The 121,896-nt window shown below is 37.8% G+C and overlaps 7 protein-coding genes across 11 annotated transcripts in view; 1 reads left to right on the forward strand and 6 right to left on the reverse strand.

The window, feature by feature from the left end:
• zgc:174863 (uncharacterized protein LOC100136852 homolog) overlaps positions 1-2,156 on the reverse strand; it is a 5,435-nt gene extending 3,279 nt beyond the window's left edge. Inside the window, exons 1-3 of the mRNA XM_067459510.1 lie at positions 2,000-2,156; positions 935-1,011; positions 1-256 (exon numbers count right to left, since the gene is read on the reverse strand). The exon at positions 1-256 is cut by the window's left edge and continues 59 nt beyond it. Of these exons, the coding sequence (XP_067315611.1) occupies positions 1-256; positions 935-1,004 (326 nt within the window). The 5' untranslated portion in view covers positions 1,005-1,011; positions 2,000-2,156. The remainder of the gene's footprint in view (positions 257-934; positions 1,012-1,999) is intronic.
• A 32,892-nt stretch (positions 2,157-35,048) lies between these two features.
• Positions 35,049-47,327, reverse strand: jpt1a (Jupiter microtubule associated homolog 1a). The gene is made up of 5 exons (XM_067458375.1): positions 47,125-47,327; positions 45,535-45,674; positions 44,759-44,868; positions 44,604-44,631; positions 35,049-36,229 (listed from the first exon to the last, which is right to left on the reverse strand). Exons 1-5 carry the CDS (start codon positions 47,178-47,180, stop codon positions 36,084-36,086), a joined length of 480 nt encoding a protein of 159 aa, XP_067314476.1. The 5' UTR covers positions 47,181-47,327; the 3' UTR covers positions 35,049-36,083.
• Positions 47,328-48,054: 727 nt separating this feature from the next.
• sumo2a (small ubiquitin like modifier 2a) lies at positions 48,055-51,091 on the reverse strand. The gene is made up of 4 exons (XM_067459513.1): positions 50,995-51,091; positions 50,216-50,344; positions 48,647-48,718; positions 48,055-48,557 (listed from the first exon to the last, which is right to left on the reverse strand). Exons 1-4 carry the CDS (start codon positions 51,064-51,066, stop codon positions 48,495-48,497), a joined length of 336 nt encoding a protein of 111 aa, XP_067315614.1. The 5' UTR covers positions 51,067-51,091; the 3' UTR covers positions 48,055-48,494.
• Positions 51,092-51,181: 90 nt separating this feature from the next.
• gga3a (golgi associated, gamma adaptin ear containing, ARF binding protein 3a) lies at positions 51,182-66,234 on the reverse strand. 2 transcript variants are annotated; one of them, XM_067459512.1, is made up of 17 exons: positions 66,107-66,234; positions 64,666-64,750; positions 63,723-63,798; positions 63,523-63,621; positions 63,262-63,385; positions 63,050-63,147; positions 62,778-62,858; positions 60,473-60,610; positions 60,312-60,393; positions 60,095-60,205; positions 59,693-59,956; positions 57,283-57,368; positions 56,986-57,149; positions 56,339-56,598; positions 56,051-56,220; positions 55,028-55,138; positions 51,182-52,291 (listed from the first exon to the last, which is right to left on the reverse strand). In XM_067459512.1, exons 1-17 carry the CDS (start codon positions 66,150-66,152, stop codon positions 52,181-52,183), a joined length of 2,106 nt encoding a protein of 701 aa, XP_067315613.1. In that variant the 5' UTR covers positions 66,153-66,234; the 3' UTR covers positions 51,182-52,180. The 2 variants fall into 2 exon arrangements, with proteins under 2 accessions (XP_067315613.1, XP_067315612.1); XM_067459511.1 differs by having other exon boundaries at positions 56,339-56,601; positions 66,107-66,233.
• Positions 66,235-71,370: 5,136 nt separating this feature from the next.
• mif4gda (MIF4G domain containing a) lies at positions 71,371-84,252 on the reverse strand. Of its 3 annotated transcripts, none has more exons than XM_067458378.1 (6): positions 84,078-84,252; positions 82,985-83,058; positions 82,741-82,850; positions 82,431-82,586; positions 82,253-82,345; positions 71,371-72,265 (listed from the first exon to the last, which is right to left on the reverse strand). In XM_067458378.1, the coding sequence occupies exons 2-6, from the start codon at positions 83,046-83,048 to the stop codon at positions 72,038-72,040; spliced, it is 651 nt and encodes a 216-aa protein (XP_067314479.1). In that variant the 5' UTR covers positions 83,049-83,058; positions 84,078-84,252; the 3' UTR covers positions 71,371-72,037. The 3 variants fall into 3 exon arrangements, with proteins under 3 accessions (XP_067314479.1, XP_067314477.1, XP_067314478.1); XM_067458376.1 differs by lacking the exon at positions 84,078-84,252 and adding an exon at positions 83,310-84,053; XM_067458377.1 differs by lacking the exon at positions 84,078-84,252 and having other exon boundaries at positions 82,985-83,298.
• A 2,049-nt stretch (positions 84,253-86,301) lies between these two features.
• On the reverse strand, positions 86,302-118,464 carry grb2a (growth factor receptor-bound protein 2a). 2 transcript variants are annotated; one of them, XM_067459515.1, is made up of 6 exons: positions 118,042-118,464; positions 116,281-116,518; positions 103,372-103,469; positions 99,531-99,653; positions 98,893-99,061; positions 86,302-87,423 (listed from the first exon to the last, which is right to left on the reverse strand). In XM_067459515.1, the coding sequence occupies exons 2-6, from the start codon at positions 116,356-116,358 to the stop codon at positions 87,238-87,240; spliced, it is 654 nt and encodes a 217-aa protein (XP_067315616.1). In that variant the 5' UTR covers positions 116,359-116,518; positions 118,042-118,464; the 3' UTR covers positions 86,302-87,237. The 2 variants fall into 2 exon arrangements, with proteins under 2 accessions (XP_067315616.1, XP_067315617.1); XM_067459516.1 differs by lacking the exon at positions 118,042-118,464 and adding an exon at positions 116,598-116,696.
• Positions 116,729-121,242, forward strand: mchr1a (melanin-concentrating hormone receptor 1a). Its single transcript, XM_067459514.1, has 3 exons — positions 116,729-116,811; positions 119,264-119,362; positions 119,785-121,242. Exons 2-3 carry the CDS (start codon positions 119,302-119,304, stop codon positions 120,777-120,779), a joined length of 1,056 nt encoding a protein of 351 aa, XP_067315615.1. The 5' UTR covers positions 116,729-116,811; positions 119,264-119,301; the 3' UTR covers positions 120,780-121,242.
• Positions 121,243-121,896: the final 654 nt, after the last annotated feature.

Genomic DNA, 121,896 nt, shown 5'->3' on the forward strand with positions numbered 1-121,896 from the left:
AGATATTTACCCTCATCAGAAAAATGTGTGTCAAATATTTTCAGCGACAGACCCATTTCTTTGGTTTCAAGACTAAAGCGTGGATCTTCTGTTTTTTTTCCATTTTTCCATATTTCCAAAAATGGCTTGTCCTCTGTGACTCTTCTTAAAGTAACACCAACTATTTCAATATCATCGAAACCTTTGAAAGAACAGCTGACAACTGTGGTCTGCCCAACAATTCCTAATGTAGGGAGGCATTTCAAATCCCACAAATCTGTTGAACACAGAGTACAAACATATAAAAATGCATTATGGTATTTTAGTGAACGCATATATATTTAGTTAAAGGAATGTTCAGAGTTTGATACAAGTATCTACTGACATAATTTGTGGCATGCTAACCATAATACAGTTTTTCTCAATTGCTAAAACACTAAAACCCATTGGCTGAAGAAAGTTCTCAGTTGCCTGAACTCATTTTACTTATTGTGCAGTCTGTTGCCAATACCTTAAACCATTTAACATGGTAAAACACAATTTACAGATCTCACTTAGACTTTATATGCGTTTATGCATTTTATGAGAATGAGTTGGTAAAAATAGGGCTACAAGCAGGAGGAAGAACAAAAATTGTTAAGCAAAGCAGAGTAATTTCTGATCAAATTTGAGCTATGATGAACATATTTTCATTTATCAAAAGACGTTGACAGAAAAATAAGACATTTGTTTTGAGATTTCTCCCTGAGAACTGTTTTGTGTTCAATGGTTTCAGAAAATGGAGCAAGGTTTCAGAAATAGTGTTTTAGCAATTGAGATAAACTGTAATAACCATAATAACCTTAATGCTAAAATAATTTAAGCACAACAAACAATATTAATCTCTACTGGATACAAACATTATTGTGACAATAATGCTGTGCATATCCATTATATGAATATTAAAGCATTGTACCTCCACTTGGCCTCACAGCATGGATGAAGAGAGGACATATTGCAAGTACCATAACCATTACTGAAGACATGTTTACTCTGAAAGGAAAGGGGAAAAAATCGGTATCTTTATTATTGCAAAAGCTCAGGCTGGGTTTTGGCAAGCAATACTAAGTAGCCTACAATTTTAATGTTATTCAAATAATTAAAGCTTAAACAGAATATGGTCAGAAAAATATATATGCATGTCAATGATACATACATGATACATACATTGTACATGGTGGATAAGAATTGATGAGCAGGTAATTAATTGTAATAGAGAGATTACATATTCTTAATGCTGACAATGATTTAAGAAGAAAATATGTAACAGTGCGAAATAATTAATTATAATAACAGCCTAATAAGAGTGCTAAATCATTACGTTTATTTATTAATTTACATCCATATTATTTAGATTAAGACAAAACGTCTTCAAAAGATTGTTTTGCATCTCCATAAACTAACAGTCTCCTCTTTGCGCTTCTCTCTATAAAGTCTTAGGCATGTTCTTCGCATTTTCCGAATACATTAGGCTATTTTATACAAGTGGCCTATTTTATATATCTAATAACGTGCTTGCAAATAAGACTCGCAACAAGCCTTCACTTGATCATCCTGTTGTTAATTTAGCGCTATTATCCTTTAATGACTCACTTTATACACTTAAAGAAAAGGGGTGGGTATGTAGGCTAGCATGTAAAAAATATAACACGGTAGTCAACGTAAAGCACGAGGTAGGCTATTTCAGTTATTGACGCATGCGCAGCTTTTATAACTTAGGCTAATTTACATATTTCCGTGTATGAAACGCATTAATAGAAACTTACCAAAAAGATGTTAAGAGCCACTAGATTACTCATGATTAATAAACATAAGAGTGGGATCCACTTCCCATTAATGTTCCCGAATGTGCCTGTTTTTAGCGTGGTAGGCTATTTGACCGCATTGTTTACGATAATAAACCGTTTAACACAGTTGCTCAACATTACGGTTATTCAAAATGACCCCATCGAATATAGGCGAAAAAATCAACAAAACTTACAGTGCAAATGCTCTTCAACTGGACAAGGAAACGAGAATACAACCGCTCGAAGCATGAAGGACAGGCGCAGGCTTTGTGGATCTGCTTTCACTTTCTCTATGATTATGAGACACACCTACAGAGCGGGGCACAACATAACGCTACCAGTTGCTACGTAGTAACAGGGCCGGCGTTTGCTATAGGCGAGCTAGGCGGTTGCCTAGGGCGACAATTGTGTTAGGGGCGCGAGCGCGCTCCAGTGCCGCCCATTACTACGAATCGGAACAAGCGAAATACAACATAATGTTCATTAAACATGATCATCATAGGGCGCCCCCTCAGCCACACGTTTTATTACTTATCAACCTGATTATTAGATTGAATTGATGGTGATTATTGATTATTAGTTCAGGCGTTAGGTCAGGCAAGTGCTCATCTTGCGCGTTCATCAAAAATGAGGCGTCTAAACCCCGCGGATGCACAGGGACGGAAAAAGAGAAAAAGAGAAAGGAAGAAAATCGAAAGAAAGCCCAGTATAGAGGTTAGTCTTCTTATCGCAGCCAATAAGTTGTCAAACAAAATAAAATTACTTAGTATCAATCTTATCAACTAATATTTATTTTATAAATATTATTAATATTGTCACTAAGTTATCACTTGCTAGTTTTCTACATAATTACTATACGTATTGCAAACATAACTTCACTGACAATAATCTACAATAACCTACATGGATGTCATTTAAATATCAAAAGTCCAGTTCGTTATGAATATGGATAACGTATGCATGTTATTTATGAAAAGTACAAACGCTCTCTACGTGGGCGTCGGAAGGAAATGAATACGGCCTCTCGTTTTTTTTTTTTTTTTTTTTTTTTTTACTGGAGCAGCCTAATGAAAGATGCCATATTATTTACATCAAACACAAATATGCTGTGTTCACCTAATTCTTTACAGTGGCTGTAGTGTAGTGGTAAGACGCATGGTATTAAGATTTGATGCAGACAGATCAGTGGTTCAATCCTGCCTTTTGCCACACTCGCTCTATTCCCTTTTCCCATCACATATCAAATTGGAAAGTCATATATTTTTAATAAAAAGTGAGAAAATGTTTGAAAAGTGGAAATAAAGCGTCGAACGTGTTTAAAAATAAGTGCTTCTCGGTTAGCGGTAGGCCTAGGAAAACAGACATGTGCTGAATTAGAGACGATAAAAGTGAGTGGAGTGGGGTGGGGGGCGCAAAACTCCATCTCGCCTAGGGCAACCAAAGAGCTAGAGCCGGCCCTGCGTAGTAACATAATTTGGGGGGGCTTTCTCTTTCTCTCTCTCTGTGCGTGTGTGTGTGTGTGTGTGTGTGTGTGTGTGTGTGTGTGTGTGTGTGTGTGTGTGTGTGTGTGTGTGTGTGTGTGTGTTTAAAATAAGACAAATCTAATATTGTTGTAATATAGGCTATCTGTTATTTAACAGTTGATATCGTTCTTTATTGCTGATCTAACCAGCAACTGACACGAGGAATATTTTACATCACAGTTGCAGATAGGGTGTGTTGTAACACTGCAGATGCATGTTTGTCATATTTTACTTCCATTCTTTCGGGGTAAATCAAGAAAAAAAAAGTATACACTGTAGGCTATTAATGAAACAAAACCACATACTTGTACTAGACATGTGGGAAATGAATGTGGTGGAAAAATAAATACTCTTAACTACACAAACTGAGAATCCCAACTCTGCCCTAATAGCCAAATCGTTTTACAAACGCTCAGGGCCTGCAGAGACTGTTGGAGGGGCAGGTGCTTAAAGTATAAGGGCACATGGAACAATAAGGCTTTTAATCGGGCTGTGCTCAAAATATCAATAGGCCTACGTGACACATTCCTTTCTGATACGTGTTTCAATACGGATGTTTCTGTATTGATATGGCAGCAAATGCTGTGATGCAGTTTTGAAAAAAGAAACCTTTAAAAGGTCAAAAGATACAAAAATATTTTAAAAGTTAAAAAATATATATATATATTTCCACCTGAAACTGTTATACTCATGATTCTGTTATACAGAATAGTAATGAACAGCTGTTATAGTAAACTGTGTAGGTAGGACATGGTCATTATTCAACATCAACGTGACCGTTACGTACTGTACAGAATAGTTTTATTTAACGTCATGTCAGTATCTGTGGCTATTTTCATGGCAAAAACTGTATACAAGAGTTACATTTATGCAATAAAAATAAAAACCAAGCAAAAAAAAAAAAGCAATATTATGCAAGATTTTACAATATTATACAAGATTTTTAACATTAACTTCTAAAACCTTTTCTGGTCAAATCTTTTAATCTTAAATTCCTAAATAAATCCTTTAGTGGATTTGCTGTTGTTGCTGCTGATACTGCTGGAGACTATAGACATTAAAACAAGTGGTAACACTTTATTTATAGGGGTGTGCATAAGACTAACATGACATATTCATAATAATGACATGACACGTCATGAATATGAAGTGGAGTTTTTATGTATGTTTATAACAACTGTCATTAAGTGTCATTCGCTCAATTATGTAATTTTTAATGCAAAGATGGCATTATGTGAAATGTCTTTGTAAGTGATAGTGAAAAACTTTAACATTTAAAGTTGTCATAAAGACATCTCACATAATATCATCTGCTGAGTTCTAATCACCAACAGAACTCAACTACTGCACTGTGTTGCCAAGTCTGCTGCTTTTCATAGGTTTGTTTTCCATGTCCGCGGGTTGAAGCGACCTCAATTATGTGATATATAGACCCAGGAATGTGAATTTTACCAGGCAACCTTGCCAAAATAACATTTTTACCCTCAAAAGCCATTTTCTTTCCAGAGAACCTATAGGGGGTTGTTTTGGGCTAGAGGTTGGCAGGTTTTGTTGTAACGTTAAAAACCTGGCAACCCTGTCTGCACGCATGCTGGAATAAGTAACGTTAGAATAATATGAGTGAAAACGATCTTTGCCGGTGTTGTAAAAAAGAATTTAAGGATACACAGAGTGCTTACCAACTTGATCATTTTTTCTGAGAGAAATAAGGTCAATGCATATACGAACAAGTTTGTAATTTGAACAAAATCAACAAGCAACTTTGATGACATGGATGATTACATTACTGTTTATCATCTGCCCATCATCGTCTAAAGCCCGCCCTGATTATTTCATTGGTCCGAACAATTTCTGTTCGGGCATAATTACTCCTCTATGGATCAAGTCCAGACCGAACTGCCCAAGCTCAAATGTATACGTGACTGAATTCGGCTAGCAACCAGGCTACAAATCCATGTGAATGAGGATCGTTTTGACAATGTGTCATCTGATCTGTATTTAATACATTGAGGATAGCTAAAATATGGAATATATTTCATGAGTTCACGCTTACAAATAAGTTGGATAGATTAAGTTGGTTAACGTATTTGGTGTGCTGTCCGGAAAGAGGGCTCTGAGCTTGGTAATTTGGCCCGAACTCAGAGTATTCCCCCCTTTAGGTATAGGAAGTAACCTGATGAGTGAGAGGAGACAGGGTGGTGGAGGGATTCTGAAGACTGTAGAGAATCCTTAGGTGAGTTTGACTGTGGTTATATATGGCTTGCCGTCATTCTGATTGGTAGATGTGTTGATTACTGATTGTAGACAGCTGCTGATACTAGAGAATTGTTGATTGCTGATTGTGGACAGCTGGTGACACTTGAATAGCTTATTTGACGAACTACGTTAATAAAACTTAATTTTGAGATAAGGGACTTCTTAATAATTAATGAAGCAACAGTACTAAAGGCACAACAATTAACATGATAACCAGCTGGCTGACTTTTCCATTTTTTGACATGACATGGTTAGATTTAGGTAGTAAATATCCTATATTAAATTGGGTGTCCACCATAGAGATAATCACAATATTTATAATGAAACCCTAATATAAAAAAATACATTATTCATATCATATAATAAAATATTATTTATTTTGCTACTGTATACAATATGCTATCTATATACAATTATTATGGGATATCCTTAAATGCTTTTCGATTCTTTTTTGTTTTTAACTTTGTTTCTGTATTTTAAAAAAAAATCAGTTTCTCCATCAATGTTCAATAAATATGTATATATTCTGCAATTAGTAGTGAAAAGCTAATTTTTCTTAAGGACTTAAAGGGGGGGTGAAATGCTGTTCCATGCATACTGAGCTTTTTACACTGTTAAAGACTTGGATTCCCATCCTAAACATAGACAAAGTTTCAAACATTAAGTTGGACGTTTGATGGAGTATTTCTGTGTCAAAAATACTCCTTCCGGTTTCTCACAAGTTTCGGAGAGTTTTTTTCAAGTATGACAGGGTTGCCAACTCTCACGCATCTGGCGTGAGACTCACGCTTTCAGGCTCTGTGTCACGCTCTCACTCCGCCCAACTCAATCTCTTGCCAAACCTGCTTTTGATATTAAACAAAGCTAAGCTTTAACATTTTTTTAATGTGTTTTAATGAAATTCAAACAATAAATAGGGTTTTGGCGCTAATGTGGCATAATGTTAAAGCCAGAGTCGTTGAAAAGCAGAGTTGCATGCTCTCGTCTCCCTGCGGTGCGCGCTGGTCACGTGGCCCATGAGCGCTCAATACTTCTAGCGCTGTGCCAATGCATTTAAATTGCTTAAGCGGATACACAACAGTTTCACTATATAGATGTTTGCTGCAAGTTTTGGTAAACAGTACAGCATAGTGTTTAGTGTGTATTGATTATTAAGTCAGCCATATTTACAGGATCGTTTTATTATGGAAAGTGATAGAGATGCAACATTGTTAACATTAATGTTATTCCCTCAGGTATTAGCCCTCAGGTATTCCTTACTAATTAGTCACACTCATACTCATTAAATTATGTATTTTATGAATATTTTAAATTAAATTTTAAATTAAATTAAATTAAATTTTATGAATATAATAAATTATGAATATTTTTTTAATATTTTGAGGAGATCTTTTGGTACTAAATACTATTTGTGCAATAATTATTGTCAATAAATAACCACTTAAAATATTTTTCTTCTAATATTTGTATATATTTCTTCTAATATTTATATTACAATTAGTGTAGTAATTAAGGTTAAAATAGAGAATTCCAATTCAAAGAGGCAAATTAGAGTCATTTTGTGGCTAAACAATATTAATGTTTATTTTTAATGCCATTAGGTGCCTTATGGCTCTTTAATAAATATACATGTATCTAATCAGCCCCAAAAAAATCTCACTCCAACCTGAACTTAAAAGTTGGCAACCCTGAGTATGGGTCGGCTTGACGTCGACAGAGCGGAAGGTCCTTGTATGGGCCGTACAGGCTCTTCTCCCGGAAGGGTGCGCGCGCCTGACTAGAGCGAGAGAGCAAATGCACGCCCCATAAACACTCTCAGCTGCAGATCCACTCGTCCGTGAACACTTGTGTCGTTATTGTCTGCACCGCGCTCCACTTTATTCCTATGGGTGACATCAAGCGACTTCAACGCTTCAGCACAGCATTCCGGGAAGGCAGCGCTGCATTTGAACCGATTTGAACGCAGAAATGACGAGAAGCATCACAACATCGCTTCAGTCGTGTCGCAAAGTGGATCTCCACGGTCACTGCTGTCATAGGACTTCACCAAATCAACAAGAAGTGTGTTTTTGACGGAGCGGTCCCAGTGATAAAGGTTCACGGTCCTGCTTTGGAAGCAGGCGGTGAGTAAAACTGCTTCAAATGTCTATGTTGTTGGCTATCATCGCGTAAGTAAACATCATTAAACAACACGATAGTGTATAGTTAATTTATCAATGGAGCATGCGATGCATGGTGTGTGTTTAAATACATTTGTTTAGCTGACTAATATGTCAGTTTGTTTATTGTAAAACCACCCAAACATAAACCTAGGCTAGAGGAGGTTCTCACAAAGCGTGCTTCTTCATTCAAATGCGCTAACGTTACTCCATTGTTTTTTTATACACTATATCCAACCCGTTCTCACTCCCAAGGCGTCAAAATCCGAAGCATGGTCAAGTGCCTTCCGCGTCACAATTAACACGCTAAAGGTGCCCCTGGGCGTCATTTTGCGACGCGCTGGGTGCTCCATTCATTACAATGATAAACCTTTGGCGTCATAAACAGACGCATTTAATTCTTTGCGTTTATAAGAGCAGACATGATTTTATTAATATTTAAAGGCTACTTTCATATTTTGGAGCAACTAACTCCACTCCTACCCTAAACCTACCCATATCTAAACAATATAAAACACATAACAGGCAAATAAATGTACAGTCACAGGTATTTATTGCAAAAACTGACCAAAGCAGTATAAAAGTATTAACTCATGTTGCATTCCAAGTCTTCTGAAGTCATACGATATCTTCATGTGAAGAACAGAGTCGACCTTGATGTTTTAATCGCTGAAATGATGATCCCGCTGCCCCGTGAACGAACTCATTCATATCTCATTCAAATAATTCAAAAGACTCCTGAGCATGACGCAATCGGTCACAAGACACACGAGAGCCAATGACATTTTACAATCAATGCTGACGTAATGACGCAATTGGTCACAAGACATACGAGAGCCAATGCAATTTCACTATGAAATCTCACGTAACGGGCGCCAATATTTGAAATTTGATTGTGTTTGTTGATGATCTTCTGCGGATGGAGATGCTGATCGCTTTTGGGGATTTTCTTCATACAAATCAATCGTTTGGCCTCGGAAAACTTGGATTATTTAACTTTTTTGAATAACTCGTGGATGCAGTCGTATGTTATATATCCTGTGTTTTATATCATGTTCAGACAAATGGGTAGGTTTAGGGATGGGATGGGGTTGGGTTACATGTTAAGCATGTCTAAATAGCGTAAATAAAATAAATGTAAATAAAATTATGCTTGCTGATTAAATTGAAAAACACACTCCAACATGTCATAATGGCAAAATTATAAACTAATACAATTTCACCATGACGATAACATACCCAGCGCGTCTGTGTATGACGCCAAAGGTTTCTCACTGAAATGAATGGAACACCCAGCGCGTCGAAACATGACGCCTTGGGGCACCTTTAGCGTCTTTATTGTGACGCGGAAGGCACTTGACCATGCTTCGGTTTTTGACGCCTTGGGAGTGAGAATGGGTTGCTATATCTGACATGCAAAACCGTTTTGCTTGCTACTGCTAAGGTTTAGTCGCATACAATAGTCCATAAACCAAATCATGTCATCATAAACCACGAGTAAACAAACACAAATGTTGACAGGCCACTAAATACAGTACATACCACTGAGACGGACGTCCTGCTGCTGCTGTTTCTCCTGTTCAATTTATTTCATCCTCCGGATCTGATTCTGGATCATATATGTATTAGTTGAATCTGATTGATAGCCACGCATCTTTCCACGCATGAAGATGTCAGCTTTCAGAAGCTCTTGTGCTGCTTTAGCTCCGCCCACACGATACGACTCCAGCCGCTCGGTTCCGGAAAGAAATTTTTTCAAGCTATTTCCAAATCATTTTGGAAAATATATATTCGGTAACACTTCACAATAAGGCTTCATTAGTTAACATTGTATGTATTAATTAACAGAAACTAACCATTAGCAATACATGGTCTAGTTAATCAAAATCCATCTGTTTTAACAACAGTGCATTCACTAATGTTGACAAATACAACTTTTGATTTTAAAAGTGTATTAGGGAAATGGTGAAATTAACAAATTGTAAAGAACTAATAAATCCTTATTGAAAGGTTTTACCATTTTGAATCAAATAAAATGTTTAGGTATTCAGTACATTTGCAGTAAACTTAAACTTCTAACTTTAAAAAAAATAAAATATTTTTTTTTATTTATTTATTTTTTATTTTTTAAATACCAACTAGGCATGTATTCAACATATTCATGAATGGCAACCATTTAAATTCAGGTGTTTGGGCTGAAAATGGCAATGACTAAATTAAAACACACAGTCAGTCGTATATTGGAGCAGAAAGCACCTAGTTAAACTGGACTGAGTGTGTAGCCTAATAATTTCAAGTCTTTGTGCTCAAGCGGCATGTGTCATTAGACAGGACTGTTGCTGTATCAACTCCAGTTTGGTTCATGCTGTTGGTGACATAAACCTCAGACATAAAATATTTTTTTTATGCTATGACATTGTCATATTTTTCAGTCCCCCTGAAATATTTGTTTATGTAAGAGTATAATCTGCTGGAAGTGGTAAAATATTTGCAGTGATGGATTCAACTGTTACGGGTGTTGAGTGCAGCAAGGAAGAGGAGATGCAGGACTTCCTCAAAGACAGGCTTTATAACCGTAGAACTGAACATCAAACAGTTTACATCATGTAGTAACATGAAAGAATGAACAAGGGAACTTAAATACAAACACAGATGACTGACTAAGGGAAGGGCACAGGTGATACAGATGATGATTAAACACAGCTGAACCAAACTAGATAATGAGGGTAAATGTGGGGACAAACAAGTGGTGGGAAACAGATACAAAAGAACATGTAACAAGAGCAACAAAAAAAACAACCGAGACAGACAGACATGTGACATCAACAAGGTACATGAATATCTGGTGTGTGATTTAAGCCTACGTTTAAAACAAATGTAATGTATTTCACTCTTGTCAAAGAAACTCTTCTCCTCTTAAGATGAACACAAATATAAAGGTATTATAATGGGGATTGGTTGTTTTTCAAATGACAGCATTTTTAAAAGCACAGCACAGCACAAATGCACAAAGAAACTACAGATAAAAGTTTCAGTAATTAACATTTCTAATGTTCAATAAATGTAGCATTTTTACACAGAACATTCATGGCCTTTGTATTTCATCATTCTTTTGACAACCTACAATGTATTTATTTGTTTCTTTGGATTATTTCCTTAATAGGTCATGAGAATCTCACATCTGCAGTATTGGGGTGGACTGAGTAAAGGGTTCATTTTCTTCAGGAATTCTGAAGGCAAATTTTCCTCTGGGACTTGACATTTTTGAAACTGCAGCTGTTCTTTCACTATATAGTCCCTTGTCGGCTTTCACATGCCTTCAATCTGCCTACACAGATGAATGCTCTTGTTTGCTCACTTTGCTATTGATCAATGCTCTCTTTTGTATTTTCCTTATTGTTTCATTGCATTCATCATAACAAATCCCTGACAGAAGACTAGACCAATTAAATTAACCCATAGAGGGTATGCATCAACACAGGGCTCTCAAGTTTTGAACTGAGTTCAGAGTGAGATTTCGGCCGGGGGTTTGGCTGGGTACGGGGGTCTGATATGAAAAATGACAAATTCGTACAAATAAAATAAATATGTATTTAATTAGTGTGTGTGTTTGTGAGAGAGAGAGAATGGTTAGTGTTGTTTATTGGTGTTGGTAGCAGGTTTTTGAGGCCTTCAGCCCAGAGGTTGGTGGCACCTTAACATGAGCACGGTCGCGCTGAAGTGAACTGTGGTTTACAACAGAGATTATTTTACTCTCAAATAATCTTAAACAAGCTGCCTATGATTATTGTTTGCTATATCAGTATGGTTGTATTTTTTCCTCTCTTTATGACAGCGGAAACAACTCCCATACCAATACCCCATCATTTTTTAGCCATACAGATAGGCTAAGTACAAGACATAATTATAAACTGTCTACTTTTATTTGTGTTCACACTCAAAATAACAACAAAGGCTGTGGCTTCAGGGAACGGAGCACCCAACTCCAAACAGTCTTTATTTCAAATATGTATTTTGTTTATTAAAAGCAAAGTTTTTAATTTCAAAAGCATTTCTGAATTCAGTTAAAATAACAAAATGTAAAAAAAAAAATGTTTTGCCACCATGCAAAATGTAATTAATGCTTGAATAACACCTATGTCTCCTTTCCATTAAAAATAATGGCTAGTGCGGTGATGTGGCATAATTTTTGGAATTGCTTGAACATGTTAAACACATCTAATTATTTCTGTAACTTATATAAAGTATTAGCCTACAATATACAATTTATGTTTAAATTTTATGTTAAAACTAGTGTAGGAAATAGCAAATGTAAATTATATTATTCAATTTGAATTATTATTTTGCTCCAAATGTTGCACACATGGTATGGAAAATGTAAATTTTGAAATGCATTGCCATTTTACATATTGCATTGCAAATTTTATATCGCTACACTTCAGCTTCCATAAATAGGGGTGAGCACGAATATATTTGATCTGTAATTAATGTTAGTAAAATTTCAATATTATTTTTATTTTTCGATATTGCTTCGCAGGCCTAAATGCAGTGAATCCATTATACATCCCTCTAAATCTCGCAGTTTTAACTAAATCCACTGGGTGGTGCTGTGGAGCGGGTTAATAACTCGACTGTATTTGATCACTAATGTCGTCTGCCTCGTGATGTTTGGAATTACTTAAATGAAAATGATCTTACAAAATGGAGTTACTTTTAATAAATTAATTAATGAAAGTGAGTTTAAAAAAAATCACATCCAAACAGCAGTGGAATGAGGACAGCTGTCCATCACCGCATTCACGAGTGCAAGTGAGCACAGATGTTCACTGAGTGAGAGCGCAATAACGTACAATAGCAAAATGCATTTCATGCAAATCATGATTGAGACAAGGCTTCCTTTAAGTTTTGTTGAGGGATTAAGAACAGAAAACAAAGTGCTGTCAGAAACTTAACTTGACACCGTTATCTTTGTGTCTCTGCGTCGGTCATCGGGGTTTGTAGTTGCCAGGTACTTCAGCGAGCATTTGATTCAGTGAGCGAGGCCGTGGCGTGAATCACAGAATGTGACGTTGGAATCAGAACGTAAACGTTATTGGGTGGAGGGAATATCGGTATCTTACCCAGATACAGCAAATCTATTTTATGATTGGCTGTTCGGTCTCTATTGTTATTAGATCAACTGGTGCGTGGCAGGGCCGTCAGAACTCTATGGGGAACTCGCTTGATTCCTCTAATAGCGCGCATTACCCTGGCGATTTCTCTGCGTGAGAAATACAAGGTGTGGCGTGTGAGCGTGTGAATGGGTTGAAATGCGTGTGTCTCACGCCCAATGCGTGAGACTTGAGAGCCCTGTCAACATCACTTTCCCACCGGAACACTTAGCCAGACTGAGTGGCAGAAGAGCTGCTGCGTGACTGGATTTAATAGGGGAAAACAAAAGTGTAATACATCTGCATATATTATAGGCCTATTAATTATTATCGTATTGCCTATACAGCACGCAAGGTGCTCCCTTTATACTGAAAGCTCTCTCTCTCATTCAATGAAAGTGATTTAACAATCAGTGACACTGACGACACAATGAATCTCTCATTTACGTAATGTGTACACTTAGAGAGGACTAGCGCACATGCAGAACTCAGCACTGGACAAAAAAACTACAGCGCTGAGTGGATTCTGACTTCAACACCTGTGATTGGCAGCAGCTTTTCTTTCTTAAATCAATCAATCAAGTAGCAGAAGCAGCAGATGGCAGTTTTTGAGTGAGAAAATAACTATTATCAAGTCTGTTTCCCTCAGTCCGGAGGGTGGGATAAGAATGTCAATGGGATCGGCAGACAAGCCTCCACCGACACCCATCCCAGGAGGCTTTTGCATCAATTGCCAAAATTTCTTGATTCTTGAGAGAAAATGGAAGTGAAGTGAATTCTTATAAATCCAATTTAAGACACTATTTAGATCATAAGTCGCACGGGTATATTTGTGTATTACAACAATACATTGTACAATACAACATATATTACAACAATACATTGTGTGGGTCAAAATTATAAATTTTTCTTTTATGCCAAAAGTAGGATATTGTCAGAAAACAGGAAAAAAGCAGGCAGAGATGCAGGATCCAAATGTATGGGGATTTTTATGTAAATGAACAATCAAAAAAAGGACTCAAACCAGAAAAAGAAAACAAACACAGGGAAAAGGATAACTTACATGACATGAAACAACGAGTGACAGAGAACAACTGAAGCACTGGAGTACAAGGTTAACAAGATAACAAGGGGGAATGGCTAATAGACAACACCTGGGTGAAACTAATCATGAAGAAAACTACAAATAACTACGGAATACCACAGGAGCAGGACACAGCAACAATGCACAGATAAACTTCAACATAAAAGTCCCACAGAGCAGATGTGACATTAACCCACTAAGGAGCGGCTTCCAGATGCTCCAGAAATAGTCATTGAGGGAGGTGAAGCGCCGGCGGAACAGTGGGAGGGATGGAGGTTCAGGAGCGGACACTGGAAGCGGGATGGGACCTGAGGAGGACTGGTTGTCGTGGGTGGAACAGGCTGTTTAGTTGGTTTGGGTTGCACAGGCAGGTCAGGTGGCGAGTCTGACACAGACGGTGGCCTGGGTGGAACAAGCTGGTCACGGGTCTGTGCAGACAACAGGACACTGGACTGGGACACAGACTGGTAGTTGGCTTGTGCTGACAGCAGTTCACAAAGCTTGGATGCAGACTGGTAGCTGGCTTGTGCTAACTGCAGAGAGCTGGGTTGGGATACAGTCTGGACTGTTGACTAAAACGGGGTTGTACAACGGGGCTAAAGGCACAACTTATGTACTTAAAATCCTGCACCTTCTTTACCTCTTATCCCTGTAACCTCACTGTTCCACTTGGTTCGCTCTCATTCACACGTGTGTATTCTGTCTTGCTGCGATTAACCTTCCTTCCTCTTCTCTCCAGAGCAAACCTCCACCTCTCTAGACTTTCCTCCACCTGCTCCCTGCTCTCACTACAGATCACAATGTCATCCGCAAACATCATAGTCCATGGAGATTCCTGTCTGACCTCATCTGTCAGCCTGTCCATCACCACCGCAAACAAGAAGGAGCTCAGAGCCGATCCTTGATGCAGTCCCACCTTCACGTGAAGTCCTCTGTCTCACCTACGGCACACCTTACCATTGTCCTACTGCTCTCATACATATCCTGCACCACTCTAAAGGCGGGTGCACACTGTGTGATTTTGCCCACAATTTGGCTGTCTGAGACAAATTTTGCACATCCTAAAAGATTCCTCTGATCCTAGGCTAAAATCTGAAGTCTTTGACCGTTAGTTTGACATATTCATCGGCAGCCGATTAATGACCGCGGCGATCAAATTTTACCTCAGACAAAATTCTGGAAGTTTGCTGCACAATCCTGCACTGACTTCTCCTACAACGATCGTCAAATATCTTGGTTTTTCAAGACAAACTATGAACAAAACAAGAGCTAGCGATTACTTTACAGCTCAGTCATCGAATGAGTCATCCATTGATGATAAACTCCGGACGAGTTTTCTTGTGTGTGTCCGTCTTTAGCGCGCCTTGACTATCGTACAGTCTGACATTAATAACTACTGAGATCTTACAGTGTGACATGGCTTACATCGGCGATCATGTTTGTACAGTCTGAAAAGCAAAATTCGCAAAGGATTTTGAAAAATCGCACGGTGTGCAGGACCCTTATCATACTTCTCTGCCACTCCAGACCTCCTTATACACTACCAAAGCTCCTCTCTCGGCACTCTGTCATATGCTTTCTCTAAATCTACAAAGGCACAATGCAGCTCTTTCTGACCCTCTCAGTACGAAATAGTGCTCTTTCTTGGCAGGAAAGTATGGACTGCTGCTCACAAATGTTCACTTCTCCCCTTAGCCTTGCTTCCACTACTCTTTCCCACAACTTCATATATACATCCTCACAATATCTTAATATATTGAGGATGTATATTTGTGCTAATAATAATATATTGCCGTATATGAAACATATATAACTTTACTACTTTGGAACAGTCTTCCTAGCATTGTTCAGGAAGCAGACACACTCTTGACAGCTATGACTTCAAGGGTGCATTCCCTTTTAGTCTAGATTTAAACTGACAGAGTGTGTCTGCTTCCTGAACAATGCTAGGAAGTCTGTTGCAATAGGAAAAGGATCGACCGCCTGCAGTTGATTTTGATATTCTAGGTATATATATCAACTGGCCAGAGTTTTGAGACTGCAATAGACGTGATGGATTATAATGTGTTAAGTTCGCTAAAGTACTGGGGAGATAAACCATTTAGTGCTTTGTAAGTAATAAGCAAAATTTTAAAGTTTATATGATGCTTAATAGGGAACCAGTGCAGTGTTGACCGACCTAGCTGGGCTGATACTTTCTGGTTCTAGTAAGAACTCGAGCTGCTGCGTATTGGACCACCTGGATTTTGTTTATTATTTAGTAACGTTCAAGTGATCAATCTTCCCTTGCATCTTACGGAAAGGAAGCAAGGAAAGGAAATGAGGATGCACAAATGAGAACTGAAAAAACCATACACTTGCAATTTGGACTTGAACTTCCCTAAGCACAGTGCTTTCAACTTTGTCAAGAGGGTGAGGGAAGTTTATTTAGACAGACCCTCAACCTTTCGATTTTGACAGAGGGAGCAAGTCACCTAAATATGTACACTTAAGGGAGGTCCATAGATACAATGCAGCATTGGGACATCACAGCATCCATTAAACACATTGCAACACATTGGGTTGTGCCAGCAGTGGTCACTCAACTGTATAAGCAATGACTTACATCAAAATTAATGAGATTGAGGGAAGTTAGTGAGAGAAGGGCATAAAAAAACGGACCTCAACGCTGCCCAGGGCCTACAAGTTATCAGCCGGGACTGAGCCACATTAATGCGTGTGACCAACAGCTACTGTACCACACAAACTGCAAATGTTATACCCCCCATGAGTAAATGTACAAAATGAATGTACATGATGGGGCAAAAACCCTTACATACCTATTTACTTGCATAATTCCAATTTATTTACAAAACTTTCCTATGCGAAAGGGTACAATGGGGCTAAAGGCACAACTTAAGAAAATTTGGCTTTTCACTACTCTTATAATGTGTAATATACAGAAAAATATAGATGTTTGTATTGAACATTAATGGAGCAACAGATTTTGTGTGAAAATGTATGAGGTGATGAGGGGCCACACATGGGGTAAAAGGCTCACCAGCATGCGGCAAAAGGCACACAGTATTGATACAAATACTTTCGCTAAAATAATGTTTTTAATGTTTAATAAGTTAATACTTGTTCAAAACAATCACTTTAGCAAAGTTTGAACTATTTTCTGTTTATTTTTGATGAATAAAATAATACATTTTTGATCAATACATATGCTGTCATTAAAATATGTTAATATAAAAAATGTTTTTGGGAAATATAGAAACAAAATCATTTTAAAAAGAAAAGATTCTGAAAGAATTGAAGGAGATAATTTAATATAAATGTACAGTAGTAACAATAACACATTTTCTTTTATGATATGATTAATATCACATTTTTAAATATGATGGCTTCATTATAAATGGTGACTGTCTCTAAGGTGGACACCCAACTTAATATATGAAACTTACCATCTGAATCTAACCGTCATGTCAACAAATGCAAAAGTCAGCCGGCTGTTTATTATCATGTTAAATATGGTGCCTTTTGCCCCAACAGCAGGGGGGCCTTTTACACCAAATACCATACTTTTACATATTTTTCTGTTATTGAAAAACTGTTGCTTTAATTACTTTGAACAAAACTGACAAACGTTAGTGATTTGTATTTGCAACTTAAATCTACAAATGTTTTAAAAACATCAAATATTAGATAAAATGAGCAAAGGAGCCCAAACCCACCCTCAGCCTAAATTAGTAGGCTCTCTCTCTCTCTCTCTCTCTCTCTCTCTCTCTCTCTCTCTCTCTCTCTCTCTCTCTCTCTCTCTCTCTCTCTCTCTCTCTCTCTCTCTCTCTCTCTCTCTCTCTCTCTCTCTCTCTCTCTCTCTCTCTCTCTCTCTCTCATAATTATTTGTGCCCTGTTAGCATGTTTGACATATTCCAGTAACGCCTGAATTCACAGTCAAGGTTTCGTTAAACTCTGCACTCCATTTACCCGTTAGTGATTAAAGTTAATTTGGTGGTTGAGGAGATTCTCCCCTTCCATGTAAAGTGCTTTGAGTACCCAGAAAAGCACTATATAAATGTAACAAATTATTATTATTTAAGCCATGTCAAAAAAAAAAAAAAAAAAAAAAACGTATGAGTGCCTGTGCATTATACATAATCAAAATAAAGTGACATTTATTTAATAAATACAGTACACACATTCTTTTCCAACAAAGCATTGTACAAACAATTATGTTCTGTGAAATGATAAACTTATATTAACAGATATTGCTCAACAAGTCCCCTGTTTATCACATATTCAGTCTGTGATATTGTTGAGATTTTGTCTTTAATGAGGGAGAGAAGGCATTAAATACTGATGTAACAAAAAAGAAAATACAATATTACATGACAAAAATCATAAAGCCCTTTTTCAGTCTGATGGAAACTAAAATGGAGCCTTAATGATGGAGGTTATTTAAAGCAATGTGAAGATGTAACAAATAAAACAGGTCCGGAATCTTGTAAAGCTGGAGTAGCTTATCTTGTTTATACTATCATGTATGCTGACTCTATGCAAAATATGTTTTTAGTAAGCTATCTGATAAACTTGTCTGAACAGGAATTTCAACTGGCATTACATCTCCAAAATGTTTGTTGAATAGGTCTATAATACAAAAATAGAACCATTCAAAAGTGTCTTTTGTTCTTTAGTAAAGAAAGAACATAGGGTAAAGTTAAATCTTGAAAGTATTAAACTGCTCTTAGATCAACAAACTAATGTTTTACATTATAAAAACATAAAGTTGCTTTCATGGGAGCCTGTTTCTGTTCATTAGCCCAAATAAAATAACTAAAAAGACTGTGTATTAAAACAGAGATATGCAGATTTAAACACTTGACACTAAAGAGTTCACCTTTGTTTGTAAAAGATTTTTTAAAAATACATTTTAACTTCAATCTGAGCTAAAGTGAATAATATAAAGTGTAGTTTAATGTTTCATTTCTGGTTCTGCATTTTAAATTTTAGTTTCATTATTACTCTGGTCTTTGTTGATTGTGTTTACATTTGTTCTTGTTTTCCCAGTCTTGTCACGTCATGACTCCTGTGACATGTCATGACTCGAGGCATGAATCATAAGCGAAAGAACTGCTGGCCTTTGTGTATATCTGGGTTCAAACCTTACCTGACCAAAATAAGCCTGTTACATTATTATTATTATTATTATTATTATTATTATTATTATTATTATTATTATTATTATTATGTCCTCCCTGAAAAAATAAATACACTAAAATATATTTGAAATACATTTATTTTATAAAACCAATAGAAATGTGAGATACAAACTGAAAAATATAGTTTGTTCTGTTAACAGAACAACTTCTGCTACAGTGCATATGTTACTGAGCAATTTATGGTACCCATTATGGTACTCTAATGGCCCCTTGCATTACGTCTATAATGTATCCTGACCAGTCCCCCAAATTTACATGGAAATCTAAAAAAGTTAAAATTTCAAATCAATCCAGAAACGTTAACAGCATAAAAAGTAAATAATTTCAATTCCTGCATCACATTTAAAGCGTTTTCCATCAGGAGCAGTTGTGCTGTTGAAAGTTGAAGTGCACAGAGACGATATAGACAGAGAAATGTTACAATTTTTATTCCATCCGCAGCACTGAAACACAAGCTGTTCTGCACATTTACATTCTTTCACCAATGAACAAAACAATCTGTGTTTTAGTGTGTGCACAAGAATAAAACTAATGTTACATGCCAGTTCATGTCAGGTAAAGGGAAGTAAAACATTCTACAGAAGATAATGTTGTACTGCGCCTATATTGAGACTTTTCTCTTAGATTTATTGTATTTCAATCAATCAATCAATCCATTAATCAACTTTACTTATATAACGCTTTTACAATGACGATTGTTTCAAAGCAGCTTCACAGTGTTAAACAGGACAATATTGCAACAAAATTTGATTTGGCTTTACAGATGTTTTGGAGAAAACGGTGATGTTATCAATTTTATCATATAAATGTATCATACAGAGACAAAAAATGTATCATGTAGTGCTATACATTTATCATATGTTGGCAGATCAGTATTATAGTAGTTTATAGAATTAAATAAGACCTAATGAATTGATTTTATTTATATATTTAGTTGAATAACTTAGATCTAAATTGTATTGTCCCCAACTGAGCAAGCCAAGGCGACAGACAGTGGCAGGGAACTCCACCAGGGCATGATGGAGAAAAATTAACCTTGGGAAAACCAGGCTCATTCGGGATGGCAGTTCTCCTCTGGCCTATTAACGCACCGTTTATTATTATTATTCAGGCAACTTTACAGGGTAGAATTCATGTTAGATCGGAATATTCAAAATTTCTGGGTATCACGCAAGAGATGGGTTTATTGAGGATAGCGCATCGATTACACAAGAATATGAATATTTGAAGGATCGATTGAAGTTATTTTTTGCTTCGGAAACGGGTTAATTGAGGATGACGTGCCGGTGAGGCAAATACAGAGGAGACACCGATTGACACGGGCTCAGCAGACACTCCAGGATAAGCTGCCATTCTGGGCGCAGTTCCAGCACCTGATCCAGACACGGCCTGGATCCGACCGACTGCAGTAAACCTCGGGATAAACAGAGAGACTAACATTAGCGTAGATGCCACTCTTTTTATTATGTAACAATTACATCAGGTGTTATGGAAAGTGTTCCCAGTTCCGGCTGACCTAGTTAATGCAGCCTAACAATCAGTCAATTGATTTGAATAATGTAAGTTAAAAATGTTCTAAGTGTATACTAAAGAGATGCGTTTTTAGTCTAGATTTAAACTGGCAGCAAGTGTCTGCTTCCCAAACAATAGGAAGTCTGACCGCCTGCAGTTGATCTAGATATTCTAGGTATTATCAACTGGCCAGAGTTTTGAGACCGCAATAGACATGATGAAGTATAATGTGTTAAGAGCTCGCTTAAGTATTGGGGAGCTAAACCATTTAGTGTTGTACTAGTGTTTTGTAAGTAATAAGTAAGATTTTAAAATGTATACAATGTTTAATATGATCGTACTTTCTGGTTCTAGTAAGAACTCGAGCTGCTGCATTTTGGACCAGTTGGAGTTTGTTTATTAAGTGAGCAGGGCAACCACCCAGTAGAGCATTACAATAATCTAGCCTTGAGCTCATGAACGCATGTACTAACTGTTCAGCATTTTGCAGTGAAAGCATGTGCCGTAATTTACATATATTTTTAAGATAGTAGAATGCAGTTTTACAGATGCTAGAAACATGGCTTTCAAATGAAAGATTGATCTCAAAGAGCACACCCAGGTTCCTCACTGACGACGAGGGCTTGACTGAGCAGTCATCAAGTGTTAGACAGTATTCTATGTTACTACTTGTGGAGCTTTTCTATCCAATCATTAAAAATTCAGTTTTATCTGAATTAAGTTTTAGGGAATTACTATTCATATTTTTATATCAGCTATGCATTCCTTTAATCTTATGAATTGGTAAGTTTTGTCAGGGTATGAAGAAATATAGAGCTGAGTATCGTCAGCATAACAATGAAAACTAACGCCATGCTCCTTAATGATATTTCCCAGTGGTAGCATATACAGGGTGAAAAGCGACGGTCCTAACACTGAGCCTTGCGGTACTCCATACTGAACTTGTGATCGGTGTGACATCTCTTCATTTACTGCTACAAACTGATAACGATCAGATAAGTACGATTTAAATCATGCCAATGCACTATTGCCAACATAATTTTCGAGTCTATTTAAAAGAATGTTGTGATCGATAGTATAGAATGCAGTGCAAAGATCGAGTAACACTAATAGAGAGATACAACCACGATCAGATGATAAGAGTAAATCATTTGTAACTCTGATGAGAGCAGTCTCAGTACTATGATACGGTCTAAATCCTGACTGGAAATCCTCACATATAACATTTCTTTCTAAAAATTAACATAATTGTTAAGACACTGCCTTTTCTAGTATTTGCTCGTTGTACCATGGTGTTGGAGCAACTGTGTCTAAAGTGCTGGTAAAAAGAGATTCAATAGTTTCTGTTGCAACATCGAGTTCCTCTAGGCTATCTGTAATGCTGAGGAGATGGAACTGATGAGGAAGATTATGTACAAAGCAATCTTTAGTCGCAACGGTTATAGTCCTGCCATATTTGAAGCGAGGGGACGCTTTGCAGCCTTCGCTATTTGCATATTTTTTGCAAGTATGCATGATACTAGATAATGATCTGATATGTATTGTATTTAAATCCATATATTTTTCTTGTTATTGTCAAAGATCTGTTTGCTTATAGCAGTACTTGTAATAGTATAAAAGAACACAAAGTAACACCAGTGGGTGTGGGTAGCCCATAAAGTGGGCCAAAAAAGTATTTAGTCAGCCACCAATTGTGCAAGTTCTCCCATTTAAAATAATGAGAGAGGCCTGTAATTTTCATCATAGGTATACTTCAACTAAGAGAGACAGAATAAGAACAAAAATCTAGATTTCTGGCTCTCACAGACCTGTAACTTCTTCTTTAAGAGGCTCCTCTGTCCTCCACCAATTACCTGTATTAATGGCACATGTTTGAACTTGTTATTAGTATAAAATACACCTGTCCACAACCTCAAACAGTCAGACTCCAAACTTCACTATGGCCAAGACCAAAGAGCTGCCAAAAGACACCAGAAACAATATTATAGACCTGCACGCTCGATCTGGGGCTCCATGCAAGATTTCACCCCGTGGGGTCAAAATGATCACAAGAACAGAAAGCAAAAATCCCAGAACCACACCGGGGGACCTACTGACTGAGCTGCAGAGAGTTGGGACCAAAGTAACAAAGGCTGACATCAGCACACTCACCCCACCAGTTTGGGTTGGCTCTCATCCTCACATCCTCCGGCTGTTGAGCAATCGCAACCTCATCCTCCTGTTGTTCTATTTCCAAAGCACACAGGTGTAGCTCCTCTTCTGAAAACTCTGGTTCATAGAGGTATGGTTCTGGATCTTGACTGTCTAAAGCCCTATTCAGACAGGATTAGATTAACATGGGTATGTGGGGGTAATAATAAAGTAATTATTACCAGAGGTTCTTTATGATTTTTCGGAGATTGTGAGGTTCTCTCACACTCTCTGAATGTGCCATCTCTGTAATCATTACGGGACTATATTATGGGGAAGCACAGGCGAAGCACTGCTATTTGGGTGCAGAGATATCCAGCAACACATGAAATCCCACAACTTCCGTCAACATAACGGCTTGAATAGTAGCTGTCTATTTTTCATACAGTACATGAATGGCGATGAACATGGCTGATTTTGTGAGAGATGAAGAGGGTTACGTCTTAAACCCTATTCGGATGGGATTAAATTAACATGGGGACGTGGGGGTAAAGTAATTTTACCTCAGGATGTCTGTAATATTATTGGACAATTCGCACGGGATAAGACATCTCAGTACATCTAGCAGAAGTGTGAGGAGTACCTAGAACGCAAACAAAATGGCGCTGCCCATGATCCAAATATAAAATCGATTTTTTTAAATAATGTAGATCTTTCATGGGTTTTCTACTACATATTTTAGTAAGAGACATAATTTATGTTATATTAAGCCATACAAGTCTCAACACCAAGGGATCCCTTTAATAATTAATTAACCATGATGTGCCTCCTCAAGTAAAGTCATGACATAGTCATACATTAACAACCCATGAGTTGATGTTAGTGTATGGTTAGTTAGTCATGAGTTTAGATACTATGATGCACTAACAATGCATTAATTACAAAATGAATTAACATATACACAAAGAATCCTTATTCCTTTTCACCCCTGGTACAAAAAAACAAAAATATACAAAGTATTTGTAGGCTAGTTACTTTTTTAGTTATATAATTAAACTTATATGGACTTAAAATAAAGCCCAAACATAACTGTAAAGACATACACAAGGCACGTTTACATGTAAAGCAGAGCACATCCACCGGCTAATGCTAATCGAATCATATTCATTTAAACAATTAAAAAATACAGTTAAATACTGTACACACCTCCATAAATATCCCAATAAAACAATCATACAAACATTTCTTAAATTATTATTTCGCTTAACCAAAGCAGTCGACATTATTATTTGATAAAATGCCAGCATTACAGAACAAGCTAGGAGCACAGAGAGCGCCACGAATGAATGTCCCACCAGAAATAAACCAAACATACTGTAGTTCCGGAAAGAAAACCATAGCTATGACTAAATGTAATTGAACTATAAAAATCAGAAAACGGTTTATATCAAATGAAAATTATTAGTGGTAGTTATTAGTCTATTTTCCACGTTTGATTAGACAAATCTGTGAAATTGATGGCTAAATAATCATGTTATTTGTCACAAAGCTGCAGATGGCAGATTTTAATACAGTTTACAGTTTAAATTTTGACATTATTAGAATCACATGTTTAATTAAAAGTCAGAAGCCCCGTTTTCACCAAAATTACCCGGAACAATTTGTACCAGGAACTTTTTTACAGGAACGTTTCTCCCCCCTAAACCTGCAACTGTCTGCGTTTCCACCGTGATCTAAAGTTCCGTGAAGGTTAGGCAAATTAGTCTGGTGATGTAGGACTGCGCGCGACTGCTCCTCCAAGTCAGTGACGGACAGTAATCATTTTTGTGCGACCGCAAAAATGAACAAAAAATGATGAAATTTTTTGTCATTCCAATTGAAAGATTTAGTGGACTGTTTACATGAGACGTTATCTAAACCGATCTGGTGTTTACATGTGATGACTTTCAATCGCAATCATTTTGTCACATGCAGTTTGTCTGCCGCATCAAAAATGTCAACTCTGTTTTCTCCAGCAGCTGGAATGTGTTAACTGTAGCCATAGCAACTCTTAACGGCCACCAGGACTAAAACAGTATTATATAAGCTATTTATCTGTTGTAAAGTGTAATAATCATCTCAGGGAAAAAAATTCTTCTGTCAGGCGCAGTGAAAATAAAAACTGCCTGGGACAATATACGCTGTGTCATTATTCCATTATGTCCATTATTGTCATTATTGTAAGGACGCACTCTTAAAAGTAATCGGTCAGGTCGTTTACATGGTGAAAAATAGACTGTAAAAAAATTAATAACGATTATGGAAGAGATTCAAGCTGTGCTGCTTTTGCTGGTTATGTATAGGTTTACTAAGAGGTAATTAACAACGACAGAACAGAGCACTAATATGCAGATTCGGCAGCATGCAGCATATTCAGAAAGCTTGTAAAGCTAGATTTAAAATGACAATGTACATTATTATCAGCTATTACGGACATTGCACGTGAGATGGCTGAGACGAACGCGCGCCATCAGACTGTCAGCAAGACTGATATTTACTGAACGTAGACCGAACCTCGCAAAAGACTTTTAAAAATGCCGGTTGAAATTAAATGCTAAACCAATCAGCATGTTCAACACCCAAGTCCCGCCCTCGAAAGTTCCTGAACTTTGAAAAAGTACTACCTCGCGAGCAGGGCCGTTTGGAGGGGGAAATATTTACCCGGAACTTCATTTAGACCCTGGTTTCTGCTGTCTAAACACACCGAGTACCACCCAAAGTTCCTGGTTCCTGGGTAAAGTTCCTGCGGTGGAAATGCGGCAAGAGTACTTCTTATTTATTTTAAGGAACCTGTTTGATTTAGTTTTCCCATACATGTTAATTAATGCATTAATTACCAAACATGTACTAACATGTATTAATGCTGCTGTATTCATGCATGAATCATTATGACTGGTGTCCTAATTAAGGATAGCTCCACATTTGTTCATGATTAGTTCATATAGTTCATAAATGTTCATGAGTTCATCAGTGCGTTTTGTGGTGTTAGGAATTGTTTTTCTGCGCATTATCGCACTTACTCAAAACATGCGTACACCACCTCCTGAGCTGGCGTAGGATTTGAGTGTGCCGTACGCCAACGTCCATATTGATAAATCTCAAAGTCATCATGGTTTTGGGTGCACGCAAGGTGTACGCTGGAAATTTGGTGTACGCTCTTTTGATAAATGAGGGCCATTGTTCGTAATGATAACCGAGATGGCACATTCGGACGTGACTAAAGTCACTCAGTACCTCTGGAAATAATTACTTTAATCCCACGTCCCCATGTTAAACCAATCCTGTCCAAATAGGGCTAATGTCAGTGAATGTCCGTGGTAATACTAATCCCGTTCGAATAGACCCGCTGTAAAAATGTTTGGTAAAATTCTGTCATTTCCTGTTTAAAAGTTAAAAAAAGCTTTTTTAACTTTTTTTAAAAGCTAGCATGGATGCGCTTGAAGCATTCGGTTGCATTGTAGGTGGTGGGACAACTCTGTGGTAAACCTCCAGTATTTTCTGCATATCATTTAAAGCAAAAAGAAGATCAAAAGCACTTATTAGAGGCGCATCACTTATTTTGGGTATAGGAAAAAAAGTGTTTATTACCAACACAATCCAATCAGAATCGTTAGATTGGACGTAACAGCTTTATAAAACATATAGGAGACAGAGTTCAGACTAGCATTCATGTTGTGTGTTTGGTCACTTGATAACAGCAATATCATATGCACAATGACGACAAGGAGGTTACTGTGGTGTGTAAAGCGAGTTACTCCTCACACTTCTGCCACTTCTTACTGAGATGTCTTATCCAGTGCGAATTGGCCATTAATATTACAGACGTCCTGAGGTAAAATTACTTTTCCCCCCAGCTCCCGATGTTCATCTAATCCTGTCCGAATAGGGCTTAAGAAGTAACCCTCTTCATCTCTCACAAAATCAGCCATGTTCATCGCCAAAGAAAAATAGCCAGCTACTATTCACGCCGTTATGTTGACGGAAGTTGTTTGATTTCATGTGTTGCTGGATATCTCTGCACCCAAATAGCAGTGCTTCGCCTGTGCTTCCCCATAATATAGACCCAAATCAATATCTGCCTAGGAAATCGCCTAGTCTTTATCTGCATCGCTATTTGTACTCGTAGTGAATACGCAGGCCACAAGAAGTAATTTTAGTAATACAAACTGTAAAGGTGTTGTTCCCTTTCGAAAGGGAACTCGAGCTGCGTCAGCTTGACGCTATGGGGAATACCTCCAGCGTGACAAGTGTCTGAGCTACTATCGAATCACAGCAATCCTATTGACCGGTGACAGCCTATGATGTCATCAAGGTGCGAGCAGGAAGTATATAAGGGCGCCTTGCAAACATGACACCAGCTTCTTCGTCTTCAGGGACTGTTTTGTCTGAATGCTTCAAATCAAAGGTAATCCAAATTCATTTATTTTCTTTTTTCGATTAAGAGCATGCACAATAAAGCTTTTGTGGAGTCATTTGTTCAATTGTGTGTAATGTGAGCGAGGTTTTCAATCCGAGATTGCTCCGTTCTCGCATCTGAGAGTAGTGATGTGGTCTCCGCTCATGCCGAGGCTGAGCGCGGATGCGCATCACAGTTCCTCGGATAGGGTCGCCGATCGCCGCGAGAGGACGTTTCCCTTCGGCGATCTAGCGACTGACGAGATTAATCACGAGTGCTCTTAGGGATGGCTGGTGAGAAGGGAAATAAATTTCTCGGCCATCCTGACCGTGTATGCTGAGCCGATGGCTGTTTTGAGCGCGCTGCATGCAGGCTGCGGCCGTCATGCGGGCGTATTAAAGGAGAGATCGCTCGTTTAAATGGAACGATCGATTTCTCCCCAGCCATAAAACCATCGGCTCAGTTGAGCTTTCCATTCCTTCCCGATCTCCCGACTGAGATCGTGAGGGTATGGAAGAACCCATATTCAGTGTATTCACGGACATCAGCGGGTGGTAAACGCTGATGTTTGGAGGATGGGTGGATATGGGTATGTGTTCTCGCCCCGGATTTTCGTTAAGAATAATTTTGACATAATTTTGAATAATACTTGTCTGCTCATTCCACACTCATTGTTACAGAACGACTGATCAAAGATGGATCTAGCAGGATCATACCGGGACCACTTGAGTGCACTTTGTGCTATTTTTCAGAACGGGCGGTCAATAGAATGTTTTGTGGAGGAATTTCTGGCTATCTGCCATCTCACTCACTTGGATGAATCCTCTCTGATAGACTGTTTCTGGAGCGGGTTGGACAATGACATCGCCCAGCTGATGCCATGGGAAACCATCGGATGGACCCTGGCCCAGTACATCGAGCAGGCTTTGCAGCTGTGTGGGTCGTCTTTTACTTTTACTCACCACAGCCCGCAGCACCAGTCAGCGACACGTTGGCCATGGTGGCCATCCGGGAGTGGAGAGGATTGGTGTCCAGTGTGGACGATCCACCGCTGACTTCAGCGCGAGTAGCTGGAGGCCTACCCGAAGCCCGCCGCTTGCTACGCACCCAAGCCCGCCGCTTCCGGTGTCCTCTAGCTCTTTAGTCGCAGTGCCACTTGACTCTGAGGTAGACTTTTTGATTATTGGTGTACCTGTAATGGCTACAGCCATTTTGTGTGTTTGGGCTGCACACACTTCACCTATATTCCCAGATGCAGCGGTGGCAGGTATTTCTGAACTCTCTTTGTTCCCAGATGTTTCTGCTGTGAGCACTATTTTGGAAAGTCATGTGATCTCTGATGCCTCACTTATGGCCACTGACCTTGTTGCTGAACTCTCCCCGTTTCTTGGTGCCTCGGTTTTGTATGGTGACAATGTTTTGGAATTCTCTGAGTTCCCAGTTGCCTCTGTTTCGGTAACGGGTGCCGTTTCCGAACTTTCTGTGCTACCTGACAGCTCTGTGTCCCCTGATGGCTCCATTTTGACTAATGAGGCTGTTTTGGGCTCTATCACATTCCCTGTGTGTTTTTGTGGACTTTTATGTTATTTCCTGTTGTGTGTTTAGTTTTGTAGTCCTTAATAGTTTTTCATGCTGATTTAGTTCTTCAGGTGTTTTCTATCCTTTACGCCCGCCCCCTTGTTTCCTTGTTAAGCTTGTGTATTTATAGTACTTGTGTTTCACCCGTGGTTTATCAGTCGTTATACATATGTATTGTTGTGGTGTCATGAGCTCCTTGTTTATCTTAGTTTTCCTCAGTAAATGTTCCTGCACGTAGATCTGCTTCCTTGTCTGCTCATTCCACACTCATCGTTACACTAATGCACAGAAACACAAACCTATACAACATGATCGGTTCATTTTTAATTGCATTTTTTTGTTTAATGAAATACTTTTATGGTGCTTTTGTGGCACACTAAGGACAGTAGTGTCACTTTACTGTTAAAAATAAAATTATTTCAGCCAAAATTATTTATGATTTTCTCTTTTTATATTGGCTGATTTAACCTGAACAACTGGCCCATTTTACCTGAATGTTATGCCGTTGCCGTGGCTTGAGAAGGTACCTGCTTATACTCTAACTCTCATAATTTTAAAACAATTATACTTTTTCACATTTAAAATGTATATACATATTTGAGACCCATACTAATTTATATTCAGTAGATATCATGCATAGCTTATTTGATGGTGTTATAAGTCATTTACCAAAATGTGGCCCATTTTAGCGGACTTCACCTGCTTATTATTTGTTGTATAGAATCTTTCACTTTCTTGTGCTTAATTCTGCAACTGTCAGTTGTTGTTATTTGACAAACATGTGTGTCTTGTACATATAAAGATAATAAAAATAATTAATAAACTGTGGCAAGAAGGGGGGAGGAGAAGGGGCGTGTCACATTTAGGCGATAAAACACTCTCTGTGTAAATAAAAACACCACATAAAACACCTGTGTATCCCCGCTCACGACTGCGCAGGAAGCCTCCTCCCTCCTCAATCCTCACCTCCTTGCTAGAGAGTTGAGATGTCCTACAAGATGGCTGAACTCCATCGGTTTCTGGGTCATAGGATGGAGGAAGAAGGAGCAAGTAAATGAGGAGGGATATTGAGAAGCTCCCATTGCTGTTCTCCCTGGTGATTCGACCCAAGCCTGTTTGTACTTTGATACTGTTTTAGCTGCATATGGATCTCAACCTGCCTGAGTTTGTTACATGTATTTGAAGTTTATTTCTGCATTTATACAAGAGTATGTTTAAATTGTCCTCAAGTATATTTGGAATATTTCCAATTTAGCACAATAATATTTAATACAACTTTAGTTTAGCTTTAGCACTGTTTTATAGAACTAAAATGCTTTTAGTTGCTCCAATTTAACAGATTTAAAAAATGTATAGTGTGTCACAAATAAATATTGTGCTTAAATATTTTTTAAAAATTCACTAGGGCTCCCATATTCTAATATATGAAATTAAATGTAAATGAACAAGTATGACTTAATAATGTATACATAATAATAGCCTAGTACTTTAATAATGATAAAATACTAGTGATGTTGCAATTGAATACATTTTAAATCCCTGTGTTTAAGATTCAAGCCTACCCGGACCTCGCAGAAAAGATGAATTGGACAGATAACACAGAGATGGAAAAACATAAAGACCATAAAGCATTACCAGAACAGACATTTTTCTGCCATTAAATACCCTAAAATGAAAGTAACTATAACCTCTTTTGGGAAAAGTGCGCTTGCACCCCAATGTAGCCAAAGTCATATAAAATTATAAGCACACTGTCACATGCTTACACAAGTAGCCTATAAATTCAATCAAGATAAAAAAAATAAGTAATCAGACAAGTTCACATGAAACAACCCCCTGACCAACTCTCGGAAGACAGCGTTCACATCATTCAAACGAACCGAACTCTGACGTCAATTGAACCCAGGTGCACACCAAAAGTGCTAGTGTGAAAGCACCCTTACTCTCATTGTGGCTCTCATATCATATAAATCCACTGACATGCATTATACAGCAATGGTTGGAGTTAAAATTCTTAATTTGCGTTCTACTGAAGAAACAAAGACACCTACATGTTGGATGCACTGGGATCCAGATAAACATCACTTTTTCCTTTTTGGGTGAACTAACCCTTTAACATTAAGCTATTATTTTCGTAACAAGTGCTCTTTTTAAACATCCAAATTGATATAGGCTGTGAAGTCTGCCCTACTATATTTTATATGCTAATTCCAAAATCGTTTTAGTTCAGATTTGTCCATGTGGCGAGGTTAAGGGAATCAAGGCCAATGACAATGTCTCTTGTTTCAATTATTGGCAATGTAGAGACAGGATAAGCCATCAGGAAATGAGGTTCAGTTCAGTTCAGTTTCAGTTTATTGTCCCCTAAGGGAAACTTGTCTTACAGCCAGGTAAACACAGAGGTAGCACAACAGGTAAACACCACATACACATACAAATAACAATACAAACTATTTAATTAAAAACACTGTTACATACACTACTACTCGTCTAATTCAAGAACTATGCAAGTTTAACAACCGAATTGCACTTGGTATAAAAGAGTTCTTTGTCCTATTGGATTTAAAACGAGGGACTCTGAATCTCCGGCCTAAGGGGAGGACCTCAAAAGAACAATGAAGGGGGTGATTTACACAGTCCAATATGGCATCTGCTTTCCTCATAACCTGCCTCTCATAAATATTTGTCAAGGAAACCTGTGGGCAGCCTATTAACTTACCAGCCACTTTTACAATATAGCTGAGGTTATTTTTCTCCCTCAGGCTGATACCAGGCAATAAAAGCAAAAGTAAGAACAGATTCAATAAAAGATTTATAAAATAAAGACAGGAATACCTTATCAACATTAAAAGAGGTAAGCTTCCTTAGGAAGTACAATCGTTGTTGTCCCTTTTTACAGATCATCTCTGCATTTATGTTAAATTTAAGTTTATTGTCTAACACAGTGCCCAGATATTTGTACTGCTCTACCACTTCTATGCTGATTCCTTTTATATAGGTGGGTGGAGGACAACCATATTGTTTTCTCCTAAAATCTATGAGCATATCCTTGGTTTTAGAGGTGTTAAGATGGAGAAAAGACCTGTCACACCAACTTACAAACTCATCGACCACTGGCCCATGCTGAGATTCATGTTTCTGCAGTAAACTAACAATAACTGTATCAACCGCATATTTCAGAATGTGTCTATTACTATAATGACTCCTACAATCGTTAGTGTAGAGGATGTATAGTAAAGGTGAAAGTACACAACCCTGCGGGGAGCCAGTGGAAGAGACACGCCTTCGAGAGAGACAACCATTCACCTTAACTCGCTGTGTTCTGTTAGTTAAAAAGTCCATAATACAGCACACAAGATTACTCTCAATGTTAAATTCTGATAATAATTTACTGACTAAAACGTGTGGCTGGATAGTATTAAAAGCAGAAGAAAAATCCAAAAACAAGAGCCTGGCATGTGTACCAGGACCCTCTAAATGTCTATAGAGGAGATCTAAGAGTGCAATCTGGGCATCCTCTACCCCTCTGCTAGCCTTATATGCAAATTGCAAAGGGTCCAGGGCCCCACCCACACTGAACTGCAAAAGCCGCTTAACAATCCTTTCAAATGACTTCATGACCAGTGAGGTCAATGCCACTGGTCTGAAGTCATTTAGTGTGCTCAGATGTCAGCAAACACCCCACAGAGCTGCTCTGAACAGCACTTCAACAAGGTGTGGGGAAAGAGAGGCCCTCTGGGACTCGTGAAACAATGCAGCTGCAGCACACCCCTGAGGGTGGTGAACCGGAACCGAACCGTGAGCGGCGCTTTCGTACAGTCTTTGCGAGACTGTACTTCCTTCGTCAGCTGAGGAAGTTCAACCTGCCACAGGACCTGCTGATTCAGTTCTACTCAGCTGTCATTGAGTCTGTTATATGCACCTCCATCACTGTCTGGTTTGGTTCAGCTACCAAATCAGACATCAGGAGACTGCAACGTACCATCCGGACTGCAGAGAGGATTATTGGTGCCAAACTGCCAACCCTCCAGGACCTGTACTCTTCCAGAGTGAGGAAGAGAGCGGGTAAAATCATCACAGACTCCACTCACCCCGGACACCTCCTGTTTGAACTGTTACCGTCAGGACGGCGACTCCGATCACTGGCCACTAGAACATCTAGGCATAGGAACAGTTTCTTCCCACAGGCCATTTCCCTCTTGAACAGTTAACCCCCCCCCCCCCCCCCCAAGGCAAATGCCTGTAAGTGCAATTATTCCCACTTTTTAGTGCAATATCTCCTAAACTCAGGTGATTACTTATATTACATATATTATTTATTATTTATATTTATTCTCTCCACCCAAATACTGTAAATGCTCATAATCTACGTCTTCTGACTAAACGTAACCGTGACCTTATACTGTTCATATTTTTCTTCATATTTTTATTCTTAGAATTTTTTTATTACCGTGTTGTATTGTATTGTTTATGTGCACTGGAAGCTTCAGCACCAAAAAAAATTCCTTGTGTGTGAAAGCACACTTGGCAATAAAGCTCTTTCTGATTCTGATTCTGATTCTGATATCAAGGGTAATCTAGAGGTTGGAAAGCGTTCCACCCATAGGGGCGGCCATTGCTAACCAAGCCATCACCTGCTGTTAGCATTCCATTGACTCCAATTCATTTTTGAGTCACTTTGACAGTGAATAACTTTACATCAGAGGCGTTTAAAGACTCCATTTGTCTATTGTTTATTTCTAAAGAAACACGACAATGCATAAAAGGCTCCATTACCTTGTATCTTACACTATCACCCCGCAGAAGCTGTTTTTGTAAAAATAGGCTAACTATTGCGTCATAACCAACGCGACTCTGTCGCACAGTTGAGAAATTACCGTATAGACCAGAGGAGACACTCGCAGGCAATCTTTTACTGTCTATGAGGCAGTCGGGGGACGTGGAGACATAAAGTCTGATAAAGTCAAGGAGGAAAAATGGGGAGAAGCCGATAGTGAGCCAAAAGCAACGGGAGAAAATATTTAAACAACGTGATTCAGATTTTACTTTCCACAACTACTAGAAGACCTACAGCTGTCAGACAGGAGGCTCACGTCACATCTACGTCGTCAAGCTCAGTCTGAGCCTGCGCAGTTCGCTCAGCCATCAGGAAGTGAGTGCTCCTTTACTGACATCACTTTCCGCCGTAGAAGTCAATGGGATAGCTCTGTCCATTTCTTTTACTGTCTATGTTTCATATAGAGGGAATGCACATCACGTCACCGTCAGCCGGCTGACCAGCAAAAAGACAGAAAGGCAGCGGTTTACAGCATGAGCAGTTCAGTTCAGAGCAAGGCAGACTGCCCTCGGACACATTTCTAACTGGCATGCATCTTGCGCTGATCACCATGTGATTGGTTCTGCAAATTTGGCTCATCTCAAACAAGCCTATTGTTACAGTCCACAAATAACAAATAATACCACATGCTAAAACTAGAGCAAATATCAGGGAGAGAGCTTTAATATAGACCAAAAGAAGCATATTCTTAGTCAAATGTTAAATGTTTACATTTGTACAGTATGGTAATAGCATACGACCATTAGTTTCATAATGCATAGTTCAACTTTACAGATGGCAATGTGAAAGTAGGCTACAGACTAGAGTAAAAACGAAACTTCCTTCAAAAATAAACAGGACATTGCCGCCACCTATAGGCGTGAAGGATTTGTGTAGGCTTCCCTAAATTACTCCACCAATTTAGTTCAGTTAAGGAAGTGAATAAAAAACAAAAAAAAATATCTCATTTATAGATCAGTGTTGTACAGACTCGTTATTGCAGTGCATTGTGGGATTGAATGAGTAAACTCAACAACATCCACTATGGTTTCGGAATTCTGTACCCCCTATTTAAGGGTTAGAGGGGGCAATTTCAGAACCAGCCATTGTGACCACTGATCTCATAAATTACTGTATTGCTTGTGTCATAAAAGGTGAAGCCAACTGCACTGCCATATTCCCTAGCATTCCCTCACATTTGATTGAATTAATAGGAAATCATAGTTGTGTCCCAAGTGACACATATGCACTTATACTCTATGTACTTATGCACTGTGTATTCATCTGTGTAGTGTGTGAATTGTATATGGTTATTTTGTCATTCACATGCATCTATGGAGAACTAGAAGACAGGTGTTTAGACGGCAGTGACATTATTATCTATTCTCAGGACAACACAGACAAAGATGTTTTTTTTTAATTTGAGAAAAGCTCATGTACATAAAAAAATGAACAGACTCAATTACACACTTCCTCCAAGAAGTCAAAGAACAATACAGCACCTTTTTGGCATACGTCAAAAATAACAAGGCAATAAGAACTTTCAATCTTTTTGGTGAATATGGAATATTTGATGAATGATTCAATAAATGTCTTTACACTGTGGCTGTTTGTATTTTCGTACATGTTTTATAACTACTTTTTAACGAACACAAATAAATAATAAAGAGCTCGCTCACATGCACCTTTTCTGGCACAGAAAAGTCACTAGTGACTAGAAGGTAACATTTCATTACACTCTGATGTTGTTGCTCTGTTCTTTTACCACGCACCTTAATGTTCAGGCAATGATTCAATGTGTTAAACTGTTAAACCTCATTGCGTTTTTGTTCTTTTGTAATAAATATCTCTTCAGTGATCAGTATATCAGTGTAAATACTTTTTTTCTTTACATCTACAAATGTTTTAGCCTTTTTTTATGAGCAATGATGGGTGTGAAAATGTGTGTCTTTAACCAGCAGGTCTGAGGCACCACAAATTGGGCACCACAGTTCATAAAGTGCTGACAAAAACTTAATACATAAAAAGGGAGACAAACACTGAATCAGGGAGATGTTTCTTAGGCTGATGTGAATGCAGTTTAACCTTCTAAATGTTGAATATTAATGGCAACTTTTGGCCTATGGTTGTAGTATCTGAGAGTAGCAGTGCTTTCACAGGATTTCTTTTTCCTAAGAGGTCTTAAGTCAACAAAAGACTGAGAGACCAACACTCAACACATTCAAAGGCATTCTTTGAATGAATCACAGCTCAGAGATTTGTGGCACATTTCTCTGACTAAATTGCCCTGATCTGAATCAGTTCTTTGTGGCTTATGTCATTTTTATTAATACAGTTATGCAGAGGATGAGCGCACTGACTACAGAACAGCACATTTACTCTGAGATGCTCGTTTCACATAGGCCCAGATCTTATCCTTAAGTGTGGCAAATGTTTAGCCTAAGATTAGAGAGGATTTGCCCCCTGGTGGGTTTCTACGGCCAGAAGGAAGCCCAGCTGCAGGCTGCTCTGTTTCAGAGAGGCAAGGAGGACCTGGTGTGTCATGCAGCTCCGGAACAGGTTTAGGTTCTTCTGTGCTATCTGGAAACATAGAAATGAAAAGACATACCAATTCATTATCATATAATTTTGCACCATTTCAATAAAAATATATGGGATAAAAAATGTTCTTATTCTTTTTTCTTTTATATATTTGCCACCTTTTTACTTGCTCTCACGCTTTTGAATGTCAACAATGTCAATGACCAATAAATAAAATAAAAATATTTTTTTTAATAGTTTAATTAAATCAATTAAATGACCCAGAAAAATGTTGTAAACAAACAAAAAAAGGTTTCTACATATTTTATTTAAACCTTGAATACGCAGATATGTAATTTTAATCATTATTTTCAACAAAAAAAATCAACATTTAAATATGTAATATAATAAGACATTCTTTTTTGTGTGCAAATATTATGAAATATTTCTTCATAAATATTATGTTGTTTTTTTCAGGGATTGCACCATATGAGATACTACATCCTAAACGTCTCGGTTACGTATTTAACCCTCGTTCCCTGAGAAGGGAACATAGACATTTTGTCAGTGACTGACGAATGGGCAAAGAAGCCAATCATCTAGAAAACACTCAGTGGCAGTGAAAATGCCATGGGCATGCAGAATTTGGATCCCGTAACTCCACCCCAGCACGTGGGCATATAAGGAAGTATTATCCTTATACACCATCACATTATATTTTCCTGCTGAGGAACCAAGACTGAACTCCCGGACGTTCCAGCGGTACAGCGGATGTGGCAGAGGGACGTTGCGTTGCCGTTCCCTCCTCAGAGAACAAGGGTTACATACGTAAACCGAGATGTTCCCTTTTGTTTAGTCACTCCGAGTAACGTCAGTGACTGACGAATGGGGGTCCCAATTTAATCACGCCACTTGGCTGTCTTCCAGTGCCCTGTCGTAAGATTAGTACGGACGAAGGACTCCAACCTATCACAGGAATTACCAAGGTACACTGGGAAGCATATTTCAGGTGGAGATATGCTAAGACGCCTACCCATAGGGAGGACTTAGAGAGTACAGACTTAGAGACTTGCTAAGGGGCTGCATATGGAAAACTCTGGGGAACCAGCCGAAGATGGATTTTTAACCCCAGGGGCGACACGCATGCCAAGGGAAGACACAAGGTCAAGGAGGCTTACGTTTTGATTCGGCATGTATATACGGATGGGTCAATGTATTGAAGTGTGTATGTGGCTCCTTGTCACGAATGGAAAACAAAAGTTTTATTCAAATTCTGAATATATTATAGACCTATTAATAAAAAATAAACAATAACTATATTGCCCAGACAGAGCGCAAAGAGTGCTCCCTTTATAATCACTAAAAGCTGTCACTCATTCAATAAACGCAATCTCACAGATTTCCACAGTGAAGCTGGTATACAACGAATCTCTTCACAATGTCTGCACTTACAGACGCACTTATTAACTGAACTCAGCAGCTGGACAAACACTCGAGCTGTGGGTGAATTCCAAGTTCAACACCTGTGATTGGCCAACTGCGTTGTAGATATCTACAAACATGTCTGTGATTGGCTACATTACTCACCGACGCAAAAACACGTTGGAAATGTAATCATATGACGAGTGCAAATACAGATACACACTGGATCATTTGCTAGCTCCTTTTCGCTAATAATATGCTATTATTACGAATTCTTATGGAGGATTACATATCCTAGACAAGCAGTTATTGGCAGCGTTTCCCTCTTAAAGCAGAAGCAGCAGCAGGTTGGCTGTGGTTTGAGTGAGAAAATGACAAGCTATTATCCAGTCTGTCTCAAGCTCAGAACAGTGATGTCCATTGGGTCCGTGGACAAGCCTCCCCCTAATTATATTAACCTTTGTAATTAGACACACTATTTAGTTTTGTATGGTACTTGGAGTTTCCTGTTGTTACTGTACTAGCATCTTGCGTTATCTAGACAATGTTGTCTCTAAGAAACTTTCAATTTAATCAGAAATTGTTTAAACAGTCAATAAGTGGATAAATTACTGCTTGCAGGAATATAGTTGGAATTCAGTTGCCCCTTTCTTCAGTTTAAGGCGCTGAGCGAAGCTTGCTTGAAATGGGCCGAACACACGAACGATTTTCAATTAAATTGTTGTGGTATCCGATTATAATAAACATCAACCATGACTGTTGACATTTTTTATCTGTGGGAAGGGTATGAAAAGTCCTCCCGTCTCCTGCACAGCCAGGAACATGACATTTGTGTCCATGAGAGCTGCAGTTTTTGCTATCCTCGAGTGTCGCTTGTGTACCTGCAGTCCCGATGATTCGGCTCCGTCAGTTCCGCCTGACAATGAACATGTTCAGACATATGCAAATGTTGGGGGCGTACATAATAATGATACCCAATGACTGCGTCACGAGCACGGAAAAATAATCACTTATTTTTCCGTGGTGTTTTTCATGCACGAGATTTACATAAGAAGTAGGAGGCAATGGTGTTTGAGACTCACAGTATGGGATGTCCATGTACTGAACTCTTATTATTTCACTATGGCAAGGTTAATTCAATTTTTCATTCTAGGCCACCTTTAATAAAGCTTGTGCACAATATATGTTTGGATCTGAATCCCTGCCTCCAAACAAATTGTCACTTAAATGATTAATTTTGTTACATACACTAAATGCTGTAAATGCTAAGGAAGAATATTTTTTATGTGGCCATGAAAATTATCCTTCTCTAAGAATTAGGATAAACATACCTATTAAGCTCACCAACGTCTGCATTGAGACATTTTAGTGAACAGGGTATTGGTTTCAGTACAAGAAGTTATGTTAAAATAAAATATTAATCTCTCACACAATAATATTTTATTTTAAATTGCAAAAGCATTTGAATTAACATGACATCATCATCATCATCAAGTCTGGCTGTGCTTAATGGGTAAATGTTTGAAAACTTTTCAATGCACGGATACTTTTGTTTGAAAGGTTGGAAGACTACAGGTGTGTTGTGTGGAATAATTATAATATTATTCTTTTAAAATGTTGTTTAAAATAAACAAGAATTTTTCAAACACACAAAAAAGCTTAATGGCATTAAGCTAACAATGTTTTTTTTTTTTAAGTTCTGGTTTATTTTAAACAACATTTTTAAAGAATAATTTTATAAAGATTAACTTCAAGTGACAACCATCAGTTAATATTTAAAGTTTGTTTATGAAGTATTTACAAGTATTCATTAAAGGGATACTCCACCTCTTTTTCATAGTAAACTGTTATTCCTTCCACTAAGACGAGTTGATACATACCTCTCTCTGCTCAGTGCATGCACTTAAAGGGTTACTTCAGCGATTAGCATATGGCCTTGTATCAGTAGAAACCCTGGAGTATATTCAAATGATTGTGCTTTCCCCCCTCATATCCCCCTGAGATGAGATTTACAGTGCCTTGCGACAGTATTCCCCCCCTTGAACTTTGCGACCTTTTGCCACATTTCAGGCTTCAAACATAAAAATATAAAACTGTAATTTTTTTGTGAAGAATCAACAACAAGTGGGACACAATCATGAAGTGGAATGAAATTTATTGGATATTTCAAACTTTTTTAACAAATCAAAAACGGAAAAATTGGGCGTGCAAAATTATTCGGCCCCCTTTGGGTTAATACTTTGTAGCGCCACCTTTTGCTGCGATTACAGCTGTAAGTCGCTTGGGGTGTGTCTCTATCAGTTTTGCACATCGAGAGACTGAAATTTTTGCCCATTCTTCCTTGCAGAACAGCTCGAGCTCAGTGAGGTTGGATGGAGAGCGTTTGTGAACAGCAGTTTTCAGTTCTTTCCACAGATTCTCGATTGGATTCAGGTCTGGACTTTGACCGTCCCAGTCTCAGGTCTTTTGCAGACTCCATCAGGTTTTCTTCCAGAATGGTCCTGTATTTGGCTCCATCCATCTTCCCATCAATTTTAACCATCTTCCCTGTCCCTGCTGAAGAAAAGCAGGCCCAAACCATGATGCTGCCACCACCATGTTTGACAGTGGGGATGGTGTGTTCAGGGGGATGAGCTGTGTTGCTTTTATGCCAAACATAACGTTTTGCATTGTTGCCAAAAAGTTCAATTTTGGTTTCATCTGACCAGAGCACCTTCTTCCACATGTTTGGTGTGTCTCCCAGGTGGCTTGTGGCAAACTTTAAACAACACTTTTTATGGATATCTTTAAGAAATGGCTTTCTTCTTGCTACTCTTCCATAAAGGCCAGATTTGTGCAGTATACGACTGATTGTCTCCCACCTCAGCTGTGGATCTCTGCAGTTCATCCAGAGTGATCATGGGCCTCTTAGCTGAATCTCTGATCAGTCTTCTCCTTGTATGAGCTGAAAGTTTAGAGGGACGGCCAGGTCTTGGTAGATTTGCAGTGGTCCGATACTCCTTCCATTTCAATATTATCGCTTGCACAGTGCTCATTGGGATGTTTAAAGCTTGGGAAATCTTTTTGTATCCAAATCCAGCTTTAAACTTCTCCACAACAGTATCTCGGACCTGCTTGTTGTGTTCCTTGTTCTTCTTGATGCTCTCTGCGCTTTAAACGGACCTCCTGAGACTATCACAGTGCAGGTGCATTTATACGGAGACTTGATTACACACAGGTGGATTCTATTTATCATCATTAGTCATTTAGTTCAACATTAGATCATTCAGAGATCCTCACTGAACTTCTGGAGAGAGTTCGCTGCACTGAAAGTAAAGGGGGCGAATAATTTTGCATGCCCAATTTTTCAGTTTTTGATTTGTTAAAAAAGTTTGAAATATCCAATAAATTTCATTCTACTTCATGATTGTGTCCCACCTGTTGTTGATTCTTCACAAAATACAGTTTTATATCTTTATGTTTGAAGCCTGAAATTTGGCAAAAGGTTGCAAAGTTCAATGGCGCCAAATAATTTTGCAAGGCACTGTGTGCATTTTATTTCTGGAAAAATTCCTCCTATGATGCAAATTGACGATTTTTGCATCATACAACCCCACATCAGAAAAAGTTGGGACAGTATGGAATGTGCAAATAAAATAAAAAAGAAGTGATTTCTAAAATTACTTTGACTTGTATTTCATTGCAGACAATATGAACACAAAATATTTTATGTTTTGTCTGGTCAACTTCATGTCATTTGTAAATATGCATCCTTTCCTGTCATTCAGACCTGCAACACATTTAAAAAAAAGTTGGGACAGTAAAGCATTTACCACTTTGTAATGTTGCCATTCCTTTTCACAACACTTAAAAGAAGTTTAGGGACTGAAGACACCAAGTGATGAAGTGTTTCAGGTGTAATTTTGTCCCATTCCTGCAAACAAGTCTTAAGGTGGGCAACAGTACGGGGTCTTCGTTGTCGCATTTTGTGCCTCAAAATGCGCCACACATTCTCTATTGGAGACAGGTCGGGACTGCAGGCAGGCCAGTCAAGTACCCGTACCCTCCTTCTCCGCAGCCAGGACTTTGTAATGTGTGCAGAATGTGGTTTTGCATTGTCTTGTTGAAATATGCATGGACGTCCCTGGAAAAGATATCTTCTTGAAGGCAGCATATTATGCTCCAAAATCTCTATGTACTTTTCAGCATTAATGGTGCCTTCACAGAAGTGCAAGTTACCTTTGCCAAGGGCACTGACACAACCCCATACCATGACAGACCCTGGCTTTTGGACTTGTTGCTGGTAACAGTCTGGATGATCCTTTTCTTCGTTGGTCCGGAGCACACGGCGTCCATTCCTCCCAAAAAATACCTGAAATACTGATTCATCTGACCACAGTACACATTTCCACTGTGTGATGGTCCATCCCAGATGCCTCTGAGCCCAGAGAAGTCGACGGCGCTTCTGGACACTGTTAACATAAGGCTTCCTTTTGGCACAGTACAGTTTTAACTGGCATTTGTGGATGTAACTACGTACAGTATTGTGGTACTTGACAAAGGTTTGCCAAAGTAGTCCTGAGCCCATGTGGTGATATCGCTTATAGATGAATGATGATTCTTGATGCAGTGCCGCCTGAGGGATCGGAGATCACGGTTGTTCAGCTTAGGCTTGTGGCCTTGTCCTTTACGCACTGAAATTCCTCCAGATTCCTTGAATCTTGTAATTATGTTATGCACTGTTGAATGTGAAATATCCAAATCTCTTCCTATCTTTCTTTGAGGAACATTGTTTTTAAACATTTCAATAATTTTCTCACGTATTTGTTGGCAAACTGGCGATCCTCGGCCCATCTTTGCTCCTAAAGGATTAGATCTTTCTTGGATGCTGCTTTTGTACCAAATCATAATTTCAATCACCTGTTGACATCACCTGTTTCAAATCACATCATTATTTAACCCTTTTACCTCATTACTAGCCCTAAATTGCTCCTGTCCCAACTTTTTTTTAAATGTGTTGCAGGTCTGAATGACAGGAAAGGATGCATATTTACAAATGACATGAAGTTGGCCAGACAAAACATGAAATATTTTGTGTTCATATTGTCTGCAATGAAATACAAGTCAAAGTAAATTTAGAAATCACTACTTTCTTTTTTTATTTGCGTTTTCCAAACTGTCCCAACTTTTTCTGATTTGGGGTTGTAGTAGGAATGTTTGGCCACAGCCAGCAGAGGGAGCCATTTCCGCATGTTTTGAACCCGTGCATGGGGGATGGAGATCACACTCAGAGCTCAGCTCGCAGCTACAGGCACTCATTTAAACAGAGCTATGGTGAGCAATGTAAGTCTTTTAACTTCTCAAATTAATTTATATGAAAGTTAAGCTTGCAAAGGCATGAACTGAAAAGCGCCAGACTGAACTCGCGTTGTGAATGTATGCCGCGAGTGTAGTTGCGATTACCTCAGCTCTCATCACGAGAGCTCATCAGCTCATTTATCTGATCCTGCAGTAAGTGCTCAGTGCTGTGATACTCTCGCGGTGACTCACTCATTATATTGAACAGACACGTTCAGTTTTTAATTGTAGTGTCTTCTCCAACTCAGTCACAGTAATCCAGTAGGTGGCTTTGGGAATGGCCTCACAGGGCAGCGAAGTATTCCGAGAATTGTAGTCTTTCATCCCCATGAGACAAAAATAAATTTACTGTCTTTTCTCAGTCTAGAAGGCACCAAATTAAAAAAATGATTTCACATTTCTACTACATTGATGACCAAGTTTAAATAGAGATTCATCTTCCCAGCGCTGAAGTACCCCTTTAATCACTCTGACGCGCGGCGCAGTAAAAAGTCATGGTGGAAAAATCCTCTCTCACATATCCCCCTCACTCTCTCATTTCCATCAATAGGTGGTGATGATTTTTCAGCCGGGACTTTTTACTGCGCCGAGTCGAAGCACTCTCAGAAGTGCTATTCCGCCATACATTATAGTTATCATTTTAGAAAAGCGCCATGTTTTATTTTTTGGCACCATTCTTGGTTGTTCAGCTTTTCTTGTAACTGTATTTAAATAGGGGATAAGTGGAGGTGTTTGGTCGAGTCTAACTTGATCTCTGTTTGTTACCTAATGAATGAACTGGGCTTAGTGGGCTAAGCTAAATGCAATCAAAATGTCACCGTGCGTCAGAGAGATTAAGTGCACGCACTGAGACACGAGAGGTATGTATCAACTTAAGGGAATAACATAGTTTAATATGAAAAAGCAGTGGAGTATCCCTTTAAGTATTTGCGTTCAATGTGGATGAGCTTATTGGAACAGCAACATTTTCATTTTTTTCATTAATAAATATTATTAAAGTTAAATTTAAAAGGACAATTTTGCTAAATAAATTATCTGGATCATGTATTAAGTTAATACATATTTTAATATGAACAGCTATGATTGAAAATATCTATGATTTTAACTTTTTTCCCCTAAAAATTCACATTTAAGGTGCTCCTCTTCTGGTGAAAGTTTTCAGACAGCTTTTAAAATGGCCACCAGACAGTGTGAACACAAGGATACCCATATCTCAGTGAAATGGTCTGATTAACTTTAATTTACAGAAGGTATATAGTAACAAACACATCAAATGGTTAAGACATTAAGTAGAATGATAAATTATTTTCTATATATTCTTTTTATAATCTGAGCTTAACAATACCAGTGTGCTTAATGGGTACATTTACCCTACTTAATAATCGTTCACAGAATAAACCGGAATGAACTGGTCGATTGATTGTAATGTTTATGTAGTTACATCAAGTTCATCTCATTAACTAGTTCAGATGTTCATAATTGATCATAATGAATAATCATAATGAGTGCTAATTCACTGTGTGATTGGCAGCATATAAATGTTTCATGATGAATCACGTGAATCATATGATGATTGCTGCACTTGAATCTGTTACACTGATAAATGATGCCCAATTCATTCTATTTTTTGTGTGTGTCATTGATGCAAAATTATATGAAGAGTTAGAACACTCACCAACATTGACTGAGTCTTCATCACCATTCTGTGCAAAAATAAAGCATATTTTCATTAAGAACATTATGCAATCACTTTAAAGTCAGTCTGAACTTTGTCAAAGGTCACAAGTTTGTTTTCACTCATTAATGACTTAACTTGTCTCTATATCTTACCACAGGTATATTATTGTCGAGTGTGGCGTTACTTTGGTGGACTGGTTGAGCAGTACATCTTCTGAGCGGGGCAGATGGCTCTCCACACAACACACCTGTAGGCTTCCCACCTTTCAAACAAATAAGAACTGTAAAAGTATCTGTGCATTGATCTTAAAAACAATAGAAAATACTTACAGCCCAGATATACAGTCAGTAAGTTGTATTTTATTATTTTTTATTAATTAAAATACATTTAAGAGCATATTACGTATTTTGAGAGATTAAAGAACAGAATATTTTAATATGCTCCCATTCATAGAGATTTTTAGAGGGATGCCGAGGCTTTTTAGGTTGGGCAAAATCTGCGATCTCTGACCCAGTTTGTTTGATGGCTTCCATGGCTGCAAAATGTTGTAGTTTTAGCACCAACTGACAACCCGTAGGTCAAAATGCTAGAATAACTGTCTGTAGCATTGTTTTTAAGAGAATCAAGTATGTGAACAGAGTTATTATAGTATTTGTATTCTTAGGTACAGTAAAATATGGTTTAAATGTGGATCTGAAACACATTGCTCAATATCACACATGCTAAAGTGAGTCACATTCAGTTATAGTAGCTTAAACAAGATGTATATGTCTGGGGAGGGAAAAATCACATTTAAAGTTTAAAACACATAATTTCAATATTTCTTATCATTTTCTCTAAGGTTTAGCAAACTTAAAGGCAATTAAAGAGAATAAAAGAATGCTATTAAAAAGTAAAATATGAGACGTGAATCAATAAAAATCAGCACCTGGTGGATTGTTCCTCCGATGGGCATGAGGGTCCTCAGGTTCAGCAAATATACTAGATGCCATTTTGTTTTTTTTCACAGGTTTCTCTTCATCCGTGCCAAAGCAGATGTTTGAACCTCCACCTGGCGGACGCAGCACTCTGGGATGGAAAGCAAAGAAATATTAAAAATGTGAAGTAATAAATGCAACTTTTATTACCATTCACTAATTTGTTTGTCTTTATTTGAGCCATGGACATTGTTAGTTTATATTTTAAAAGTTCATTGTTTTTTTTGTTTTGTGTTTTACAGTTTATTCCCTGTCAGCTTTCATTTTTGACTTTTGAAGTGTTTATGTTGTCACATGCATACTACAACACACACACACACACACACACACACACACACACACACACACACACACACACACACACACACACACACACACACACACACACACACATACAAAAAGACTGACCAATGAGGGACAAATAAAATATGTTGAATGTTAACTTAGAATGTTGGGTAACATTACAGTGTGCCTTTAAGAAGAACAAGAAAAAATATTGTAGCTTTATAAATATGTTTAATGAAAATGTATTTCTGGAGATGTCAGATGTTCAGTTCCTCAAGTGAATGTATTATTTGATTGAATTATATGTATACTTATTTTATTTCTGTAAATCAACATTTCTTTACTGTTTTTATTAATGCAAGAAAGCTTCAGTGAGCTGAGCTGAAACTGTCGTCTGACAGCGAGCATGCTGAAATAAAGCTCACTCAAAATCACTCTACCAGTCCGACTGATAGAAAAAAAAAACGATGGATAAACGTGATTACTGATAAACGGCATAGTGCATTCAGTTAATGAAACGATAACGGTTACAACAGGGAGTGTAATATAATTCTTTACTACACCAGCTGAACCGCACCCAACCTACACACACATGCGCTCAAGCATTCTCTCGTACTCAGAACGCGTGGAGAGGGACTCGTTTCAAACGAAACACTATACATTGCAGTAAAGATGTTTTAATTACTAGGCAATTATGTCGTTAATTGCGTAGCTGTCCTTTTGAAGATGCTGCAGTCGGAGGCCGTGTCACAAAGCCAGCCAGTTGCCTACCTAGACAGCGTTTTGGAGCATTAATAAATAAGACTTGGAAAGCACCCGCTGTGCCTCAAAATGCTGCACGCGCCTCTGCTGTCTACCCCCCAAAAAACTGTCTAGATAAGCAGCTAACAAGATTCAAACACTGCCAGAAGGATGCACATATTAGTACAATAAAACAGACATCCATACATCAAAATCCTGCCTTGAAGGGATTTTAAAATCCGATATACTTTGCCTTTGATCTACGGCGTCCCATTTTATCCCCAAAACGCAGTATTTGTACCGAAGATGGTGCTCATTTCTCATCAGCATCACCACCCATTTGTACGATAATATCGTTCAGCTGGAGAATTTTTAGTTTGTCAGTGATATTACATGTCATATAACGTCCTAAAATACCATTTGCCATTATTAAGATTAAATAATAACCAGTTTGCCACAACCTAAACCGCCTGAGCATTATTATCTTTTTAGTTCGTATAGACATCTGTCAGCACCTGGAGCTGCTCCTCCCGGTCGGATCCATGCCTTGATAAGTAGTGGTGGTCGTCATCTTCAACACTCAGTTTCTGTTCACGGCGTTTCCCAAACTATATTCGACAGATTATTGTCATCAAGCCACAAAGAGCGTCTCCAGCTCAGGGCATCAGTCTCCTAGTGCTGAATCTGCGCTCCTGTACACGCCCATTAGACGCGATTAGTGCTGCACTTCTGCAGGTCCGCCAGTGGAGCGGCGCCAGCGAGCAACGTTTGCACAAATAAAGACAGTTGTGGTCATAAATTCAGAATAAGTCTCTCGCAAACATTCACTGATTCTCGAACATAATTTTAACGGCAGTCATAGTAAATTGTACTTGCTCTACTTATTTGTCTGGGAATGGGAAATATTTAAGCATCTAAGCTTCTAAAGGACGGTAGGCTACTAAACGAGACACCCTATTCAAAAGTTTACACCCCTATTTGGGTCTCTTTCTTGAGGATCTGGTTGCACCTTTTAGAACAGTTACCTGTCCCTCAGTTGTCTGCTAGTTTCTGCTGGAGAGGGTTTATGCAGAAAAAGCTAGAAACCAAAGTATTATTATCTTCTGAAAAACAGTGGACAGTTTAACTGCTCAGGACAATTGAAAAGCCACTATCACACACAAAAAGTTGTGGATCATCCAGGTAACAATAAAATATTCAGAATTGCTTGAGCACTTTTGAAGTCTTTTATTTTGCAGTTGTTTTGTCTTGACTACACGATAACATTAGTTTGTTGAAAATGTATTCAGTGAGCACTAACAAAATTAAACAATTGTATGTTTTTTTGTAGCTTCTACAAGGTGTATGTAAACCACAATTGTATTGACATAATAGAATAGTGGAAACACAATGTCCCATTTAACTATGTTGGTTAGTTCTTTTAAAAGGTAGACAAGCCTCAAGTCGTTTTGTAAAACTGTTTTATTCCAACACAAATTCTTATCAACATTTCAATTCACAACACAAGTCACTGAATAAAATTAGCCTGAGTACAAAAGAGAAATACATCAACATATATAAAATATATATAAAAAGTCCAACGGCTCTGATCAAACAAAACAGTACTTTAGAACTGACACAGACCAAAATTCTATATACCAGATCTTATGACTGATCAAAAGCAGTTTGGCCTTGATGCTCTTAGGTCCACATCTGATGAAATATATCAATGCTTTTACACAATATATTTTAAAAATGCCATTCATCTGATTTAGGAGAGCTGATGGGCATTTTAGTGGGCACATTTTGGCAAGGTGGAGGGAGGTCAGCCTATATATAAAAAAAAAAAAAAAAAAAGCAGGGGACAGAGAGGAGGACAATGGTGATAGAGGGATAGGGTAGTTATTTACATCAGGCCCCCAGTCTGTTGCTGAAATACATCAATTGTATCCTCATCCTCCATTTCCAACTGCAAAGAGAAAAAAAAGGCATAATATAAATCATTTGCATGCTTTAAGCATGGTGACATCCAGAACTGGTCATATCAGTGAACTGTACCTGAGCTGGTGTGTCAGTCTCATTAATTGGCTGCCCATCAAACCGGAACCGTATCTGACGCATTGACAGCCCCTGTGAACAGATCCAATGATGACTTGATAAGCATACTTTAGACATAACAACAACCAAGTGGAATATTGTGGAGGAAAGGCCCTGTCAAATGTTGAATGATGTATCACTAGGGATGTGTGATACCACTTATTTTGTTAGATACAATTCCAATATTTATAAAGCCAGTATCACTGTTACGATACTTCTAAACTGAACTTTTAAATGACTACATTTATTAAATAATTAAAATTACTAAAAAGTAAAATGGGTAAAGAAACCCACTTAACATTATATTTTAAAAGGCATTTTATCATTCACTAAGCCTTAAATTGCAACATATTAGATCATATTTTTGTTTACACATGGTTAAAATGTTTACTTGCAGAGGTAACCATGGAAATCTACAAATACTAGTTGAACTTATGTCATTGTAGTAAAAAAAATGGTTGCTTTTCAAAAGGGCCGGTCAATAACCGTTACACCCATAAAATACAACCTTTTTATGCTGATAGTGTATGATTGATATTAACATTATTACACAAATAGAACATAATCAATATCAACTTTTAACATTACATTTAAAGTGTGCAATTACACTATGTAAGCTACAATTAATATTGTAAAATAACTCAAACATGTTTTTTGTCTTCTAACGAGCAATGTTGTGAGCTGCGTTTTCAAAAAGCATCAATGGTTTCTTATGATACTTTTGGGAAACAGCCCTGTTTGAACAGTGTCATCAGTGAACAAATGCGGTCTGTGATTGATTGGTTCTGTCTCGCAGCATTTGCGTGCGTCCAGATCATGGCTCAGATGAGCAGGATAATAGTTATATACTGCACAACTATTCGGTAACATGGGATATTTGTATATGCATTAAATAATCTTTTTTAATGAACAAAATTACTGGTTAAATAAAAATACCATAGTATCAATATTTTTATTTGAAAACATTACTTTTTGATGCTCAAAACAGTAGATGCTTTATATTGATACGCCCATCCCCAAGTATCACTTTCAGCACAGAATTGCATGTCTTCCGAAACCAAGCTAATGATTCCTCAATTCATGTGATATTGAATATAATAGCTTTGGGATGATAGGCCCAGTTGTTCATGTTTGTGACTTTCACAAAGGGTTTTGCATCACTATCGATGGCTTATCAAAAGTAGAAAATTTGCAGAAAATGGTGGTTACTGTGATACCAATAATTCCTTAAAAAAAATAAAGTTGGACTACTTGAGATGAGTTAACCACCTTACGTTAAAGCCCTAATGGTAGTTATGTGAAAGGGCCTTCTGTTGTATAGGTTGTCTATTAACTTTGTAGGAGTTTTATAAATTAGAATTTTCTATAACCAAAGATCAGCAATGATAATGCAACACTGGACTAACTTTTAGCAAATATTGAAACAGACTACAAACACTGTATGACAACCTGTGCAGTTAAAAGGAAGGATTACTGTTTTTGTAATGGAAGGTAAATGATGCGGTTGAATGTGCATGAAATGCCTTTTACCTGTCTCTCACAATATGCTTTCATCAGTTTGTTGAGGGGTGTGTGCCTCTTGATTTTGAACTGAACCACTGAGCCATCCTGCCCAGCAACTTTCAGATTTATGTGGTCATTTTCAGTTTTTACACCCTCCTGTAATTAAAAGTGAAAGAGTTATCGTACATACTTAAACAAATGATCAAAATAAAAGTTGTGCAGTCTCTACTCTGTACTAATGAGCTGATTCAGGCGTGTGGGCGACATGGAAAATGTGCAGTGGTTGGGGCCTTGGGGGTCCGAGGACAGGTTTGAGAAGCACTGTTGTAGAGTAAGTTTATCAGTATTGTAAAGCACATAAACACAAGCGCAACTCATACATTTTTAAAGGTTGTTTTCACACACACAAAATCTGTCGAAACACGATTAAAAACAAATAAATGAACTCCCACAACACGTCCGTTACAAATCAACGCAGCAGCTGCACTCTCTTTAAAAAAAGCGGCACAAACCCAGAGCTTTACGTGAAAACAGTGTAGTGACCACACACACTTCCAAAATAACGTTAGCGTTTTGGTTACTCTGCAAGTTGTCTTATTACTTGCCGTATGCATGAAGTGCGGGGCACATTAGCGCCCATGACAATTAGCGCGTTAGCTTTATGAAAGGCCAGCACCATTTCACAAAGACATTAAATCAATTAACAATAAGTGAGAGGGGGAAACCTCTAAAAATAGCCCCATTGATCATATAACAAAGATTTGTCGCGCTTATTATAACATTTATAGCGAGCCATACTAACACACCTTTGGCTTCTCGTCTGCCATGACTGCCGCTGTCTCACACGAAGGCGCGTAATGCCGCCGGACGTGACGCATTTAAAAGGGCCCACTTCCGGAAACACATTACTGACCATCTTCCCCTTGATTTTGTTGCTTGACAAAATCAAAAATATCCCCAGCTGCATGAATAATTTGACAAACTTCCAACAGCAACATATGCCACATTGTTCAAAACAATAGATTTATTTGTTTTTAAAACCGTATACATAATGTTCAATTGTACATTTTACTTAAAATCTAAAAAGAACAGCATCATATTTGTAAATCTCTTTAAAATAATTTACCCTGTAAAATTAATAATATTTGAATTTCATTAAAATAGGCTGCTGGACAACAGCATAACAAAATAATACTGAGGCATCTTCTGTAAAACAAACCAGAACAAAAGCCATACAAAAAGGCTCCCATTATTTTCATACTGCAAACAAATCTTTTAAAAGTCAAATTTTATAATATAAATAATGGCATCTGTAATAACCCCAAAATGTAAATTTTGCCTCCAAAACCAGCCTCCTGACGAATTAGGTACCAAAATGAAACAAGTAATTCCTTCCAGTTCAAAAAATCAGAAGAAAGAAAACAAAGTGAAACTTTACATCCAAAAACACAGAAGTCAAAGTATGCTTTGCAACATCTTTTTTTCCCACACTCTTCCCTGTGTGAATTACTGTTATCTGCTGAGTTTCTGCTAAATGACGTAAAACAAACAAACCTTGGCTTTAAACCAGTGAGGCCAGCCTTGTCAAACTCCAAGAATCTGATAAATAGTAATGAAATAAATATGTAAAACTTAGAAATAACATCATAAAAATCACAAGCACTAACACAACTGGTGCATCACATCACAGAACATAGACTAAAAGATAGAAAAATTGTAACACGTCCAGTGAGCTGTATGGGCTGAATTGTCAACATTAAAATGACCCATTACTATAAGCAACACGCTTATGTTAATGACAACAGTACCTAATGACCAAGATAGCACATCAAGACATCTGTGGGATTACTCAGAGATCGGGATTTATAAATGTAACACACAGTGTGTCAAAGGTAACATCCTGGACATAACATATCTTTGAGACACTGTCGAAAGCTCATTGATGCACATCATGTTTTCTATTCCTCTTTGTGAGTAATTATGCTTACACAACTATAAATGACCCCATCTTTCCACTGGAGGGAACTTGTCTATCTCTCCAGACTCAGTGACCTGTCGATCTCCAAGGATGAATGTCAACTTGTATCTCATTCTCACTTTCTCCTGCAAAAACACACACATACAATTATGCAGTCATTGAGTTTATTATAGAAATTGTATCATGTTAAAACACATTTAGATTTAATTTTTTATGCCCACAAGTATAAACCCATCTAATAACTAATCTTGTTGGTATTAGCAATGTAATCACTCTTGAAATATGGTAACATGTTTATCGACTTTTCAGTGATTTCGAAACACATTTCAAATATTCAAGAAATCCCATATAAAAGCATTCTATAACCTGTTTTCGGTAATACAAAATATAATGTTTTGAACGATATGTATACCAGGCTATTCTCACAAAAATGCGTATAAATAGTACGAGTGTGCAATGTCATGGAATGTATACGCCAAAAGTCATTTTGGTGTGTCTATGGCACGCTGTTTTTCGCGTGCATTTGACACGCATTTTATGGCGTATTATACATACGAACATTAAGCACATAAATAGATAATACCAATTTAGGTTAGCCAATTGCCAAGTAATGCTTCATTTTGTTCAGTCTGTGATGTAAAAGGATGCATTAGCCATTGAAGAAAAAACACTTAAGCAAAACATGGTCAGGTCAAAGTGTCTGATAGACTGGGTCCCAGCCTGATCTGCCAGCAATTTGATTTTGCCCTGCAACTCAGTCTGGAAACCTGTACATTCTTTTCTACTGCTTCTGTTACACTTTTGCAGGAACCAATTACAGACTGGCTTATCCACCTGCCGGGCTATTGGCGGGTTTCACACAATGACGGATAGAGAAGCGAGGGGTTATTGCGTGTTGATTACACCTCTTATGGTCTGATTGGTAGAAGGACTATCTTTTTTTATCATGTTAAAGGAGTCATTTCAATAACGCTCGTTGATTACGCCTCTTGTGCAGTAGAAAATACAGAGCAGACTCCCCACAAATACAGTGATAGCCAGACAAAGTGTCTGAATAATTTTGTTCCCAAATCTTTATCACTGTATGAAGAATTTGGGGGTATAATATATCACAGTTTGCTTCATTTTGCTATACTCACTTACATAAATTAACTATAGTGCCATCTTATAAAAGTTTTATGACAACCTTTCCTTACTATATTTTATTTATTTATATCACAAATTAAAGAGAGAAGTCAATTTTTTCTTTATGATTAAAACTGAATCTTGCCAGGTCAGAAAGGCAATATTTTGTGAATAACCCATTTTATTTCTACAGCAGGCAACAGAAATAAAAAAAAAAGTGACATTAAGTTTGTCTGACTATCACCAGACCAAGCTCAATTGAACGGCCGTTTCACAACGCAAGCGAGAGCGGCGTGTGAGCAGTGCGTATTTTTTTCGGCGCCCATGTTAATCAATGAGTGCATTCACACCGGGAGCAGGAGCAGCACGTGAGCGTCAAAGCAGGAGCGTCACGTGAGCAGCAGTGAAGCGGGGGTTTCGGCTGCGAGCCTATTTTTGCTGCACTGCTGACGCTCCTGACGCTCAATTAAAGTGAAAGCACACTTTTAAAGGACAAAATATATGTGATTTCACACAAAAAGTGCCTAAAATGCACACAGGAAGCATGTGTAGTGTATTTGAACAATAACTGGAGTATGTCATAAAAGAAAACGAAGAATAAAAAATATCTGTGGAAGATTTTAGCTATTTAAACTTGTTCTGATTATTCAGTTTGGGTGAAAGTATGGTTATGATTATAAAAAATAAACTAGCCAGAAAATGTAATAAACTTTCGTTTAGTTTAGTATTTAATACTCAGACAGGTATAGGCTCTCGGTCTGCAGCTGCAGTCACGGTGTAAAGCGAAAGCACACTTTTGATGGACAAAATAAATATAATATCACAAAAGCGCTCAAAATGCACACAAGAAGCACATGTGGTGCGTTTTAACAATAACTGGAGTATGTAATTAAAGAAAACGAAGAATAAAAATCATCTGTAGAAGATTTACCCATTTAAACTTGTTTTAATTATTCAGTTTGGTTGAAAGTATTATAAAAAGTAAAGTAAACCAGCCAGAAAATATAATAATTTATTTTAGTTTAGTATTTAATACTCAGACAGGTATAGGCTCTATCATTGTGGGAGCCGCTGCTGTGACGCTGCACCAACGCTTCCAGTGTGAATACTCTCGCCCGTCTGCAGCTGCAGTCAAGGTGTAGTTACGCTTAAGTGTTGCTCACGCGCTGCTCAAGCTTGTGGTGTGAAACAGGCGTAAGATTGAACATTGGTCTGGGGAGTCTGCTCTGTATTTTCTACTGCACAAGAGGCGTAATCAAGGAGCATAATTCAAATGACTCTGTATGCAACTGGATAGTCCTTCAACCAATCAGACCACAAGAGGCATGATCAACAGGCAACGACCCATCACTTCTCTATCCATCATTGTGTGAAACCCGCTAATAGCGCGGCAGGTGGATTGGTCTGTGATTGTTCCCGCAAAAGTGTAACAGAAGCAATAGAAATGAATGTACAGGTTTCCAGACTGAGCTGCAGGGTGAAATTAAATCACCGGCCGATCAGGCTGGGTTTACCCAGTCTAACATTAATTTGCTTCTCTTGAAAATGTGACATTAACAGTGAGACATTTGAGATAAAACTAACTTTTGAGGATGTCTATTTATAAAAAAATAAAAAACAACGTTTTCTTTCAAGGTAAGGGTTAAGTTAATTAAAGCTGTATTTAAAATAATAGAAGTTTATGGATTTATCTTTTAGATCACCAAGTAAACATGCATGTGTGTGTCTTTCTTCACCTTTTGTGGGTTAGCCAGCAGCATGATCTGAGTAATAGAACTGGGGGGCATGAAGGGGTTAAAGGGGACCATTTCTGTTCCAGAAGGGGGCTGCAGCTTCACTCTCATAGACTGTCAATTACAAATCACAGAGGTAAAAGTCAAACAATCATTAATCAAAACCATCTGAAACCAAAAGCAATTCAGAACTGCAAATAAAAATAGAGTAAAAATGCTAGTCTATCACAAAACCATACCTGTCCTCTTTTATCATCCATTTAATTATATATATATATATATATATATATATATATATATATATATATATATATATATATATACTATTATACTATCGATCAGGCATAACATTATGACCATAATATTCCTAATATTGTGTTGGTCCCTGTTTTGCTGCCAAAACAGGCCTGAACCATTGATGCATGCACTCTACTAGACCCCTAAAGGAGTGCTGTGGTATCTGGCCCCAAGATGTTAGCAGCCGATCCTTTAAGTCCAGTAAGTTGCTAGGTGGGGTCTCCATGGATCGGAGCTGTTTGTTCAGCACATCCCACAGATGCTTGATTGGATTCAAATATGGGAAATTTGGAGGCCAAGTCCACCCCTCAAACTTGTTGTTGTGCTCCTCAAACCATTCCTGCACCATTTTTCCTTTGTGGCCAGATGCTACTAAGAGCTGCAGTTTTGGAGTTGTTTAGCCATCACAATTTGGCCCTTGTCAAACCTTCTCAAATCCTTACACTTGTCCATTTGTCCTGCTTTTAACACATCAACTTTGAGGACAAATTGTTCACTTGCTGCCTAATATATCCCACGCACTAACAGGTACTGTGATGAAGAGATAATCAGTGTTATTCACTACATAATGTTATGCTTGATCGAGATATGTATATATATATATATATATATATATATATATATATATATATATATATATATATATATATATATATATATATATATATATATATATATATATATATATATATATATATATACATATATATATATACATGTGCCTCTCACCTTTGGCACAGCTGCCTGAAGCACTACATTCCTCACTAACAGTGGTGCTGTGTTCAACATGGACACCACAATCACAAGAACATCAGAGCGACCAGGTGGTTGGTCAGTAGCAAAGTGCAACAACACACGAACACCATCCTTATCGTAGGCTGTTACTGGACACTCCTTACCTGTGAAAACAAAAGGAGAAACATACCACTCTAAGCCTTACCTACACAGGCAAGTAATTAAGTCTAGAATAACTGCTACAGATCGCACACAGCATTCATATTCATTTACTGGCCTTACTTGGTTTAATGGCCTCCAGTGGAACAAAGACTGTGTTTAGGGAGATGTCTGAGCCTGAGGGGGACTGACTGGCAGGTAGTGTTGGAGAGAGTGATCTGAAGAGAGGGCTGTCTGGGGCAAAGCTCTGAGGTTTGGCAGAGGGTACAGTAGCAGGCACAGGTGCTATTCCAGCGGGAAAGCTGAACGTGGTTAATGCAGGATGGATGTTCTCTTCCAAAACTCGAAGTTCTCTGCTGCCCGAGCTTGAATATTTCGACTGGCTGCTTCAAATAGAAAGAACAATTAGTTGTATTTAAAAGGAATGAGACACCACACTAGTAGTTATCTGATCATAATAAAAGGCTCTAATAATAGTGCGCACATTATGTCCCTTTTCCTTCATTCCTTCATTCCTTCCCTCTTTTTTTAATGCTATTATTAAACTGCTCCATCTGTGAACAACTCACATTTACCAATGGAACCAATCCTCTAGAATCTATTTAGGGGGAAAAATCTCTTCTTTTATTTTTTTCTTCCTATAATTTACAAAATTTCATTAAAGCAGCCATTACTTTATTGACAAATAATCTGTCAGAGATAATTCTAATATGTAATAAATACTATTTGTTTTATTTATTTAAAGAAATTGCTACTTATTCTCTCACTACCTATTAGCCTTTTCCAGGTCCAGCATGGCAAAATCTTGACTGTTCTGCTGGAGGGATTTTTCAAAGCTTGTGACTGAGGTAGCTTCATAGGTAGGTGGCGCTGTTGAGATTAGAGGATTTAATGGAGCAGAGCTGAGGAGATGGTCAATCTCTGGTTTAGAAGTCTGTCATTACAAAAAAAAAAAAAAAAAAGTTTTATGGGTAGACATCAAACATCATTAAACATAAAGTTTCAAAGCAAGCATTTTACGTGAATTAAACATTTAATTTAAAAATAAAGCACTCTAAAAAACTTACTTGAGAAGAAATCCACTGATGGCTTTGAGCTTCTTTTGTATTCTTTTCTGCAGGCTTTGATTTTTTTAAGTCCAGACTGCCAAGGCCTGAAAAAAAGTCAATTAACACTAAAAGTGCTTTTCAACACTGAGATTGCCTTACAATGGATGACTCGTACTTACTGAATTTAAACCCATTCTAGTTATTATATAATACATATTACGAACACTCCTGTACAAAGATTTGAGGTCAGTATGATATTTGTTTTTAAAATTTTAGAGCTGTATTTGTTTTATAAAAAACTAAAAATAATAATTTTGTGAAATATTATTATCATTTATATATCTCTGGAAAAAAAGAGAGACCACTTAACATTGATTTCTCAATGTAAGGTGGTCTCTTAATTTTTTCCAGAGCTGTGTAGTTAAAAAAAAAAATAATAATAATAATTATATATTTATAATTATATATTATATATATATAAATTTTAAAAAATATATTTATATTTAAAAAAATCCTGTAAAAATGCAAATTTCCATTTTCAGGTCAGGCCATCCTTAAAAATATTCTTGTTTGCCGTAACCCGACAGACCCTGTCAATTTAGGGCCGACTCAAATTATTTTATTTTTTTCCTTTTAGTCCGACCGACTTGCCGGTTGTAAATTTGCATTAAGACCGACCAATTTCTTTTTTTACTCTTCAAACATCTAATACAAAAGTAATAAAATAATATGAATATATTTTAGTAAATATTATAAATATATAAATTGCCTGGGTCTACACATACGAAGGCTACGTTCTTTATTTTATAGAAAAACCCGTGACGTCATCTATGTTTACACTAAGGTTAACGGATGTCTATGGCCTGCACGTGCGTTCGTTTCGGCTCATTCTCGCATTCACTGTAACGTTAGACTATTAAAGCCCTGTCGGAGATTTCGCCGCATTGTGTGACAGGAGTCAGGACCATGGACACGTTACACACAGGCAAGTGCACTGCAGAGGGGAGCTCGAGGGCTTTGGGGGTTTGAGCCCGCGCCGTCATCACCCATGGGTATATTCGCCAGAAGAGGCGAATGATAACCCTCTGCAGTGTGAGAACGAAGCTGTCTCTCTGCGCTGGTACAAAAGCGCGCGCACGTCTCACAGCGCGCAAATATTGAGTTCTTCAAGTCTTGCGCTTCAACGGACAAACTCACACAAAAAGTATGTCAACATGTCGATCTTGATGAGTATCCAAGCAGACATAGTCTGATGCCTTAAGTGAACTGTATACAGTCGAGAAAGACGAGCATATCCCTGTATTAGGTCTTAAAGGGGCAGTAGCCTTTACTGCTGTCTGTCAAACAAAAGATAAGGACATCACTCACAACTCTTGATTGAATAGCTTTTGTAATTTTAAAAAGGATTGATCTTTGACTGGAAAAAGGTTGGGAAACACTGATTTAGTGAATGGCTGTGGCTCGACGGCAGGAAAAACAATCCAAACAATCACGATTTTTAAACCTTTTTCATCATTATTGTTAATCAAAGCTATTATTCTAAATATAGGCTGTCAAGAAGGAGGAAAGAGGGGCAGTGTCTCTTCAAAAAAAACAGAGACAATACATAATATTACAAAAATAAAATAACGTCTGAAAAAAATGCTCTGCCATTTTCTGTGATGTTTGTTTACTGTAATATTTACCAGTAAAGAGTAGGTTATAGCTGCTTAATTAATTGAATTCATAAAAAAATATATATATTTTTAATATTCAAATACACTAGTCTATATCACCAAATGCGTTGGTTTAGCAACAAGTGCAAGCCGCTTCAGAGACACAGATAGTAGCGTGTTCTGAGTTAACACAATCGAGCGTAAAAATACGAATACATATACATATCATATACAATACATATCACTGGAAAATACTAAAACGGGAAAAGAGCTAAAATACGTGAGAAACCCGGAAAAAAGGGAGGGTTGACAGCTATGAGTAAATGACAGCTAGCGGTGGTTGGAACCTTTTCTTAATGAATGCACCTGAAATTTATGCAATAAACATGTTTTTGACAAATATTTCAATTTGTCTGTGGTCTATATAGCCTGCAATTAGCCTATGCGCCCGAAGGCACGGCTTGAAGACCCAGTCAGTTTAAATTCATACCTACGTAATCATCATCACCAAAAATGTACTTTTTTTTTACATTAAAATTTGAAGAAAAAAAATTGACCTACCTACCGACCCTTTTTTTTTTAAAATTTTACTGTTACTGCAAACCAAAATATTTTTAAGGATGGCCTCATATGATCCTCATTCTAATATGTTGATTTGGTGTTCAAGAAACTTTTCTCTTTTTCTTCTTTCTCTTATTATGAAGTGTTTTTTTAATTTTATATTAAATACATTCCCAAATTAAATACCCATCATACGTTGCAAAATACTTTACCTAATGAACCAAGTTCTTCATCCAGAAGTGAAAAAGTGCTGGGAAGCTGGCTTGATGGAGGACTGATATGGAAACTGGACGATCCAGAGGACGTGTTGGTAGAGGAAGGCCGAACTCCAATTAAAGATGTAAGAGTAAGAAGGTCAGCAGGAAGGGAATCGGAGTGCTGAGGTGGAGTCGAAACATGTTTGAGGGGTGAAGGGGACCCCGAGTCCAAATCCCCCAAATCAATCAAAATCTCAGAAGAGCTTTCGTCATTGATGTCTAAGCAAAAAGAAAACAAATTCATAATGAATTGCAGACTTGTAGTTTCATAAACCATGCAAACTCCTGGATGATTCAGATACACTAAGCTAAAACATTTGAATGTGTAGTGTAACAATTCTGATCAATTATACAAACGTTTTGAGGCTGTTGACCCTGGTATGTCAATCACAATGGTTTGTCCTTCAACAATCTTTTTATAGGAGTTGATTACCCGTGAGAGATCATCACTAGCGTGCAAAATATCACCTGCACCAAAGACCAAAAGTTGCATGTGAAGGAGAGAAGGTTTTTCAGTTCTAATATATTATTGTCTCAAGACCAAAATGAGTTTTTATTTACTAATGTGTATTACTTAAGGCACTGTCATCATCCTCTGTCTCGGTGGCAAGTCTGAAGACAGCAGTTCGAAGTTTGTCACAGTCATTATAAAGATCCTATGAACAAAGTTGCACATGGTCAATTGCATAAAAATGGAAGTTAAGTCTAGCACTAACCGGATATAAAAGGCCTCACCGTTAGAAGTTCTTTGTCCGCTTGTGTCGACTCATCTCTTTTGAAATGACTTAGCATCTCATTAAGGAGCTTCACACTGTTGTTCACCTCCTCTAGGGTGCTGGCACGATGGGAAGCTTTCTGCTGTATAGCCTCATCCTGAAAGCAAAGTATGAATTCTTGCAAGCACAACCATCAAGGGAGTAAACAAAAGGGTAATGATGCACATGTTAATGACTTGAATACACCACTTCTAACATTAGCATGCTTTTCATTTCTGAACTAAGAATAATTTTGATACCTTTTGCTATAATATTTGACTATTTCTTACAAAAATATATTCTAACAAAAATGCTTTAAATAATCATGCAAAATAGGAATTATATTACATCACTTTATATAACATTATGGCTGTGTGTGAAGGTCAACAAATAAAATAAGATTAATATTAAATTATTAAATAACAGAATACCCTCAAAATATCAGATCATTTCACCTTTTTATGGTAATATTTTATGAACATGTTATGTGGTCCATCTCCAAAAACACAATAATATATGTTAACAAATACTTTTACATTGAATTAAATGACGGAAAGAAAGTTATTGAAGCTTTTTAGTTTACATGACTGACATATAAAACAAACACTAAAGGTGCCCTAGAATGAAAAATTTTATTAACCTTGCCATAGTTAAATAACAAGAATTCAGTACATGGACATCACATACAGTGAGTCTCTAACACCATTGACTCCTCCTTCATATGTAAATCTTGTTTGTGAAAAACACCACGGAAAAACAGGCTGTTTTCAACATAACACCAACTGTGACGCAATCGCGGAGATCCTTAATATGTACGCCCCAACATTTGCATGTCAGCCCATATTCATTTTCAGGCGGAAATGTGCAGTGCGCAGCCGTCGGGAGTTCAGCAGATAAACAAGCGTCATGCGAGGATAGCGAAAACAGCAGCTCTCATGGACATAAATGTTATGTTCCAGGCTGTGCAGGGGACGTGAGGACTTTTCATAGCCTTCCCACAGATAAACAATGTCAACAGCCAATGTTGATGTTTATTTACATTTGGATATCGCAACAAAGTAATTCAAAGCTGTGTTTCCTCTGCCCATTTCACTACTGAGAGTTTCTCTAAGCTGGGGCAATATAGCAGGATTCGCTCAGCGTCTGATATTGAAGAGCCGATATCCAACCGTATTCCTGCAAGCATTAAGCAGTGATTTTATCCACTTCTTGACTGTCGAACCCATTTCTGATTAAATTTAAAGTTTCTTAGTAAGATAACATTATGATAATATCCCCTGTGTTGTCTAGATCTAACGCAAGATGCTAAAGTAACAATTGGAAACTCCAAGTAGCTCACAGTTTGTCAAATGGCAAAGGTTAATATTATTTCCTGCCAGTGTTGTCATAAAATACAACAGTAGATACGCATGTCGATCACTTTTGACAGATTGGAATCTAAATTAGCCAATATTTCATCATTAACACATAACTCAGAAACTAACTACGTTTACTACTACTACTGTTTATTTGTTTACAGATCGCTCAGTCGATCCTTGTAGCTAACGTCACCTTCTTCACAATCTAAGTTGAAATGATAGTCATTTGACAAGGCTTCTAGTCAATTTGTTAAATAAATATACATTTTTGAGAACGGAAGTATGATTATTTTGCAGTGGATGAGTAGTACATGACACTGACTGTTTTGAGTGGCTTTTACATTACTTTGTTTGGCTAAATAAATCGACTTTTAAATCAGTACTCTACTGTCAAACTGTAACGTTACTGTACAAACAACATATTTACGCGCAAGCCAGTTCAGTTCGTGATTCAAACGAGAAGCTATCATTGTAAAATCATTGCCGTGACAGATGGTAGATGTGTTAGCTGTCATTGAGCAGCAGTGCAGTGAAAGCCAATCAGAGCAGAACTCTGCATTAATATTCATGACTCTTCCAAATAAGGCAAAAACAGAGCATTACATCCTAGGAACAATTTCTAGGGTTGTAAATGGACATGTAAAACTGTATCTGGGCAATTTTTGACCTTAAATAAGCCACATACCCTCTATTTAGATATTAGAGAACAATTTAACATATTGTTTCAAATCATTCTAGGGCACCTTTAATGTTTTTTTTCAGTACCATATGAAGCCAACAACATGAATACAAATTGTACATTGGTTTAAAAACTGGCACCTGTGTTTTTTTCCCCCGTAGATATTTGAGGGATTTATATATTTGCTAGTAAAGAGCAAAATATGTGTTTGGCTTTTTTAAATAGCATAAGATTATTCAAGCACTTACTTCTTTGACCATGTTCTTGATAATGCGGTTGGCTTCTTGAAGATCTTCAGGCTTTTTACTCTTAAGAAGTTCCGCAAGACGCTGCAAGGAAATGTTTGTAGGTGGGCAGTGCTTTACAATTTTACAAAACAATTACCCTTTAAAGAATTACCCCAATTTTAAGATTTTTTTCTGATAATCAACATTATACAATAAATACTGTCAATTGAGCCTAAATTTCACTGCACCAGGAATATTTCTTTTAGCTTTAATAATGTAATGCATTTCTTCACCTTACTCTTTTCCTCATTGTCAAAAACTGGATTCTTGAGCTTTGGCGAGGGAACAAGGGTCTTGTCCGCAGGAACCTCTGGGTCTTCTGTTACAATACCTAAGAAAGAATGTTGCAAAGACTAAACAAGACAGTCTAGCAAAATTGGAACAGAAAATAAAGTAGGTGAGTTTTTTTTATAAATGCAAATATGTATATTTGTGACAAAAGAACCTTGCTTCTTAAGCATCTGATAGGCCTCTGTGATCTTTGCCTCATCTGGTAAAGCAACTGACCAGCTGTAGAGCAACTCTATTACTTTAATCTTCACTTGTTCAGATACTCTGTCTCCCAAATACTGCAGGATAAAAAAAAGTATAAACGTATAAAGTATAAATTATGGAGGTATTGTGTCTGTAATGGATACATAAGAATTTGGACAACACTCATAATAACTTGAAGATCATTTTTGGTGGAAAAAATCCTTTAACTTACCTTAGGCGAAACTACTTTAATGAGTTCATTTAAAAATCGAAATTTTCCAACTTCATTGTGAAACCTTCTCCCACAATTCTTCATGCAGGCTTCTAAAACCTGTAAGAACAATCTGAATTTAGATTGTTATGTTATGTTTAATCACTACATTAAACATAACATTTTTGGTCAATTTTAGAGACTGAAGGAAATTAACTCACAGTTAGTGCTTGTAATGACTCCCAGTCTTGTGGTGACTGGATTTTATGTGCTAATAATCTGACCGATATCTGTGGGCTGCAAGTTACAAATACAATTCTCAAATCAGTAATTCATGAGAACTAACACAAACTCTTATCTGCTTAATGCTGGAATAAAGTAGCCAACTTCTAAAATCAGTGACTAGTGTCAGCTCCTCTCTAGACTGTAAATACCCGACTGTTGGGGCAAAAGTCATGTAATGTATAGAGTGGTGCAGGTATGACATTACTTTGCAGGCCAAAATGTAGAAGCGAGTTAGAATTTTAGCAGTTTTGTTTCCTTCACCCCGAAGTCAATGTTTTTTTTTTGATGGGCTTTTGTTTAAATGGCTGAAATAAAGCATGCTGTGAACACACATCACTCAAGACACTTTCATGTTTTATTCTACGACAAAAAATACATCATTACCACACCGTAACATTTTTTTAAGCTGTTATGTGTATTGAAAAACGTGGTTGCTAACAAGTGGCTGAATAGGAATACTGAGGCAGTCGGGGTCGGGGGTCATCATCACGCTGAAAAGGTAAACTCAGTACACTTTTACAGCCTTTTTATGCTCATAATTGTGCTGTTATAAACTTGTCTAACTCAAACGTTCTGGGAAAATGTTTTGATGGTAAGTAACGTTGAAGTTCATAGGCTCCCCTTAGCTTTTTACTTCTTTAACCGCATTTAGTCTTCAAAATTAATAAAACTTGTGATTATCTGTGATTATCTTGATGGACAAAACGTGCAAGTATCATAACCTTTTGTTGATCTCAGAGCTTGTTTTTAGCGATAATCTGAAAGCCTACAAAGTGATGTCTTACCTGCAACACTCTATTTACAACCATGGCAATTTTTATTCGCCAATTGAACTTTTTCAAATCGCTGGTCAAGAATTATAAGAAAAGGTGAACATACCCTTCAAGTTCCTTATTGATTTGGTCGCAGAACCCAATGATGTACTCCCACTCCTCCTGTCTGTTGGAAGGATTGGTGGCTTTGTCTAACAAAAAAATCAAAATAATTTCAATATTTTTTAATTGAAATCAATTATCTTTTATGCTTTACTCTTGTTCTGCTGAACATTAATTGAAGGTGCAGTGTGTGTATCTTTAGACTCCAGGTAGTCCTGATGGTTTCACACTAAATACTTCACCTTCATTTTAAATTATTTAGCAGTTAACATGTGTCTTTACTTCACCCCCTGTTTTTGTCTGACCCTGCTGACACAATGAGTATTTCACTGTCCAATGGTCATGTCTTAACTGCAATTTCTAATACTGCATTAATATTATTATAACTGATAAAATGAGCCGAAAAAGAGACTGAACTCAGACTTAAAAGTAAAAGATGAATAAAAAGATGAATAAATGCACATGAGAAGGATATAATAGTATTATTCATCTTTTACTTTTAAGTCTGAGTTCAATCTCTTTTTCGGCTCATTTTATCAGTAAAATAAAGCGTGCCTAATAATTCTGCACACCTGAACATAAGGTTTTTAATTTCCAGCCTTCATGAACATTTATATGTCTTTTAAAAATGATTAAATACAAAATTAAGAGTAGTTATTAAGATTAACGTGGTTTGGAATTGGTCAAATGTGCCTAGGAAAAAAAAATATGACCAGAAAATCTACGTGCCCAATAATTCCACATGCAGTGTGCTATACACTGACACTGAGTCACATTTATTTCATATGATCCAGTCTCCTAATAATAAAGACGAGAACTTAATTAAGCAAAATTACTCAACCATTAACAACTCCAATTTTGGCTGTAACGTTACAAAATGTAAGTGTCGTTGTTCAGCGCAATTCAGTTTGATTTTAATTCAGTTCAGCTCAATATGTCATTGTTGCTAAGATAATTGATTATGAAACTACTTCGAAGGCAGCTCTACGTCAGTAGTGTAAACTGCAACTTATTAAGTTTAATAAAAAAATATGGTTGATTTTCTCCTTAAAACAGAAGCAACTGTTTCAGAGCAAAATAAAGTTACAGCTGTTTAGACAACAGACTATTAAAAGGAGATTGTTTAGAAGATGACAAAAGAGTTTGCTAATTACAACAGGCTAACGTTACATGTCTCAAAGCCTGGGCATTTAGGGACATAATAGCTAAGAAGGATAACTAAATATTGTGCCGACATTGGCATCTACGATACCCCAAATACTGGCTAGGATGGGTCAGTCCATCCGAAACCCCATGACTTCAACATGTCAGTATAATAACACAGACACGCCAACACAACAACTGGTAAAAAACAGCATCAGGACACGACTGTTCTCTGCATCTTAAATACGCTACAGAGTTACATTAAAGCATATTTTGGTAATGTATTTAGCATGACAACTCACTTAGCCATGACTCCAGTGACTCTCCTTCCGGATCCGCCATCATCATCAAACAATTGCATAGCTGACGAGAGCGAGCGAACTACACATACCCGTCATGTGACATCCTCGTGCCTCTCTGTGTGAATCAGACGGCCTGTGGTCGTCCGAGAGAAGGCGATCGAAGTTCTTTAATGTAAATAATTACTGATAACATATTCTGTTAACAATTATATTTATCTTTAGGTATATTTACACCACCCATCCCAGCCCACACATTTGGTGCACTGTTTGTATAAGAATATTGTTCATAGAATAAATAAAACAAACCACAATTGTTGTCTAGGCAGATACAATATAATGATAAATTACATTTGAACGTGTTCATATAATAATTCATATTTTTATTAACTGAAAGACGGAGTTATTTCCTACATACGTTTTTTTTGCCGCTTCAGTAGACTAAATAAACTTTGCTCTCTCTGCTAAAATGTAAAAAGAGAGTATGCTTTTTTTTTACGTAACCGAGTGACCTTTTTTATTCAATGAACAGCACAGTGAATAGGTAACAACCATGATACGTAGCCAGGGTGATTAACTGAAATAAATACCTTGTTTCACTCAATAAGTGAAAGTTCTATTAATTTCCTGTGTAAATATTGATTTATATATTTATACTTCACAATTATAATTAATTTAAAAAGTTGTCTCCCTTAAAATAATATTTTATTATTATTATGATGATGATGATGATTATTATTATTATTATTATTATTATTATTATTATTATTATTATTATTATTATTATTATTATTGCAGCATATGCAATGTGTAAAGAATTGACTGTAGCGCTCAAATCTTTGTTAGCTCTAGTTCTCAAATCTGATTGGCTGAAAGGAGCTTTATGCATTTGATTTTGTATTTCATTATAACAATCCCAAATGTATTCACCACGTACTCTCGGCTGATTTAGGTATCAAGGCTTATGTCTATAATAAAATAAAAAAATAAAATAAAATAAATAAATAAATAAATAAACCATGCTTTTAGATACATTTTTATGTAATAAAAAGTTTTAAAACTATTATTCCATTGTATATTGCATCATTTGCGGTGAAAAACAATAAGAGGTATAAAAAAATGTATTAGTTAGATTATTCATGTTATTAAGTAAGCTTATCAGGTCTTGAGGTGTGTGTGTGTGTGTGTGTGTGTGTGTGTGTGTGTGTGTGTGTGTGTGTGTGTGTGTGTGTGTGTGTGTGTGTGTGTGTGTGTGTGTGTGTGTGTGTGTGTGTGTGTGTGTGTGTGTGTGTGTGTGTGTGTGTGTGTGTGTGTGTGTGTGTGTGTGTGTGTGTGTGTGTGTGTGTGTGTGTGTGTGTGTGTGTGTGTGTGTGTGCATTGGTTCAGGCTTGTGGTGAGAGACGGAATGAGGGGAAACAAAATTGTAGACCTGCACCAGGCTGGGAAGACTGAATCTGCAATAGGTCAGCAGCTTGTTTGAAGAAAACAACTGTGGGAGCAATTATTAGAAAATGGAAGACATACAAGACCAATGAAGATCTCCCTTTATCTGAGGCTCCACACAAGAGCTCACCCCGTGGGGTCAAAATTATCACAAGAACAGTGAGCAAAAATCCCAGAACCACACTGGGGGACCTAGTTAATGACCTGCAGAGAGCTGGGACCAAAGTTAAAAAAGGCTACCATCAGTAACAAACTACGCCGCCTTGGACTCAAATCCTGCAGTGCCAGAAATCTTCCCCTGCTTAAGCCATGTACATGTCTGAGCCCATCTGAAGTTTGCTAAAGAGCATTTGGATGATCCAGAAGAGGATTTGGAGATCATGCTCAGATGAAACTAAAATAGAACTTTTTGGTAAAACCCAACTTGTCGTGTTTGGAGGAGAAAGTATGCTAAGTTGCACCACACCTACTGTGAAGCATGGGATTGGGATGTCATCATGCTTTGGGCTGTTTTTCTTCAAAGGGACCAGGACAACCGATCCGTGTAAAGGAAAGAATGAATGGGGCCATGTATCGTGAAAAATTTGAGTAAAAACCTCCTTTCATCAGCAAGGGCATTGAAACTGAAACGTGGCTGGGTCTTTCAGCATGACAATGATCCCAAACACACCACCCGGGCAAGACTGGCTTCGTAATAAGCATTTCTAGGTCCTGGAGTGACCTAGCCATTCTCCAGATCTCCAACCCATAGAAAATATTTGGAGGGAGTTAAAAATCAGTGTTTCCAGCTACAAAACATCACTGCTCTAGAGGAGATCTGCATGGAGGAATGGGCCAAACTACCAGCAACAATGTGTAAGAACCTTGTGGCAACTTACAGAAAATATGTGACCTCTGTCATTGCCAACAAAGGGTATATAACAAAGAATTACGATTAACTTTTGTTATTGATCAAATACTTATTTTCCACCATAATTTATAAATTCTTTAAAGATCAGACAATGTGATTTTCAGGATTTTTTTTTCTCATTCTGTCTCTCATAGTTAGAGTGTACCTATGATAAAAATGACAGCCCTCTCTCATGACTAAATACTTTTTTTGCCCCATATACAGGTCCTTCTCAAAAAATTAGCATATGTGATAAAAGTTCATTATTTTCCATAATGTAATGATAAAAATTAAACTTTCATATATTTTAGATTCATTGCACTCCAACTGAAATATTTCAGGTCTTTTATTGTTTTAATACTGTTGATTTTGGCATACAGCTCATGAAAACCCAAAATCTAAAAAAATTAGCATATTTCATCCGACCAATAAAAGAAAAGTGTTTTTAATACAAAAAAAGTCAACCTTCAAATAATTATGTTCAGTTATGCACTCAATACTTGGTCGGGAATCCTTTTGCAGAAATGACTGCTTCAATGCGGCGTGGCATGGAGGCAATCAGCCTGTGGCACTGCTGAGGTGTTATGGAGGCCCAGGATGCTTCGATAGTGGCCTTAAGCTCATCCAGAGTGTTGGGTCTTGCGTCCCTCAACTTTCTCTTCAAAATATCCCACAGATTCTCTATGGGGTTCAGGTCAGGAGAGTTGGCAGGCCAATTGAGCACAGTAATACCATGATCAGTAAACCATTTACCAGTGGTTTTGGCACTGTGAGCAGGTGCCAGGTCGTGCTGAAAAACGAAATCTTCATCTCCATAAAGCTTTTCAGCAGATGGAAGCATGAAGTGCTCCAAAATCTCCTGATAGCTATCTGCATTGACCCTGCCCTTGATAAAACACAGTGGACCAACACCAGCAGCTGACATGGCACCTCAGACCATCACTGACTGTGGGTACTTGACACTGGACTTCAGGCATTTTGGCTTTTCCTTCTCCCCAGTCTTCCTCCAGACTCTGGCACCTTGATTTCCGAATGACATGCAAAATTTGCTTTCATCCGAAAAAAGTACTTTGGACCACTTAGCAACAGTCCATTGCTGCTTCTCTGTAGCCCAAAGTGGCTTGACCTGGGGAATGCGGCACCTGTAGCCCATTTCCTGCACATGCCTGTGCACGGTGGTTCTGGATGTTTCTACTCCAGACTCAGTCCACTGCTTCCGCAGGTCCCCCAAGGTCTGGAATCGGTCCTTCTCCTCAATCTTCCTCAGGGTCTGGCCACCTCTTCTCGTTGTGCAGCGTTTTTTGCCACACTTTTTCCTTCCCACAGACTTCCCACTGAGGTGCCTTGATACAGCACTCTGGGAACAGCCTATTCGTTCAGAAACTTCTTTCTGTGTCTTACCCTCTCGCTTGAGGGTGTCAATGATGGCCTTCTGGACAGGGTCGGGTCGGCAGTCTTACCCATGATTGCGGTTTTGAGTAATGAATCAGGCTGGGAGTTTTTAAAAGCCTCAGGAATCTTTTGCAGGTGTTTAGAGTTAATTAGCTGATTCAGATTATTAGTTTAATAGCTCGTTTAGAGAACATTTTCATGATATGCTAATTTTTTGAGATAGGAATTTTGGGTTTTCATGAGCTGTATGCCAAAATCATCAGTATTAAAACAATAAAAGACCTGAAATATTTCAGTTGGTGTGCAATGAATCTAAAATATATGAAAGTTTAATTTTTATCATTACATTATGGAAAATAATGAACTTTTATCACATATGCTAATTTTTTGAGAAGGATTTGTATATATGATGTTGACAGGTTTGAAAGGCTGATGTGATACTAATTCTTTGATTTTAAATAAATCAAAGACTGTTGAAATGATTCTCGATCCTAGATCTGTGGGGGACCACAGTCCTGTACATGTTAATATGATTGAACCGGTTTCTTCCTTTTTTAAGCTACACTGTGTAACTTTTTTAGTTTATTCTTAGCTAAAAACAGTTCTTTCAAAAATATATGTGCTCATTAATGTATATTTATTTATTTCAAGTAATAAAGTATTCTCGTAAGTTTATAATATGCCATTGAAAATACATACGGGCGAGGGGTTCGAATGCCGGTCGCCATGCTGCTCCTCCATCTTGAAAGTACATTAGCCAAAGAGGGACATACCCATAAATTCAGGCTTCGCCTTTTGCGTTTTAACACTTGATGGCACCGTGTCGAATGTGAAGAGGGGGATTGCCATGTTAATCTTGGACTAAATCGGCCACCGAGTTTTAGGAGTTAAAACGAAATCAGAATTGAGAGGAACAGAAACTGATATTCACTGGATGGTCATATACCTTTTCAACGCTAGATGGGGGAAAATATCACACAGTGTAGCTTTAAGTACTTGGGTGTTTACGTGAACAATTTATTATGCTGGTCTTCTCACATCCGCAGTGTTTTAGATCTCCTACGAAGGTTAAGTGTTTGGGGTGAACCAGAATATATTTTAAAAAAAATATCAGTCTGTATTTGAGAGTTTAATAAGATGTGGTAACACTGCATGGTATGGTACATTCTGCTAAAAAAATATAGGGTTGGAGAAAAAACAAACCTAAAAATCTATTTTTAAGCAAGCTGAAAAAATTGTTGCTGATGATACACACATTTTACATGTGAATTTGTTACCATCAGGGAGACTATTTAGAAGTCTGATGTGTCAAATAGTTACAAAAATTATTTTGTGCCAACTGTGGTTAACATTTTAAACAGAATCTCATGACTTAAGATATGATGCTGTATTTTTTTATACATTGTAATTTTTTTTTTATGTATTAAAATTTATTTAATGCATAGTATTTGTGTACTGGCCGTGTCATGATGACCAAGACAAAATTCCCAGGAATGGGACAAAGTATATTCGATTCTAGTTTAGAAAATGCTTAGAGTGAGAGTGAGAGAGATAAACTTATTTATTAAACTCAAAACAGCAGACTTTATAGTTTATAAACAAGACAATGAAAATGCTCTCAAATTTTGTAAAATAAACTTACAGCAGCCAACATGACTGAACATTTTTTTCATACATATTAGCCCAAACAGAAACTTTAATGTAGGCCGTTTTATAAACTAATATAAAATTCAGAACCTTTTACAAGATAGCATGTACTAACAACACAGGAACAAGTTAGAGCATCTTCGAATGATATTGCAATAACCCTTCACTATAAAAAATAAATATACAACTGTACAAACAAATTTTACAATGTATCAAATTAAAAAATAAAAATAACAATAAAAAAGACACCTGCCATTCATGTACACTGCTGGTGACTCAGTTTTGGGGCTGGCAGTGATTGCTTTTCTTATTGCAGCGAATCACCAGTGCAGATTCAAGACACTGACCTCAAAAGAGAAAACCAAACCTGAACATTCTGAGGAGCTAAACTCAAACGCAGAACACTACACATGCAAATGCATGAACAACAAGCTCTGCCAATCTGCTCCACGGTACTATTACATGGGGTTTCCACTTCTTTCTCCCATGCAGTACCTTTTAGGCCTTTGGTGAACACTGATCGCTTGAAACCCTAATGCTAAACAAGGAACCTCATTCTCTCCTCAGTCAGCTACTTCACTGTAGTAGTACTTGTGTGCAGTTTCAGTGAGGGTCCAGCCACTGGCCCTGAACTCTAAGATCTCCAGGAGCAAGAGCCTTGTCATGGAGCTGAGGTCTTCCTGAAGGAGAAAACCATCCCGCAGCAAGTAAAAGAGCTGATTCATGCGCTGGCAGTTTGTTTGCTCCAGCTGCTCACCCACACGATGGAGCTGTAAGACTAGACAGTCCACCTGTTAGAAACACAAAATAAATTCCATGGATTAAAATAAGTCAAAGCTGAAATTTGTTACAAATGGCCAAAGAAATCATGTACTGTCTGTGACAGTAGGTAGGTACACACAAAAAAAGTGGTAAGTTGTGTAAAATGCAAGCGTGTAGTATAAAAACAATCTGGACATGCGACATTCAGCATAGGGATGTCACCTGGATCACCTTTAAAAATCGTATCGATAAATCAATAAAGCAAGCACAAATGCATTTAGTAATAACTTGTGAAAACACTGCCTATAACAATCAACTGACACTAAAGTACACATTACAACTTGACTACTATATATATCAATTCTGGAAAACTTTGCTCAGGCTTACAGTGCCTTGCGACAGTATTCGGCCCCCTTGAACTTTGTGACTTTTAGCCACATTTAAGGCTTCAAACAAAGATATAAAACTGTATTTTTTTGTGAAGAATCAACAACAGGTGGGACACAATCATGAAGTGGAATGAAATTTATGGGATATTTCAAACTTTTTTAACAAATCAAAAACAAAAAATTGGGCGTGCAAAATTATTCAGCCCCTTTACTTTCAGTGCAGCAAACTCTCTCCAAAGTTCAGTGAGGATCTCTGAGGGTGCTTTCACACCTACCTTGTTTGGTCCGGATTTTCAGACTTTTCAGTTTGGTACGAACCAAAATTACAGGTGTGAAACCTCCGGTGAAACCGGACCATGGTCCGGACTAAACAGACGAAATTTGGTCCGACGAAAAGAGGTAGTCTCGGTCCGGACCAAACAGAACAAAGGTTCGGTTCGTTTCTTGTGTGAAAGCATTTTCTGTATAGTTCGGACTTTCAGACCATTTACAGGAAGTTCTGGTGTAGGATTAGTGAAAAAACACAGATTAAACTCACTGCACATGTGAGCAGCAGTGATGGAGCGCGCAGCATTTTAACCAGAACCGCTTGTGTACTCATGTCAGCTCGCGTGAACAGCGTGCTCTGCTTGACTATATGAGTTTCTTTTTATTTATGAGACCGCTCCAGTTCATGTGCAACGCAAATGATCACTCCGTCACGGGATGTCTGCTATATTATTTATTTAAGCTTATTTATTAAATTTAGGCAAACGATGAAACATTTATTAAAATTAAAGCAGCACTAGGTAACTTTTCAACCTTCATAATATATTTTTTAAGACTCTTGTGATGATAAATCGACTTACAATAGGTTGAATGACACGTCTGCCATAGCCTGATGGGGTCTGTATCGTTTTTAATCGTACTTTTAAACTTCGGGTTTCGGGTAGTAACCCGAGAAAAAAAAAAGAACTACAAAATTCGACTGCTTTACGGCATATACGTCACTTCCACCAACACACACACTTCCTTAAATTCGGACGTGCGAGCCCAACTTTGTTCGTCGGATAATATAGTCATGTCCGAAGCAGCAGAGACAAATAAGAAAGAAAAGGTTTTGTTGGAGGAAAGCAATAAGAGGAAATGAAAAAGTGATGGGATTAAAGGCAGGACGAGGATCAAAATGTGACCAGCATTTGCTCGTCGGCGTGAGCTGAAGGAGGCATGCCCGACCGATGCTGTCATGCTTGTTACGGTGAGCTACCACTGAAACATTGAACTGAAGTATCATATAGATTCTGTAAAACGGTAACCAATAGACTACTATAATGACGCTGGCTTGTAAACGTGAGCATCATGATTATTTGGCGTTTGAAAAAAATAAAACCCATGAAATTATATTCATATGACATGCTGAAACATATGCCACTGACTGTAACGTTACCTTGGATGAAGACATTTCACACGCGACGCCAGAAGAACTCATCTTGCAGTGTTCAGGGGAACTGTTAGTGCTGCACCGACCCGCGGGACGCTTTTATGAAGTTATTTGGCCCGCACCGCACCACTGTATATATTTTTACAACCCGCCGCGCACCCGCGACCATTAAATAGACATACGGGGTCCGCGGGTTATGAGACGAGCCACGCATCACTAGTTCAGGGCTATCAGGGTTGTCATGTCAACAAATGCACGCGCGATGGCATCCCCTGTTGTAGGATGACAGCTCTTACGACAGTAGTTGAGGACATTATTTTTTCCAAACTGTAGGGGGACCCCGAGAGCAAAAGTAGCCAAGTGGGGCTTTAAGATACAAAATAAAGCTTTCTACAAAACAAATCTTAATGTCTTTGACATATATTGCACATTTCATAATCAATTTAGCCTAGATGAAATTTAAAAATAACATTATAATATTTAAACATAACTATAAAATAAAATACATTGTTTGGCTAAAAAGCCTATCTTTTAGGAGCTCCTCCTTTCCTGTCGGCGCCGATAAAATGTTTGCACAACGAGGACGTTCATTTGGTGAATTTGTCTAGAGTATAGTTGGTGCTGCAGATAGTAATGCCATAATATTAACAGTATTGGCAACGATGCGTCTGCTGTTCATTCTTGTCAAAAGTTAGCCGCTGAATTGACAACACACTGACGTCAGACGCACGTCCGCTAACAAACCAATCAATGTTAAGATGCAGCCCACATAGACGATGACGACAGGACGGCAGTGCGTCATGTAAAGTTCTTTGGTGCGCTGACATAACTGCAATGTGAAAGCAAACCAAAACGAACCAAATGTCCAAACACGAACTTTGGTTCGGATCTTAGTGCGGACTTTCAGGTGTGAAAACGCCCTGAATGATCCAATGTTGACCTAAATGACTAATGATGATAAATAGAATCCACCTGTGTGTAATCAAGTCTCTGTATAAATGCACCTTCACTGTGATAGTCTCAGAGGTCCGTTTAAAGCACAGAGAGCATCATAAAGAGTAAGGAACACAACAGGCAGGTCCGAGATACTGTTGTGGAGAAGTTTAAAGCCGGATTTGGATACAAAAAGATTTCCCAAGCTTTAAACATCCCAATGAGCACTGTGCAAGAGATAATATTGAAATGGAAGGAGTATCAGACCACTGCAAATCTATCAAGACCTGGCCGTCCCTCTAAACTTTCAGCTCATACAAGGAGGAGACTGATCAGAGATTCAGCCAAGAGGCCCATGATCACTCTGGATGAACTGCAGAGATCTACAGCTGAGGTGGGAGACTCTGTCCATAGGACAACAATCAGTCGTATACTGCACAAATCTTGCCTTTCTGGAAGAGTGCCAAGAAGAAAGCCATTTCTTAAAGGGGGGTGAAACACTCAGTTTCAGTCAATTTCATGTCAATCTTGGGGCGGTAGTGGCTCAGTGGTTCATGTAGGTTGGCCACAAACCGGAAGGTTGGTGGTCTCTGACCTGAAGCGCGCGCACACGCCTTTCAGACAACAAATATGCGATCGCCAATCAGTTCTTTCGCGGATTATTATTGGGGTTAGAATGGTCAAACATAAGTAAAAATGCATGGTCTGGGGAGTATTCAGGTAAACAGTCGGATATTTCTTTAGTGAGCTTATACAGCTGAGGTAATTAGATCAGTGCAGGTCTTAAGCCAGACCTAATACCTAATACTACATGCTTGGCTAAATAACTAAAATATATTTACTAAGAATCAGTGTATAGTTAAATTATAGAGTGAAGACTAAGTAAGCAGTTTTATCTTTGATTATTTAATTTCTTTCTTGACTTGGTACTGTTAAATAGACCTAATGAAGCTGAAAAATAAAGCACTGTTTTTGTCATATTGTTTGTAATTTGCATTTTTTTTTGTGCTTATTTTTAAAAACAGATACAACTAAAAATCTATATTATAATTATAAGATTACATTTAAAAAATATAAAATTACTCGTATAATAAAATTAGATTTTGGTCATCCCAACCTGTTGAGAAGTGAAAGGTTAGTGAATGATAACATGATTGATAATGATGATCTTTGTAAAGATCTTCACACTGGCATGCAGTTATTATAGCAAAAAGAGAAGGGAATGGGCAAAAACCAGGGCAGGAACATGCTGACCAAGTGAATTTTTAGTTAAAAAAAATAAAACAATGAATAATAAGTTATGTTGTCACATTATTCATATTACCTGTTTTTTTTTTTTTTTTTACTGTGGTATCGATTTAGTATCGGTATCGAGGTATTTTAGTCTGGTATCGTATCGAAGTCAAAAATTTTGGTATCGTGACAACACTATTGGCAACAATGCAAAACGTTATGTTTGGCATAAAAGCAACACAGCTCATCCCCCTGAACACACCATCCCCACTGTATAAGACCACTGCAAACCTACCAAGACCTGGCCATCCTTCTAAACTTTCAGCTTATACAAGGAGAAGACTGATCAGAGATTCAGCCAAGAGACCCATGATCACTCTGGATGAACTGCAGAGATCTACAGCTGAGGTGGGAGATTCTGTCCATAGGACAACAATCAGTCGTATACTGCTGCACAAATCTGCCCTTTATGGAAGAGTGGCAAGAAGAAAAAAGTGTTGTTTAAAGTTTGCCACAAGCCACCTGGGAGACACACCAAACATGTGGAAGAAGGTGCTCTGGTCAGATAAAACCAAAATTGAACTTTTTGGCAACAATGCAAAACATTATGTTTGGTGTAAAAGCAACACAGCTCATCCCCCTGAACACACCATCCCCACTGTCAAACATGGTGGTGGCAGCATCATGGTTTGGGCCTGCTTTTCTTCAGCAGGGACAGGGAAGATGGTTAAAATTGATGGGAAGATGGATGGAGCCAAATACAGGACCATTCTGGAAGAAAACCTGATGGAGTCTGCAAAACACCTGAGACTGGGACGGAGATTTGTCTTCCAACAAGAATATGATCCAAAAAATAAAGCAAAATCTACAATGGAACTGTTCAAAAATAAACATATCCAGGTGTTAGAATGGCCAAGTCAAAGTCCAGACCTGAATCCAATCGAGAATCTGTGGAAAGAACTGAAAACTGCTGTTCACAAACAATCTCCATCCAACCTCACTGAGCTCGAGCTGTTCTGCAAGGAGGAATGGGCAAAAATTTCAGTCTCTCGATGTGCAAAACTGATAGAGACATACCCCAAGCGACTTACAGCTGTAATCGCAGCAAAAGGTGGTGCTACAAAGTATTAACTTAAGCGGGCCGAATAATTTTGCACGCCCAATTTTTCAGTTTTTGATTTGTTAAAAAAGTTTGAAATATCCAATAAATTTCATTCCACTTCATGATTGTATCCCACTTGTTGTTGATTCTTCACAAAAATTACAGTTTTATATCTTTATGTTTGAAGCCTGAAATGTGGCAAAAGGTCGCAAAGTTCAAAGGGGCCGAATACTTTCGCAAGGCACTGTATAAACACCTTTGAGCTACTTTTGGTCCGTAACAATTGTGTTATAGCTGGATGAGCTCTGAGGCACAACCTTCTCATTCATTTCTTCACCAAGTGGCTCACTCGGAAGACAGTAAAAACATGAACAATATGAAAAGCTGCTTTATAGTTTTAACCGTCATTGTAATTTATTACAACAGAAATTCAGACTCCTGAATTTAGGAGATCATAGATATATTTACGTAGATGCCTCGTTCGACCAATCCGTGCAAGCACTAATGAGGATTCTATACATATATCTATGATCGCGCCGGTATTTTGACCTTATTCAGCGGAAGTAATGGCGCTGGGGAATACTAGATGAGATTCGTCTGATATGAGGTAAAAAATAAATACTGTTGGGTTTCTCGCAGAAACCGATCATTTCGTGTCTTAAAATATCAATGTGTCGCTACAAGCCTAAGGGTTTATTATGGATTAATGTGTCTATGTTTTTTACTCTCATAGAATTACACCCCATTGACATGCATTATATGACTGGCACACAGCAACGGTTGGTGTTAAAAATCTTCATTTGTGTTCTACCAACGAAACAAACACACATCATGGATGCCCTGGTAATAAGCAGATTAAAGGTAGCGTTACATAGATGTAGGAACTCTAAGACCCATTTAAAATTGTTTAAGACCTAAAACCGAATTTAAGACTTTTTAAGGCCCTACATTTTAATTTTGAATTTTTTTTATTTAAGACCCCACAGAACCCCTGTTTGAAGCATCCTGTATTTTATAAAGCAGTGTTTAAATGAACATCATGTAACTGGACTAGCTGTGACTGAAGTGCTGAATTGCTGATCTGAATTGCAGATCTTTTGCACAGCAAACATTTAGTGTTTTTTTTTTGTCTTATTGAGAGGATAGCACACAGCACATATTTAAATATTAATCTAAACACTGCTTGCAGCGTGGGTGACATCTGAATGTTTGAAAACAGTATATCATTACTCAGGTTTTTTGGTTTATCAGTTTTTGGATATTCTACCTTTTTTTTTTGCAAGTACAAAGCTTCTTTATCCTCTGACATTACTACAACCTGTAATCTATCAAGCATTTGACAACATTAATTTAAAACAAGGTTACAATATTCCAATGCAACAGACATTCAAAAAATTATCATGCTGAAGGAAAGTTACAGTGCATCCGGAAAGTATTCACAGTGCTTCACTTTTCACAAATTTTGTTATGTTACAATCTTATTTCAAAATGGATTAAATATTTGCTAATTACAGTGGTGATCAAAATTGTTGGTACCCCTGATAAATATGATCAAACATGGCTGTAAAAAAAATATATCTGCATTGTTTATCATTTTGATCTTTTATAAAAAATAAAATAAATACATTAATATTTACATTTTTTAGCACATCAGGGTGACGAGGAACATGAAATTGCCCAGCTATGATTCACAGGAGTATAAATATAAGGAGGCACAAAAGCCAAATTTCCTTTATCATTCATCACAATGAGTAAAACCACAGAATATAGTTCTGATGTGCAGCAAAAGATTGCTGAACTTCACAAAATATAAAGTGGCTGTAGGAAAATAGCTAAAGCATTGAAAATCCCCATTTCCATCAGGGCAATAATTAAGAAGCTCTAATCAACTAAAGATGTTACAAATCTGCCTGAAAGAGGAAATGCTTTATATTGTCCTAATGCACGGGAGAAACGTTTGGGTGCACAAAGACTCTCCAAGGATCACAGATGGAGAATCGCAGAGATTAGTTAAGTCTTGGGGTCAGAAAGCCTAAAAAATAAAAAATAAATAAAAAAAATCTAACAACCCCTACATCACCACATGTTGTTTGGGAAGGTTTCAAGAATCTTATAATGGGCCATGGTTAAAGCTTCCATCATAACAACAATCCAAAACAAACATCAAAATCAATAGGGCTGGGTTTCGATTCAAATTTCAAGAATCGATTCGATTCCGATTCTCAAATTAATGGCGTATTGATGTTTGTAAAGAACAATCCCCCTTCCAGGCTGCTCTAGTCAGCGAACGCGCACTGTGGAGCTGTGCTGTCGCGCCGTCATGACAACGCAGCCATTACAACTTCCTTGGCAGTAAGAGCGCGCTGCAGTGAAAACGGCTGTGTTCTTCAGCACGGTGACGGCGGTATAACGTTAGGCTGTGTGTCCACCAAAGCGTTTTTAGCCAGCTGAAAACGCTAGGCGCTCAGCTGAAAACTCCCCGCTGTGAGCGCTTGAGAAAGTTTTTTCTCCTCAGTTGAGACTTGCTTGTTGTCATGATACGGAAAATCCTACTCGCTCAGCGCCTCGGTGCGCTCCAGGCGTTCTAAAAACGTGGCGCTCTCATTGAAAATAATTGAAAATGCCAGCCAGTATTCTCTGTCCGCTGCGTTTCTGGAGTTTTCAAAGCTGCCATGTTTGTTGTGTAAATGTCCTTCCACCTCGCGCGCATGCGTGAATTCAATGACACGGCAAATTTAAAATTCAATGTAGGCCTATTATTAAATCGATCCTCTGAGTTACGGATTGATCTATAGAAATTAATATGAAAATCGATTCAGAATTGGTGAATCGATTTTTTCAACACAGCACTAAAAATCAACAGACAAATGTGTCACTAAACACAAAATGAAGCTTCTGCCATGACCGTCCCAGTTCCCTGACCTGAACCCTATAGAAAATTAGTAAATGGACTGGACTAGATTTATATAGCGCTTTTAACAGACTCTATGGCCATCCAAAGCGCTTTACATTTTGCCTCACATTCACCCATTCATAGACCGACGGTGATGTCAGCCATGTAAGGCACCATTCAGCTCGTCGGGAGCAGCTGGGGTTAGGGTTAGGGTGTCTTACTCATGGACACTTTGACACTTGGTCAGGTGGAACATTGAACCACCAACCTTTCAGTTTGTAGACCGAAGACCCCACAGATCTGGGGAAGGGTACAGAACAATTTTTGCAGCATTGAAGGTCTTAATGAGCAAAGTGGCCTCCATGCATCAACCGTAAATGAAACCACCAGGAATCTTTCTAGAGCTGACCGCCCGGCCAAACTGAGTGATCAGGGGAGAAGAGCTTTAGTCAGGGAGGTGACCAAAAACCCAATGGTCTCTTTGACATACCTCCAGCATTTCTCTGTGGAGAGAGGACAACCTTCCAGAAGAAAAACCATCTATGCAGCACTCCACCAATAAAGCCTGTATGGTAGAGTGGCCAGACGGATGCCACTTCTCAGTAAAACTCTGACCATGAGAAACAAAATTCTCTGGTCTGATGAAATCTAGATTAAACTCTTTTGCCTGAATGGCAAGCGTCATGTCTGGAAGTGTAAATATATTGTAAATATATTGTCATACGGAGGCAGTAGAAGCAGCATTATAGTCACACACAGCACAAGTCAAAGTAAAGTAGCCTTGGGGCTAGTTATAAAACTATATCAAAACATTTTATTTTATATATATATATATATATATATATATATATATATATATATATATATATATATATATATATATATATATATATATATGTATGCCATGGTCTGTCTGAATATTCTGGTTGGCTGGAAGGTGTGCAATAAAACCATTTGAGGCACATGCACTTTCAAGTCAGATGAATTATCGTTGTACATGTGCTCTCTTCATTATGAAACACACACACGTCACTCGCATACAGAGAGCAGAGATAAAATAGATAATAAAATAGCTAAGCTGGTTCACTACATTAAATTTCTCAGCAACGACGGGGTCACATCACTATTTTTAAGTAATAAACACACATCTTCATTGTTAAGAGAAATGCTGAACAGACGCAGGCATGAATCGCTCTCTCTCGGTAATTAACTCAAATAAATTCTATAATCCATTCTTTATTCACTACTTTATATCTGTCTGATTTAAAGGAGACAGAATGCTGGATCTAACGAGCCATAACTGACGAAAATAACCGTCATTTTTAAACTTCCGGTGAAAAATTTAGCGCTGCAAACATCAATAATAGCATTAAGTTGTCAATGTTATGTCAGTTGTCAAGGGCTGACATCTTGTAACTAAGTAGCTGCTTTTTAGGTACTAAATCGTCCTCGGAGGCTGACATGCTGCTCTTTGTGATTAGTCACAGACAGGTGTTGTTGTGCCCACTAGAGAATGTAAATGTGCCATACATAATCGCATCACTATATCATTGATATCGCAATATGACACTTTTATCATGTAAAAATGTATACCGATATTATCGTGGGCGGTATGCCATGGCACACCCCTAATCTGAAGAGAACTGAAAATGGCTGTGCACCGATGCTCCCCGTCCAACCTTGATAGAGCTTGAGAGGTCATGCAAAGAATGGGAAAAACTGCCCAAAAATAGGTGTGCCAAGCTTGTAGCATCCTATTCAAAAAGACTTGAGGCTGTAATTGGTACTAAAGGTGCTTCAACAAAGTATTTACCAAATGCAGCGAATACTTGTGTACATGTTTTTTATCATAAATTTGCAAAGATTGCAAACAAACTTCTTTCACATTGTCATTATGGGGTATTGTTTTTAGAATTTGAAGGATAATAATGAATTTAATCCACTGGAAAAAGTGAAGCATTGTGAATACTTTCCAGATGCACTGTATATATTCCTTCCCAAAATGAAATTTACTTCCGAATGTTTATGTGCCAAAATGCCCCTTACCTCTTCCTCATTCATCAAGGAATCTGGCTGAGCCAACCTAAAGAGGCAGTCATATATTGGATCCACAAGGGCCACAACAGGAGCATTGTTTACCTAAAAACAAGCAAGTCAGTCAAACCTGGTGGAGAAAAAACAGACTATTCTATAAAAATTGACTAGTTGCAACTGAGAATTTTACCTTAATGTAATTAAATACGCTGCAGATAAACGTGACCACACACACCCACTCCTGCACGGAGCGATTTCGAATCTCCTCTCTGGCAGTGAACTCTTGCTGTAGTCGATTCAACAGCTTTCTCCTAAACACACTGGTTGCAGCCTTCTGAGCCTCTGCCTATTTAATATACAAGTATTTTCAATGAAATAAAACAATAAACAGGGTTTCAATGGAGGCTCATTTCATAATGTGTTGTTGGTTCATGAAAGCAGCTTTGTGTTTCGGCTAGATTAAAGGTCACAAGTTGATGAGCAACATAAGAGAGACATACCTGAACCACAGCATAACAAATGCGGCCAGCATCTTTACAGAATGAGAGGTCTTTCAATGACTGCTCTACAATGGCGTTAGAAAGCCTGTCAAAATCAACTTTCTTTGGATCTGTTAAGGAAGGGTTGTAAAAAAAATTAAATAATTCTTAACCTGCAAGGGTAAGCTTGGCATGCCACTTTAAAAGCCCGAGAAAGCATTTTAATGGATGATCAGAGAAGTTAGGTAACTTAAAGTTTACATACCCTTAATAGCAGTTTGAAGCATGGTCTGAGTTTCCGTATCAAACGCCGTCCATGCGGAATCCATGCTGCTCGAACTTAGCAATAGAGGCAACCAGAAACGACCACAGACAAGCAATACACAAATACATTAATTTATCAAATTACATGACAACAATACAGAACATGACAGGGATCGCTCGCATGCATTGGTTATCTCGTTGACATCGCCGTGCCGAATAACTTGATATTTACACCAAAGTTAGCACAAAATCAAGCTCCATTAAGAAATTAATTTATGTCAAAAACAATTGCGAAATCACACATTTTCAATATCTCTCTCTCTTACTTCAAACGAGGAATCCTCGCGCGTGTTTATTTCCTGATTGCGTGGACTGGTAAGTGCGCATGCGTTTTTGGACATACCTACGGGTTCACCGAGAGGCGGCTCACTGCAGAGCCAATGGGTGGAGCGTAACATCCAGCTCCCCCCTTTTCGAATGAAATATGTGCGTATTGGGTGGAGCTAGAACGTCGAACCACACCCCAAACGGTTACATCCTCCACTCCACCCATTATATCAACAGAGGTGGAGCTGGATTAGGACAAGCTCCACTATGATGTCCGGAGAGGGGGAGCTAGACGTCATTCGGCTCTGCGGTGAGCAACGCTTGGCTTCAACATTCGAGTGACCACCATGGCATCTTATCAAGCACTTAAAATAAACCAATGTATTTGCGTATTATGAATTGTTTATACCGTTTCTGAATTATTTACATAATTATCATAATATTACTCGCATTGATCTGTGTGCAGTTCTGAAAAATTACTTTATTTTTGCAAGATGTCACTAGGTGGAGACAAATAACTAGAAACAGATAGGTTGTTTCATTACAGTTATATGCATTATTCCGACCTAAAACGGGGGGGAAAAAGAAACGAAAAAAGTGATAAACACAGTTGAAACAATTTCTTCACCACAGGTAAACGTGAAAGAATCTGACCTCTCTAAAGTCTGAACTCTTACAATGGAATGTTATGGCAATGTTTACACGTCGCTCGTATAGCCTACTTATTTTATGTAGACACAGTTGTTGTCAGATAGTAAAAGATTTACCTGAAAATATATCGAGTCCTGTAGGTCTAGTGTGTGTCCCAAGATTTGGCTAGTTAGCTGTTCTTTTCATTGTCTACCCAAAATAAATCCAGTAGCAGATATTCTGACAAAATCACCCAATCAACTTTGTCGCAATTTTCCAGCAGCTCCACTTAGTCGCATGCCATGGCTCAGGTGACAGGCTTAAAAACCTATGTGCATGGTAGCATGGTAAGTGGGTAAAATACACATTCAAAGTCTCAATTGTTGCGCAACCATAACATGCTTTTTAAATAATGTAGATAAGCAGTGAATAGACTTTAGAGTTCCCTTCACCTATTTTATGGTATAGAGGACAGATATGGTTGAGGTTTACTGCAGCTGATGGAATAGTTGAATATAAAATTTTTATATTTATTTCATATTTTTCATATTTCATCATGACAGGAAAACAAACTCAGCAAAAATATAAAAATCCCCTTTTCGGTATACTGTATAGTGTAGCTAAGATAATTTTGTAAAATACAAATAAGCTTTACAGATCTGTATTGGAAAGGGTTTAAGTGTTTGTCAACAATTATTGGACATGCACCTGTTTACAGATGGTAGGCAATTAAGGTCACAGTTACAATAACTTAGGACACTAAAGAGACCTTTCTGAGTCTGAAAAACACCAAAGCCCCAAAACGCTCATGGTTCTTGATCACTTGCGTGAACATGCCACAGACCTGCTGCTGGGAGGCAAGAACTGCAGATGTGGCCAGAGCAATAAACCTAAAACCACCTGTCACCAGACATATTCAAGAATTTGCAAGTGCCTTGGTGGAATTAGTGGAGTAACATCTAACAGCAAGAACTGGCAAATCTGGCTTACTCCATAAGGATGAGATGCACTGCAGTGCTGGTGTTAATTTGAAGTTTCCAACTGACCACTATAAAAATAATTGTTGCTGCCAAGAGAACAAATTACCTTAACAAATGAAGAACTACTGATTGACTAAATGTCTCTTCTAAAATGTACACTGATAAGGGATACAATTATGACTACTGACAAATGAATAACACTGATTATATCTTTATCACAGCACCTGTTACAGGATGGGATATATTAGGCAGCAAGTGAACATTTTGTCCTCAAAGTTGATATGTTGGAAACAGGAAAAATGGGCAAGTGTAAGGATTTTAATGAGTTTGACAAGGGCCAAATTGTGATTGTGACTGGGTCAGAGCATCTTCAAAACTGCAGCTTTTGTGGGGATAAGTGGTCCAAGAAAGGAAAAGTGGTGAACCGGCAACATGGTCATGGGTGGCCAAGGCTCATTGATGCACATGGGAAGTGAAGGCTGGCCCATGTGGTCCAATCAACAGACAAACTACTGTAGCTTAAATTGCTCAAGAAGTGTGTTAGACAAGCCATGGTGCCCATGCTGACCACTGTCAAAAGCGCCAACAATGGGCACATGAGCATTAGAACTGGACCATGGAGCAATGGAAGTGACCTCGTCTGATGAATCATGTTTTCTTTTACATCACGTGGTTGGCTGTGGTGCGTGCGTCGCTTACCTGGGGAACACATGGCACCATGATGCACTATGGGAAGAAGGCAAGCCGGCGGAGGCAGTGTAATGCTCTGGGCAATGTTCTGCTGGGAAACCTTGGGTCCTGCCATCCATGTGGATGTTACTTTGACACGTACCACCTTTCATGGAAACAGTATTCCCTGGTGGCTGTGGCCTCTTTCAGCAGGATAATGCCCCCATAAAGCAACAATGGTTCAGGAATGGTTTTGGAGGAGCACGAGTTTGAGGTGTTTGAGGATTTGCCTCCAAATTCCCCAGATCTCAATCCAATCACGCATTAGTGGGATGTGCTGAACAATCCATGGAGGCACCACCTTGCAACTTACAGGACTTAAAGGATATGCCGCTAACATCTTGGTGACAGATACCACAGCACACCTTCAAGAGTCTAGTTGGAGTCCATGCCTCGATGGGTCAAAAACAAAAATAAAGTATCAAATTACATCATACACTGTGTACAGCCTGCATCTTGAGGTAAAACAGGGTAATAAAATTATTAGTAATCAAGCAAGTTCAGCCCTGTCATCACAGTTATGGCATCATTCATCTAGACAGCATAGTCTAGATAATTTATTTAAAAATGTTTTTTTTTCGCTACTAAGCAGATATATCAAACATTTTTCCACAAAAAAATTGAAAGTAAAAAACAAATGTGCACAAGTGCATTGGCAAGTTTCACTGGAAATATCTTTATTCTGTGTGATTTATACAGGAATCATCCAGAGTATCTAACATACTCTATGAAGATCCCAAATGTCACATCCAGTGCCATTTTAAAGGGATTCATGAAATGCTCCAAATTTGTTACATTTGATCATTGATCTGCTACAGACGCTTTGGCACCATTGCATTATTTTCAAGCTATTCTGATTTAAAGGAATAGTCAAAACAAAAATAACAATTCTGGCATCACCTTAATGTTGATCCAAACCTCTATGACTTTCTATTGTAGAACGCAAATTAGGATATTTCTTCCTCAGAAGAAAGTTGTACACATTTGGAATGACCTGAGGGTCGGTAAATAATGACAGAATGTTAATTTTTGGGTGAACGGTACCTTTAAGAGAAAAAGACAGTTAATTTGACTATAGCATGAAATGAGTTCATGCTTGATCATCCCACACTAAATAACATGGCAACACTACATATAGAAACATGACAAAAGATGGAAAACAAAAATTGAACATGAAAAACGCTATGCATTTTAACAATACAAATCAGACATAATGTGGTGCTTTAAAATGTATCCTGGTGCAAAACTGTAACATAGTGGCGTGCTGAATGATATCAACCTCTTCTTTGTGGCATTAGACTTTCCTTCACATAAAATACTTTTTTTTAGAACAGCAGATGTCATATAGTTGCAAAGCTGATGTGATACACAGTACAAGAATATCAGTCCGGAACATTCTTCTCACATAGCCAATAGTGCTTCATAAAATGTCAACCACTTCAAACAGCACAGTCTATCTTTTATTTTGGCCAATCGACATCCACGTCACCAACTGAGCCTTCTCTCTCCACTCTGTGGTCTCCGTTTCCGTGGCAACCCAGCTGGAAGTCCACAAGTGCTTTAAGCAAGCAAACATTTTCTCTGAAAGTTACATGTTTTGATTGACAGGTGTGACATAATTGCGAGGAAACATTCCGGTCTGTCCGTAACAAGCCCCCTTCCACCAATTAGGATCAGAGTTGTCCAGGACCTGGATGAAATCCCCACGCCTGAAACCCAGCTCTCCATCCTCTTGAGGGTCGAAGTCAAACAATGCTTGAACATATGTGGAATGCTGTGGAACAGAAGGAAAAATGTTGAGAATTATTACAATGACATTGCTTTAAAGGTCACATGGTGTGGATTTTGTAAAATATTTAATGTTTCCTGAGGTGTATGATTTTTACATCATAAAATGTCCTAATTTAGAAATAAAAGTCATATTTATTTCCTTATATTAGCCATCTGGCTTGAATGCTGTTTCTGGCTTGAATGCTCTGGGGTGTGTTTGGTGTGAGACTTCAGTAAAAACTCCCACTGTTGTGATTGGCTGACATCTTTGCATTGTAAATGAGTATTAGTTTACCGTATGTCTGCATGCAAGCGCTGCCAGCCACTGAGCACTCGTGGACCAGAGAGACGATAAAGAATGCTGAGAAAGTTATATTCTACTGAGTTGTTGAGCACGAGTTTATTTTGTTTGTATATGAGAGTTCAGAATAAACACGAGGCCCAGTCACAACCACCCTGTATTCTTCCTCCATTGAGCATTGAGTACACAGGCAGTCTGTTGGTCGCGTGAATGCAGTGATCTCGTCATTGCAACGCTATTTCTAACACAAAATGCTTTGACCACAACTAACAGCAAACACGACATAGATATGAATACAGTAAGAGCTTCTGTTGAGCATAACGGCGTCATTCATTATAACGGCAGTTTGGACAAGTGTGTAGATACACTCGCGAGTCGCGACGTGTGATTGACAGCTTCAGAGCATTATAAAGAGTGTTCTTTGATCGCTTTCTGTAGTTTAATCATTTAAATAACTTTTTTGATTTGTTTCATGCTACTAACAGAAACGATGTGATGTTGTTCGTTTGGTCACTGGCTTGATTGACTGATGCATAAACAGCATTAAACAATTTAGAAAAAAACTCTTTGTGGACTTGAATGATTAGCTACACATCAGAAATCTCTGATCACAGATCAGGAAAATTCCAGAGAAAATAAAATTAACCCACTGGTTCTTCTGAGGCTCAGATGAAGGAACTGAAAAAAAGACTTCTGTTTTCATCTGTACATCCAAACATTGAGCAACTAATCCAAACAAGCCATGATCTCTCGAGGAAAAACAAATATAGCGCTGGCATGGGGGTGACAAATTCTCTGGACAGAGGAAAGAGAGGTAACCGTTCCTGGTATGACATCATAACAGGAAAATTCAAGATCAGCTCGTCTGAACTCTCATTTTCTCAAAGGCAGAGAAAGACAGCCAGAACTCGGTTTTAGAGATGCACCGATTGATCGGCCAGGGATCGGAATTGGCCGATTTTCTGCATGATCGGCCCTGATCAGTGTTCGGCCGATCAGTCACACGTGTCACCGATTTTGAGCCGATCCCTCTACATGCGGCTGTGATGTTGACGTCACACTCACAGCCGTGCTGCGCTCACGCGCACAGCTGCATGCAAACATGTCGTTGGCATAGAAGTTTTTACTGTGAGCGCTGAAGAAGACACTAATTATGCCATTTGTGAAACTTGACAAACCTAAAAACCTAATTAGACACTTAACTCCATTAATACCACATGGAACATGCCCAGTTTGAAGAAGGTAAGTTAGTAAATGTAAAACTGCCTAAGCGAGCCAGAGCTCAGAGCCAGACACAGGTCAGCAGCCTCTCCTATCTTTCCTTGGTAAAAGCAGCGAAAAGATACTAAATCGATACCACAGTAAAAAAAAAAAAAAAAAGATAAGATAAGATGCTTAATATGACAACAGAACTTGTTATTATTCATTGTTATTTTTTACAAAAAATGTATGTGGCCAGCATGTTCCTTAGGGTTGGGCATCGTTTTGATTTGAACAATTATTGATCAATCGATCAATTACTATTAAAATGATCTCACAAATTTTTGCTATCTCAATGTATTTTTTACAATGGTGTAATTGTGTTGCAATAGCTTACACACAGCACAAGAAAGCTTGATTTCGAATGGTAAATTGAATTTAAAAAGACGAGTAAACAGTAATGAACAAATAAACAGATTACAAACAATAGCACAAATAAATGCAATAGAATAGAAGATACAAATTAAATAGACTGCTTTATTTTTTCAGGTAGGTCTAACATTCAGATAAGTAACTGAATAAAAAAAATGCATAGTAATTACATTTAAAACAACATTGGATAATGTTCTTTGTAAAAAATTCAATAGCGTACAGATAAAACTATTAAAATTACACAAGTTGATCAGTGAAGAGCAGTGTGATCGTTTGTCTTTTTGTAGTTTGAATAACAAATGACTGCGGTCCCTTTAAGACTAACGGACGCATGGCTATGTGTGTGTGCGCTTCAGATGTGAGCACGAAATCTGCGGGGATTAGTAGAATTAATTTATGTGCAATCCCGCGCGAAATTCAGACCGATCACTCACTAACACTAACACACTGTCATGAGGAAAAAGTCCAGCAGAACGCGCGTTCGCCGTGCTCAGAGGTTAACTGGGCTGAGTGAGAATATGCCGGTGTGTGTCAACTCGCTGACGGTCAGAGAGAGCGCAGCTGATATCGATACTGTAAAAACTGAGAATCGTATCTTTCAGATATTCCAGTATCGATACATATCGAAATATCGATATTTTTGACAACACTAGTACGGACTACTGGAATTTTGGTACCATGACATCCCTAGCTGGCAACATTTATTACCCAATTACTAAACTATTTTTGGAGGAGTATTGTACACTTCAGTTTTGTTCATTAATAGGATCTTTTGACTTTTGTAAGACAACTAAAAAAAAGAAAAAAGGTCCATTTTTTAATATTTAAAAAAAAAAGCAACTAATTTTCACTGATTACCTGATTATCCTGGCATAGAACAGGTATTTTTTGAGAGTTGTTTAATTGAGAGAAGATCCTATTGTAATGTTAACTAATTTATTTTATTATAAAAATAAAAAAAATCTTTGAAGAAAAAGTGGATTTTTGTTTGCATATGCTGTCAATTATAGTTCTTAGAAAGAAAATCGGAATCAGCAAAAAATCGGTATTGGCCAATCTCACTAACAAAAAAATCGGAATCGGCCAAGAAAATTGCAATCGGTGCATCTCTACTCGGTTTACAACTATCTAAATTTCTAGCCACTTAGAGACTATATTCAGGCAAGGGGAACTCATTTTAATGTTAAAAAACCTCATGAAATGAAAATTACATGCCATGGGACCTTTAAACTCAATCTGGCCTATTCAATGCCTGTTTATAACTGCAATCATAACTGTGTGAGTAACACTCCACCAATACATCATACAAAAACCCCAAGACACAATTAAGCAATTAAAAGATAAAAGATAGCAGATGTATCTTTTTCTTTCGGCTGTTCCCTTCAGGGGTCGCCACAGTGAATCATCTGCCTCCATCTAGTCCTATCCTCTGTATCCTCTTCTCTCAGACCAACTACCTTCATGTCCTCCTTCACTACATCCATAAACCTCCTCTTTGGTCTTCCTCTTGACCTCCTGCCTGGCAGCTCTAACCTCAGCATTCTTTTACCAATATATTCACTCTCCCTCCTCTGAACATGTCCAAACCATCTCAACCTGAACTCTCTAACTTTGTCTCCAAAACATCTCACGTGTGCTGTCCCTCTGATGTACTCATTCCTGATCCTATACATCCTCGTCACTCCCAAAGAGAACCTCAACATCTTCAGCTCTGCTACCTCTAGCTCTTCCTCCTGTCTTTTCCTCAGTGCAACTGTCTACAAACCATACAACATCGCTGGTCTCACTACTGTCCTGTTACACCTTTCCTTTCATTCTTGCTGGTACACTTTTATCACACAAAAGACCTGACACATTTCTCCACCCATTCCAACCTGGCTGCACACGCTTCTTCACCTCTTTTCCACACTCCCCATTGCTCTGGACTGTTGACCCTAAGTACTTAAAATCCTGAACCTTCTTTACCCCTTCCTTTCCTCTCTTCATCCTCTTCAAAATTCTCCAAACTTCACCCTTGCTAATACTTTCTACTTCCTGTTCTTCCTCCCTGTCGTTTTCCTCATTCATCAGTTCCTCAAAGTACTCCTTCCATCTTTCCCTCACCCTCCTGTCACCTGTCAAAATATTTCTATCTCTATCTTTAATCACTCTAACCTGCTGCACATCTTTTCCATCTCTATCCCTGTGCCTCGCCAACCGATACACATCCCTCTCCCCTTCCTTACTATCTAACATTGAATACATGTCCTCATACGCTTTCTGTTTGGCATTTGCAGCCTATATCTTAACCTCAGGCTGCATCACCCTATATTTCTGTCTACTTTCCTCCGTCCTCTCATTGTCCCACTTCTTCCTAGCTAACCTCTTCCTCTGGATACTCTCCTGGACTTCCTCAGTCCACCACCAAGTCTCCTTGTCTTCTTATCTCCTTCTAGATGACACACCTAGCACTTTTCTACCCGTCTCCCTGATCACTTTGGCTGTAGTAGTCCAGTCTTCTGGAAGTACTTCTTGACCACCTAAAGCTCGTCTCAACTCCTCCCTGAAAACCACACAGCACTCTTCCTTTTCCAACTTTCACCACTTTGTCTTCTGCTCTGCCTTTACTCTCTATATCTTCCTCACCACCAGAGTCATCTTACACACCACCATCCTATGCTGTCTAACTACACTCCCACCTACCAGTACTTCACAATCGCTAATTTCCATCAGATTGCAGCGTCTACATAAGATATAGTCCACTTGTGTGCTCCTGCCACCACTCTTAATTGTCACCCTGTGTTCCTGCCTCTTCTGAAAGTACGTGTTCACCACAGCCATCTCCATACTTTTAGCAAAGTCTACCAACCTCTGTCCTTCTGGGTTCCTTTCCTGAAGACCAAACCTGCCCATCACTTCCTTGTCCACACTATACCTTCCCCAACATGTCCATTCAAATCTGCCCCTAGGAACACCTCTGGGAACAGTCTGCATCACTTCCTCCAACTCGCTCCATAATCTTCCAGTCTTTCTCATCTTGCTTACAACCTACTTGTGGAGCATAGGCACTAACACTATTCATCACACCTTCAATATCCAGCTTTAGACTCATCAACCTATCTGACACTTTCTTTACCTCCAGAACATTCTTCACAAACTCCTCCTTTAGGATCACTCCAACTCCCTTTTTCTTCATGTCCACACCATTATAAAACAGTTTAAACCCTGCTCCAATGCTTCTAGCCTTGTTCCCTTTCCACCTGGTCTCTTGGACACACAGAATGTCAATTTTCCTCCTCTGCATCATATCTACCAGTTCTCTGCCTTTACCTGTCATTGTACCAACATTCAAAGTCCCTACTATCAGTCCTAATAGCAGAGAACAGATCTGTACTTTCACTCCTAATAGCAGATAGCAGATGTATATACTCTGTATAATATGTTTACATATACATTTACTATACATATAAATATATTGTTTTAGCGCTGGTCATTCACATTTTAGATTTGAAAAAAAAAGGCTCAAGAAATGGACGTGTAAAGATTTTGAAAAGACAACAACCAATAAAAAACAGCCCTGCAACACTCATTATACAGACAAATAAATATTAAAATATGAGCGGAGGAAAAACAAACACACAAACAGAGTTGGGGGTACCTTGATGTATTTAAAAAAAATAACCCTGTCACAGCACTCTCACAATTAATTCTCATTAGAGACTACTAGCAACTATCATGAATAAAATCAAATACATTCTGATAAATTGTTCTTAGAAATATCAGCAAATCAGAATTAGACTTGGCAGAGCAATTGGTCTATATGAAAAATGAGGAATAATAATAAAAATATTTTTATTACGTTTACGAGCACTACAATCTCTGTACAAATGACACATCCGTTTATAGGGTTAGTTCACCCAAAAATGAAATTCTGTTGTAATTTACTTCTTATGTTGTTCAAAATCCGTTAGATCTTTGTTCATCTTTGGAACACAAATTATGGTATTTTTTATGAAATCCGTGATGAAATACAGAGCTGGCGTTCTGACATAGAACCGAGTAGCAGACTGTCACGGAAGAGAAGATACTGTTAAACAAAGTTGTTATTTTTGTTTATGAACACAAAATGTATTTGCAATCTCGTTGCCTCATAACATTAAAGTTGAATCACTGTAAGCACATGGACGATGTTTTTACTACCTCTCTGGGCATCGAAAGTGGTAAAAACGTTGCAGTCTATAGAAGGGTCAGAAAGCTCATGGATTTTATCAAAAATGTCTCAATTTGTGTTATCAAGATGAACGGTCTTACAGGTCTGAAACGGGTGAAATATTTCATAAGACATGCTTTGCTGATTCATGTTTGGACGCAAAGGTGTCAAGTAACGAAGAACAAATACTTTGTTACCTTACTTAAGTAGAAATTTGGGTATCTATACCTTACTGGAGTAATTATTTTTCTGCCTACTTTTTACTTCTACTCCTTACATTTTCACGCAATTATCTGTATTTTCTACTCCTTACTTTTTAAAAATAGCCTCGTTACTCCTCTTTCATTTCATCTTGTTAAAAAAAAAATGCAGATAAATCGCGTCATCCTGATAGTGTGAATTTGATTGTGTGTTTGGATGAGAAGTGTAAACATATACAATTCCAACACCCTATTGGCTACTACAAGATCCATCACGCTTGCACATGATTGAAAGCATGAATCACATACGGTGTTGCAAGATTGGGCGGGTTCCAGTGGACAAGCACGCACTTTCAATCAATCAGGGATAAGCAGGCAGACGCGCTCATTCATGACAGCCAGGTTTTTAGCGTGATAACTCGTCGTAGCTGTCTATTCAAGTGATCGCTATGCTGATGTGGCATATATACATATATATATATATATAAAGAGCCGTTTCCACAGTAAGGGGTGGAAGAGTGAACAAACTCTCACACATGGATTACACCTGTGACTCGAAGACTCTTTATAAATATAATCCTGATTCCTGTCCATTATAATATACACACTCAGGACATCTCCAACTAGCAACCCCAACAACTGCTGAAGAAGGTTTGAATCAATGATAAATCAGTTTTGACTGGGCTAAGTGTGTGTTCTATGGACTTCACAAGCATACTGTAGTTTTGTCAGAGCAAAGCTAAGTTGTTGTTGTTGTTTTTTATTGGCGGATTATTGTACAGTATCAATGAATTGCGCATTTTGGCAGTGGTGTTTTATTGTGTGAAATACCTTAATAGTTAATTATGTGCTTTTTCTGATCTCTTATATTGGGCACTGTTTGCACTTAAAGTGGCTTATTCAATAAAATATCATCACATTATTTTGGCAGTTAAAGTTTTGGCCGTGTTTTTTTTTTTTTTTTTTTGTGTGGAGTGGGCGGGTGTTGGGTAGTGTAGAGCTTTAAGCCCTGCATAGGCCTCAATTCTAGGCCCTAGCCCGGTTATTTTTTATTTATTTTTTGAATCCTCCTTATGACACTCCTGCAGTCATTAAAATAGTTCAGCTTTGTTTTTAATGTCCAATTAGTTATATTTTGTTTAGTTTCTTTATTAAGTTAATTTAGAAAAAATGTTTGGATTTTTTTTGTTTGTTAAATTAAAGTTTTTATTTTTTTAAAGTGACAATCAAGCAGTCAGTGGCCGACAGTGGGTATGAGGCTAAAATGGACCTGAAGCCTGGTCCTAGTAAAAAAGTCAGGGTCCGTCGGGTTCGGGCAGAAATGTAGGACTCTACTCAATCTGGCAACACTGTAGCCTACATTTACATTCCAATAAAGGTTATTGATAACATGCCTCTGAAGTTTGAATTTTTGTACCATTACATTACTTTATGTATCTATATGTAAAATATAGGTACAAGAATTCAATAGGCAACTAGTCATCATATCTTCCGCTTCAGGAAACATGTTAATGCTCAGCAGTATACATATGGTATATTTTCATTGTACTAAAATGCATTCATTTTCAATGGGTATATATGCGGCTGAAACAGGTAGCCTAGTGCATCCCAAATTTTTCAACATTAACATTTTAATATAACATTATAGTCATTATGGCCTTTAGAAAATTTTTTTTTGATGACTATAGGCCCTTGTGGTGTGGCTTAAGCTTGTCTCTTGGCTTTTTTTTTTGCCTTACATTACTTTTACTTTTATACTTTAAGTAGTTTTGAAACCAGTACTTTTACACTTTGACTTAAGTAAAAAGCTTGAGTTGATACTTCAACTTCTACAGAAGTATTTTTAAACCCTAGTATCTATACTTCTACTTGAGTAATGAATGTGAATACTTTTGACACCAAGAGTATATTAAATATGTTCATAAAAACTTTAAATAAGCTTGCCCCGGTCCGCTTGAATATATATATATATTAGTTAATCTTAGTTAATATTTATCTTCCTATATTGTTATAATGATTCTTTCCAGTTTATTTTTTTTCAATGATTTTGCTTTATGTTTCTTGTTTTCTAAAGTGTATATTTGGTCTCTGAGGAGTGACTCAGGGTCTGACCAAGATATGTGTGATGTGTCACCAACAAGGTGTCGTGTGTTTGGATTTTGGAAACAGAAACAGTGTTTGCTCACTTAGCCCAACTTCCAGATATGAAATATGGATTTGTCTTTAATTTAATTTATTATATTTAATTTATTTTATATTTCCTTTATGTTACCTTTTTAAATGTCATGGATTTTGAGTATTATATATATGCCTGATGAAGGTCATGAGACCGAAACATTGCTAATAAAAAGGTTTAGATTTTTTGCAAGTATTGATAGTGTGCGGGATTTCCCTTTGTTTGCTTGTCGAGATTTTTGGATGTGTTATCCTTCGTCCTACGCACCTGTCTATTATGTACAGGTGTGCGATGGTAATTGTGCACTAATATATTCCCTTTTACTGAAACACTAGAGTCAAGATAAATATTGCCTGTACTATTGTCTGTACACTGAGAGAAAGCACATGTTATCAGTACGTTTTGGTTAGAACATGTTAGAACTGGAGCTTAATCAGCTCCAACCTTGGAGAGACTGTGTATCTGTGAGCAATATTCTGTGTTACAGATCATTGTTGGGAATGGTGTACAATGGGCATCCTAAGAGATGGGTGGCCTTGTTATTCTAGGCAAGTTGGCGCCTGCTCCAGACCTGGAAGGTCACTATGGGCCTAATTCTGGGGTAAAAGCGTCAACAAGTGACACGTCTATGGAAACGTGCATCAGATTAACTGACGTGTGGAAATTTACAATGACTGTGCATTTTCTCTGAGCTAATCAGAACCATCCACATTGCAGTAAAGATGTGGGTAGACCTTGAAAACAGTATAACTGTTGGGACAATTGTATGTACGATAGGGTGTGGCAACGAGACTGTGAGAAGCCCCGTTTCCACCACAGGAACTTTACCCAGGAACCAGGAACTTTGGGTGGTACTCGGTGTGTTTAGACCGCAGGAACCAGGGTCTAAATGAAGTTCCGGGTAAATATTTCCCCCTCCAAACGGCCCTGCTCGCGAGGTACATGCTGATTGGTTGAGCTCAGGCAGCATTATATTTCAACTCGGCATTTTTAAAAGTCTTTTGCGAGGTTCGCTCTACATTCAGTAATAATCAGTCTTACACGCCGCGCTCATGTTGACAAGAGAGGAAAGATAATTTTTCTGAGGGGTTAACTTTTTATTTCGTAAGTTATGAAGATAATGTTGGAGTAATGACACAGTGTATATTGCCCCAGGCAGTTTTTACTTTAACTGCGCCTGACAGAAGAATTTGTTTTTTCTCAGATGATTATTTAAACAAATAAATAGCTTATAATATAATACTGTATTAGTCCTGGTGGCCGTTAAGAGTTGCTATGGCTGCAGTTAACATATAGCTGCTGGAGAAAACAGCGTTGACATTTTTGATGTGGCAGACAAACTGCTTATGTGACAAAATGATTGCGATTGAAAGTCATCACATGTAAACACCAGATCGGTTTAGATAACGTCTCATGTAAACAGTCCACTAAATCTTTCAATCGGTACTCACAAAAATGATTACTGTCCGGGCTGTCATTTAAAAAAAAAAATCTAATTCGAACGGAATTAAAATATCAAGCAATGCATTCGAATATATTCAATTATCTACAACGCCGTCATCTCTAGAAGCTGGAATGTGTTTACGGATTCCATAGCAACTCTCAACGGCCACCAGGACTTATACGGTTTTATAAAAGCTATTAATTTGTTTTAAAGTGTAATAATCATCTCAGAAAAAATAAATTCTAATGTCAGGCGCAGTTGAAGTAATTAATGATTGTTTGCTTACATAGGCGTAGGGACAGTGTCATTATGCCAACATTATCTTCATAACTTCTTATGAAATAAAAAGTTTATCCCTCAGAAAAATGTATTTTCCTCTCGTCATGCTTGGTGCATGAGCGCGACGTGTGCTCTTCAGTGGCGAAGGCGCGCACTGTGTACGTCACATAAGGACGCACACTCAAAAGTAATCCGGTCAGGTCGTTTACATGGTGAAATGTTTAGTTTGATCGATTCATGAAAAGGTTTATCCACCCATCTCAAAACAATTTCATTCAGTTTGGGCATTTTTATTACGATTGAGGTGTTTATATGGAGCATTTTCCTTCAGATTGGACTTTTAAACTGATTACAGTGCTCCATGTAAACGCACCGACAGTAAAAAAAATTGCGCTACATGGCACTTTAAAAACCAGATAGTTTATTTATAGTTCGATTACGGATTTCACGTCATCTTCGAATGCATATTCGAATATCGAATAAAAAGTGACAGCCCTTGTCCGTCACTGGCTTGGAGGAGCAGTCGCGTGCAGTCCTACATCACCAGACTAATTTGCCTAATCTTTATCGCGGTCGAAACGCAGACAGCTGCAGGTCTGGGGGGGAGAAAAGTTCCTGTAAAAAAGTTCCTGGTACAAATTGTTCCGGGTAATTTTGGTGGAAACGGGACTAGAGAGAGAGCGCGGCCTACAAACTTCTTGTGAGACTTGAAGCTGCCTTCTGCTGTTGAAACTGCAAACTATTCTTAAAGGGTTAGTTCACTCAAAAATGTAAATTATGTCATTAATAACTCACCCTAATGTCGTTCCACACCTGTAAGACCTCAGTTCATCTTCGGAGCAAAGTTTAAGATATTTTATATTTAGTCTGAGAGCTTTTCTGTTCCTCCAATGAAAGTGTATGCACACTATACTGTCCATGTCCAGAAAGATAATAAAAACATCATCAAAGTAGTCCATATGTGACATCAGTTAGTTAATTAGAATCTCTTGAAGCAACAAAAATACATTTTGGTCAAAAAATAACAAAAACTACAACTTTTTTCAGCATTGTCTTCTCTTCCGTGTTTGTTTTCAATTTGTAAACAAAGATTCGAATGGTTATGAATCAGGGTATTGATTCAGAATTCAGATCACCAATGTCATGTGATTTCAGCAGTTTGACACACGATCCGAATCATGAATGTGAAATAATGAAACACCAATGTTTACATACAGTTCTGTGCAATGTTCCAGCAATGATTCAGTCTTACCTGTGGTACTTGTTCAATGTCCCTGAGGAAAATGGGCTGATTCCTGGACACAGAAGTGGACCGATGATAATCTACTAAAGAGTTTAACGAGTTAAATTTGACCACCCACAAGAAGTATTTGCCTGCTCCATCCCGTAAGACTTTGAAGTGCTGGACATCATTCCCAAATCTATGAGAAAGGAGAGAAAAAAAGATTTACACCATAAACGGCTGCATTTATAGCACTTGGATATTGCAAACTTATTTATAAAAAAAACTACACTGTTCAGTTTATCATGAACCCTGATGTCTGCAGCTATCTGTGGAGAACTGTTTAAATGATTTAAACAGTGTTGGCCTATTTTAGAAACCACACAAAATAATTCAGAATAACACAAAAATAAAGTGCTGAAATGGCCATATTTCGTGCTGCACGGCATCAATTATTCATTGACATGCCCCTTTTTTCAAGAACAGATTCAATTACTGCATCAAAATTTTGAAATCAGCAGCCTTTGTTTCTAAGTGTTTATTACTAAGACTTCAGACAATAAATAGAATAGAATAGAATAGAATAGAATAGAATAGAATAGAATAGAATAGAATAGAATAGAATAGAATAGAATAGAATAGAATAGAATAGAATGACAAATACATACTTGACAGAGAGTGAGAAGTCTCCAGGTGCACTCTCACTCTCCCTAATGAGAAACGCTCCATCGTGTTTCTGTTTATTTAACATTTCTTCTGCTTTCGCACGGGGAATCTTCCCATAAAACCAGCTGTGTGTTCAGAACAAATACAAAAGCAATGGTTAAGACGTTGTAGAATGTACTGGGACATCCCATAATACAAGAAGAGTTTTTAACAATTTGAGATTTTGCTATGATTTCAGCTATGATGAATAATAAAAAAATAAAAAACCTGTCCAGGTTTACTGGACAGACAGGAAAAAAAAAATGTTTTACTTGTGTATTAATTAGAGATGTGTGTGTATATTTAGATGAGAAGTACTTTTCTAAGAGAGGCTATGGATTCATATTTGTGGCGAGGTGAACGAGCGAGAGACATGGGAGAAGTGAGTGAGACCGGGACGTGATTGCGATTGTTTCCGTCATGCACCTGCGAGCCACACCGGTCTCAAATCCTCTCATGAGGGAGCTCGGAGGCATTTAAGGACGAGCGACACCAGTCAAGGACGAGAGAGGACCAGGCCTGGACTTTACGTTGAGTTTTGGTAATGTTTTGTTATGTGTGTGCGGGCAGTCGTCCGTGAGGGGCTGCCCACGGTTTACTTTCGTTTTGTTTGTTTATTTAATAAAAGTTGTTGAATGTTCGCCGGTTCCCGCTTCCTTCCTTCCCATCTAAGAGTTTTATTACAATATTATAGGGTACTAAATTAGACATTACATTGACACTATGTAATAAGAGTGCCAATAATGTGCCAATTCAAAATTGAGCAAGTCAACACTGTAATTTTAAATATTTATTGCGTTATTTTCTTACATATAGCAATGTGTCTTTATTTGTATAAATAATGAATTAAAGGGATAGTTCACCCAAAAATGAAAATTACTGTCAATTACTCACCCTCATGTTTTTCCAAACCCAAAAAGCTTACATACATCTTTGAAACACAATTGAAACAAGAAACCCAAGAGAATTCTGACCCTACATACAAAGTCCATTCAAACAAACCTTTGACACTTGAAGGGATCCACATGAAAACATATCTCATTGGATCTCGCAGAAGCTTAGAACAAACCTCATTGGCTAAGAAAGTAATGAGCATTGATCAGTTAAATCTTTATTAAATTTGTTCATCATATAAAATGTATTTTCAGAAGCCTTTAATTAAGCGTTCAAGTCAAAGTGTCTAATATGATTACAGAATTGCATTTTATGTAGTGCATAACATAGCTCTAAGTGAAAGAAAACATCCTGCAAAGTTTTAAATCTGAAAGTACACCGTATATAAAGATATTGTCTCTCAAATGGAAGAGTCGACTCAGAGTCAATTAAATTAATCGTTTTTTTAACGAATCCCCAGCCGTTTTCGTTGTAACGTCAAGACGAAACCGCATATTGCCTGCATTTTCAGCCTCGCTTGGCATTTTGATACAGTTCCCACATGTGCACTCCAATAAATTAGCCAATTCATTTGTCTGTGACGCATTATACTGAGCTAACAAATGGCAGCAGACAGCAAGATTAATCAGATTACAGCTCGTCACTTCTCAGACATTCTTACTACGATTCTGCATGTTCAATAAACTACATTGACACATACCGTTGAGAAAGCTCATGCTCCAGTTTGCGATTGAATTTCTGGTTCATCAGAAACTCTGGTCATTTCCTCGTCAGACTCTAGCTCGAATTGGTAATACATTAAAATAAAATAAAAAATAAAAATTTTGACAAAAAACACTTGACAAGCTGCAATTCAGTAATGGTCATAGGCATTGTTTCCGTCATGCACTGCCCGCAGTTTACCAATCACAGCTGACTGGGTCATCTGACCAATCATCGCAGATTAGGAGCAAAGGAGGGGTTTGTAAAAATGAATCGTTGAGCAAATCCTTTGGGTTTTGCAAATAAGGTCAAAATAAATGCGTATTATAAGACAATGAAAGTGTTTTTTTTAAACTATGCATGCATGTAAACCTGTTGTTGGTGACTCCCAAAACAAAAATAGTAACCTTTCAAATGCCATAATGGGGGCAATTTAAACTACTCGATTCATATAGATTACTTTTACAATGTCTTCATTAAGTTTTTTAAGCATTTGTTACAGTCGGTGGCATGGTCTGTGTCCGTGTCTTCTTTGTTTGGTCCCTCCCTTGTTTTTTGGCGTTTCTACTGTTGGTGCATGCGTGGTTATCTCTTGGGTGGACGCACTTGTTCATGATTTGAGATTGATAGACGGAGCTGACCGATAAAGACGCCAATGAGGAGGAGAAAGAAGAGGGGCTGCAGATCTTGTGCTTCTTGCCAGCAAACAAAGTTTCTTTTTATATTTTTGTCTATTTTTCGTTGTTTTATTTTTGTTAATGCTGTTCCTTTCATTACATCTTTTACTTGGTTGATGTTTGTTCTTACCATAATGTTTGTTATGAGTGCGTGAATAAATCGATTTGCTTAATTTCACCGTCTTAAGTACTCTTGTTCATGTTATGTAACCTCTCTTTTGTTTGTGACGATATTTTTCATGAGAGGTTGTAACAGCATCAATAATTTTAGTTTCTTGGACATTCGCTGGAAACATCCGTTTATCCTTTTGAACTTTTATTTAAAAAAAATACCCAAATCTAAGCTTTCATTGAAGTAAAAGAATTGAAAATGGGTGGTAAAACACATTATGAAATAAATGCTTTTCTCCAAAACACGTTGGCCACAATTGTTGGTACCCTTTTATTAAATACTTTTTGAAACCTCTTTTTCACAAGATAGCAGCTCTGAGTCTTCTTCTATAATGCCTGATGAGTTTGGAGAAGACCTGAATAGAGATCAGAGACCATTCCTCCATACTGAACCTTTCCAGATCCTTCAGATTCACAGATCCATGCTGGTGCTTCTTCTCTTCAGTTCAGCCACACATCTTCTATAGGGTTCAGGTCACAGGCTGAGATGGTTATAGCAAAAGCTTCAGTTTGTGCTCAGTGACACATTTGTGTGTTGATTTTGATGTTTGTTTTGGATCGTTGTTCTGATTAGAGATACAACCATGGCCCATTATAAGATTTCTAGCAGAATCCATCAGGTTTAGATTTTTTATCTTTTGGTATTTGCTAGAATCCATGATACCATGTATCTGAACAAGATGTCCAGGACCTCCAGCAAAAGAAAGGCCCACAACATTAAAGATCCAGCTATATTTTTAGCCGTGGGCATGGGGTACTTTTTATCCTTGTTTGCACCAAACCCATCTCGTAGATTTGCTGCCAAAAACTATTTTATAGTTTCCTCTGACCACAGAACCAGGTCCCTTTTGACTTTCCAGTCGTGTCTGACAACTGAATATGCTGGAGTTTGTTTATGGATGAGCGATGAGGATTTTTCTTGAATCCCTCCCAAACAACATGTGGTGATGTATATTCTTTAGTTTCACTCATTGTGATGAATGATTAAGGGAATTTTGCTTTTATGCCTCCTTATATTTTTACTCCAGTGAAACAAGACATCATAGCTGGACAATTTCATGTTTCTGGTCATCCTGGTGTGCTTAATAAATTAAATATTAGTGTAAATATACTTCAGAAATATTTTACTCATTTTAAAATTCTAGGGGTACCAACAATTGTGGCCAACGTGTTTTAGAGAAAAGCATTTATTTCATAATGTGACTTAAATGAAAGGTTGGATTTTTGTGATTTTTTTTTTAAAATAAAAGATCAAAAGGATAAACAATGCAGATTATTTTATCATATTTACCAGGGGTACCAACAATTTTGACCACGACTGTACTTAGTCTTTTGGTGACTAAAAAGAGCAAATACTTACGTGTGTGGCTTCATTTCTATGTAATTTTTGGGGATGAATCCTTCTTTTCCATTGAGTTCTGCCTTGTACCAGTTCTGATCACATTCCTCATTTAAAACCTGATGGCAAAACAAAAGACACTTCAAAACATGACCAGCGTGTTGACATTACACAGTGTGCACACAGTTAACCTCCAATGAGCCAACAGGAGACACTTCCCTCAGAAAGCAAAGAGCTAAAGAGCCAATCATATTACTGGCCATGGTGTTTAAAACCCAAGGCTATGCTCTATAAATAGCATACAGGAAATATCCATCATTTCAAGTTTAAGCCACACATAACATCCTGTATACATAAGACTTCTCTGGCACTAATGAGAAATACATCGCACACTCCCTGTTTTGTAGAATTGCAAAACTGAACCAGATGGATTGCGCAAAAAGATGTGGACCATTACCATCAGTTCAGTCCTGAAGGCTGGGATTTCATGTCTCTTCCATATCTGATGTACCTGTGGTAATGGCCATCACCTTCCAATTTGAAATAAAGAGTCGTTCATTACTGACCTGTGGATAATCTCAGGGGTGGAGGGCTTTTTTAGTTGAAACAGATGAATATAAAAAAGCATCACTTAATGTGATTACTTTAGGCTCAAAGACACTCTCTCAGTCTTGTTTATGTCAAGTATGTTATGACACATCCATCTAAGATAAATGGGAATCTTATCCTATAGCCTGGAACGTTTTCACAACTCAGAAAGATGGTCTCCCCATCCCTTCTCTCTCTGTAAACAACCATTAATCTGCTCTCACACCCACTGCGCAATGGCGCCTCTTTTCTCTGCCTTAAAGAAAAATAGTCACATTATAAACAAGTCAAGATGTCACATTTTTGTCAAAAAAAGAAGAAAAAAAAGAAAAAAAGAAAAGAAATTAAAGTAGGTCTTGGTGGGAAAAATTACCAGTCTCAGACAGCTATAAATACATCCTTTAATTTTGCACTTTTAAAATCTACTCTCACTAAACACTAACAAAGAGAGAGCAGAAAATATTCTTTATTGTCCTTTTTTTTTACTCCTGTAATCTTGGTGAAAGAAAGTAACCAAAATTTTAGGAAATCTCTGAATGGGTGCAGAGCAGAATTTGCATATGCAAAATTTGCCCCAATTTTGTCTCTTTCCAGTAAAACCCCTGACAGTGGCTGAGTGAAAACTGGCTTTTAGACATACAACACAGAATCAGAGAACGGTTTGTTGAAGACAAAAAGTAATACAGCGGACAGATAGCTGAATGTGATGCCCAAATCAAGTCCAAATGCTAAAACACAGGTTTGTGGTTCAGAGATGTCAGCCGGTCCTATACACAACCACTAAATCCCTATACAGAGCAAATCATACTACCAGCAGCATACGTGCTCGCAGCTAAGCACTGTTGCTAGGCAGAAAGAGCCTAGCAACAGAAAGAGAGTGGGAAAGAGGTTCAAACTGTAATAGAATACAGGAACAGTTTAAACATCGATGGTGAATTTGCGCTGATATGGAGACTGTGTCTAACACGTGACCTTAGGTACGACAATACAAAAATAAATAGCATTCTTAATTTATTAAAAGCTATTTATTCCATGTTTATATATATAATAATAGTTCACCGAAAAAAAGCCATCATTTACATTCCGAAACAGTGCGACTTTATTCTGTGGAACACATAAGAGAAGATATTTTGAAGCATGTTGGTAACCAAACAGTTTCAGTTAACATTGACTTCTATATTATGGGAATAAAAATGGAATCTCAAAATAGTTTTTTTTTCTATGTTCCACAGAGGAAAGAAAGTCAGATGGAAAGGTTTGAACAACATGAACATGAGTAAACATAATTTTAATTTGTGTATATAAGCCCTATTCACACTTTTAGAGTATTGTTGGCCACTAGTAAGGACAGGCAAAAGTATCTGAGTACTCTGAATGTCAACAGAGAAAAACCATATGGAACTGGTTAATCGCTCACAGTAACAGTAAAGGGGTCATGAACTTTTACATACAAGTCATCATACTAAGAATATCCTATATGTTTCAGAACAGAAAAGTTCCTTGTTAGTCCAAAAAATGAATGCCTATGCCGATATGCCTAGCTTGGGAAAACCCCGACAACTTCAGGAAAATTTAGATTTGCTCTGCAAATAGTCTGGCAAAGAGCCCATTCAAACCTATTTCTAATCCCTTGAAATTGCAGCACCAATCAGAAACGTTGGGGCGGTGAAGCAGATTTGTCGGCTACATTACAAAGATGGATTCCGTACATAAACAGGTGAGTAATAATTGGATAAGTGTCCGAATATTACATCGATGCATTCAGCAGCCCAATTACCTGTCTGTCATTAATGTTAATCAAACAACTGCAGGTGTTAAATAAATGTATACATATTAAATACACTTTTAAAATAAGATTATTTGTTCTTTTATATAGCCTAGCAAAAATAACTTTTTGATATATTGCATTACCGAAAATCGGCACATGCCTAGTTGTGACACATGGATGCGCTGTGCAATATGTTGCAATTGACGTCATTATAAAGAAGAAAATGCCACAGAATAGAATCTCGCTTAAAAAGTGCATACAGGTCCTTCTAAAAAAATTAGCATATTGTGATAAAGTTCATTATTTTCGATAATGTAATGATAAAAATTAAACTTTCATATATTTTAGATTCATTGCACATCAACTGAAATATTTCAGGTCTTTTATTGTTTTAATACTGATGAATTTGGTATACAGCTCATGAAAACCCAAAATTCCTATCTCAAAAGCATATCATAAAAAGGTTCTCTAAACGAGCTATTAACCTAATCATCTGAATCAACTAATTAACTCTAAACACCTGCAAAAGATTCCTGAGGCTATTAAAAACTCCCAGCCTGGTTCATTACTCAAAACCGCAATCATGGGTAAGACTGCCGACCCGACCCTGTCCAGAAGGCCATCGTTGACACCCTCAAGTGAGAGGGTAAGACACAGAAAGACATTTCTGAACGAATAGGCTGTTTCCAGAGTGCTGTATCAAGGCACCTCAGTGGGAAGTCTTGTGGGAAGGAAAAAGTGTGACAAAAAACGCTGCACGACGAGAAGAGGTGACCGGACCCTGAGGAAGATTGTGGAGAAGGACCGAATTCCAGACCTTGGGGGACTTGCGGAAGCAGTGGACTGAGTCTGGAGTAGAAACATCCAGAGCCACCGTGCACAGGCTTGTGCAGGAAATGGGCTACAGGTGCCGCATTCCCCAGGTCAAGCCACTTTTGGGCTACAGAGAAGCAGCACTGGACTGTTGCTCAGTGGTCCAAAGTACTTTTTTCAGATGAAAGCAAATTTTGCATGTCATTCGGAAATCAAGGTGCCAGAGTCTGGAGGAAGACTGGGGAGAAGGAAATGCCAAAATGCCTGAAGTCCAGTGTCAAGTACTCACAGTCAGTGATGGTCTGGGGTGCCATGTCAGCTGCTGGTGTTGGTCCACTGTGTTTTATCAAGGGCAGGGTCAGTGCAGCTAGCTATCAGGAGATTTTGGAGCACTTCATGCTTCCATCTGCTGAAAAGCTTTATGGAGATGAAGATTTCGTTTTACAACACGACCTGGCACCTGCTCACAGTGCCAAAACCACTGGTAAATGGTTTACTGATCATGGTATTACTGTGCTCAATTGGCCTGCCAACTCTCCTGACTTGAACCCCATAGAGAATCTGTGGGATATTGTGAAGAGAAAGTTGAGGGACGCAAGACCCAACACTCTGGATGAGCTTAAGGCTGCTATCGAAGCATCCTGGGCCTCCATAACACCTCAGCAGTGCCACAGGCTGATTGCTTCCATGCCACGCCGCATTGAAGCAGTCATTTCTGCAAAAGGATTCCCGACCAAGTATTGAGTGCACAACTGAACATAATTATTTGAAGGTTGACTTTTTTTGTATTAAAAACACTTTTCTTTTTTTGGTCGGATGAAATATGCTAATTTTTTGAGAAAGGAATTTTGGGTTTTCATGAGCTGTATGCCAAAATCATCAGTATTAAAACAATAGAAGACCTGTAGAGCTGCTTGTTTTATTTGTTGCTTGTTGATTTCCAAATATAAAACTTTAATTTTTTCAGTGTGTGCATTAGTTAATTAAAAAAAAAAAAAACTTGATAATATCGATAATCGGGATAATTTTGTTCAATATAATCGTGATATGAATCTTTAATACAGTCCCAACCCATATGTACTCAACATGTCTCTAGGTACTCGCTGCATTTGCATAAAATCACCCCCAGTTGCACTAAAGATTGACATGCTCTGTCCCAAGAAATCCAAGATAATTCACATTGACACACAAACACTTACAACCCAAGACAACCCATGCACTCAAGGGATAATATAAAATGAACATTTTCACTCCAAAATATGATGCATGAGCCACCCTTGACGATGCTGTATACATGAGTGAATGGTTTTATATTACTGTATGTGACTAGCCTGACAAGTCAGACCCACATCAAGATGGTCTGGAAACTCACCATTGACAGGGCCCAATCGGAGGGGCGGGATAAACGGTTGTCTTTCAAACTCCCTCTGCACGGCGTGCACGCAATTGGATATCACTACAACCAACCAGAGCTACGAAGGTGAAGCAGAGCTAGTTGGAAGATTAAACTTTCGCCGTATGTGGTCGGCAAAAGTCAGAACACATCTTCCTTTCTTAAGAATGACTTCAGTGCCGTTCTTTGTTTTTTTCTCAGAGAAAAGCTTAACTCCAAGTCTTCCAGAGTCGCAGTCAAAGCTGATTCGAAAGACCGCCGTTCGCGAGTTTCTGTGTTTACTAGAAGCATGCAAACACAACTCTGCCGTCATTATGTTAAGCCCCGCCCACCGACTCTATACACGATGTGATTGGCCCGACCAGAGTTTGGCGTTTATAGCTCAGAAGTGTATTGAGAGTTGCAAGACGACATTTGCGGGCAGATTAGATTTGCTGCCGCTAGGGTGCGTCTAGATTTCTAGGCTAGTATGTGACATATCGCTACTTAAATTACTGTAATGCACACCCTTATTGCTTGACTAAACCTATCAAAAGAATACAATACTGAGTGTTTAATGTGTTGTGGCATGGTCATGATTTTGCCAAGTTAAGTAAAAACTGCTTAATGTGTGGTTTAAATGTCTAAACTTGAGTCTTGTGGTACTGCCCCAGCTTGAGGGACTGCGGACTGCCATCAGCTCATGTGAATATCAAATTATTAATCACCATGCCTAGAACAAACAAATCCCACAAACACAAGCGCCAGAAAATGCAGTGCAATCATGATAGAAAAATACGCTACAACTGACCAAGACCATCTCGTGCATAACTCTTTATTGACTTCTTCTTTTTAAAATTTGATTTTTTACATTTTTAAGGCCTTATTGGGCAGGACTGTGTAGATAATATCAAAGAGGAAATCATGGGGTAGACAGAGGAACAGGATCGGGAAAAGACCTCGAGCCGAGTTTGATTTGAGTTTGAAACTTGGGTCGCCAGAGATGCAGTTAAGCCGTATGTTGGTGCACAGAGTTGGCTCCGACAACTTCACTGGCTTGTAACATGGCTCATTCTATTAGAAAATATTCAGAATTATTTGTTTTATAAGCATTTTATTTTATAGTATTTTCTTTTGATCTCAAGTATTGCCTGAATCATTTTGTTCCAAACAAAAAGGGACCATTTTTAAGAAATTCATTATTGGTTATCTAAAAATAGACATAATGCTATTTAATTATTAATACATATGAAGTACTTTTACTGTTTAAAGGCCAAAGTATACTTCACATTTTAATGCATCCGCAAGGGTCAGCATACAGTGCGCAATGCGAATTTAATCACCAGAAAAGTGCGAACGTACTGAATGCCACCGCCGGATATATTCATGTGCGTACTTCTTTGTATGCGCAGGTTGCACATGCACATTAAAAAATTTTGCAGTATTTGCATGGGTTGTAACATGTACAAGTCAAAAAAAGTATACTTCGCAAGGCTGTGCGCTCGAATGGGCGTAATAAAAAAAAACCTTAAAGTATCATTTCGGCTTTAGGGTTGTATTTTGTTCATGTTCTTGAAAGTCTCTTATGCTCACCAAGAAAACATTTATATGACCTTAAATACAGTAAAACAGTAACATTGTGAAATTGTTCATTTAAAATAACTGTTTTTTATTTTAATATATTTTAACATTTTCAGCATTATTACTCCAGTCTTCAGTGTCACATGCATAATTCTTCAGAAATCATTCTAATATGCTGATTGATTTTATGCTCAAATAACATTTCATATTATTGTATACAGTGTTAACCTGAAATTGAAAACCATTATCCTGCTTAATATTTGTGATCATTTTTTTCAGGATTCTTTGATGAATAGAAAGTTTAAAACTACACCATTTATGTTGATTTAGATTTTGACAATTTAGATTTTGTTCCCCTTTAGTTTCACGTTTAATCAATTTAATATGCCTTGGCAGAATAAAAAAAAATCTGACTTTTGATCTCTACAGTGTATAAAAAGCATTACATATACTGTGTTTTTTTGTCACACTGTACACCCAAACTGGAAAATGTAGGCCAATTTTTCTAGGAAATATGGTCCAATGTGCCTAAAGCACTTATGAAAGGCAAAGGAAGCATAATTGCTCATGAGACAAAAATGGAAAATTAAGCATACAGGCAGGGGGGTGAGATTTTGCAGGATCTTAATTCAGTGATTAATTAAAATATAAAATGAATAACACAGACAAACCATATTAGGCTAATAATATCCTCTTAAATCCAAAGATTTTCACCTCATGTCTGGCATGTACCCTCTCCTGCAGGCCTACCAACTACTAAAGCATTATATCTGTTATAAACAGATTACTGTTGTGTTCAATGGCAATGGAGAGCTGATACTGGTTGGAAAGAATTGAATCGCCTGTAGCAGCAGAGACTAGAAAGCACCAGTTTAAACTTAACATTATTAGTACATTAGTAGTAATAGTAGCAGCAAGTAGTGCAGCAAGATTTTTTTTTCACATTGAAAAATGATCACTCATTTAATTAGTTTGCTGTATTTTAATAAATCTGTATGTTGCATCTTATTGCTCTGTAAATAAATAACTGACACCACCAATGATATCAGACTGGCATCATCAGCCATGATTTTACGAGTCCAAACATCCCCTGAAGGCCAAGCAGTTATCACAAGCTGACACACTCAGACACGCATCCACCGGAGGCTGTGCAGGATGATGAGATGCAGTCTGGTTCTGTGAGTCATGGGCGTTCAGATCATAACTGTACGGTTAAAAGACTGTGAGATGTGTCACTAAAGCGGGCATCAGGTGCTTTGAATCTATGTCTATGTGCACAACTCATGTTTACATTTTCAAAGACTCAATGTAAGAGAAGCACAGATATTTAGCAGGTTATTTATCTAGACCTCACTGCAATCCAGATCCTGCATTTGCTAAATGTGCTCTGACTGGAAATTACATCAGTGGCAAAAGACAGTTGTGAAGTATGTAAAGAACATGTGAAGACCTTGAATAGTCATAGTGTGCTTGTGTGGGTGATATTACGTTCGTGAAGTAAGGACAACAGTGATATCAACCCAAACATCTGCACTCAGTCAGTAAATTAAATATATTACACCAGAAGAATCCACCGATTCCAACAATTTGTTTAAATGCGTAATCGCTGCTGTCCATCAAAAACGAGTTTTAATAGATTCAACACCAAAAAAGAACGAAACTAACAAAATAGTCACAACGTATCTCAAACAAAGAGCAGCATACAAGTACAAAAATTCAACCTGCACATCTTGCACTTTGCTGTCTAAATAGTCTCCCATATAAACTATGTATTTGGCTGCAACTATAAGAAAAGCTTTAACAGCAAATATTGTCTATCTGTACAGACTGTAGCATTGCTAGTCACATCTCTGGCACAATGTCAAATTCTCAAAACTGAAAGCACAGAACCTTTTTAGTGGCATTCTGCCGTGTGCCAGAGGCACTTTTGGATAAATGTTCTAAGTCAGTGAGACCCGATGCTAAAAATACTGAAAATACATCCTTTCTAGGGCTTCTGTCAGCACTGCAGAGAGCAAACTATATATTTTTAATAAGCTGAAGAGTTCGGCCTGGTTCATAGTGTCTCAGACGGTTTAATTATCCAAAAATTATGAGACGACACATGAATGCAATGGATTGTTCAGATACACCAAAGAAAATTATGTAAACTGAAAATTCAAAGAATTAACAAAAAAGTTAAGTATGTCTGCCAGATCTTGGTCTTTCTTCATAATTAATTATTTCCCTCTTTCATTGTAGCAGCAAGGAAAAGAGCGACAAGTACATTATTCAAAATGTGCTCTTTTGTGTTTCATTAAGGAAAAAAGCCAATAAAGTCATGAAATAAAGTCAAGGGTTTGTTACATCATAAGGAAGAGGGAGAAATATGTGAGGGGATTCCTCTTATTTTGCAGGTGATATGTCCTTTGAAGCAAATCCCATGTATTCAAAATCAACTCCCTTGATACTAGGAAAGTAGGGCAATAAATATATAAATATATCAGACATCCAGCTAAAATGTTCAATGCAGCATTTGGGGGAGGTGTGGGGGAAGCACCAAAAATCACAAGAGACTCTGGAAAAAGCCGAGCCCCCTGTAGCCTGAGGTTTAAAACAGAACCCAAGTGAGAAGATCAAATCCTATCCTTCAGTCAGGAGGCTGATACAGTAATTAGCCAGGATTTCTAGGCCAATCTAACAGACTCTTGGGGCTTGGGAATATTATATTCAAAACATATTAGAAGCAAATGCTGTTATCCCATGGGATATATTTATGCTGTTATTCCCCCTTTAAATAAAAAAAAAAGATTCTCATATAGAGAACAGCAAAATTGGTAACATCCCTCTCTATGATCCAAGTTTCCAACAGAATTATGTTACTTATAAAAATAAAAATAAGTTGATACCGATCAAAAGTTTGGGATAAGTAAGGATTTAATTTTTTTTGAAAGACGTCTCTTCTACTCACCCTGAAAAAAATATTGTTATTTAAAATAAATAAAATATTGTATTTATTTAATCAAAAATACAGTAAAAATATAGTGAAATATGATTAAATTTTAAAAATAGCCATATTCTGTCTGAATATATTTTAAAATGCAATGTATTCCTGTGGTCTGAAGGATTTTGTGACTAAATTAATGTCTACTGGAAAATCAGCTTTGCATCACAGGAATAAGCTACATTTTAAAACATTCAAATAGAAAACACTCATTTTAAATTTTAATAAGATCACAATATTGCTGTTTTTACTGTTTTGTGGATCAAATAAATGCCGCCTTGGTGAGCAGAAGAGATTTATTTTAAAAACATTATTAAAAATGTACCATTCCCAAACGTTCAGATGGTACTGTATATAATACCACTTGTGTAAAGTATTGGCCTCTGATGGATTTCAGTAGTTTAACTAATTACCGATTCATAAAACAAAAAACAAACAAAAAACTGATCACAAGAGTAATTTATATGTGTATCTGACTGTGTTGGCCATGCCATTTATCTTGGACTATTTTGTTGTACCCAGTGTTTTACATTATGGCAAAATGGTTGAATCTAGAATGCTTTATTTTGGTTGTCTGGCAGATTTTCTATGTGGCATAATGTACACCTCCCGTTATAGCAACGTTACCACCTTGGGTGTGCATTATTTTTCAATAATAGCACGTCATCAATTATTCCTTACACATTCAATTGAGATGACTACACATGCAAACTCACAACTAGACTTGCCTTGGCATTGTATCTTCCAAAAATTGCTCTGAAAAATTTATCAAATCCCATCATTGCTTTAGGTCTGTGCCAGGATTTTGAATTCTGCAGGCACTGCCAAAGAGCAGGGGAGGAAAATATCAAGACCAAATCTCCTGAGCCTCCAACTTCATTCTGAAGAGGTGAAGTCAACGAAGAAAAGGCAACAAGCAAAGACAAGTCTGGCACTCCTTGCTTTTCACTCCTGCAATTTTTAATATGATCAATTATAACAATGATATAAAAAGTTGTTATTGATTACTAAGATTAATCCATTTTGCCAGGAGACTTGAATTGTTATTATTATTATTTTTTTATCTGTCATGCTACTCTGCAAATTTAGATTTAGAAGATAATAAAATATGCATTTTACGACCCTAGGGCTCAAAGGTTTTCTTGAGATGGAGCTTCATTGACCTTCTGCTAGTGCACAGTATCTCTATCCCATCATTTGTATGCCAAAATTCTTCAAATAAAACTGATGACTGATGGCGAAAAGGGCAGTTTGTGATTATATTGTAGTTGGCAGAATGCAAAAGCAGATAGTACTTATGCGCACTGCCGATTAAAAGTTGTCTGGAATGTTGAGAATGATGTGCAGCTTTGAAGCCTTGCGTTTTGCTGGTTGAAAGGTCCGGGGGCAAGAATAGCTGATACGTGACCTAAATTAAATTATAGCAGGATGGCAAGTGCTCCTGAATTCAGTCCAAAATCTTTTGGATGGAGCTGAAGTCTTCAGGGGTGGTTGGACGGGGGGAGTCTGAGTTGCTAGGTTGACCGACCTTGGTTTAGAAACAGGACAGAATCTGGTCTTTGAAAGAAGTCTCCTCTGCTCACCAAGGCTACATATTGTGAAATATTTTAATTTAAGATCACTGTTTTCTTTTTAATTTCTTTTAAATTTTTATTTAATCCTGTGATGAATAAATATTAAATGTTGAAAAAGGCTGTGAAGCTTAATAGAAGCTTCAATAGATGTTCAAAAAATAGGGCTGCATATATTATTGTAGCATCGATATTGCGATGCACGCATTGATTTCAATACATATTTTATTTATTGAAAATTGTTTTTACATTTATGAGTAAAATAAAGCATGTGGTAAACTTGATGATACTTTGAAGTTTTGTTCTACACCGTACACTTCGCACACCCCAAACTGCCTTATCTAGTTACTTATTTAAAACGTATGCTTTCTCAAATTAACATAACTGCTTCAAAATTTGTGTTTTTGCTATAAGTGTGTGTGGGGAATGGGCTAGACATTTTGATTGGACAAAAAAACAGCGTAGTGCAACATGAGGGTTCAAAAAATCCCCTGGGAGTGTTTTAGAAATGTATTCTGTCAAAGTTGATGGCCTCAAAGCGACCATGCATGGACTACATTTGTGATTTATTTAACATGGTCAGTTTAAAGTATATAAACAAAGTTACATGATGATATCCAAGAGATCATTTCAATGTCAATGAGATCCTAACATCGGAGCAATTTCAGGCTATAGTTTTTTGTTACAATCACAAATAAACTACTTATTTTTTATATATATATATATATCTTCCCAAAATGTAAAATATACTGAGGCATCAATACAGGTCCTTCTCAGAAAATTAGCATATTGTGATAAAGTTCATTATTTTCCATAATGTAATGATAAAAATGAAACTTTCATATATTTTAGATTCATTGCACACCAACTGAAATATTTCAGGTCTTCTATTGTTTTAATACTGATGATTTTGGCATACAGCTCATGAAAACCCAAAAATCCTGTCTCAAAAAATTAGCATATTTCATGAAGTGCTCCAAAATCTGAAAAACGAAATCTTCATCTCCATAAAGCTTTTCAGCAGATGGAAGCATGAAGTGCTCCAAAATCTCCTGATAGCTATCTGCATTGACCCTGCCCTTGATAAAACACAGTGGACCAACACCAGCAGCTGACATGGCACCCCAGACCATCACTGACTGTGGGTACTTGACACTGCACTTCAGGCATTTTGGCATTTCCTTCTCCCCAGTCTTCCTCCAGACTCTGGCACCTTGATTTCCGAATGACATGCAAAATTTGCTTTCATCCGAAAAAAGTACTTTGGACCACTGAGCAACAGTCCAGTGCTGCTTCTCTGTAGCCCAAAGTGGCTTGACCTGGGGAATGCGGCACCTGTAGCCCATTTCCTGCACACGCCTGTGCACGGTGGTTCTGGATATTTCTACTTCAGACTACTCCACTGCTTCCGCAAGTCTCCCAAGGTCTGGAATCGGTCCTTCTCCACATTCTTCCTCAGGGTCCGGTCACCTCTTCTCGTTGTGCAGCGTTTTTGCCACACTTTTTCCTTCCCACAGACTTCCCACTGAGGTGCCTTGATACAGCACTCTGGGAACAGCCTATTCGTTCAGAAATGTCTTTCTGTGTCTTACCCTCTCGCTTGAGGGTGTCAATGATGGCCTTCTGGACAGGGTCGGGTCGGCAGTCTTACCCATGATTGCGGTTTTGAGTAATGAACCAGGCTGGGATTTTTTAATAGCCTCAGGAATCTTTTGCAGGTGTTTAGAGTTAATTAGCTGATTCAGATGATTAGGTTAATAGCTCGTTTAGAGAACCTTTTCGTGATATGCTAATTTTTTGAGATAGGAATTTTGGGTTTTCATGAGCTGTATGCCAAAATCAATAGTATTAAAACAATAAAAGACCTGAAATATTTCAGTTGATGTGCAATGAATCTAAAATATATGAAAGTTTAATTTGTACCATTACATTATGGAAAATAATGAACTTTATCACAATATGCTAATTTTTTGAGAAGGACCTGTATATTACAAACACTAACTCCAAAACAAGGTACATTAAGAAAAGCACTATAAAAATAAGATAATTGACTTTACTTAACATCACTGCATGTCCAGATTTGTTGCATATTTTTCCAATGCTGCATATTTGACACTGATTAAAATGTTTCTGTATAAATTAGTTATTGTAACAGAATAAACAGATTTAGCTATCTAAATTTATGTAGATATCATGTTTCCCAAAGCTTGATCAGTAAGACATGAAAAATGCTGCAGCAATAAATGGCACTTACCTTTAGAATCTCTCCTCGCTTGAAACTTAATTCATCATCCGCAGTAGCTTTGAAATCATATTTAGCTATTGCCTCCATGGCATGAACTATATTGATGTGAGAAATATATAAAGCTCCAGAAGGAAGTGTTTCTAAAGAAAAAAAACAACACCCCTAAATGATCTGATTCAGTCTCCTAATTTCTGTCCTTTGTCCCTGTCGTGGAGTGACAGATCTCCCTGGTCTGGGTGCTGTCAACCTGCAGACATAAAGGCATAAAGATTTGAAACAAATGTAGTTATCAATGTATGACATATATGATACAAGCTGTTTTTTGCCTTTTAATCAGATCTGGTATGAAGCAGCTGTGCAATGTACGCAAATATAAAGGGAACGGAATAACTGGGTCGAGCTGACGTTTTCTTGCAACTGACTATGAGCCAATAAGAGGAATCAGATGTCAGGGTGTCTTGGTGATACTGGATGCTGGTGAGATCTTGAGTCATTGAGCTCTGACACATTTTCCCCACAACAAATTTCAACTAACTGCAAGTACAAACAAATTCTTCATACATTCATGACAAGATCACGTTTAAAGCTTTCTAATTGTAGTGGTGGTTGGGGTTTTGATTCATACCTGTGATTTGAATCATTTGATTCGATTCACTGAGAAGATTCGTTTTCTGGTTCGTTCATTCAATCATCGATTCACTCAACTTATTCGTTAAAACACTCATTATACTCATATCATTAAAATGTCTGTCTCTACACAATTATTACAAGATTTTTTGCGTGTTTAAGGATCATTTACGGTTTACTTATAGACTAGTAAAGCAGATACTTTTATTCATTAATTTAAATTTAGTCAACTGTTACCAAGAATGAAATGGTTTTGTGTCAGTAAACGTCATTTTAGTAGTGCATGCACCAACTATAGTCATAATTCTCCCTTTTCTACTTGTTGTCGACAAGTTTGATTGACATAAATGAGCAGTAAAATTGCTCAGTTTAAAACGTTCTCGTTTTTCACGCATATCGTTCACGAACATATCGCCTTCAGTGTCCCTCGTCCATTAAAGCCAGGGGCGTATACGTCCAATCGATAACAACCAATGAAAATTCCCCTTCACAGTCCAACTCGAATGCTATTTGCTAGTGCTTATCGTCCATCTGAAGACTGGAAAGGAAACCAATGGAGTCAAGCGCTTACTTGGAAGAACAAAATACGAGTCAGTGCATGGGATTGAACGAGAACGATTCTTTAAAAGATTTGTTCACTCCATTATTCGACATAGCTAGTGATGCCGATGCGAGATACTAGAACGTTGTCATTATAATCAAGCTGTCAACACGCTGTAACCATGCAACGAGTTCGCGAGAGTCCAGAGTCCAGACTGACCTCCGGACAGCTCGCGACTCGCGCTGAACTGTTAACGTTAGTGGGCCCTGGACGTCAGTCACGTCGCTTGTAGACAGATTCGTTTATATTAATAGGGGCGTTTTGGTTAGCAGCAGTATTAATCGGTGTTATATAATCGTTATAATTCTATATATAAATAGTTAGTATTAAATTAATAGATTTGTTTTAATGATATGATTGTAAAGATGTGTTCCTTTGTTTTGACACTAAACTTTTCAGTCTTAATTGTGAATCACCAACACTACTCTAACATAATTTCCTTCGTATGTTTTTCTTTCCACCGCGTATAAATCTTTATTTCTACCTAGAAATCTATCAATCTGAAACGAGTCGAATATTCTTATACAAACAGAAATACTTACCCAAGTCACAGATGAGTCTCCCTCTCCGATCCTCTATACGCATTGGAAAAAAAAGATCTAAATAAAACCACTGTATATTAACATCAGTAAAATCATGTTATACGTCTCACTGTTTCAGTCAGTTTCCCCGACTCCGGAGTAGCTCTGGGAAAAGCAAGCGGGCTGTTAATTTCCGCTTCCTTCGTGTTATGGTCAGCAAAGATGGAAAGGTCCAAACAAAAACTTCGCACACCGAATTAATAAGTGGAAACTTTAGAAATCGACGGTGCACGTTAGATCAGACATTCGATTTAAACGCGCGTGTCCCGTTATATAAATCTTTTAATCTCGCTTTGAAGATTGCAATCCCTATTTGTCCTAAACAGGAGAGATTGGTTGTTCCAGTTCTCCATGAGAATATTGCAGCATGACACACAAATGAGCGGAGCGACATCTAACGGTTAAAGGGTGAAAGGCTGCACTTCATAATTCAAAAGTCTAAAAGTCAATTTTACTACATTTCCAGGACAACAGATGCACTAACAAATAGTAGACTACTACTACTGGTACTCATATGCTCAAATAAATGACATACTTTTTTTTTCTTTTTTTTAAGTAACCACATTTATACCAGCGCAAAGGTATTATAATTTATTGTGGGCTGCTGATGTGGAGATATTGTACTTTTGAAATATATAATTTGTATGTAGCCTAAGGTAAAATTTAAATGTGTAAAAGAAAAATCAAAACGGTACGTCAAAATGTATAGATAAATAGCCTAACCTATGTGAAATTTAACGATTTATGTAACATGACGAGTTACGTCAATAAATCAATAGAAACAGCAAGACTTGTTGGGTTGGTGCAGTGGATAGGACACACAAATGACTGACACACGCCTCCCAAGATCGATATTTGAACAAGTGCAAACAATTGAATAAACGAGAACATTTGCAAACAGGAGAAGAAATTATGCCTTAAATGGATTAAGGTGCAGTTTCCATAGGTGTCAGCTGCTGCCTAAATAGTGAGCGTTGAACCTCTGCAGAGACATGACTCTATCTCTATCTCGCGGCTTCAAAACAAGTTTTTCCCTGGATTATTCTTTCATTTTTATTTGACTTTATTCGTCGCATTCAGGAGTATGTGCGGTGGAAATTGTTAATGGTATTATAAGTAGTGAGGCGGTGCTATAGGTGACCCTCACTGTGAGAGTTAAAGTTATTAGCTGCTTTGTCTGCAGAGGTAGATGCAAACGGCATTTCTTTCGCAATTTTCACCATGGATATCTCTGAAGACTCTGAAAACTCATCTCTGCTTTTCTTTAACTCGTCGGAACAAGGTAAGCAGATATTGCAGGGAATTGCAGGGTTTTGTGGAATTGAAGGTGGCAATTTAGTTTTTTTTCAAAGGTTATCAGCTGATAGAAACAACTGATGTTTATGAGCTTGTTAGCAAATATAACATTGTCTACATAATACATCAACTGCTTATTACTATTATTAGGGTCTATTATTATTATATTTAATCTAGCATATGGTATGGATATGTAGGCAGTAGGCTATATAACGTTAATAAGTTTGGTTTAAACATCAATATTTAAAATTTCTGTGAAAGCAAGAGATAGTGTAGCCTATATTTTAGGCACTGTGGCACAATAAAAACAGCACAATCTAAAATAATTAGAAAAATGTTTCTCAATAAATGCTGTACACAACAGAACATCCACTTTTTCATTTATTTTTACTTCTATTTTGTGCTTAGTGACTATGGGAGAGCAGTATGGAAATGCCATCTTGCCCAGTATTTTTGGAGCCATATGTATTTTGGGCATCACTGGAAATTCTATTGTAATCTACACCATCATTAAAAAGACCAAATGCCAGACTAAACAAACGGTACCAGACATTTTCATATTCAATCTCTCTATTGTGGATTTGCTTTTCCTCCTTGGGATGCCCTTTCTCATCCATCAGCTCCTGGGCAACGGATCTTGGTGTTTTGGAGCAGTTATGTGCAAAATAATTTCTGCTTTAGATTCGAACAGCCAGACAGTGAGCACCTACATCCTTACTGTTATGACCTTGGACCGTTATGTGGCAACTGTCCATCCATTCCGCTTTAACCATGTCCGGACAACTTGTGTGGCCAGCACTGTGGTGGGGATGGTGTGGGTGCTCTCTCTCATCTCCATCACCCCTATCTTAATGTACACTGGCTTGATGCCTCTCCACAGCGGCCAGGTGGGATGTGCTCTCCTGCTGCCTAATCCCTCCACCAGCATCTGTTGGTTCACCATCTATCAGTTTGTGCTGGCCTTCGCCCTTCCACTTACAATTATCTGTGTGGTGTTCTTTAAAATCTTAAAGCATATGTCTACCACAGTGGCACCTCTTCCCCCGAGGAACCAACAAGTGCGCACCAAAAATGTGACTCGGATGGCTGTGGCCATCTGTTTGGCCTTTTTCATCTGTTGGGCTCCATACTACATTCTTCAACTTGTCCATCTGGGAATACAGAAACCCAGTGCCTCGTTTTATTACGTCTATCACGTTGCCATTAGCATGGGCTACGCTAACAGCTGCATTAACCCTTTTCTCTATATTATTCTGAGTAAGACCTTTAAGCGTCAGTTTGTAGTTGCCATCCAGCCTGCGCACAACCACTTTCGGGTCAACCCGAGCACCACAGAAGCCACTGTGTCCCTCCGTTTGGCTACAGACTACCAAAAACATATTCCCACTGAAACCTCAGAGTAATGTTTTTTTTTTCTAATTACATCTAAGTTAAAATAATATGATGATTACAGATGGTTAACAGTTGGAGTGTAAGATTGAATTGGATTCTTGGTTCAGATGGAACAGGTTTTAAAGATATATAGGCTTATGAAAAGCAAAGGTATGCAGAGCACAATAGAATGACTGACAGTCTGGTTGAACAGTCGGCTGAAGTGAAGAATCTTTGAGCAGCTGGACAACTACATGCTGATGAATATCAATGTCCATCACAGAGAGAAAGCAACAGCGGCTCTTCATTAAAACAATATGATGGTTCATTACTATATATATATATAATGTTGACAAAGTTAAAGAAAATGTAGAAAGTATAAAAACAACATGGAACAATTGATCCACATGTTATCTCTGTGCACTATGTGTTTGTACATGTACATCATTTCTAAATCATGAACATGTTTACAGTAAATGTATAAAGGTTGAAACAGTATCAATTCAATATTTTGCAGTAAGGGTGACTGGAAGGGTGTCAAAAGTGAGACCTTCATTCATCAATTTCTTCTCGTCTCTGCTCACATTGTAAATACAGTTCAGCGCTTTTCAGAGTTCGAAATCCCTAAATCATGAAAATGTTTACAGTAAATGTATAAAGTTTGAAACGGTATCATTTTAATTTATTGATTGATTGTTTTACTTATTAGAAAAATGAAACAGTTCAGAAGAAAGGGATTGTTGTGCTTGGTATTTTATTGTGTTGTTAGATCCCCTTGGTGGACTTAAGTGACTTACCATCATGTGTTGTAAAAAATTAGCTGTTTATCTGAATTTGTAATTTATATGTATTTGTTTGAGTAAAATGAACATATTTGATTTATTCTGCAAACTACTGACAACATTTCTTCCCAATTTCTAATAATAATATTGTCATTTAGAGCATTTGCAGAAAACGACAATTGGTCGAAATAACAAAAAAATTGCCATGTTTTCAGACCTTGAATAATGCAAAGACAAATTACAGTGTGTGCGAGAGTGTGGGTTGTAAGCTTCTCCTGGTCTCTATCTAACCATTAGAGGACCAGGTGTTGAGCAAAGCTGACAACTGGATCAGTCGCTGTGAAGGATGCGTGACTCAAGCCATGTA

The sequence above is a fragment of the Pseudorasbora parva genome, chromosome 12 (assembly GCF_024679245.1).
Source record: "Pseudorasbora parva isolate DD20220531a chromosome 12, ASM2467924v1, whole genome shotgun sequence".
Lineage (NCBI taxonomy): Eukaryota > Metazoa > Chordata > Actinopteri > Cypriniformes > Gobionidae > Pseudorasbora > Pseudorasbora parva.

What these genes read in the sequence shown, in the direction of transcription:
- grb2a (XM_067459515.1), bottom strand. Translation starts at nt 116,358, where the DNA reads ATGGAGGCAATAGCTAAATATGATTTCAAAGCTACTGCGGATGATGAA. An exon ending in ATAGAAATGAAGCCACACAC is followed by an intron (nt 99,654 to 103,371) that starts GTAAGTATTTGC and finishes CTGAACACACAG; the next exon opens with CTGGTTTTATGGGAAGATTC. An exon ending in ACATTGAACAAGTACCACAG is followed by an intron (nt 87,424 to 98,892) that starts GTAAGACTGAAT and finishes TCTGTTCCACAG; the next exon opens with CATTCCACATATGTTCAAGC.
- mif4gda (XM_067458378.1), bottom strand. Translation starts at nt 83,048, where the DNA reads ATGGATTCCGCATGGACGGCGTTTGATACGGAAACTCAGACCATGCTT. An exon ending in TTTGTTATGCTGTGGTTCAG is followed by an intron (nt 82,587 to 82,740) that starts GTATGTCTCTCT and finishes TATATTAAATAG; the next exon opens with GCAGAGGCTCAGAAGGCTGC. An exon ending in CCTTGATGAATGAGGAAGAG is followed by an intron (nt 72,266 to 82,252) that starts GTAAGGGGCATT and finishes TGTTTCTAACAG; the next exon opens with GTGGACTGTCTAGTCTTACA.
- jpt1a (XM_067458375.1), bottom strand. Translation starts at nt 47,180, where the DNA reads ATGACGACCACCACTACTTATCAAGGCATGGATCCGACCGGGAGGAGC. An exon ending in ACCGGGAGGAGCAGCTCCAG is followed by an intron (nt 45,675 to 47,124) that starts GTGCTGACAGAT and finishes TTTCCATCCCAG; the next exon opens with AGTGCTGCGTCCGCCAGGTG. An exon ending in TCGGAGGAACAATCCACCAG is followed by an intron (nt 44,869 to 45,534) that starts GTGCTGATTTTT and finishes TTTGTTTGAAAG; the next exon opens with GTGGGAAGCCTACAGGTGTG.
- sumo2a (XM_067459513.1), bottom strand. Translation starts at nt 51,066, where the DNA reads ATGCGTCACGTCCGGCGGCATTACGCGCCTTCGTGTGAGACAGCGGCA. An exon ending in TGGCAGACGAGAAGCCAAAG is followed by an intron (nt 50,345 to 50,994) that starts GTGTGTTAGTAT and finishes TTTTAATTACAG; the next exon opens with GAGGGTGTAAAAACTGAAAA. An exon ending in AGACTGACACACCAGCTCAG is followed by an intron (nt 48,558 to 48,646) that starts GTACAGTTCACT and finishes TTCTCTTTGCAG; the next exon opens with TTGGAAATGGAGGATGAGGA.
- mchr1a (XM_067459514.1), top strand. Translation starts at nt 119,302, where the DNA reads ATGGATATCTCTGAAGACTCTGAAAACTCATCTCTGCTTTTCTTTAAC. An exon ending in CTTTAACTCGTCGGAACAAG is followed by an intron (nt 119,363 to 119,784) that starts GTAAGCAGATAT and finishes TTTTGTGCTTAG; the next exon opens with TGACTATGGGAGAGCAGTAT.
- gga3a (XM_067459511.1), bottom strand. Translation starts at nt 66,152, where the DNA reads ATGATGATGGCGGATCCGGAAGGAGAGTCACTGGAGTCATGGCTAA. An exon ending in GTCACTGGAGTCATGGCTAA is followed by an intron (nt 64,751 to 66,106) that starts GTGAGTTGTCAT and finishes TTTTTTTGTTAG; the next exon opens with ACAAAGCCACCAATCCTTCC. An exon ending in TCAGATGCTTAAGAAGCAAG is followed by an intron (nt 63,148 to 63,261) that starts GTTCTTTTGTCA and finishes ATTCTTTCTTAG; the next exon opens with GTATTGTAACAGAAGACCCA.